The sequence below is a fragment of the Neopsephotus bourkii genome, unplaced genomic scaffold (genome assembly GCF_033783945.1).
Source record: "Neopsephotus bourkii isolate Nb327-2 ecotype Australia unplaced genomic scaffold, CSIRO-AGI_Nbou_v1 NB_1763, whole genome shotgun sequence".
Classification (NCBI taxonomy): Eukaryota; Metazoa; Chordata; class Aves; order Psittaciformes; family Psittacidae; genus Neopsephotus; species Neopsephotus bourkii.
Genome location: NW_026902237.1, coordinates 925,579 through 1,050,714, shown reverse-complemented (window position 1 = coordinate 1,050,714; position 125,136 = coordinate 925,579). Strand labels below are relative to the sequence as shown.

At 45.1% G+C, this 125,136-nt stretch overlaps 1 protein-coding gene and 1 long non-coding RNA gene across 4 annotated transcripts in view; both read right to left on the bottom strand.

The window, feature by feature from the left end:
* Positions 1–38,344: 38,344 nt before the first annotated feature.
* LOC133225546 (uncharacterized) lies at positions 38,345–121,002 on the bottom strand. Of its 2 annotated transcripts, XR_009729185.1 has the most exons (4): positions 120,799–121,002; positions 119,187–120,207; positions 44,432–44,498; positions 38,345–38,701 (listed from the first exon to the last, which is right to left on the bottom strand). It is a non-coding gene; the product is annotated as an uncharacterized LOC133225546 (long non-coding RNA). The 2 variants fall into 2 exon arrangements; XR_009729186.1 differs by lacking the exons at positions 119,187–120,207; positions 120,799–121,002 and adding an exon at positions 88,510–88,725.
* Positions 121,003–123,771: 2,769 nt separating this feature from the next.
* MID1IP1 (MID1 interacting protein 1) overlaps positions 123,772–125,136 on the bottom strand; it is a 2,525-nt gene continuing 1,160 nt past the window's right edge. For both annotated transcript variants that reach the window (XM_061378045.1, XM_061378044.1), the window contains exon 2: positions 123,772–125,136. This exon is cut by the window's right edge. In XM_061378045.1, coding sequence (XP_061234029.1) covers positions 125,042–125,136 — 95 coding nt within the window. In that variant the 3' untranslated portion in view covers positions 123,772–125,041.

The following is a 125,136-nucleotide window of genomic DNA, read 5'->3' as shown; positions in this document are numbered from 1 at the left end:
TGAATGTATGATGCTCCAAAGTATGTAGCAGAATACAGTACAGCATACAGAAGTAAATACTATGATATGAAGTTAGATGGCCTGGATTAAGACCCCACCTGCAGTACTGCGTTCAGCTCTTGGGCCCCCAAGAGGGATGTGTACCTGCTCGAGTGAGTCCAGAGTAGGCCATGAAGATGCTCAGAGGGCTGGAGCACCTCTCCCATGAAGACAGGCTGAAAGAGCTTGGCTTATTCAGCCTGGAGAAGAAAAGACTCTGGGGATACCTTGGAGCAGCCTCCCAGTACCTGAAGAGGGCCTACAGGAAGTCTGGAGAGAGATTTTTTACAAGGGCAGGTAGGAATAGGACAAGGGGGAATGGCTCTGAACTGAAAGATGTTAGATTTAGAACAGACATTCAGAAGAAATTCCTCACTATGGGGTTGGTAAGGCACTGGAGAAACTGTGGCTGCCCCATCCCTGGCAGTGTTCAAGGCCAGGCTGAACAGCACTTTGAGCAACCTGGTCTAGTGGAAGGTGTCCCTGACCATGGCAGGGGGGTTGGAACCAGGTGAGCTTTCAAATCCCTTCCTTTTGGGTTTAAGAATCCAAAGCATTCTACGGTTCTGTTATTTCCATGCATCTGTTTTAAGAACCACAAAGACCACATTATATTGTGAATATGGAACTTAAAGCTAAAAGTAAGTTTCACTGGAACTGGTTTCCACTGATGCCAGGTTGAAGGAGATAAGAATGAGGCTCTTATACCAGATTTACATCAGAAGAACTAATGGCAGAATGTACAATTTTCTTCCAGTAATATCTAATGATTAAATAAAGCAAAAATGAAATTTGACAAGCAGCTGGTTTGATAAAATTTATAGGAACAGAATCAGTTTCTCTGCCTCTTGCAATTTACATAGATGTTCAGACCAACTGTAAGTGGCTATACCTCTCTACTATTCTAAGTGTGTCTCCCACCCAAAATGGTAAAAATAGAAATGACTGTACAATGCATGTGGCAGTATAGAGTCAGATACAGTAGAAATATATTGCATCCTTCCTTGTGAAAATTTACAGCCATAAAAGTTCTTATGGTGCAATTGTGACAGTGTGTAAAAAAAGGAAGCTCTTATGGTTATTCTAGAAAATGGAACATTGAAAATGGATATTTTGGAAAACCATTTTATCACTTTTTCTGAGTATAAGGCTGTACATCAGCTTCCATAGACTGACCTTAACCCAAAAAGCACTTGAAAATGCTAAAGAAAGTGTGGCAGGAAACAGGATGATAGTTCACTGATTTGTCTACCTTAGTGTGTTTTTTATGTTACTAAAACAAAGAATAATTTGACTTCTAATACTTATGATAAGAACCTTGAAAGCAGATTCTGAGAAAGCATGAGTTTATGCCACTGCAAAATTCTGTCACAGGAAGAGGAAGTGAACATGATTCTTGGGATCAGCACAGCTCTCTGTTCTCATTTCTAGAGAATATACCAGGAGAAGCAAGTGAAGTTCAGAGTGCATTGATCACTTCAGACCAAGCAGTGTTTAAAAGCATGAGGGGTCAAGAAGCAGAATAAGAAGTAGACAGATGTACATCATACCGGGAGACTTCAATAGGCCTATATACTAGGCCTATTTTCTTGGTTCAGAATACAATAGTTTGTCCTTGTCCAGCATCACCTTTGTGATGATGGTAAGTGTGAACGGTGCCAAGCTGTTCTTTACCCAGTAATGGAATATGCACATGATGGTGGGGTTTTTGGTGGACAGCTAAAGGAAGCATCGAACTCCTCTTTCCATTTGGAATGGGCTGTTGTACGTCAGCTTGTCTTTCTACTACAGGCACCACCTCAAGTCTGTTAAGAGAAAAAGGAGAAATGCAGTTAAGAAATCCAGATCCCCTGGGAAACAGCTTGACACCTTTTTTCTCAGACATCTCTAGAAAGCTCTTTGTTACTCCAGACTATGAGGAACTGTAATCTGAGCATGAAAAAACACTTAAATAGTGGATAAACTGTCCTTCACGCAGCCATTTTACATACCTTTGAATTTAAAAGCACAATTTGAACTAGTCATTGATGAATTAGAGTTTACAATACAAATAAACAGGCTACACCATAAAGTTAAGCAGGGGTAACTTTCACAGCAAGGCTCTATTGAAATTCATTTCTATCACTGTTAAAGGAAAGAAACTGAACTGACTGAAACATATATATCCCCAGCTATAGCAAACAGAGCGTTCGCCTTCTGTCCTGTGTTCAGAGACATGATGAAGACGAATTCTGTTATGAATTAAAAAACTCAACCAAAAACCAAAATAAGACACTCTCCTGACAGTTAGATGAAGTACCAAACAGAAGAGAAAACAAAACAAAGCCAACTCTCTGCCGACTTTTTCTGAAGCTTTCTCTTGCTCCTGCAACAGAAAGCTACCACATGGAGGCAGGCACTAATGTGTGCAACCCCTGCTGCTGAGCCTGGATTTAAGCCATAAATTGTAGCTTAAATGCTCTGAGCAGTCCTGTGACTGGTGGAGTCTGAGTCTTTCTGTAACAGAACAGGTCTTCTGAGTATCTGATCTTGCTGTGCAGTACAGCCTGGAAACAAGACCTAGGAAGCCAAGTTAAGACAATCATGCTGCTTAGGTGGCAGCTGTATTGAGTGAAAAGCCAACGAGAAGGATGAGTGCTTCTTCTGCAGTAGATCAGGTATTATGCTGGGGTTGCCAGTGTGTCAGCTCTGGAAGCTGAGGCTAAATCTATCACCAAGTCTCCTGGATTGTTTTAAATGAGCTGTTAAAAGTCTTGACTTGGGGAAAGCATCATGGTCGTATCTCGAAGAGCTGACTAGTTGGCCCTGCTGGTAAGCTATCAGTTCGCACAACCCATGCTCACTGCCACAAAGGAGGTGAGCCCATGCTCACCTGTCAGGAGCCTTATGACACCCCTTGAGATTGCCCAGCTATCACCAAGGCAGAATGATACCTCAAGCCGTGTACCTCAGTCCTGCCCTGCATATCCTGACAAGGCTTTGGATATCCTAGTCAGACATCCCCTTGTCTAAATTTCAGCAGCAACAGAATCATGAGTGTGACACATAGATCAATACCAAAAAATTAAAACATCAGACAAAGGCTGGGGGAGGTTTTGTTGGAGATTATTTAATAAATCTCCAACAGAAGTTGGTTATCACAAGGAATAAAATATTACATGAATAAAAAGAACTCATTTCAGCTGTCTGTTTAAGTTTTCCTTTGTAAAAACCTTGAAATATGCCTGCCTCCACTTACAATGCATCGATGTTGCAGTTTACATCCTGTCCTCTGAGGCACTTGGATGTTACTGGGTATTGCCAGGCAACTAGAGCTCTCGGTGACATAAAAGAAATTGGTGATCTTCTTCAGAAGATTATTAGTATCTAGACAGATGCTCTGAGAACCTGATTCAAAGAGAGACTTGTGACTCTTCTCTCCTTGCACACCTGTATTCCTTGGAGGAGTGATGTGTAAGTGACGGCTAACTTTCCTGCTAAGAGCATTTCCTTTTTTTGTGATCGGACCCTTTCTGACACAAGCTGCAAGTTAAACAGAGAATTTCAAGACTGAAAGCAAAGCACCCATACAAAGCTCTGCTTTAGCCTGAAACAGCAATGAGCTCATGTCCTGATAAAAGGCTAAACACAGAGAAGAGCTAGCAAGATCAGAAGATTTTCTTACAACACAGTCTCAGCCAGCTTTGATATTGTGCTTCGTTTTATAGTGTAATATAAACATCCACTAAGGAGGAAGTGAACAACCTACTTCAGTGGCAAGCACCAGCCCACCAGCCACAAGGAAACTTGGGATGCAGCCAGGGACCTGCCCTGCTTGCATGTTAGGTAGCTCCCTGGGAGGGTAGATGGTAAAGCCATGTGGCACACCACCCATCAGTTAGCCAGCTGCAGATGCCAGGCACTCCTTTCGTGTATGCACATGGAGATATTTTGAGTTACCAACCTCCCAGCCCAGCCAGCCAAAGACCCACTAAAAGCAGGTTTCCCGACAAGGCAGGGGTGTTCCATGCAAGCAATTTCATTGTCAGAGCAGCATTTGCCAAAGGAAAAGTTTTTTTTTCCTGGCAATAGGGTGGGGAGGAAGGATAGCAGCACAAGATTAAAAAAAGGACAGAAGACTGTGCATTGCCTGAGAAGGCATTCTCTTCCTGTTTGTAGCTAGGTCAGGAGATCCTTTTCATAAAGGGTTTCTGTGCACCAAGTGTGAGCTCTTTTCCTCATGCAAGCAAGCCAGGACAGGCCTGGCATGAGTGGGATGGAGGTTTTCGAGGCCACACCTAGCTCACAGAAACTTGTGTTGGAGCCAGCTGTGGCAAGTGCCAGTAAAACCTGCAATCAGGGGCAGTTCTCATACTGAATGTGTCCAGGATGACTTTCCTTTCAAAATATGTCAGCAGGTTGATTATTTTACAGGATGTCTCAAAGCACAGGCCTGTCTTTCATTGCCGTGGCAGAGACGTTAGGCAGTCAAGCACAGGCAGGAGCACCCTGAGGAGCACAGTGCAGATCAGGGGACCAAGGAGGTGGGATGACCAAACATTCCGTCCCCCCCAAAGACCAGTATTTGGAAGAAGGGGTGAGGGGGAGGGTGCACACCCTTCATTTAGTGCCTCTGTCTCTTTTACTTGCTAATGACTGAAACTGGTGGCAGACTCATACCTGATACAATCTCAGGACTCTGCTTTGGAAGTGGCTGTTGCAACAGAGCTGGGTGAAACCCTCTGGTTATGTTGTTTATTCATGAGAAGCTGCAAGTTTCAGGTTGGTCACCAAAATGAGATCTTTTATTTACACAGATATTCAGGGAAATTGAATATCCATCATAACACCACAATCAGACAATTTAAATAAAAATCCAAACCTAAAAGTCCTCCAAAGCCTGGATTATGAAAATATGCAAAACCAACATCAATATCCCTAGAGAGATACAACTGTGTAGTCAAAATATGAATTTGGCCACATTCTGCGCTCCCACAGCCTTGTCAAAGTTTATTTGTTGTGACTTGCACTCGCATGACTCTAAGCACAGCAGAAAGACTTCATTGAACGTGTCCAAAATCAATTGACCTTGACTCCAGGCCTGAGTGGGAATTAAGCAAACCACATATTTTTAACGGACTGATTTAATCAAGATCAAATAGTATGCAAAAGAATCCAAATGTATTTAGATAATAGAAAAGAGTTCTTTTTCCCCCACTTTTTCTTAGAAACTTGGTCAATATGTTTCTCTCCAAAACAACAAACTTCTGCTCCCGAGCAAAGGACAGGCATCGAATGTTTAATTTGGAGGAGCAATTTTTTCAGGAAGCTGTAAGAACAGAAAACAAGCCATTGTAAGACAAGTGCAAGTGTAGCCTTAAATAGGGCTTTCAGTATCAACAAAGGCTTTCATAAATGCTATGTGAGACTAACAACTTTGATTCTTATTCCGGAGACTTTAAGGTGAATTGCTATTCTACCTGAAAACAATCTCATATAAAGTCAATTACTAGTTAACAATCTTGAGCTTTCTTATAGGTTGCATGCAGAATAAAATGCATTCTTTGGGATTCTTCTCTGTATTCTCCCTTTGCTATTTGTGCAACCTATCTAATTTTGCAGCAGCCTCCACTTATGCAGCAGCCAGAAAGCATGATACCTTCATTGCACACAGCAAAGGCTTGATAGCTTTGAACCTGATTTGATGCTTACTGTGCCTGTATCCTTTACTATGTCAAGGAACTGGCACTGAGGGCTTCAGAAGGGTATACGGGGAAAAGTGCAGGATGCATTTAGCAGAAGCATTTCCTGAACCACACAGCTGACAGGATGAGCTAGCTTGTGAAACCCCCCACAGGCTTCTCCTGGTCAAGGCATTGCCACTTCTACATTTCTTACACTGTACCACTTTGCTGGGCAATAGTTGTTTTTCAAACGCAGCCTAACAGGGAGGCAAAGAAACAAGCTCAATGTTTGGGGTGGGGAGCTGCGAGCCCTGCTCCTCTCAGAGCCCCAGGAGCAGCGAGCGTACTTGCTGATGGGAGGCACAGCACGCTGCTGCTGACCCAGCCTGCCTGGATGCTGAACTGCCACGCCACAGAGAGAATTGTAATTTGCTCTAACAGGATGGGCGTACGCTGGGCTGTGTCCCCAGCCAGCGTAAATCACAGCAGCCCTCCTCAAATCAATGCAATTACGCCAATTTTCATGGATTCATAGATTTTCAAGCCAGAAGGGAGCATTGTGATTTACATGTTGGTTACAGCTGTGATCTATGTTGTAAATGAGGATTTATAACAGCCGTGAGGATCTAGCCCTTTTCATGCATTTCGTGCAATCTAATCTTTTAGTCAAATAAATTCCACAGAGCAGTTGCTTTGTTGCAGACAATTTTTAGTCCTGCAGGAGAACAGCAGAACCTTGCAGACCCACATGGAGTGGGAAGCGTTATTTACACCTTGATGAGAGGCTGAGAGGGGCAAAAAAGCCCCAGCACAAACTACTGCCTGGAGTAGAGGACTGGGTCAGGGAGCAGTAGAGGTCATTGAGCAAAGAGGGAATGACAGGTAGATGGAAAGCACCAGCTCAGCATGACCTCTTCAACATGCTCAGGCAGCCCTGAGGCTTCCCCTTTCTCTCTCATCCAATTGTACAGTGTTCCTGCCACAGACCACCTCTGCACAGAAAGCACCAGCACTCTTCTCAGCCTCTTCTGCCTTCACAGCTTGATGCTGCCAGCCTATGGCCATATTGCAAATGTATGCCTCACATCCTTCATAGCAATACATCTCTGATCATCCAAACACCAGCTGACAGCACCCTCCGCCTTCTCACTGCTCCTCAGCTCACTTCACTGTGACCATGAGCTCTATATGAACTGGAGGCTCTGGCTTTGCCAGTGTGAGTCCCCAGCAGGCTGATGGCACTGGAGAGAAAGTCCCTACCCGGTTCTGATTTTCTGCTCTGCTGCTCCAGACACCCCTGGAAGCTAAATGAGGGCAGGCAGAGAAAGCACGTCAGAAGCTTTTGAGGCAAAGTACCATGCTTTCTTCCCTCTTGCAGCACCAGCTCAGCAGGTAACCTATAGGCTGGGTGGGATTTTGAGACCTCTCCCTCATCCTTGCAGTTCCTGTCTGTTTCCCAAGGCACTTTTCTGCTTCTGCTTGGCCTCTCTTAGCCAACTGCAGGCAAACCTGCCTTCAGGAGAGTGCTATTCATGTACCTACACTTGCAAGGGACTACAAATCGGCAGACCTTTCAGTACACTGATTGTCTCACACAAGTATTTGCACTGATAATTTAGGGGGGTTACAGATGTTAATTAGTAGGTTCATTTAATTTTCCCCATTTTCCCCTATTTACCTCTATTCTCTACTAGTAGGAAAACTGAGGCACTTGAAGGTTAAGGTAACAGTGCACCAAGCTTTAAACTACTGTTTTCCAGTGCCTTCTCCTTTCACCGTGACAGCTAACAAAACCTTCCTTTTGTATTGCCAAAACATCCCGCACGCTGCTTTGTGAGACAGCACAAATGTGGGGATAAGGATCTGTCATGCCAATGGGCTCTGCACAGCAGCCTGACAACACCTAAGGACTGATGGTGGCATCCCAAAGGACAGGATTAGTATGGGAGGAAAAATGAGGAAACCTTACGGAACTTTTTAGAACCTCCCTCCTTCCTCAAAGGAATGTATTAAAAGTGATGGATCCAGTCCAATGCTCCAGGTAACTGACACAGGTTGGGTTTGGCTTTGCTAAGAAAACAGAATGAAGCAATGAATCTAGAGCCAATCAAATAAACTGTGGTCATTTTGCTTCATCTCACAGAACAAAATAAGTCTGGATTGAATGGAGCAGTCCATCTGCACTGCCAGGAAGCTGTTTATGTTGTAAGTCTTTGTAGGGAGAAAGTGGGTTAGTACAGACTACTTGCAGCCAACTGAAAGGCATCGATGTACCAATCTGTCTGCTTAACCTTAACTCATACAGCTCAAACCAGTATCAGTGAGACAGACAGCTCCTATAGGCTTAGGCAGGGCTGGGAAATTTGTGAGGTCTTAGTGAGATGAAGAACATGCATCTACACCATGGACCAGACTCCGGGCTGATGTAAATAAGCCTGGCTTCAGGGGCACTGGTGCTTGATCAGAACTGGCAATTTATGGGGCCTTATCAGAAGCATTAAGGCTTCATTTCTGGGGTGCTGCAACTGGATGTGGGATTTTATGTGCTTTATTTCAATAGCTGTGTTTGCCCAAGTAGGCCCAGACATTTAACTTGAACATTCCTAAAAGCTGAGATGAAATAGCTCTTTCCCTTGAGAAATTTTACACTGTGTTCTGTTTACTGTGCAGACCCAGTGAATATGGAATACAGTCTGAAATTTCTCAAGTCATGCAAAATACATTGAACTGCCTTTAAATCTTGCCCACAAATATAGCAGTTAGAGAGCAAGGCCTGGCCTCTCCCATATCTTCTAACCCAGGTCTTACTCCAGTTGAAACACCAGCTCTGGAACTGCATCAAGAACAGGAGCACAGCGTGCCTCTCCTTCCATGATTAATTCAATTCACCATGCTTAAGGAAGAGTGTATAAACACGTACATACACACACGCAGCAGCAGTCCACCAAATTATGCAAAGCTTTTGCTTCATTTTTAGTTTTGCAATCAACCCTCATTTTGATCAGTAGCACACTGACACTCACCTGGAAATGTTTTTAGAACTGACTTTTTTGCTATGAATGCGTATTCCAGCCATGCTCCACCAATGCAGCAGCAGCCTCCCAAGGCCTCAGTGGGAGTGGGAAAACATAAGGCAGTAGCTGGGAAAGGCATTGTTCCTCTTGCCTTTCTGGTTCACATCCACACTGAATCCCACTTGATTTCATTGCCAGGTTGGTTTGGACACAAGGAGCAAAGGGAATCAATTAGCATTCACCCTCCTCTGCACACACACATCCTCCTGGAAAAAACATCTCTGTCTCTGGAATCTCTCTTGTTCTTTCCTTAATTGCAGACTGATGCTGAAGGATTTTGAAGCAAGGCACATGAACTGCTATTCCCAACCAGTTTTTTCCTAAAAACTGTTGATTTCTGATCTCTTTTTAATTCCTCTCAATGTCGCTGTTAAGAATTACATTTTAAATGCCAACCTAACATACAAGTCAGTGGTGCAGAGAATCCAAGGAAAAGCATTGCAAGCTTAGAAAGTAGGCATGAGCAGAGCACACTGGCTTACCTCAGAAGACGGAAACAGTGCTGAAACAATAAGAAAGGTAATTGGAGACTTTCCAGACATTTGCTTTTTCTGTGTTGTACATTTCCACAAGGATTGTGATTTGATGGCATGGTGGAACCGAGAGTGGCACCACCAGGGCATGAGAGGAAAGGACTCCTGAAAGAATTATGGAAAGGAGCTGGAAGGAATCCAAATTGCTCTAGAAAGCACTGGGAAGATATATATTATTCAGGGATTGGTTACTACTACTCAATCGCTGTAACTCCTCAGAACCAAAACCTGAGCTCAGAACGGGGACTGATCCAAAACACAACCACCACAACCACCAACTTGGACTCAGAAGGTTTTGCTGTGCATACAAAATTGAGGGCAAAATGAATTCTCTTTTAGAAGCAGAGGTGCCACAAAACCCTGAATATCTGTTTGGGGTGAGGGGGTGAAGATCACCATTTTAAAAGCAAGCTAACTCTTCAACTCAGAACAAAAAATAAGAGAGGAGTGTTTCTGCAGAACCAGAAATTCTGCACTTCTGCAACACTGAGACAATATAAATATGGAATATATAAACAGGAATATATAAATACAATAGCAAATGTTGCAATAGGAAAGTTCAGAAAATCAGAATGAAACATTTTCACTTGCACAAAGGAAACAATTTGACGTTATCACTGTAAAATGAGAAAGTCAAAAGATAATTGTTTCTCATTTTCCTATTTTAAGTTTTGACACATTTCCACAAACTAATTGCATTCTGACAAAAACACTTTTACTGACAGAAGGCCACTTCACTGATTCTTTTTTTTTCTGCTCTGCTAAAAAGCTTCCCGCAACAATGCAGCATGAGGCAAACCTGATCACTTCTATAGGAACTGCTCCTGCCCTCAAATTTCTAGCCTGCTTCTGTGGCACCAACTCTTCCCTGCTCATCTGCTTCAAGTCAGAGAAAAATCTCATGCAACTGAAGTCATCAGCCTACCTGTGGTTTATGACAGATCTCATATTTTCTAATCTAAACATTCAATTGTGGCAGTTAAAACTAAAGCAAGTGATATTTTTTATTCCTGGATTCATGTCAGGTGTCTCGGTGAAACACTGGTTCCACAATCAGTTGCCCTGAATGCCTCCATGTTGTCTCTTCTGCCATTAAGAGATGCACTATTCTCTGCTTCTTTCCTCCAGTGAGAACCTGTAAGGACTCTTATTACATGGTTTCCACTACTTGACCATCCACATCGATAAAGATGAAAAATCAAAGATAATATGGAAATAAACACTGGAAGATGCACAATGCATCAGGCCACAAGCAGACCTGGTAAGACACTGTAAGCCCACACCCCACCAAGACCACCTGAGAAAGTTTTGGGCTTTGCACACCAATACTAAATAGTCAGGGTCTGTGGGAAGTGTTTGGCAGATACAATTCTCCCTATCTCTCTACCCTGAGCATATTACAAAGGAGTGCTCTTCTTATTGTCTGAAGGAGACACATTACTAGGGCCCTACCTGCTTCAGCTGATGGAAGATACTAGAGCATTTTTCACAAAAGGTGCATGTACTCCAGCCAAGTCCCCACTGAGTAAATGCTTCCAGTCTACCTAATTCCTTTTTACAGTTTACATAAAACCTGGCATATTTCACTGCCTGTACCCAACTGTTGTGTAGCATGATTCCGTGCTTCCAAACACCTGATGTGTCATCTCTGTGACGGATGAAAGGGTTCACGCAGATTATGTGTGTGAGCCCTCTTGGAGGCTCCAGAGATAAAGCCTCTGAAATTCTAAAGCACAGTCTAATTTCCTGGTAATTCAGGTAGAAATGAAAACATTTTTAAGCTGAACCATGTTAAAAAACAAGTGCAGCTTGACTTTTCTGGGTGATTCAAAACCACTTTTCTGCTTCTTCCACTAAACATTATAAAGTTCCTCTGGTTTCACTCAGGTTCTGCTGGACTACAGAGGCCTTTCATTTACTGCCCTGACACCTGACGGTCTGCAATACAAAATGACATGGGGCAGTTTTACATAACAGCCTCAGCAGTAAGAGGTAGATCCTCAAATTAGTCATCAGGTGAAGCCCAAGGGAGAGTGTTTAGGGACAACTCAGCACCATAAAATTTGCCTGTGAAAGAGTTTCCCTGTCTTCTCCATTGCCTGACTATGCTATGAAGCACAAGGCAGTAGGAGCACTAAGTAGACAGTACGGTTGTGCAACTTCACTGATTGCTGACATTGATGAGGCTTCTGTCCTTGAAAGCCAGCCACTCTTTTATGAGACCAGGCTGGCCTTTACCAAACCTCAAAGTTCCCTGATATTGATAAGGTCTAAAGGAAAAAGAAAGAAAAGGAGAAAAAGAGCAGATTATGGGGGACGACAGTGAAATAAAAAGGATGGAGGTGAGGATCACAGGACCAGACATACACTGAGAGAGAACTGGATGGAGGGAACATTAAGCAGAGCACCCGTCATGTCATGATGGCATCTAAGAAGCTGGTGACTGCAACCCACTGATGCTGTGTCCAGCAATGTGAGAAGGTGATAGCACAGGCAGAGCTCCCACAGCTTCTGGGATTTACCATCAGACTTCCCCACTGAAGAGGTGACAGCGAGGTCCCTCAACTCTTTGAGTTCATTAAGATCCCTGAAGCTCCGTATTCAAGCTTTATTCTGAAAGCCTTTTACATTAAAGCTGAAGGAAGCACACAAGACCAGAAGCTGGAGCTTTAAGAAGCACAGCACATATTGCAAAGCTTAGTGTAAAAAATTAGTAGTAAAAAACGCACCTGGTACTAGCAAGCATCCAGGTGCTAGTTAACCTTTGGGCTTCTTGTTATACAGGGTGAAAGGGGCCTACTGGGCAGAGAAAGCTTGCAAGCTGAAATAGATCCTGAGGTCAAGGCTGCTGCAACAGCAGCTTCCCTGCTTTCTCATGATGGTGCTAGAAAGAAAGGCATGTGCCACACAATCAAAACTCTTAAGTTGAAAGAGCTCTGTGCCCCTTTTCTCATCTTCCTTATCCTTTCTGTCCAAGTGCACAATAAATGCAGAACTAAATATTGCATCAACATATATCATATGGGATTGTTTACTTGAATATACAGTGTAAAAAAGTGTGGGATTTTAACTGGCAGATAGATTTGTGAAATCTACCATTTTTATGTAAACGGCTGTAAAATGGTCTTTGCACAGAACGTTGTTTTGATATAGTATTCTTTGTCTAGCTCAGAAAAAGACAACACTGAACAATGCAAGGCACAGCATATACTTTTTCAAACTATATCTGTCATGCTCTTTCATTTTGCATAGTACATAGCTTTAGGCTGTATTACATGTTATATAGTAACAGTCAATAGCATTAATTTATTTCAAATGAATCCATTTTTTATTACACAACCCCATTAAAACAGATGTTTTGTGTGTGCACGTGTGTGCATCTGTGGATTTCCCTCAAAAAGAACCAGATTGATCAACAAAAGCATGAAAAGTGTAAGCTTCTGCATTGAGATTCAAGATTTTGTCAAGTTCAGGCAATTCCCCCCCAAAAAAAACCACTGTAGGATTGACTTTCTTGCTCAGACCATGTTTATATTATTGCAGGTTTATTACTTCATTGAAGACACAGAAATCAAGTCCAAGGCCTGTGCCGTTAAAGGACTGACATAACCCACGTGGGAGGAGTGAAAACATGCATATGGAGGTGGCCAAAATTGGGTTTACGCAGCAGGACTTGTAAAGTCATACCAGCTAGCCTTTAGATTTCCACCGGACAACACAGAAACCAACTGCTGTAGTGTTAACATTTCTTCAGTGTTAACTCTGAATGCATGGCAAAAAGAGAAAGATTGCCATGAGTGGTGCAGTTTAACTGTTCAGATACTCCCAGGGATATACAAACAGCAGACTACTCTCCACATGGATAAATTGAGTCAATAAACTCTGTCCAAAAATTTGTAAGACCCCAAATATATGATGTCCCCCATGTTGCTGAAGGAGATCCTGCATTTCCTGGGGGCTGTTGGTGAGCAGCTGCCACCATTGACATGCAGACATCAACACAGACCCTTGTTGTTTTAACAGGTCTGGAGCTGCAGTGGAGCAAGTGCACAGATTCCTGCTGAAGTGACCTGCACAAAATTACCCCATGAGCCTGGTGAAAGCTAGTGGACCTCCATGGCATTTTCCACCAGACCTTAGCAAAAGGTCTAGGGGTCCCAAGATCTGGGCTGGCCTCCAGTTTTATGAGGACTACACTTGGCATTTTTTATGCTTGTGCAGAAAAGCCCTTTCATAAACATCTTTCTTTTTCTTATCTCAAAAGAATCGTGTCCTGCTTTAAACACTACAAAAGAAATAACAGAAAATACAGGAAAACAATGCAAGGTTCTGCATAATGTGTATAAGAAATGAGTGTTTATCAGTGTATGAATACCTAATTAGAACAGACATAGCTCAACATTAAAATAGCAAAAGTACAGGTTAAAGCATGCAGCATTCCATGGTTAGTACTGCAAAGATACAGACAAAAATGTGTAATGAAAACCCTGTGAAGTAAGTAAAAAATCCTGCAGAGATGAAGGCACGCTATAGCTGGGTCACTCTAATCTCTTCATTGCAGTCCTTGTTCACCACCCATTCCCGACCATGCATTTGTTCCCTGTCCTCACAAGGATCTTGGCTTCCAACCTGAAAAGACATCTGTCTTTTAATTGAACTGAGTGTATGGGCATAGGGTGTACTCAAGGCAGACTTCTTGAGATAAATGCTGACCTGGTTTGTTAGTTCAGACCCAACATCGCACTAATGTGGTTACACTGCTTCCAGACCTGGCTGGCTTGTGCTGGTTAGCGTGAAAAGAAAAAAACCTGTGATTGCCAGCACTCATCCATACACATAGGAGGACAGGTTACTGTGCATAGAGACCGTCTGTCTGCTTTTGATTTTGGACAGTATTTAGAGAAGCAGCTGGCAAAAAACTCACAAAACCAGTTGTTCTCACTGACCATGGGGTAGTATCATACATGTCTTGTGGTTTATTCCTCCAAGCAATGAGAATAAGACCCTCTGTCCAAGTCCAAACACCAGAATAGCCTTAAAAGCATTACCTGAGAGAGCATGAGAGTTACAGAACTCACAGTGTGGTAAAGAGTGCCACTGTGTAAGAAGATGTGTACAGCCTTAATGCAGCATTTTGTATAATACTTTGGGCTGCATTCTACTCACAGGAAGGCTTCAGATGGCAAAACTGCCAAATTTTATTTGTGTCCTGGAGGTCCTTTTCCTAATAGTCCCTATTGTGGCTCCATCTCTTTTTTCGCACTCTACCAACAGATAAAAGCCAGTAAGCAAGATTTCAGAAGTGGTTGTATCATCCCTGCTCTGTCCTTAGCCTTTTCTTCAGAAAACTTTGCTTTCTTACCTGCTGTGAAATTCAGTGCCCATTTCTTCTCTCCTGTACAGGCAAAATGTCGAACCATTCTCCCAATATCTTCTTGCAGTATAGTTATTTTCTTTCTCACAAAGACTCTTCCACATCATGCTTTCCACTGCTCACTTCCAAACTCAGCTGATCCTTTCCTGAGCTTCTGGAGTACACCTCATCCCAAATGCCACAGCAGTTTATTCCTCTCTCGTACTGCTCCTTTGCACCAATGCCTCATCTAATGCTTAGCCTCTCCACAAGAAGAAGTGTAGTTAGAAGTAATATGACTACCTAGCAAGCTCTGGAGATAACGAAAAAGGGCCTCCACCCACTGATTTTACTTTTGTTTTTTGGAATGACCTGAGATGGGGTATCCTGGGCAGCTCAGAACAGAACCTACCTCACGTTAGGAGCACTTCAGTGTGCTCCAGGTTTTTCATCTGGTGAGGTGCACGCCATGCATTCTCTAACACATCCTCAGCAGTGACAGGGGCACGCTGAGTCTTTTCTCTGCCACTTTGCAGCTGGCCCCACTTATGTCTGAAACCACTCCTGAGCAGCACCCACCTGAACTGTCCCATCACTGGGACTGCTCAAATAAGGAGCAAAAGTGGGTGTGAGAAGGAGCCAAGCACATGGGCTCAGATTCTCAGCTCTTAAGCCACTTCACCAGTGACTGTGCTGCCCGCACGTCAATAGGAGACTATCTGCCTCATTCCACTATCCATTTCTGTGCTTCTCAAAGTGCATTCTTACATTCACCTCTTTCAAAGACCAATCTGGGTGCATACTACATGTGGGCGCATCTCCCCTCCATGTTTAATTCTGCTTTCTGAACTGTGCATTTCGAATGCTTCTGCAGTGCACAGCACACAATTAGAGACGGTCCCAGAGGGCAGAGGTGCAGGCTGCATCCTGAGATATTCCCCTGCTGTAGAAAATAAACAGCAGCCTCTGAGGCTGCTTCTCTGTCAAAGTGATTTTAGCATTTCACTGTCACACAGCAGGCAACCTGGGTGAGGAGGGAGTGCGCTGAGAGGAGCCGCTGCGCCATCCTCGGGAGGCTGGTTATTTTAAAATGCACCAGACAATTAATTAATTTTCCTTAAAAAAAACCCGCTGCAAAAATGTAGTTGGAGGTATTACACTTCCATAACAAAGTCTCTGTTATAAATGAGCCTCTCCTTTTCAGACAGGGCTCTAATTAGATTGCCTGCGGTGATGATGAATGGCCAAGGTGAATTCATTTCTGGGGGAAGTGTGCAGCAGCAACCCATGTGCAAAAGGCAGTGCTGCCTGTGGTTGCTGCCTCAGGCACCCCGTCGCCATGGCTGGGAAAACACTGCCTGGCTCGGGGGGCTCGGATGTGCTCCCCATAGCTGGCCAGCACGTCATGAACAGACCCCAGCCCCCAGCACGAAAGATCCATGGTCACCATCTTCCCCTCCTCTCTCAACAGCAGCCCTGCAGCAGTGTGGGGCTGCCCTCAGGCAACAGGGAGGCCTAGGAATGCTTCAGTGCCTCAGGGCCTGCACCTGCCTGGAGACCCTGGCAAGGGGCTGAGGGCTGTGGGTCAGTGGGCATGCAGCCCTCCTTGCCTTCAGACCAAGCTACAGCCTGGAGCACCTCTGGGCAGCTTTATTACTGTGATTAATGTTGGTGTGATGAATCCTGCTCCCCGTCTTGCTTTGCCTGCTACACAGTAAATGCTGTTTCAGAGGTACAGAAGCACTGTGCACCCTAATGACCAGGGATGCTCTTTTTAAGGTCTGGCTTTAAGAGCATTTGCTGTCAAGAAGGAGAAGCTCACTGGCATTTCGCAGTGCTCATGGCTGGGTTTCAAAGGCAACCTTTTGCAGGATGCAGCAGGTATCTGGAGAGATGTAAGTCACACTGGGCTCAGTCCTGGCCAGGAATCACCCTGTGTTTACAGATGTTTGCTGTTCATAAAGGCCACCAGAATTTTGGCTAACAGCTTAGCCTTTGCATTGCTTCAGAAATTCTACTTTCTCTAAATCACAGCTTTATTTCTTTTTTTCTCTTTCTCAAGTTTACTGTCAGTTGTTGCACAACAGTCTGTGCGTGGAAATGAAGAGCTCCATCCAGAAGTAAAAGCTGCTATAAAAAGAAGAAGGTGTTCCCAGGACAGATCCATTTCACTAATGGTGAGGGTGATGCGAAATGAAAGTTGTGCTGAAACCATTAGCTCTGAGAACACTGAAAGAACTGAAGAATTATAAGCTGAAATGTAAGAATTAAAAGCAGCATTGTCATTTACAGTTACAAAAACTCTTGCATGGACAAAATCATTGGCAGAATGAGGCAGGTGATGGCAGCAGCATGTTTTTGCTCTGTGGGCTTTTTGCTGGCATTAGTAAAAATAGTCTACTTGGAGGACGAACAGCCGCTTGCCAGAGGGCCTCTGGCTCCCCACACAGCACTGTTTGGTGTGGCGTGAATACTAAACCTTAGGAAGGAACACTGGATTTGGAAATTGCAGGCCTCACTAATGCACAATCTAATCAACTTTAACCGCATGTTTTCATGGGCCTCCCATTCCTCTTTGGCCCTGAACACTTTCTGAGCAACCCTACAACTCTCAGCATCAATTAATGTAAATGTGACAGGCTTCTCTGATACGTAGGGTAAGGAGCCTTTCAGCCTCATTAGAGAAAGGAAGGGCTTTCCATCCATCTCCCGATTTTGATGGAAATAGTGTACAACGTGTTTTATCTTTGTGGAACAGTAAGAGCGAAGGGGCTGTGAGCCAGGGCCGTCGGCTAAGAGTAGAAGATGAAATTTAATTGGTTAGTAACAAAATTTTAGTGCTGAGACAGCTTGTTTACATCTATTTAATGTCATTGCTTCCTGAATTTGTCTATCAAGGAGTGCTGCCTGACTGCTTCAGCTAGATAACAGACTCGTTCATGCTGCTTCCCGATTTATCTTCTCTTCTGGCCACCAACAGCCTCTTGCCAATCTTTCAGTCTCTGTCTGGTAGCATCCTTTCCTATTGAACTGCAGTGATTTGCACTCTATCCCTGCTTTATACCTTGGCCTTTCACCTGCTGGTACTGTTGTTTTAATTGCATCCTTTACCTCTGTTCTGGCTCTGTGTCTTCTGTTTGCCACCCACAGACCTTCAGCAGTTTCAAATCTGTTTCCCAAATCTGATCCCTTCCTTGCTTACAAACCCTGTAATGGGCATTTTATGTAAGTGGGATGTTTCAGCTCTAATGCTAAATTGTGCAAGGACCTGGGAGGTGGACCTCAGGAGCATGGAATTACTGAGTGCCTGTAATGCATTTCTGTTTTCCTGCATTTGCTTTTCATTGAGGTGTACAGCCAGCTCCCTTCGCATGCCTTTAAAAGGCAAACAGGATAGGAAAGAGAGTTTGTTCAGCTTGCTGTGTCTGTTGCAGAGTGCTGCACACTGCAGGAAGGGTCAGAGCCTGCATGCTGCAGTTTCTGACCGAGCACTCTTTAGGTGATAAGTGGTGGTATTTTCAAACCTGAGAGTTCAAGCATGAGAGGAAAAAGGAATGCAAATTTAGACACAAACCGCAATGTGGCTGGGAGCATAATGCATGCATCTGTGTGCAGATGTGCCCCAAAAGTACCGATGAATTGTAAAGCACCGTAATTGCCCCCATTGGCATTCAGGTGGTGTGCCAAACAAAGAGCAACTTACACATCCAAGAGGGCACACAAAGATTGGCTCCACAGTTCAAGGAGAAAAAATATGAGGCAGTATCAGTAAAGTGCTCCTATAGGAAAGCTGAATGCAATGGTCTACTATTCTGCCTATCTGTGCTATCTGTTCCATACTGGAAAAGATTTCAAAAGGCTTTTAGGACCATGGCAGTATTCTCTACAAATGGTTCTTTGCTGCTGCTATATTATAAAAACAGGAAGGTGGCAGTAAGTTTTTTTTTAAAGGGGGAGGCAATTTTTAATGAAAAGATGCTAGAGGAACAGTCAGATGTACCTGAAAAAAAACAGCTTAGCATGATTTTCAGACTTTGAAGCTCAACAAAAAGCAATGGAGCAATTCTTTAAATAGCTTTGTAACTGGGTGAATCCCAAATTTTACCATTTGAGTCCTGTTGGGAGGATGGTTTATCCAGTGCAAACAATTGTGAGCATTTCCAGATTCTTCAGCTGAACTCTAAGAAGATTGAATCAGGACTAATAAAAGGCCTCGTTACAGAAATAGATGCTGGCATGGAAAAGGGATTCCGGCCCTCTGAATACTCACATATGCATGTTCATCATGTTCAGAGTGTCTGTTTTGCTTAGACTGAGTCAGAGCTATTACATAAGGCTTAACTGCTTCTTACATGAGCTTCTAATGGCAATCCATCGCCTCATTGCAAAATAACCAGCCTTGCAGAGACCCTGAGGCTCAGCTGCTTCTCTATGATGCCCTCAGAACCAAACTACAGAAGGAGCAGAGTTTTGGACTGTAATGTATAACACAAGTGATAACAGAAAGATGTTGTCAGGAGGTATTAGCAGGCTAAAGGAAGCTAAGGAAATTGTTCCTGGAAGCACTAGATAATGGGGGTCTCATTAAAATGGATTCCATTAAAAGGAAGCTGTTTACAAAGGAAAATGCCTTTTCAGAACTTGTACCAATACTTAGGAGAGTTACACACCTGTATCTATTGTTGCTGGCATTTGGGGTTTTGAAACAATGCAGATGCACCCCTCAGAGCTTTCACAGTGACAGAGCCTCAGAAGATGACACTGGAGAGGATCTCCTCTTAAGCAGGGGAGACTAACAGCAATGGTGACATCTGATAATCACCTCTATGGGTGAGAAGTAAGTGGTGTACAGTTCTACCACAGAAAATATTTAATACTCTTCCTCTGGCACCACTTTGTGTTAGGTGGGAGCATAGACCAAAATTGGCATGTGTCAAGCCCCATGCAGCAGTGGGACTCAGAAGAGAGACTGCAGTTACTTGCCTGTGACAGAGCTTTCAAAGATGGCCAGTTGGTTTTGGTTTCAAGTGAATTACAGGATGTTCTTTCCCATCCCCTGGAGTTCTCACACCTGTCTGCTACCTTTACAAAAGGAGGCCTTTTTCCTTAGGGGAGCAGAAAAGAGAATACCCTTCATACAATTTTACTTTGCCCATAAGGGCATCAACCAGGCATGACGTATTCATGGCAACTAACAAGGTTTGTAAATACACCATGTCTGCAAAGTCACTGATGGCAGATGTTTTTTCTCCCTCACTGCACACAAACGTTGTAAGCACGAGCACCCTTTCAGCATAGTAGGGAAGGAAAAATGCAGCGATGTCTTGCCATAGAGAATCCTGGGGGGTGGGGGGAGGGTAAGCTCATTTAGGAAATTAAACATGACCTTTTAAGCAGAAAATGGATGGATGTAGAGCAGACATCCCATCAGCTGTGCAAGACAAAAATGTTACAATCTGGCTAAAAGCACTCCATGCCTTTTTTGAACTCTAGATGTTATAAAAATCTGTGGGCAACTAATTTTGTCCAGTTCCTATGAGTATTAATATATGCAACCATTTGCAGCATGAAAAAAAGCAGTGTCTAATAATAACCATGATGCATTCTCATCACTTAAAGGAGAAAATTTAGCCTTGATGCAATCAATACAGTTGCACAGGAGTCTGCCTTCGCTGCTGCCTCCATCCTGCAGGTTCCTACATGCCCTTTATGTTCAGTGACTACAGCTCAGCCAGCTCTGAACTACCACGCCAGTGCCCTGGCAGGCTCATTCCCCTGACGAAGAACCAAGGCATCCACTGCAGTGCATGCTTCACCCCTGGGTCCCTCCAAGCCTCAGGCACAACCTGGTGTGTCACAAGAGCATGGCCAGGATGTGCAGCCTCACCTAGGAGCTGAGAAGAACTCTCCAGCTCCCTGGGGCTGATGCAGCTGTGGGAGGTGTGCTCAGTGCCCCTGAAGGAGAGACTCTTGTAGAAGATCCAGAGCAAGACCTAGGGCTAAAGGAGACCTCAGCGTCTGTGGGGTGCAAGAGCTGCACAGTCATTGATGAATCCAGTGAAGTACTTGAGGTGAAGAATGGAATTCAGAGGTCTCCTGCTTTGGCACAAGTCATGTCTGTTCTCTTCAAGATCCCCATACCACACCACCTTGGATGTGATACAACCACTTGGATGAGATACCCTCTCTGGGTAGGGGCAGGTGATGTGCCAAAGCTGCCACCCACAGTCTGGGCTTGTCTACTGCCCTTTAGACCTGATGTCTGGTCCATTCAGCTGCTGCATCTTGTCACAGTCCCATCCACCTGGCTCTCTGAGTAAGCAGTTGCCTGGAAATGTCAAGAATCCCCAAACTTGCCTGTCTTCCTGCCTCTGCTTCATATCCCAGCCAGGACTGGGAGGTTGTGAAAGCACACAACCTCGTGGCTATGCCTCCAGCACTGTGAGACCAAGGGTTACCACATGCTGCTGTGAATTTTGTCACAGCAAGTGACTGCAAGCCTTTGTTTCAGGCTGCCCTCTTTGTTTAATAGCGAGTTTCATTCATCCAAAATTGCCTGGCTGGGGGATCCCATTGCCCACGCTGATGCTGGGTTGGAGACTTCATTTGTACATCGTGTTTTGTTTTATTGATGCTCATCACTCACTTTAAAGTGGAGCCAAACCAGTTCAAGGAATTCACACGCTTGGTGCCTTCCTCTGTGCAGCCTGTAAGACACTGATCTCCAGGAGGAAGGCTGTGGGGAGGAGGGCAGGAGCACATCAAAGAACGAGCCTTTTCATTTCTGTGTTTACATATTCAGAAAAAAAAAAGTGTAACACTGTTTAAAACTCTCTTAAAAGTAGCAGGCGTGCTCTTTCTGCCGACCTCGCATAAAAATGACAATCAAAGAGCCTTTTTAGTTTACAACTCCAATAGAATCATACGGAGAGAAAACACATGTTGGTCCAGTGAGTGACAGGGAGAGAAGTGCTACTAAAAGGGTTTCCAATGATGTCATCCCAGGGGGAAAAAGGGAGAAAAAGAACCAGGTGAAAATGAAATACAATAATAGAAACGTGTCTTTTCATATGGAAATGTTGATAAATATGGACGTGTTAAGCCATATCACTGCTGGGTGTAAGTCACCATAACCCTGCAAACATCAGGAGCACTATGGCAGTTCACACTATCCAAAGAGCTTTTTCTTTATGTCATGCTTTGAGGCAATGGGCTCCTGAGCAGGACTTCCAGTCTCCAACTGGACCAAGTGTACAGATTTATGCACAGCGCTAAACTGAATGGCTGGGGACACAACCAGGAGCCACCGGCTTACTTTTTCTTCCTGTTTGAGATGACTGTGATCAGTCATGCCTGCCTACAGTGGGTCTCAAGAAAACAGTAAAAATAGTTGACAATTCAAGCAGTAGCACATTACTCGTGAGGTGGGTGCACAAACATCATCCTTATCTGGCAAATGGGGAAACTGCATTCCCTTGGCATCAGGTCACAGATCTGTAGCAACCACAATTAGTCCTCTCATCTTCTCTCTGCACACCCCAGGCCTGTGACTCCAGCTCACAGTGCTGTCACAGGGTGACTCCAAAGAATGAGCACTTTACCTTGAAACAGAGCAGATTGCACCAAACCCAAGATATTAAAAAAGAAGAAAAAATTAAGCTGCACAATGCCCCTGCAAGGTCTCCACTTACACACAAACCATTTCAAATCAGCCAAGTTAAACACTGGCCTGCACTATCCCTGCACTCAGTACATTTCCCAAGGACACAATATAAATGCTTCCATCAAGGCACAGCTTAATTTATTTGTTTGCTTCTCTCCTTGCTCATGAGAAAGCATTTTTGTTTAAACGGGGAGAATAAATAGTCTCCTGACCCTTCTCTCTGCAGCACATGCTCCAGCACTGCCCTGTGTTTATGAGGCTAATGGGGGAGAATGCTGTGGGAGGCCCTTGTTAAAACGCTGGCAGCGCCTTCCCTTCATAATGCAGTGATTTGGGGTTGCATTGTGTTTGTAGAAGCAGGAGGAAGAAGAGGCTAATAAAAAAAATCCATTATCAGAGCTTTCTGTGTGTAAGGACAGACTGTCTAAATGCAAGGAAAACAACAAATACCTTGGAATAAAGAGCCCGTGATGGAGATAAATAATCATGGGGCTCATTCAACAAGAGCCTGCTGTTCAGAAATCCACTGGAACAGCTGCAGCTTCCACGTCATTATACTTCTGATCAGTGAGGATTAGGAGTCTTTTTGTGAGTATCTTGTTTGTTATATTAATCATCACAAAAGCAGACTCTACAGGCATAAAACCACAAAGAAATGCGGGGACTTCTCCTCACCCCAACTTTGCCACTCAGTCGCCATTTTAATCTTTTCCACTCCACTCCTTTATTTTAATTTTCCCCAGTGGTCTGTGGGGAAATGTACATGTTCCCCATCAGACCTGTACGGCTTTTTGCTTTTGAAATCATCTGTTAATCGAGTTTGATATGTTATCAAGCTTCTACTTGGAGACACTCATGGAATCTGGAGCCATGAAGATAATAGGGTCTTACATATCAAGATTATTTTTGCACTGATTTCAGGCCCTAGCAGTACCTTAGCATTGTGTCAGCATTCTGTGAGGGAAAAGATGTTTTTCCCTCTTCTAATTATTTTGGGATTGTGCTGAAGGAAATGGACTATCCCTGAGAATTGAGGGGAAAGAAGGCCCTGGCTTTGACTGTGAGAAGAAAGGTACATCTCTCTTTCACAAACAAATAGAGCTGGGACCCCAACTGCCCTCTTCTTGTTCCAGAAATCTTCTCAAGGCTTTACATTAGGGCTGAATAAAAATCATTTCAGTCCCTAAACAGAGTGCTCCTTAGATAAAACCATGAGATGTTCTTCCTCCTGCTTACCTGTGGGTGGTTGCCCATAAGCGACACGGAGTGATGAGTGACCTGCGGTTCACTTGGTAGAGGTAGCAATAATAGAGCCTCCCCCAGCAGATACTTTGTTGGACAGGAGAGGGCAATAAAACTATGCCCGCTGCCTTCTTCCTGCCCACCCAGTAAAGTTCTTTGTGAGTGTCTCTGTGTTTCCTCTGCAGAGCTTGTATCGCATACTTCCCTGAGATGTGTGGTGTCTTCTGTAGGCACAGTTGTCATGGAATGGGTTGTGTTCAGTCTTCTCTGTAAGGTTTTCTGTGGATCCACATTGGCTTGACAATATAAGTACAAGCTGATGCTGATATACTTGTAGGAAGCCCCAGTTTCTAAACTGTGTCTGTATTACCAAATCATCTGGCAGATCCCAGTTGCTAGCTCTAGATTTGCTCCACCACATTCTGACCCCACACCTCCCCGTCACCTCCTTTCCACAGTCCGTGTTTCTGAACACAAGGGAAATCTGGCCATGATGGCTGATGATGAACAATGACATGGTCTGGGCAGGTGGCTGGTTTGGACTACTGCAAAGTCAGGAACTTGGGATGGTCTGGGGCATATGCTAGCATGTCTCCAAGGATCACATCACTCCACAACAGAATCTTAATTTCATAATTCAGCTCTCAGTATCTTCTTTAAGATCTATTACTTTGTCTTCCACAACCGTTCATTGCATATATGCTGCTTTGATAAAGTGGTATCCCAAGTTAGGTCCTCATCCTGCCAGGGCAGCTACTACCTGAACACATGCTTCCTGTGGCTGAGAGAGAAGATCCCCTAGAAATACCGGAACTTTTGCTTAGGTGCACATATTAATGTGAAAAGTTACTTAAGCAGCAGGAGGGCTCAATGTATAGTGGACTGAACAAAGTATACAAGACTGTGACAGTGCCTCTCACAGTAAGGACCATATCATAGTGCACAATCTGGAGAATACACCATGTAACACAGCAGGTAAGTTCTAGCACAGGTAGGTCCAGGATGAAGGATTTCCCTTCTCTGTTCCTTCTTGAGACCACTGCAACTGCATTGGAGCGTCAAGATGGATGCCAAACACCCAAGCTAACTTGGCACCCTATTGTTTCACTGGTGAATAAGAGGTCTCTCTGCTTTTTGTGTTTAACAACTCCCCCACCTTCTCAGGAACAGATGGGGAAAAAACAGCTCCCAGCACAACCAGTGTAGCTAGTATGCATCACCCACACATCTCACCTGGCCACTCTCCACCTCTGCCTGGCCTGCTCTCATGAAGTGTGTCCCTTCCAATTCCCCAGGGAGGGGACATCTCTGCAGTGACAGAACTGACTTTTCCTATCTGTGCTTCAGCTCTTTGTACTGGCCATTGCTCTGCTTGTCCTGCTGCACGCATGCTGAGATGGAGGGCTTTTCTGACAGTTTTAAGTGTGGGATCCTTTGGATGCTGAATTCATTTGTGCTGGTCTCCAATTTTCTATCACTTCTAGACCTTCCAATAGAGTGACAACACAGCCCATCTAAACACACACCTAAGCACAGAGTCAGTGGTTAACCATAGCTGAGCAGGCAATCCACATGCAAAGTTATAACGTGGTGTGTTTCTGAGAAGTTTATTTAAGATCCTGTGGGAGATAAAATAATATTATCTTGAAAAATGATGTGATGTAATTAAAAAGGCCTCCTCCACCCCCTCTGACTGCTATTGGTGGTTTGCTGCTTTCCTTGGAGCTCCCTGGCAACATGCAAGCAAGTAAGGAGTATCAATCACTTATACTCAGTTTGGTTTTCCTTTTCACCCTTGTTGTTTAATTTAAAAATGCCCCAAAGTTGTTATTGTGTTCCCCCACTCCTAATACATAATAATAAAAAAATTCATTATAAAGGAAAACCCCAGGAATTAGTCCTGGCTTGCTTGTGACCTGCCTGACTAAATATCACAAGCAGCAATGTTCCAGCTATCACGTCCTCAGCCCCTGACACCAAAGCTTGTTCTCGACAACAGCACCTGAATAACTTCAGCAGGATGGGCAGCTTATCCTGATATCATTCATTAAGATGATTTATTATTTAGGAGGGCAAGTAAGGCCACTGGGATTTGATGCTTTCTGCTCAAGAAAGGCACACTACAGTTACGTACATATTCATCACTACCAATAGATCATAATTAGACTTCTCACGTGCCCCTTAGAAAACTACCCCAGTGTTTTTCCTAGAGGTGTTTCTTTTCCACTGACTTTTGCCCTAGCCAAATGCAGAAAGAAAAATCATGATCAAGCAAACACAGACTCTGAAAGAAATAAATGTTTCCAGGTCAGGAGTATTTCCTAGCATGGCTAGAGAATGTAAGTCAGTCATATTTATGCAAAAGGGATTGTCCTCTGGGCAGTGCTGGAATAATTAGGAAGCATTAATTCCATAGAAAAAAAACCTCTTCTGTGCTGGAGAGCTACCATTCAGTCCCACTTTCCAAAGGAACCATAATTCATGGTAACAAGGCTAGTCTAAAGTCTCAATAGAATGGTCTCCACAAAATTTCTCCCTTCAACCATGAACCCCAAGACAGAAGGATACAGGAACTGGGAAATCTACTCCTTTCTTTTATTGTAAATCTCTGTGGCTTCTCCACAGCTAATGGGAGAGGCTGCTGGTGAGGGTCCTCACTGCTGAATTTGTAGACAACTAGGGACAATGAAAGGGTCTGATCCAGGGGAGGGACCCAGATAAACAGACTGATGACTTCAAGTAAGTGTGGATAGGGCCTAAACCAAACATGCTGATGTTGTGATTTAACCATGGTGGGCAGCTCAGCCCCACACAAAAGTGGTGTAAAAGAGAAAACTGATGGTTGAGATTAAGACAGTTCAATAGGCAAAACAAAGCTGGGCACACTAGCAGAGCAAAACAAGGAATTAATTCCCTGCTTCCTCTTGGCAGGCAGGTGTTCAACCATCTCCAGGAGAGTATGGCTCCATCACGTGTGACAGGTACTTGGGAAGACAAATGCATTAACTCTGAATGCCCCACCACTGGCTGAGTACAGGAATCTCCTGCCCTGAGTTTTGTGGCTCCTGTATTTCATCTTGAAGGCATTTCTCTCATCTGCTCCACCCAAGTGGCATACTGTGGGGAAAGATAGATAATCCCCTGGGGCTGTCACTGCAAAGTTGATTTAGCAGTATTCAGAGAGGGGACAGTGTCTATGAGGAGCAAGGGGGTTTCTCTTGGCCTCCTTGCAGCACATCACCAGCACAGGTAGGGCTTTGCAGGCTGACAGTTCATCCATACCCTAAACCAGCTTCCATAAGCTGCTAATTACCTTGCAAAAAGACAACCTTGGGTTTTCCTAGCCTTTTTCATGCCATGACCCCCTGTTTGAACACAAAAGAAGCTTTTTAACATCTCCTTCCATATTTGCCAGATAAAAAGAAGGCAGAGGAGGAGTGTTCAGTACCCTGCTGCATGCTGCAGCCCAGCAGTTAAGAGAGTCAGTGCTAGGACATCTGCATTACTTTATAAACAGCATTTTTAACAGTGCAGCACCAGTAGTGGTGAGCAGAAGAGCTTCGCTCTGAAAAATGCTGCCACAGAGCACAGCCTAGCAGGAGACATGATCTCCCAGCCTGCAAGTAGTAGCAATTCAATATGCCCTCAGTAATAGCTATGGTGCTTAATCATAGAATAGTTTGGGTTGGAAGGGACCTTTAAAGGTCACCTCGTCCGGCCTCCAATGTTCTCCGGGTCAGTGCCACTCTGTCTGATCAACATGTACACAGAGGCCAGAGCAGCCTGGGGAGCAGCAACATAAACCTGCATTTCCCGTTGGATCCCAAGGACAGTGGCTGACTGTGCTCTGCAAAGAAATTTAACACCCCTCCTGCCCCAGAGCCAGTGGGGAGCTGGGGCACAAAGATAGCAAAACCAACCCCTCCTGCTATCTCATCTCTCTCCAGGTCACAGCAATCAGCAAAGGTGCCCTGCCCCATACACAGTAGTAAGCTGATAGCAATGGTCTCCATGCCTTTTGGGAGAAAGTTGTGCCAACTGCAGCCCTCTGTGTGCCCACAACAAGGCAGCAATACCACCAGTGTTGTCTCTGCTGCAAGGTGAAGGCATCGCTCACAAAGCTGAGAAAGTAGTTTCTGTTGTGCTCGGGCAGTCCAGCAACAGAGCTCTTACTGACATCTTTTATCCTTGTGCTAGCAGCTGGAATTAATCTGGAGATTTTGGAATTATTATAAGTTGTCATCAAGATGGAGAGGGGTAAACTTCACAGAGCAGAAATGTAGTAAATTCAGTCACTCCCACAACATCATTCACATCCGCCCCTGAAAAGCATGGGTTTTGTCTTCTGTGTTTTATTTTTGCCATCGTATGAGTTAGACCCAACCACCTCTTTGGCAATGTATGTGTGTGGGCAAATCCAGAACTCAGACTAGGGTGGCTTGATGCTGAACCTCCCATTTTGGCTTGTCAGGAACCTTGCCAAAGGAGCCTTGTTTGGGTTGTATCTTTTTGGGTAGGTTTCAGTTATATCAGGAAATTGCAGAGGCAGACTGAAGCTCATGAAAGATGTCTTCTTTTGGTAAAGTTGTGTTAAATTGTATGTGTGAGAAACGCACAAGTACAAAAAGGCCATATTAAGGATGCATTTGCAATAACTATATACCTAATTTGTAAGTACTTGACTTCCCTGTTTTCATTTCTGCTTTATGTAAAATGAAAAATGGGCTTCTTGTGTATGTGATACAGCATTTATTTTTCTGGCTTCTCCCAGTCCTAGCCCCAAGAACAAACTGTGCATGTCAGCATCTCTCACCACTCTGTTAACTTTGCACATGAATGAGCAATATTCAAGAAGCAAAAGAATTGTGAAAGCCTATACAGTGTAGGTATGTTTACCTGTATGTTTAGCAATACACCGTGGAAGCTGGGCTGATGACAAAGGAATGTTCTTGTAATGGATCTCTCTTCTGAAGAAATTAAACAAACCGTGTTAAGGGAAACTAATGCCATTTGTGTGTTAGGAAAGCACATGGGCTGCAGTCGTGTGAATGCACCTTGATGTAGGAGTGGTGCAGGGGCTCCAAACTGGGACTGGAAATAGAGTGATCAGCACAGCCCTACAGATGTGGTGCTATACCCATCGTAAAAAGCCCTGCAGATTGCTAAGTAATCACAGCCCTAATCCTTCTGGGCCTGAGTGTCTGGGAGTGTGCTCAGGGATACAGACACCCTGGTGGTGCTAAAGCCCCACTTGCAGCTGCTGCTAACTCCTGATACACAGCCCTGCAGCAAGCCCCAGGGGCATGAAGGAAATGCACCGGGATCACCAAACACCCCTAATACCTACTTGTTTCCCTCTGATAAACTGCATTGCTTTCTGTTTCCTCTGAAACACAAACTGTGTCACCTAACCAGGATAATTCCCAGGGAGGAGATGGAGGACATCATTGCCTTTCAGCAGCTCCTGCAGTGGAAGGCAGCTTGGCAGTTGCACCCTTACACACTTATTCAATTCAACTCCTCCTCTGCCCCAATGGCTGTTAGCCAGGAATAAGGGTGAGGTGAGGGAGGCAGTTACCTTGCTTAGTTTACATGATGTAAGGCTTTCTATTCTGTCCGTATAGAAGAGATGGAGAAGAAAAAGGTAATGGGAAATGTCAATGTAACATGTAAAAATGGTGGCAGTTGCAGGTTGCACTGTATAATAAAAACACCTTGTGCTGTGCTCTTTGGCAAATAATCAAGGGCTGTTTAAACTCTGATGCTGAAGTCAGCCCAGGATCCCAAGTGCCCTAGCGCAGGGTGGCATAAAGAGAGAAAGAGAGAGACGCTGTCACTGATTCTTCAGGGCTGTTTTCCTGACTCAGCTTTTACAATGCAGATACATGGTGCATGAGCCCCAGCCCAGCTGGTTAGCTTCCAGTCTTGCTCCCAGTCTTTTCCCCAGGGACAGAGAAATCACTGAGTCCATTAAAGCAACTCCTCTCCTTGTGATGGAATAGCCCCTGCAGCAAGACCTGGCTTCTCCCAGCCTGGGTACCTCTGCAGTAATGCATAGGGCAGTGCTGGGTGTGCTACCAGCTCCTCCTGCCTTGTACCTGTCTGATTAGTCAATACTATTGAGCCTTTCTTCTGCATCAGCCCACATGGCTGCGAGGTGAGGTCACAGGGCTGTCATTGAAGTGTGCAAAACCACGCACCCTGGCACTTCCCTTCTCCTGTACAGAGAGAAGGGGCAGGACGCTTCCCTTGTTCCAGTCACACAGTTGTTACCAGGGGTTCTCCTGCAGGACTTCTCTGGCACCCTGTCGTTTGACCAGAAGTGCAGGTACAGCGTGGTTGGATGTGCATGTAGGCATCCCTCACCCATTTCCAATTTTGGAGGGGTGGGATGGTGTTAACTCTCCCTCCGGCACCAGCAATCAGCTGCCTGGCTCGCAGGAACATTTATTGCAGGCATTTCAAATCACAGTCAGAAAACAGGCATCCGTTTCTCTTTGACTTTAAAAGAAGTCAAGTCCCTTTTCCGAATTACTCAGCTCTCAGATTTCAAAGGCAGGGAGGAGATGGCGTGCACAACAATCCTGCTTTATTCACTCCCTGTAATTTGTGGTGTGGCTTCTGCTCCCTGTGTCAGGGAGTAACTTTTCAAAGAGAATTAAAGAACAGCAAGCACTGAGCGCCTCTGGGTGAACAAGCTGTTTTCTTTACACCTGAAGACATTACAAGAGAATCTCAGCCTCTATCAACACAACTGCTGAGCTTTCATGGTGGTGGAGGAAAGCTTTCGAGTATGAACTCTGACTGCTCAGAAACCAGAAGTCAAATGAGAAACACAGAGTATGTATCAGTCACAGGAAGCCCATTAGTGCAGGCATGGAGGGATGAGAACATGATTGAATCCAACAGCATTATGCTTGTAAATGTTTGTAAACACTGTTTCGTATCACTTGGGTATTGCAAATCCTCTACATTTTTACTTTCCCAGAATTCCTGCTCTCTCCTGAAAACTCCCATTGGTTTCAAGCTGACATCTCTCAAGGTCACACTGGTCTTCTATTCACTATTAAATCCACCTCCCACAGAAGAAACCATTAAAAGCATCAGGAATCAGATCGCAAGCCATTTACTGCAGAGCCTGTTCCTCCCACTGTGTTTGCTCTTAGCTAGCACAAAGGACTCCCGATCCTGAATGGGGCCTCTGGGCATGACTCTAAATGTGAAACAGTAATTATTTTTTGGTTAGTTTTGTTTTAAACAAAAGGAATGAAAATCAGGGCTCGCAGAACTCCCCAGACAAAAGGGAGCTTGGGTTACCATAAACTGCTCTGGTCTATGGCAGATTATTTGCATTGCCTCCTCTGGCACATTTTGGCTCTTAAGGAGGCAAAGTCGCCTTGGCTTTCCCTAGAAAAAAATTGTTGTAATACTTCGCATGACACTTGTTTTTAAAGTAATTCAAAAAATAAATATGACTGTCTCTTCCCACAGTTTATTTTTATGAGTCTCAGAGAATCGTATTAATTGCTTAATTTATATTGCCATCAGGGTCCAGCAATTAAGAGGAATCAGTGGTATTATTATCCTTGTAAAACACCACATCAGTCAAAAATGAAGCAGAGTCAGAGGTCTAACTGTTAATCAGGTCACATTTCACTTCCTGTTGACATTTTTATTTCCCTTGCAGAAAATACTTGACGTTAAGTCTCAGATTATGAGCACTATTCACCCAATGCAAACACTGTGGAGAAGCAGTCCTGCTCGTACAGCTGGGAGGTATGCACAGAGTCACTTGCGAGGCACCTCTTCAAGCAGCACAGGGTGGATCGACAGCCATTCATCTTGATGATGAATGGGAAATCACTCCAAGGTGAAGGTCAGATTTCCATCTGCACCTCAGAAAGCAAGAAACAGGACCAGCAATGGCAGCAGAAGTTGTGCTGCAGTGGCTTTGCTGCAAGCTGAGGAATTTGAAGAGTTTGGCCAAGGAGGCAAAAATATCTTAATGTGATAAATGCAATAGCGTATTTATTGGCAATAGGGAAACAGAGGGCTGGGCTGGTGGCATGGTAGAGGAAAGGAGAACTGTGGTCAGGATTTGCTTTAAAACAAGGTTTCACACAGGAAGGACAATTTTGTAGTTAAGGAAATTGGCTAAGAGAAAGGGAGTCTTTCAGTTATTCAGAACTAGATACTCATGTGCTTCTTGAGTAACCTTACATGGGTCATTTAGTTCTGCTGCGGGAAACTGAGTAAGGAGATACTTAGAATGTGCCAGCCTGAACAAGGTGGCTGTTGCATCCTAAGTAACACTGGGACAACACAGACCCCTTTCTCTGCCTCACAAGTTTCTTCCTAACAAACGTGTTAACTTACATCCCCATTACATGGAAGGCACATCCTATGGTAATCTTCTGACTCAGCATTCACTATTACTCAGAACACTACTTGCTCACAGTCTGTAATAAGCATGCAATAATATTTCCCCTTTGTGCACCATGTCTTTGGTAACTTCCCAGAGAAGTTCACAGTAGTCTCTGTGGAATTTGAGTAATGTCGTCTTCCCAGAGAGAGCTGAATTTTACTCTGAGGACAATATATGGTCTTTTCCAACCATACCCAATGTAGCTAGTTTAATCTCTTTCTTTCCTATTTCCCCTATGTTAGTGCCTCCTCCCCCTTTTCATTCATTTTGTCTCACAGTTTGTAGAAATAGAGATGCTTTACTTGCTATTGCTCCTTTTTGCTGCACGCCCCCACCAGTTAATGCTTTTCCTCACAAAGTGATGAATATTAGAGTTGTTTGTTAGCAATGATAGCACCGCACAGAGAAAAAAGAAATCTTTATAAAAAATGTTACTTGCACCAGCACCTGCAGAAGAGAACCCACTGCTGACACAGTGAGAGCTCAACCATAACCAGTAACTTTCTAAAAGTATGTTTGACTTTTAGCATTTTAGTCATACCTTTCAAGCTCAGAACAATCTACTTCCCTCCCCGGCTGTCTGACCTGCAGAGAAAAGAGGAAGAAACTACACATATGTGTCCTTTTTCTCAATCAAACTTTGTTCAACTGCCATTAGGAAGCTGAGTTTTCTACTTGAAAGGTCTGTAGAAAGCTGGTAACATCTGTTTCAGAGAGAACCCAAGCTCTCCGTTCCCATGAGCCAGACTGGAATTAGATGTATGCTGTGGTGCAAAGTCCATTCCTATGGAGTGGAACACACCTGCCTGAGGTATACTGTTAGCAGCTGTAATCTGCAGACCTTGACTCCCTTTCCTACCCACAAAAGGCATGTTTGAGGAGTAGTAATTCTCAGATAAGCAGATATTTCCTCTTTCTTACGCGTATTTCTTTTTGTGGGCATGTGACACCACATTTTCTCTAAAACAGCAGTCTCAAACCCCCACTTTTTTGGATCTCTCTCAAAACTCCAGGTTTGACAGCACTGCTTAAAAACCATTTTGGCTCAGAATAAGGTTTTGTGTTTGTTGTTGTTTTTGATTTGAGTTTTGTTTGTTTTATTTTTCCTAGATTCTGCACTAAATCTTTATTTGACTGAATATTGTACATGCTTGAAGTGCCTGTGTGAGGAGGGGAGGGAAAAGAGCTCTCACTTCTGGCTGAGGGGCATGTGTGAAAAAGTATGGCTTTGCTAAGGCCAGTGAGAGTGCTTGAAATCACTTTGCAGTCCTGTGGCACTCAGAAGTTTCCTGAGGTTTCTATCTGACTCTCAGCCCCTTGACAGAATCAGCAGATAGGGTCCTCTCTTGCTCATTTAGAACAGGTCCTTTATGTGTGTGCCCCAAGTGTCAACCTTTTGACACTCCTGTATCGAGACAAAAGGCAAACCAAAGCTGTGTGATGTCTATAGCCCACCCGCTGGATATAAAGACAAAGGCAGGCAATTAAGGTCTCCAATGTAAGTAAATTTTTTAGTCTTCCCCAGAGCTGATCCACTGTTGAACAACCATTTGCTCTTCATTTCACAGCAAGGCCCCACTGGCTCCAAGTGCTGCCACAGCTCACTGCAGTTATTTGGGTTGTCTGTCCTTGAGGCCCCCTTTGTCCCAACTTTGGTATTGAAAAGCCACTAGCTTGAAATCTCCTCCTGATACAGGTGAAGCCTTGGATAAATATTGGCAACTCCCACCATAAACTGCTGTAAGGAAACAAAAAGCTTTAGCTCTGCAATCAAATTGTGAAAGAGCTTGTTCCTTTACCTCCCTAATATTGCATAACTGCAGCTGAGCGTGAACGGAAAGCAAGTGCGTATGTCTCTATTTTTTCTTACGCATTACCTTCAGAGAAAGGACACGGTTTCTATTACAACTCTGGCTGCAACAGATGGAGTAAGATGTGGGGTTTTTTTTCCTGTGCATGACTATAACTTCTTAAAAGCTGCCTTCCCAAGTTGATCAGGCAAGTCATGAAAAAGGGTCTGTTTATAAAAATGATGATTCTTATCGAGTTAAAGCACTGTAAGGCGGTCAGTACTGTCCCTAAAGAGAGAAAAAGAAAGGCTTTTATGGAGAAATATCTTGTTTTCCTAATGGCTTGGTTTGGAAACAAGTTTATAAAACACATTAAAATCCCCCAGGGGATTCAGGACTGCAGTGTTTCTAAACAGTCACATTTACCTTGACCTTACAGTTGTAGAAGAAGGAAAGATTGCCTTCTTTTTAGCCCCAGGAATACAATACTTGGCATTTATGTAGCACTTGAAAACTTAATAGCTCTAGAACCACAAACCAAGAATCCTCACAGTCCAAACAGAGCAGTGAGTTCAGACACCTTTACTGTCTCCTGTATTATGTCCCTTTCCTTGTCTGCCTGAGCAGAGAGCAGCCCTATGGGGCTTTTACCTGCCAGGGTCAGAAATTGTCAGCAAAAGGCCAGCAGGCTACTGAGAAGCACAGGCCAGCTGAACAAAACCTAGCCTGTTTCATGTAGGTTGTAATGAACATCTCCAATTTTGATCATATTCAAAGTACTGCTAAAGGCTGCTGAGCGAAGAGATGGGATTTTCATTTGTTTGGGATTTTTTGGATGTGACAATCACATTTTCTAACTCTGTTGTCTGCTTTTAAACCTTAGGAAGATCTTGGTTCCCACCTCTCCAGCTTACTACACAAAGTACTTGAGAAAAAAACATGGAAAGGAGAGGGAGGGACCAGAAAGTGAACAAGCTAGAGAGACCAGACCCCATCAGGTTCTAACATGGGTCACCTTCTCCCTTGTCTCTTGCTGTCCTCACTAATGCCTTGGGATTTTAATTTTAGCATTTCAACTTAGCAAATTAATGGGAAAATGGATAAATGTAAGGGTAGCAAGGGGGATTTCTTAATGCCAGTTCTGTAAAGTGAGTGCTTTATTTTCTTGACCACAGCACCATGGCAGAAAGCTTCTGAACGGCTGCATGATCACTAAAGACAAACTATACAGGTGAACACTGCATTCTGTTTACCAGAGGATCAGTCAATGTCCACCCAGAACAAAAACTTCTCATCGAATAGCAGAAAATGTGGACAATGGTGTGTTCCTGAAGCTTTCGTCTCCTTCTCCATCTGACCTATATTAGAGGAACAGCTCACCTTCTCTCTCTGGATCATGATGGTGGTACAATGCTTGGTGCATGAAAAAAACACTGCCTCAAAACTGCAAGACCCCTACGTTGATGAAGAGCACTTCAGGAAGCTTCATGGGGTGTTGCCTGCTAGCCAAGAACTCTGTAAAAAAAGACCATCAATGAGGAATAAAGTCAGAGAACTGTATTTAAAGGAGCTTTCACTCTGGGAAGACAAAGTGAGATGATAATAACAATAACAATAATAGTAATAATCATAGTACTAGTACTAGCAATAATAGTAACTATAATAGTAGTAATAGTAGCAGCCTTCTAGCATAGCCAGGAAGCATTTATGTAAATAAATGAGTCCACAGCAATATGGACTGTAAGATATGCTTGATATTCCACAGTCCTGGTGACCAGCCTTTGCACCTCATTTTCACTCCTAAGTATGCGTTTTTGTTTATATCCTTTTAGCCACTGTTCTAGATGGCAGGGGGGTTGGAACTTGATGATCGCAAGGTCCTTTCCAACCCTAACTATTCTATGATTCTATGATTTATAGCAACTTAGGACACTGGGATCTCAAATCAGGATGGGAACCCCTCCGATATTGATATGGATATTAACCTTCAGTTATAATACACTGTTTCACCCAACTGAACCATTACACTGGATTTTTTAAAACAAAGACTACCATTAAACCCCCTCTATCTTCCAGATGTAAGATACAATTCTCAAAAAGTAATGAGTATAAAACCAAAAAATTGCCAGGTCATCTTACATATTATATAGTACTTACCTGGGAAGAATAGCATCAACTATACATTTAAGAACTCACTAGATCCCTGGGAACCACTATGTAATCATAGGAATGCAATTATAATTTAAAACAAATTTTAAAATCAATGTCTTTATGACTCATCATCAGCAATGCATCCCTCAAAAGAGAAGGCTGACAAGGAAGTGAACTGATGAATGCTTCTCCTGTAATGCTGCTCAGGGCAAATAATTTTACAGCACATTCCAAAGTGCTGAATGGCCTGGAGAGAGGTCAAACCCCTTTGTGATTCCCCTGGGAACAGATCCAGAAAAGTGTGGAATCCACCAGTAAAAAAAATTGACTTGCTGATTAAATTGTTATATTTTTCTCAGTCGGATCCTCTATATCCACCAAAATGAGGGTGCTACAGCAACTTCCCAGATTAAGGCACGTGGCTAAAAGAGCTGTGCCACAGAACTGAAAATGTGCAAGTTCATCATGCTTTGACAGTCTTCTGCAGATCTACAGGAAGTTATAGTCTGACTTTTTCCATACGTAGCACGTGCTTGGTCATCAAGTTTTTGTGATCAGTTCTTTCCACACCTGTGTCCTTTAGATCATAACAGAGGTTGTAAACTGTCTAACTTGTAACCATGGAAATTTTGTTTCTAGGGAATAATTTTGGGTTGCCCTTGTGTCATTCTGAAAAGACTGTATGACAACTCTCTGTGGATGGAGAGGTGGATGCCAACAGGGAATGTTCTTAAGTGGAGCACATTATCTGAAAGGGGTTAAAACCATTCCAAATCCTCTGCATTCAGTGTCAGAAAGTGGAATTATCCTTCTCCTTACACCCATCAGTAAAAAAACAACCAAATAAGAAGTACCAACAAGGACCTCCCTTTGATGCAAAATAAGTCTGTGGTTCTGTTTGCGTGCTTCCTGTGACACTAGTATCTCATTACTAAAATAATGATGAACATAATGCTGGTTAAGGAAGGACTTTCAGTTTAGCAGCTCCGGCCAATGAGCATATATGGCGTATGTGCTAATAACATAACATGCTCATAACGGAGCATGGCACCAAGTTGGAGAATGTCGTAAGTCATTGCTGGCCCTCACAAGACAATGGATGAGAACAAAATCCTTCTCCCAGGGCTGTTTTTATTGGCCAGGATTATGAGCAGGGAGCCTGGCGAGGCTGAGGTGGTGTTGGTGGGTTCACTCTGCAAGGATTCACAGGGATGGCATTCTATTTCTGCACACGTGTCCAGTTACAGTGGAGAAGGAGGCCCTGAAAGACAGCCTGCAGAGACTCCCTAGTGGAAAAGCCTGGCACATCCGTTCTCAGCCCAAAGCAGGGCAATTCAGCACCAGTCCTGAGACACCTGATGTATCCGAAGTTCAGTTAAGTATCTGCAGGCCACCAAGGCCTTTGGAGCCCACAGTTTTCTTTTGGTCTGAGGCTCACCCTTGCTCTGTTCTCTAGTTTTAAACACAAACCTTCTGCCTGCCTTTAAAAAAGAAAAAAAAAATTTATTTTTTTTTTTTTAATTAAACGGAAAGGGGAGACATGTCCTGAGAAAGATCTTAATAATGCACACATTCTTAATGCCTCGGCTTCGGAGTTGTTATGAATTCCCAAGGAAATCATCTACTGCCTCCCATTGCTATAAGAGTATAGACTATGGGTCGTAATTAGAATCATAGAATCATAGAATAGTTAGGGTTGGAAAGGACCTTAAGATCATCAAGTTCCAACCCCCCTGCCATGGGCAGGGACACCTCTCTCTAAACCATATCACCCAAGGCCTCGTCCAACCTAGTCTTGAACACTGCCAGGGATGAAGCATTCACAACCTCCCTGGACAACCTATTCCAGTGCCTCACTAGGTTGTCCAGGGAGGTTGCGAATGCTTCATCCCTGTAATTCCTGTTCACAAAATTTCCTCTGAAATAGGCATGTACTGGTGTTTTCAGGAATGACGTAGTGCATGCCTGCCTTGCATCATCTTCTGCACTGGGCAGCTACTGAATATGTGAGAGAATGCTAGGATGGTTTCCTGGGGCATGTGAAGGGAGACTGACTTATCTTCACAGACTTCTGGGGAATTTCCCCTGGAGCTCTGAGATGAAATCTACCAGGCCTCAGCAAACTAGTGAACATCACTACTGGCTGCTTTACAAATAGGTAAAGAACAAGGCAAAGACTAGTGGAAACCATGCTTCAGAGCCCATGTGGATGCCCCTGAGCACACAGCAGGCTTGGCAGGACCCCAGCATCCAGTAGGAGATGGGGGTGGCTTTGCTCACCTCCAGAGCTCACGTGTTGTGACCCTGGTATGGCAACAACCATAATCAGAGGTAACTTCTCCAGTGTGATGATTGGTGCTGCCTGAGGATAAGGGTGAGAGGAACAATCTATTAACAAGACCTCTTTGGGGTTTGTTTTTACCTGTAATAACCTTTATTTCCTCACATTTCCTCTCTGGCAAACATGTGATGGCAACGTGTAAGAGCTTGAGGAGCAAGCTGAGCTTCCCAAAGTAGATTTTGACACATAGATGAGGATGTAGGCACCTTGTTTTGTGGTGGAGCCACATCAGGAACACAGCACCTTGTTTCTTGTTCATTCAGAGCATACACACTGCCAAGGCCTAATGCTGTTTCTTGTTAGCTCTTCAGCAGCTCCCCAGGCCCCAGCTGGCAGTGGCTAATTGCAATCAGCAGGTGAGAAATTCAGTGTCTCAGCAATGGAACTGGTTCCAGGTCTGGGACACATTCTGGGAAATGGGGAGTGCCTGGATAAAGAAAGGGAGATACCTTAAACCTGAACTTCTGTGAAAAGCACTACTTTAGGAAGACATCAATGCACAGGACAACTCGCATTTACTGGAAGTTATAATGGGACAATCTAGTGTTAAGAGATGGGAATCTTTCAGCATTCACCTCTGGTGGCTTCTACTTTCAGTCTAATTTGACATGTCTGTAACATGGCTTTTTTTTTTTCAAGGCTATAAGCATCCTTCTGAAGCTCAATGGGCAGTGAGAATACAGTGCCTTACACTTGGGCCAGCATTTCAAATATGGCTCAGGGTCTCAGTGTCTGACATTGCCATCAGCCAGTGGCCTCAGGTGGTGGGCAGCTTCCCACTTCACTGTGGGTGTTGTGTGGGAACCAGGTATGCTAAAGCCAACTTACGGAATGAGTGTATGTTCTGTGTCTTGTAGCACCAACTGCTTTCAGATGATTTTGTCTGAGCTAAAGATATCTCTACCATCTTGTCAGTCAGAGCCTGCAGCAGAGGAAACAGTGATTAAATCTGCAAAGAGAATTTGCTGCTTTCTCAGCCTGAGAAGTAGATCCTTTGAGGTCAAGGTTGAGTCACAAAAGCTGAGAAGCTTGCCAGGCAGCAATGTAAGTTTCTCTGTTGATAAATTTGAGAGGACTTCCATTTCCATGGCTAGCAATATAGTATCTTGACAGGTGCTCAGTTATCACAGCAGTAGGTATGTTACAGGACACAGAAAGCTATGGATGACGGATACATGTTTGAGCACCTCTACGTTTTAACGGGGTATTGTGAACCTAGGATTCCTCTGAGGTAGATGAGTGAGCCATTTCCAGGTGGTTTAATCAATGGAGAATGAAGATTTCAGTCCTGCAAAAACAAGCCACCACCTTCTTCCAAAAGAATTCCCACATTACCTCCCATGTGAGGATGGCCAGAATAGTGGATATGTGATATTAGCATATTTGCTGAGCAGTTCCACATCAGTGATGCTGTATGCAGCTGCTGAAATGAAAAAGCATTGAGCAGCCTGGGAACAATGGGAGAGATGCTTGGATTCTTCTAATGTGAGAGGCATGTTGTGTTTATTTGTTTGCAATTGTGCCAATGTTACAGGGCCATCAAGGGCAAATTCTGCTAGATATAGATCAGCGCATGGCCTGAAAAAGCAATTAACATTTTGTTATCATCCCGTTCATATGCAATTAAAATAGGGTCGATTCCCCTTCAGATAAAGGTGCATAAATAAGTAGAGACCAGATTTGAGTCCTAAAGTAGACAAAGGTATCCTGAAAGTCGTAAAAGATCACTTGTCAATTCAGTCACTCAGACTGAAATGCTGCAGGAAACAAATGGAACACATGGAAATGGAAAGCAAATGGTGAGATAGGATGCATACAGCTTTTTTGTTGTTGTTTCAAAACCCAATTTTAATTGCTGTGAGTTTACAGATTAATGAAACAATACTTTTCTCCCAAAGACAACAGCTGTTTGGTGGGTAATTTTAATTACAACCTTGTGATAACCTCCCATGGGAGTTCATCTGAGCTGCCAAGTAACTTTCTTAACAAACAGTAAAGACAGTCACGAGACTGTAGATAGAGAACTAACAAGTGGAAACAATTGTGCAAACTGAAACATAACTTGGTCCCTTGCATGAGTATCTCTGAGTAGAAGAAAAAGCTGGAGAACACAGACCACTTTGTCACGAGAATACAGCTAGTACCAGTATACACACAGTCACTATTGCTGACTATCAGCTGGTGCAAAATGGCACAGCACATTTGATGACAACTGACTGCACCCCAGCATGCCACCCATTAAGCAATTTATTGAAGCACGCAGTATGGATGCACTGCTTTGAGGTAGACTCCACTGCTGAAATTGCTGCTAAATGGCTGGAATCAGGTGCTTCTTGGGTCAAACTGGATATTGGTCACTTAGCATGACATTAATTGTCCCAGCAACCAAACACTGTAAAAAAGAGCTTCAGTTGGTTTAGAGTGGTAAAGTTCAGAGCTGGTAGAGTGGTAAAGAATGCTAGTGACACTCCCTGCCTGGTGAAAGCTTTTAGAGCCTTTCACAAGCTGCAAAAGTGCACATAAGTGATCAAAGGCGGTAGGGTGGGTGCATTATTGTTCTCATTAGAGCATCATCTGCCAATTTATTGCAGCAAGAAGCCAGCAAATGCAAAGCCTTCTCCCTGCAAAAAACCCAGAGTGTTTTTTATGTAACATTTACAATATTTCAGGGTCGGGCATGGGTTGTTGTGACTGTAGTGCTTGCTGAAGCCTGGCTCTCTATTTCTAAGAGCAAAAGCAGGCAGAGGAGATGGCAGTGCGGTGGACACAGCAAAGACCCCAGCACATGGATGCAATGAAGGCAGTGAGGGCACAACAGGCACCACATGGCCTGGACTGTCTGGTAATGTAAAGCACACACAGGATTTCATTATAATGAAAACCTGCAGATTCTTACCAGGCTGTTGATTTTCCTTCATACAAAGAAATACATCACTGTCTTAGAAACATGCTTCCAGCCACACATTTATTAGATAATGTGGATTTGATTTTTCCCCATCTTCACTTACTTGTGGCCTAGATGCAGTTTCCTTTTTGAAGTATGTGGTTTCTGTAGTACAGGACCAAACATCTTAGGAGCTCTTGAATTACAAGAATCCTAGCCTCCTCTTCTTACAACTGTCCATCCACCCTCAGATACATTTTAATGGACAGTCTAAGAGTTTTGCTCAAGATATGCTGTTGGAAGAAATACTATTACTTGGGGAGCACGCAGGGTTTGGCCATTCATTTACCACAAAATTTGTGGTATAGTCAGCAGTTCACTGCATGACTGCTAGAGACCAGGACTTAGACCCTGTACAGTAACAACAGGGTAACACGTAACCCTAGTTTTGTTCCTCAATATACAAGCCAAATAGTCAGGCACTGCAGGTCATAGTGGTATGAGCAGCCCTGGGCACGTGCTCAATCCCTACTGGCATCAGCTGATTGCAGGAGCATCGGAGGTATCACTCCCTGGGAGAGAACCTGGAAGCCTTGGTGCCTTCACTGATCCCTATGGGGATGGATTGGGCAGCAGTCTGGCATCTGCACAGCAACGCCTGAGAAACTGCCTGGGAGCTCTGCACACAGTTGTAATAGAGATGCAGTGAATTAATAAAGCCCTGTGATGATCCAAAGACCTCTGTGTGCTATACACAAGGCTCTTTGCACTTGCTAAGGAAGCTGCACGATATAAACAAGCAGGAGCAGCCTTCCACTTCTAAAAAGAATCCAGAATTTGGAAGTTTAGGGAAGTGGCATGCATGTGCCCTCTCTCAGACAGATCAGAATTGTCTTAAGATGGACTGGAATCCATCTTGCCTGTTTGCTTTCTCAGCTATATCAGCCCTCGTTGGAGAGAGGGAAAGTGTGGAGAGCAGAAGAGCAGTGGCCTGGTTATCCTAATGAGCTAAGGATGCCCTGCCTCCCACTGTGCTGCTCTGATCCCAGCCAAATCTACCAGGTGAAATCTGGCTCCTGCCAGTTTATAATGGGCAGCCACACACAGCAGCTTATGCCCTGCAGAGCAACCTAGGGAAAGGGAAATCCCAACACATAGAAATCCTTCCCACCATTATACTTAGAAGCATGAAACAACACAGGGGACTGCTCTGTGGTACAGCACTGACCTAATAGCATCTCATTCACAGCAGTGCAGCTGCAGGCTGATGGCAAGGAATGGACTAGCCAGATCTTTGCAAAAGATAGAAGAGTGAGAGGGCATTTGCGGGAGGGATTGCAAATGCTTTACCAGCTGCACTCCTGCACCAGACTTCAGGGTGCTGCGAGCACCGGATCATCAAAACCTGGAAGGGAGCTTTTGAAGCAGCATCCATCACTGCACAGGACAGGCCATCCACTGCATTGTGCCTGGTTTGCAAAAGCATCTGCTCCTGGGCAAAGCACTGGACAGCTCGGATTTAGTCACCACCCCCCAGGGGAAGCTGGGACCCCAGGCACTTCAGCAAATCTAGGCTTATGTGTTTCTAAGTTTCTGAAGTTTTGCTGGCCCCTCCTTTTCCTTTGTGGCTGTAGATCAGAAACGAGAGAGAGCAGAGAAAGCAGACAGTTTGTCTAAACAAAGGTCAGACTTGCTGCTCAAGGGGCAATAGACCAGTGCTGTTCTGCAGTGAGCAGCGTAACACTGTCAGCTCACACAGGTAGAGAGTCCCTTTGGGAAGGTGAAAGCACTACCCCTCTGATGCAATTCCTATTGTTTATGAAGGCACCCACAAACTCACACAAATAGGACAATCAGATAATACTCAGATAGCTAGTACCTTCTAAGCTACTCAGGTAAAATCAGGCAGCAAATACAGCAGAAACTCCTCTTCAAAACATATTAGGGGGCAAAACCATGCCCCAAACAAGAAAAACCTAGTTTTTAGCCATGTACCTGAGCATGTTGCCAGATGCAGAATACAGGGTCAGCAAACTACACAAGAGAGGGCCAGGTAGGTAACTAGCACTGGCTACTCTAGCAGGTGGACCTACAAGAGCAAGGGAAAAGCTAAAATTCATTGTTTGCACTGCATCAATGACAGAGCTAATTCAAAATGTGAGTAAGCTGTGTAATCAGGTTACCTAAAATTGTCTTTTACTTCTCATTCTTTAAGAAGGAGGCATTGTTTTCTATCTAAGAATGGCTATAGCCAAACTGTAAAGCTCACAGGGGAACAGTGAAACAACATTATTTCACTAGAGTAGACATCACTAATTACCTTCTTACCTTGTAGAATGTCAAATTAGTTGAAAAAAATAGATCAAGCTACTAGCTACTCATAAATAAAGTGATTAAAGTGATCAAAAGCGCATAACAGGACGAAAACTGTGGCAAGGTTGTAGTTGTGCTCCAACACCTGCATTTCATGATGGAAGATAACAAGAGGCAAGGAGAAAGGTAAACATGAGCATTTTGCAAATGTTTACACTGAATTCCACAAATCATCCCACGGACTCTTGGATTTAATCTCAGGCTTCAATCTCAAGATGGGTTTTTCCAAAGCAAGGCAAGGCTTGTAGGAAGAGGTAATATTCTCTCTTCTGACCTTCAATCATCTTCACTACAAAACACTGTTATGCAATTATTCCAGAGGCTCGTTTATGTTTTGAAACATAAAAAGATCCTGCACAGGTTTAAAAGACCAGTCTAACTTCTGGGCCAACATTCAAGCCAAACTTCGAGTTTTCTTCTGAAGCGTACATAGCCACCCATCCACCTCTTTATCTGGAATAGAAGGAGTGATGTCATGAATTCACTGTGTTTAATATTTATCTTCACAATGCTACTGTGTGAACTAAACATTAAGTATCTCTTTACACATTTGAAACAGCCCCATGTAATAGTCAAAGACAGGACTTTTCATAAGTCCTTTAGTCACCTGGCAGAAGGTCTACGGTTTCTCCATAGTCCATGGAGAAACCTGGGCAACAGAGGAGGGTAATTTATTGAAACTCCCAGCTCCCTTCACTAGCCTCTAAGGCAACACAGCTTTGTAATTTAGACTGTGGTCTTATCACAGGAGCTTCCAGTGATATAGCAAGAATTAGGTGCAAGTCTTGAGTGACTTGACCAGCGTTACACTGGGAGCCTGGGGCAGATCAAAATTGAAACCCGTATTTCACTGGGTCATAAACTATTTCATCTAATCAAATTGTTTGTTTTGGCTCTTACCTCAGCAAGTGGATAGTTGTAATAGATGAGTTCCTCTTGGAAATTTAGGTTTGACCAAGTTAAAAATCTGCAAGAAAGAAGCAGGTGAAAACTAACAAATGACAGTCACAGTGTCCATAAGCACCCCCTTGTATAGCCCACAAAAGAACCTATGTTAAGTTCAATAGATCTGGAGTTAAACCTATGAACCCCATATGAAAGATAATTGGCTGATGTTATAAAGAAAGTCTCCCAAATTAATATTATTTTGCCTGAGATCATTTATCTAAGCAAACAAAGCCAACCAGATACTCAATGGATGCAAGCCAGACCACTCTAAACTCAGCTGCATTACTTTATAGCAGGACTAAATTTGACCCAGCCTATCTAACAGGATGTTTGATAATCAGGATGTCTTTGAGGGATCTGAAATAATTGCTGCTGCTCTTGGCCTTGCAGTTCTTCAGCAGATAAAAGGGGGCGATTCTGCAAAGTTTTCACAGACATTACTGGAAATTCTGGAGAAGATAAGATTAAGACTGATGAAATACATACAAGTATTGTCTTTGGCATTCTCATAAAGTGTTGCAAGATAGAAACTAATTTCCTCTTTGAAGCTGAGCAAAATTGAACCTTATGGTGCAGGAGCATTATGATTTGCACAGAAAGAAAGACTGCAAACAAATCAGGAATGAGAAACGTTAAAATCAGTTGATAATCAGTTGTTTTCCTTATTCACATTTTCTGTCCTGAAGAATATGATTTGGGAAGAAAGAACCTTCCTGTCCTTAATTTCTTACCTGGAAATTATTTTCAATAAAAGGTAGGCATCTTTCCTATCATACCCTCTGCTCATTAGTAAATGATGCGGAATCACTCCTCTTACTGCTAAACATCTCCAGCTTTGAGAAGCAGGCAGCAGTATAGAATCATAGGATAGTTTGGTTTGGAAAGGCCATCTAATGCAACCCCCCCTGCAATGAGCAGTTGGTGGTGTAGGTGCTGTTCATGGGCTGTTCACTGTGTAGTGCCCTGGGAGTCCCAGGCTCAGCATGAGACATAGAGGCAGTGGAACAGCCTGAAAACTGCTGAGAGCATGGGGCTCCACAACAGTTAATATTTGGGTGCAGAGGAGAGGATGGGGAGGGAAGTGGTTATTAACAGTTCTCTGCAGTTTGGTAAATAATTCAGAATTAAGGCAATTCAGCCTTTCCTTGGCTACTGTTGCAAGAATGGATACTGGTAGGCATATGACTGAAGACATACACGTTTTCAGTGTTTACAGCAAAGCATCTCCATTGCTTGTTGTTCTGCTACTGAGAAGGGAGGGAAACTTTATTTTTCCTGTATGTGCAGCTAACAATTCCAGGAACACCTCCCTGGTTCTCCTCCCACTTGCCTTTTTCCCTTTCCTGGCTCCTTTCGTCTGGGATTCCACAACACCAGCCTGAGGCTCTGGGTTGCGCTAACGTTGCTTCTCCCCTCTTTCTTCCAAACCTTCTGAAAGGAGTAAAAAGTGAAATCTGTGGGTTTGTTTTGCAGAGGCAGACCATGGGAAGAACAGGGATCACACAGCTCTCCTGCAGCTCCAGCTTTGGGTGCCTATGTGCTGCTCAGTGTGGTGCTGGGCGGTGGTGTGCAGCATGCCTCCAAGCCCACACTCAGCTCAGGATACCCACTGTGCTGCTTGGGCACAACCTCCTTTCTAGATTTATGCCACTTTTCTTAGTGTCTGGGCTCAGCAGTCAAAATCTTGAGCAAATTCTGGCCCTTGATTAATCCTTGCAGCAATCATCCCACTGGCACAGCCTTATGCCAGTGGCAAAAGTAGGAAAGAGCCTCATCCCAAGAAGACCGAGGAGATACTTGAGGGAATACAGTTGTATTTGAGAGACTCATTCCTCAAAACATCTTCCAGGCACTAAAATCTCAGCATGTACTGAGAGGCTCTGAGAAAGATAAACACAAAATCTGGATACCTTTAGAAGTGGAAATGCTGGGGTATGGAGAACAGTGGGAGCCACAAGCTTTCTTGCTGCTTCTGTGTGCGCAGCTGGATTAAATGCCAGACAGGTTTTAAACTATAGCACATCTCCTCTGGAGGGCAAAGAGAGGCAGCACAGCAGTGAGAACAGCAGGGTATCTGTGAAGGATCTGGTTTTGCTCAGGTATTTCCTATAGGCCTGGTCTATGCTAGGGGAATGTTTCCCTTCTGTGTGACTGTGAAGCAGGGACATGTCTGGTTTCCCTTTCACACAGGGATTTTATGGCTGATCTCTAGAGTGAATCGATTCTTCTGATTTCTAGTCTCCTGCTTTGACCCTAAAACTGTCCTTCCTGATCAGTTCCTGCAGACATGCCCCAAGGAGAACTGGGAATGCGTCCCAGTTTGTGACCATAATACTGCAGACCAGTGGTGCACTGCGCACCATGCCAAACAGACCACGGCAAGTGGGCTGCTGCCATGCGCTGTCACATCAGGTCACCACAGCCGGGGATAAGTCAGCTCCCTGCACTGGGGTTACCACATGTCCCACCTTAAAGAGCTGCTTTCGGTAAGCACCCTGATGTGGGTGCAGCCTGGAGATCATGTCTCCTGGGCTCACAGGTCATTCATGATCTTCAATCCACAGCGTGGCATGGCCAAGAGCAGACCACTAGACACTGAGCAGTGAGTCTGCTTGGGAAGTGATTCACTCCTAGCCTTCTTTAAACAGAAACAGTTGCATGTCTTGCCGGCATAGGAAGTCATGCTGTGGTACTTCTTCAAACAGAGACTTCAGAAAAGGTTTTAAAGTTCTGTTTGAAACATTTTGTTGTATAAGAGTAATGGTGTGGTGTCTTTCTGACCAAGCTTGGAAGCTAGCAAGACCTGATTTCAGCATTTAAATGTGGTACTGTCTGTTTAATGCCATAATAACATTGTCTGGAAAGCCCTACAAAGGCAAAAGACTTTGGCCCATGCTGTAAGGAAAGTGTTGGTTGGAGAAGGCAACAATGAAAGTAGTACAGCCATGATAACTCTGTTTTGCCAGGCATGCACTTACTTCAGTGCCCAACAAGCAACTGTTTTACTGTATTTACATTTATAAAGCCCTGTCCACTGCACCTGGGGCTCCTGGTTAACATAACGTATAGGCAGTTGCACCCATACTGATTCTTACATGGGTCCTCCCATCCTCCTTGGGCATGGCCTCAGGACCTGACCCCAGAAAACAGGCAGAAGAAGACAGGACAGCAGGAATTCTGCAGCTGTCTCTGGCTTGGTTGCATACTTTCAGTTCAGTTTCACTCTCCCCTCAGAGGACTCATTACCCACCTCGCTAGACAGGGTGTCTCAGGTCTGAAGGGTGCAGTCATGTCACTCAGTGATGGCAGCTATTTGCTTGGTTCCCCAGTGCTCAGGGCCAGCATGGGGTAAGCAGCACCTTCACATTCCCGCTGATCCCTGCTAGAAGAGCACCGGCCCTGCATGGTCTTATAACTTGGCTTCACTTTCCTTTATATTTAAAGCTATAAATTAGCACCTAGGAAAACATCTCAGTGTCAGTCCCTGGCAGTCCTCATTTTCACAGCACAGGGCAATAGAAAACTGAGAAACAGAGAAAAATGCTAGGAAAAAGCCCCTAGCAAAATGAAATATTGTATAAGATGGGTCCTAGCTCCCTTCCCACTCACACTGTAAGATTACTTAGGTCCCCATAGCTTCTTAGTCTTATGGGTATGACAAGAGGTATGTTATTGTTGTAATCTGTCTCAAAACCGTGCACAGAATTTCCTAGTGATGCTCAGGACTGCAGTGTATGCAATATGAGAAAGGAGGCACAAGAGAGATTCAGCATTATGGATGTTTCTGCAAGAAGGTTTTGTTGAAGCTAGTGTTTAATCCCGATCTCCCACATACCTCACCAGTGCTTCAACTGCAAGTATATACTTGTTCTCTAATTGCAAAAAAGCGCCAAGGATCTGTAAGTATTTCTGCCAGTGGGATCGCTGAGTGTTGGCATAATCAGAGAAACCCTTGACTGTAGGCTTTCAAGTGTCCAGATCAGCTCTGGAATTTGGAAAGCGAGAGTGTATGAGGACAAACAGGACTGGTGAAACAAAACAAGCAGTGGGTCAGAGTGCTTGGTACATGCTAAGTGGTGCTTTTTCATTCCCCACTCAAACCAGGTCAGGTAGGGAAGGGGGTCCAGATTAAACTCAGGGGCTCCTGAATGCCTTGTACCAGCTCTTAACAAGGTGAAATTTACATTGCCCTCTAGAAAGGCCTTAGTCAAGTAAAGTCTGAGTATCACCTTGGAACGTATCCTGGATGGGTTGTGCAACCTTTTCTCACGCTTCTGCCCTCAGTTCAGTAGCCTCATTGCAAAAGCCAGTTATTGTACTCACTGTGTATATTTGCACCTTTGATGTAGATGTCCCTTTTGTAGTTCCTCCCATCCAGGTATATGGTACTTGGAGAAGAACCATATAAATATTAGTTATGAAACTTATGCGAGCCTGTGAAGTGGTTTAGGATTTCTCTTTGTCACATGAAGAAGAGTAAACAGAGGTGCCAAGCCGGCAAGTGCTTTGCTCAAGATTAGACCTGTTGTTGGAGTGCAACTGGGGGAATAAGGTATCAGTGGAAATATGGGGTCCTGCCTTCAAATTCCTGCTTTTTACTAACAGAGCTGCAGTTTTGAGACTGCATGGTCTTCAGGATGTCATCAGTGTTCATTTGGCCTTCACTGAGCCTCCCAATTCCCTGACATTTCATTTAATTTTATTCTCTTTTGAATCCATATGGTTAAAGGAAGAATGAATTTGTTCCCAGACTGACTGCCCTGCTGATGCCTTAGGACCTGCCCACAGCAGGTGGAGGTTTGCTGGGACAGCGTGCAGTACAGGATGCATGAGGACCACTGGGTGAATGTGGTGGTGGATGGCTGCAGCACCATTGCTCAGCCCCTGCGCCGTGGAGGTGAAGACTGCGCCCATCCCTGGGTGCAACCACCTGGGGTGTGATGATGGCCCATTCTACATATCTGTATGTTATCTAGATTACATTAGCTTGTGTCATTTCTCTATGTCAGCATGCAAATACAGATTGTGGGTACGCAGGGACAAAGGCGAAGGAATTAAAGAAAAGAGCATAGGGGTCCTTTTGCACAGCAGGACCACAAACACCCCAGTTTTCTACAGGCACATTAGCCAAGGCTCTTTAACTTCTCACCAATTTTGACTGTCACCTTGATGGTCAGGTTCGCTGGCATACATGCAGGAAAAAAAAAGGCTGAAGGTGCCCCCCAGCAGACTTGCCACAGTTATCGGATGATCTCCCTCAGCAGCACACTGCTGCCTCTGTAAAGCCTTCACCTGTCCCCTGTCACCACTGATAGCATCACTACCGTGACCTTGAAATCCTTCTCACAAGTGCCACCCTGTCTCTTAGCAGTGGGAAATCAGATTTTCCTTCCCTCAGCATGACTCCCTGCATTCTCATTTCTGAAGAAAGAGCCAGGGAGGGGATGAATTTTTCCCCTCTGCTGCAATGACTCTATTTTCAGCTGTAGCCCAACAGATTGCTTTGCTCTTCAGCCTTATCATCCAATACCACCTTAATGCATGCGGCTACGCAAGGTTACTATTAGTGACTGATATCGCTGGCGCTGCTGGGTGGAGGTTTTAACCCTAGATGAACCAAAATCTCCTCTATACCACATGCTTAGTACTCCCTGTGATTTCAGATGATATAAGCTATTATTATTTTTAGAGTGGGCTTTTTTTTTGTAAACCAGAAAATACTGTAAGTTTGTTGTGTCAGAGAAAGACAAAGAGAAAAGTCAGCCGTTCTGCAGGACCAAATCAATCAGTGGTTTACCATGCATGAAGTGAGTGACAGCTCTGGCCCTCTGGCATTGTAATTTATTCTCCAGTCTCAATCTCTTTGCAAGTATTGCATGTCATGCTTTTAGGAATGTATATATAGAACCAGCTAGATGGTTATTTTTAGTGCAACCACAGGTATGGAAGCATTTCTTTTTTTAGATTCTCTTGGTACAAATATAGAGATAGGAGACAATTGAACGACCTCTCTGCACCTCTCTTCTCCATTCCCGCAAAAGCATCCCTTCTGTTTGGGATTGTGCCTGGAGGAGTCTGCAAAGCTCCTCTTATGGAAGAGTTCTGCAAAGAACCAGTTGAGGAATGATGAGTTTACGGGACAGTCCCAAAATTAAGCAGCAACCTCAAAAAATCTCCTTCCAGTGTGGAGCAAAAGTGTGGTACAAACCAGAAATTACAGTTCCCCCTCCAGAAGTCCTGTTTTGAGGTTGTGGAGGTCACTGGGGCTGCACCAGTTGGTAAGTGGGAAACCCCAAAGAGCTGAACATCCTCGAATTAAGCACCTGCTCCAAGAAAAGCATCCTCCAATTAAGGATTCCTGAAATCCATCTTCTGTAGCTGACTGGCCCAGGTCCAAAAAAGGGAAATGTTACCAACTTGGTGAGAACCTGAGGGCTCCCAACCCTTCTGAACCATTTCCAGCCCGCTAAAGTGGGCAAACTGAGGAAACTTGACAGCTTCAGAGAGTAGGTCTGAACACTGGGAGGAAACTGGGGATCAAGGAGTCTGCCGGAGACCATCGATGTCCCGGCTATATGCCTGCAGAGCGTGTCTAACCACACAGTTCCACATTTTCCATGGAAAAGTTGTTACAGACAGCCCTGGTTTCAGGCCAGGCACCAGAAAGACACTTGGCAGGGAGCTGCTGGCTGCAGGAGTGAGTGTCACAGGAGGGCAGCAGGGGATACGGCATGCAGGCAGCATCCCCAGGGACGTGGGGTATTCCTGATCCTGACAGCTGCATCCCACAGCAACTGTAAGAACTGAAAGTCATGAAAACCAGAAAAGTTCAATGGGTACACAGACTTTTTGTCAGATCTGAACAGAAACCTCCACCTTGTGTGGCTTGATACCTGTTTTTCAGGCTGTTATCAGCTGGTCTGATAAAAGGTGTTACTCTCCCTGCGCATCTCACCTCACTTTTACATTAGCCCATATAGAGTACAAGCTTCTGAATAGCCTCTTGGAAGTGCACCACAAAAACAAACAGCCGAGTTTTAAGTGCCATTGTCCATTTATATCACAGCTTTCTATTTATTTTCTGTTTGGTGACTACTGGTCTGTCCACACATAAGCATGCTCTTTTGTATGTGTACAAATCGATTAGCATGCATCCTTACCTGTGCAAATATGCTTGTTCCTCGGGCAGTGGTGTGTCACAGGCTGGCAAGACTTCCACAGCTTATTTTAGGAGTTAGAGGTATGTTTTTCACACACTGACCTCAAACCTATGCACACACACAAATGTCTTTGCTTTTAAACTCTCAGGCCTTATTTTCCCACTTCCCAGCAAGAAAGAAGGGTAAAGCACATGCAGACTTAAGCGAGTATTTTGTAACCATTGGAAAAGTAGTAAAATGTTCTGCTTCAAAGCAGAGGTATGTAATCCATGTGTACCTGACTGGATTGGTCTGAACAGAGCTCCCACAGGGCTGAGGCCAGGGTGGTGAATGCAGTGTCACAAGTTGTTTGGAGACAGCAGTGTTTGTATCCTGTGCATCAGTAAGGGCTTGCAAGTTATTATGTCCCTTGCTCAATGGGTGAGAGAGAAAAAGAGCACTTTCAGCAGGGTTTAAGACATGGGGCAGTGATAAATGCAAATCCCCAGTGCTCTGCACAACGCAGGTAATGGCTCTTCAGCAGCTTCTCCTTGGTGGGGCGGAGGCACAGTCTGGCTGACCTCATCCAGGAAAACAAAAGACAAAAAGATGAGAACCTGTAGGAAGCAGCAGCAATGACAGAGAGAGTGAGAGGTGTTTTGGGTACCTGAGTCTCAGAGACACAGGGCTGCCCTGGCCACAGCCTCTTAGGGGAAGACAACGAGCCACTTGCCTGGCAGCAGTTTGGCCAAAAGCATGCAAGTGGCAGAACGCACATTTATCATGGTTGAAATGAGGCATTTTTTGGGTCAGTTGAGGCTAACCAAGCATCAGCAGTCATCCTGGTGTGGGCATCTCCAAACCAGAGATAAACCCTAGGCTGTGCCTCACAGCAGCCCTGTTGTACTAAACCTCATGCAGAAGGGGCCAGCCTTAGGGGCAGCCACTCATGGGAGCGGAGAGGAGCTGCTGCAGCCAGCTCCCAGGGCTCTCTTGATGAAGCCACAGCCAGCAAGAATCGCAGAGTCACTGGGACCGGGGAAAAATGCCCCTGGGACACAATGAGACACTGACAATTCAGGAGCTGGCAGCCTGGCACTAGCTCTGCCAGGATCCCTCTTTTCAGAGGTCTGAACACCCGCAGGGTGCTGGTTAAAGAAATACATTTTTCCTTCCCTTTTTTCAAGGTTGAGTGATGCATAATCACTGCTGTTTGATGAAGCTGCTTGTTAATTATGCTTACTGAAATGCGTTTCCCCCTGTGTCTTCCCAAAAGACACGATGCTGTCCCACGATACACAGCACAGCTCTAAGTTGAGCAGAAAGTTAAGGAAAAATCTCACCATTTTCAAGGTGTAAAATGACTAGCATGGTCTTGCATACTTAGTGTACTATACTCCCGTCTCTGCCACAATCAATACCATTCTGATTTCTTTATCATGGATGATGGGGGATGGAGATGAGCGATCCTGTTCATACCTCAGCTTTGGCATTTTGATTCCCAAACAGCCCATTCACTAGCAGCATAAAAATAATGTAAAAACAAATACATCAAATAAATGTAGCTTGAAGACATCTCTATTACAACCCTGCTTTGTATTCTATAAGCAAAATATGCACTGTGCATACAAACACTGGGGGAATGAAGGGATGCTGGTATTAACACTGACATATCAAGCAGTTCCTTCATGAGACCATGTTATCTATGCAATCACCCACAAGTATTTACATATCATGAACGATGTTTTCCAAACAGCACCTCCAGCTGTACTGCCTCATGCTGTTCTTGGATGAAGTTCAGGAGAAGAACGAGGCCAAATCGGCACCTACAGAGGGTGTTTTACCCATCCCTGAGTTGGGGTGACTCTGTGGCTGTGAAAGCCCCATGGTGCTGGAGGTAAAGCACTGTGTCTGAACACCCAAGATAGGCAAGTCCCTGAGCAGAAACAGGGTGGACAAGTTGTTAGCTGGATTCAGCCTCAATCTCTGGCCACAAGGTTGGGAGGCTTCTTGTTTTTTGTGTTCTGGTATTGGTTTGAACGGAGTTAAGTGTAGGCGGACCTTGCACACTACTTACTAGGGCTCCTGTTTGGAGCAGTTGTGGCTCATTTGCCACTGGTGGGGTGTGGCTGGTGGCTGAACTCACATGGCATTTTTACAGCCTTCTCCAGATGAAAAATAGGTTAATGAGGAAGCAGGTTTAAAAACGCCACCCATTCTGCAAACAGCCTCCTTCTGCAGATATGCTGACTGAACAAACAGCACTGGCAGCCCAGAAAGTTTGAATAACTTCATCATAGATCGATGAATTAGACCCACTCCTAAATCCTGATCAATCACTTGCTCAGGTAGGGCACTTTATGACAGTAATAAAACAAACTGTGGTGTAAACTGTCCCAGCAACAGTTCCCCAAGTTGCCTCCGAGTACCAGAATGTGTCCAGGCCTTCACCACGTCCAGACTCCAGCACAAGTTATACATTTTACTTGTTAAAATTCCCTTTGTAGGCAATTCTCTATTTCTTTACTTCTTTTCCTAAGCCATGCGATAAATATGCTCTTAAGAAGAGCCTGTTTCATTGAGTGTAGTTTACAGGGTAAAACAAAAAGCCCCTCCCCTCTCTTTTTAGAAAGTGGAACATTTGGGGATGAAACGTGTTAATACTGTAAAAATTATTAACCTATGATCCCCCTACTCAAGCAGGAATCCACAGTGTGTGCAAGCACAATGTATATAACATCATGAAAATGCAGCTTGCATTTTTATGAACTTTCTCTTCTTTCACATGCTGACGAGTAGAGCAGGATGTGAATGGGACTTCCATGCAGGATGTGGGAGATTAGGGCTAAACTCCCACTCTGCCCAAGAGAATGTGATCCACTGCTCCCACCCTTTATTAGAAGAGTCTCTTTATCCTCCGTCTTCCATCTACCCTGATGGGAGAGCAGCTGCCTGCTCTCAGCCAGCTGTGGCAAAACACTTAATGGTTTCTTGGCGATAGGAGAAGGAAACAAGTGAATGTCCATGTGAGATGAGAGAGACACACAGTTGTGCTTGGCAAACATACAGGCACAGTTCAACCAGAGAAATAAATGAATTTAGCATTCAGCTGTATGTTCCTCCAAGCACACCCCACTGCTGGGGTAATTGTGCTGCAGCCAAGGGAGCAGAGCCATGGAGAAGGATTTTTCTCTCCAACAGCAAGAATCCCTGTGGCCCCTCTGAAGTCTCTTTTTCAGTGCTTCATCTCCAGTGATGGACATGAGCACTGGTTAGGGAGATATAGATGCTCTTTGAGGGGGTTCAGGTCATGCTGCATGTTCAGGTCCAGAAGGTCCAGAAATGGACTATCCTTGGTCTGCTTCTGTGATGCTTAGGCAGAGCCACACTGCCATGATACATACCACTGCCATTACAGATACCATGGTTGTAGATACCACAGATAGTACTGGAGTCCCATGTGAACCTGTGCCATTGGCATCCAGTTTCCCCATAGGCAACAGACCTAGAGCAAATTGAATTGCAGTGCCTTTCCCATTGGCCAGCTGGCTGGGCATTATCCAAACCTTGGTGAGCCTCTCCATTGCATCTTGGTGGCTTTTGAACCAGAGTATACCTGAATTTTGTCTCAGAGCTCCATTATGAACTTTACCTTTACAGCTGAGCCACGAAGTGCCTGTAACTTAGGACAAATGAAGCTCGGCTTAGAAAGAAGTCCTTGCTATAAAAAAAAAGAGACTATGAGTACATACACCAGGCTGTCATGTATTTGGCTCACTTGCAGTCTAGCTTCCTATATTATGGATTCTCCAAATATCACAGTTCCTACAAGAGAAGGGGAGAGGCAAGTCCATCATACTTACAACCCACACTTTGATTAACATTAATCAGACAATTATTCCTCTGTAAGTAAAGCATCTGTAGATAAAGTCCAGACTGTTGTAGGACATGGTTCTGCTGGCATCAGTCATTCATACTTCCACAAGAGGTGCCACTAAGTATTTCTCAATTATTAACAAGCCTGAAGACAGATGAATGGGTACGGTTATGATGTCACAAGGGAGACACTTTTATATTAGGAAAATAAATCACCTCACTGTAAGTTGGAAGCTCTTCCCGTTTGCGAGGTCAACAGCACTGCTGAGGCATGGGGCAGTTAGTTGATCAGCTCACACTGCAGGGTGTGATCCAGACTCCATTTGGGCATTAGGAAATTTTTACCCACCTTCTGCAGGCACAGAAGGATCTGACAGGATGGGGATGAGCACTGTGTCAGTCAGCGTCAAGATGCTTCATTGAAATCTCCCAAAAAACCTTGTCCAAAAGCCCTGCTACCAAGATGGATAAAAAGATGATGAAAGCTCACAAATTTTACCTTCCTCTGGGATCTTTCTCTTTACCTAGGTCTGTATGTACTTCTAATCTGTCTGCTGGACCACTGTTTTCCACTTTGACTCTAAAGCTAGCATGGAAAAACCCCTGGCACAGCAGTATGACAGCCCTCTTTACAGATCTGCTCTTCCTTCTGTCCTCCTGTCTAAATTGGACCATAACTTCTGCAGAGAGGCCTGGGAGGGTGAGTATTACCCACCACTGCAGTCTGTGGAGAGCCACTACATGTAGCCTGCAATTCATGCCTCCTTCACACAGTCAGAGTGTGGAAAGTTAAACTCAGCCACCTGGATGCCACCGCAAACAGGCAAAATTAGCACATTCCCACTGACACCCTTGGAATATAGGAATCTACACAGAAAATGGACCCCTTGATCTCTTAGCAGAGTCTGTCCATAGCATTTATGTAAAACTGACACCTATGATCATTTATGGAATCGCATGAATGGGGAAAAATGTTTGGATGTTATATTGCTGGGCAGGCAGCCACTGCGTGGGACCCTGTCAGCCTCCTGTATCATGATACTAGTATTTTGGTAATAGTCTTATCATCTCCACCTTTGCAAGTGTTCACCTGTGGTTTGCACGTTGGTGAACCACAGGGTCATTTCCAGTCCTGGCAGCATGCTCACTGCCTTAAAATGAATAGGGGGAGTGACTGCATGGGGGGAAAATAGTGTCCTGAAAGAGAACTTGGGGGAAATCCACACCCCCAGCTTTCTCTGGAAGACCTGGAAAATAGCTGTTTCCTGACCTCTGGGGTAGGTAGATTAGGGAAAGGAGGACAGGTCCGAGAGCACTGACTTCAATGAGCCCTCCGAAGATGGAGGGCTGAGCTCTGACCTGGCATCATTGGGAGTGATGGCAATGAAAGCGTTATGCACTGAGGAGCAATCTGTAGAATACAAGACAGAATTGGGCAGGCACTTTGCATCTACCTGCTACATAGGAGCTAAAAAGTCACGCAATCACTTCCTCAAACAAGGATTTGCAGTCAGGCTGTGTTCATGTCAGTTGAAGGCAGATCACGGCCTCCCAAAGGATTTCTAAGATAGGATAACAAGCGTGCACACACACACACAAAATGCAGCCTGCCTTGAATTCCTCTGGAGGGTCACTAAGGCACTGCAAAGCCAGCTCTGGGTTGAATTTGCTGGCTTGCCTGTAGCCCTTCCAGTGAAATATGTTTTTCTGCCTGCAAAGCGTGGTACTAAGAGAAGGAGAGATGTGTGGAACTGTGCTGCCACTGGAGCAGCGGTGCAAACAGCATCTCTAGATTGACTGTTTATATAATCTGGAGTTCCTGAGGACCACATGGCTTGATGAGCACCATACTGCAACACTAAGTGTAGTATACACGGTAAGACCAAAATTTCTGGATCAGCCTGGTAGTTAGTTATCAACATCAGGCAGGGGTGGATGGGGAGGGAAGGAGTAAGAGAAGCATGGCAAGCAGAAAATGATCTATCTCATTGCCACCTTCTCAGCTTCTGGTGGGTGTGAATCTTGAAGGACTGTCTGGGTTGAAGCTTGCAGCTCCAGCATGTTCCCTGCAGCACCAGTTAGCCCATCTTCCCAGCTCTGGCCAAGTCCTGCTGAAACTTGTTTATAGTGGTGGCAGTGAGTTCCCCAGTTTGATGACGTACAGTATGGGAAAGCATTCCTTTGTATTTATCTTGAATCGGCTGCCTGGTAGTTTCAAAGGAGTTCCCATTCTGTCCTATCTAATTTGGAGGATGTGTGCCCAGTGGCTAGACCACAGGGCCAGATCTCTGAATTAATTCTATTTTTATCGCTGTCATTCTTCTAAAAGAGCAGGTATTATTATTCATTGCAGGGAGCTTCACCTTCAAGCAGCTCAATTAAAATTACCCCAAGCAAGCAGTGATCTGGAATTCAGACTGAAATGACATAGTCAAGACTAATGTTCCCCGTACACCTGCAGAGAACAGGCACAAACTAAATCAGGCAATAAAGGTAAAGATTCTGTTTTAAATTTCCAATGCCTGGATCAATTTGTGCAATTGAAACTGCTGCTAACATGTTACTAAATAACTTGACGTACAGTAAAAGACCATATGATACAGCAGAATGCCTGTAGTTACAGAAAGATAAGACAAGATCCCACATGAAAGGGAAAAATGTGTCATTACTAAACCCAGCCATTTACATACTGACCCAAGAGCCATCTTTCTCTCTAGCTGTTGTAATCGTGCAGTTCCCTATTTCTATTGATGTGTCTCCATATCGCTTATCATTTGCCAGTAAAATAGCACAAAAATCATGACAAATTTCAGCTACACCAAAGAGTGCTTAACAACCTGCATTAGTGGCTGAGTAACCCAACCGCTGGGAGAGATTCACGGGTACAAAGGTGCTGTTTAAACTGGGAAGTGGTAAGTGTCTGTGTTAATTATAGTCTTGGGCACATGCTAATACTGTTGTCCCACAAGCAGGGCTCTTTCACCCGGTGTGCAAAAGCCAGTCAACACTGAGTTGAGATATTTGCTTTTATTACAATTCTGCAGAAAAGGGTGCCAGGCATCTAACACAGCTGGCAAGGAAACAGGTAAAGCCTTTTATACAAAAGGCTCATAAGGGAATAAGCATATAAAAATAGGTGATTGGTTACCAGCGTTTTACATAATGAAATGTCAAACACGCATGTCTTGATTCTTGCCCAAGTCGTTACACCAGGGTGGTCCCATATTTACATATAAAATCCCCTCCTACAGGTGTGGCTTTTAGTACTATAATCACCCAAGGTAACTAGAGGTTATACCTTTATCCTATCAGTTACCTCTAAGTCACTGTTCAACCCTACATCCTGATGCAGGTCCTGCTAAATCAATAGTTGGCCATAAGCCCTTACAGTATTTTCTCCTAAAGACTTTCCATTCCCGCTGCTAGGGTTCCAGGACAGACCACCGTAAGTGCTCATTTTTAGATTTTTAACGCCTTTCAACATCAGTGCCACACTCACAGCCCAGCGTTAATGAGGAATTTTTCCTTGTTTCAGAGGCCAAAAGCCACAAGGAAAGTGAGGCAGCCTTTCTGCAAGGGGTCGTTTGCATCCAGGACGTGTACAGATCACTTTATGTTTATTTAGAAACTAAGGCAATCAGAACACCCCAGGCCCCTCCTGTTAACTCAGAAACATCATTATGAAGATGCTTATGCCACAGCGGCTTACTATGCTCAGTTTACTGGGACACTGGAAAGCTGCGTTTTCAGCCATTGGAACAGCATTTCCCGAGGTTGCTAATGACTTGCAAAAATCTGCCCAACAGTAACAACCTCAGGGAGGCTCCGTTGTCTCTTCTGAGAACCCTTATTTGTTTTCAGAATGAGAAATTTAATTAGGCAAGGTTTTTTTGGAGGAGGACTTCGTGTCATGTGCCCTCAGCAAGCAAGCTCTGTGTCAATTCCTAGTGCCACCCAGCAGACAAAGCCTTGGTAGAGCTGAGGATCAACTAGGGCAAAGGAAATTAATCCAGTTTTAAACTGGTTCCCTCTGCATTTTCCCACATGCCCAAGATAAGCAGCTGAGCTCACCTCCACCTCATGGAGTTTGCCCCTGTGCCCATGCTTGGGCTCATGCTTGGGTTTCATGGCCAGGAGAAGGGCTGGGGGACGAGATTGGGGGCCACAGCTGGAGGTCCTCCATAGCTGCTCTGGGGTTGGCCAGGAATGCCACCACATGCAGCCAGGCGGCATTCCCCTGGCATGCAAACAAACCCATCCAGGCAGGTGCAGAAACAGGGACAATCAGGTGTCACCAGCATTATTATGGGCTTTCTCAACTTCCACCAACTTAAAAAACCCACACTCATGTGGCACACTTAGGAATCCCTAAAGACTCTCCATTAAGTCCCTAATTGCTGCTAATTATTATGAGGATGATTTGTGAGAGCTGGTAGCGTGCTTGGTGCTGGGGAGATTGCAGAGCAGTGCCAATCCCCAGCTGGTGGCACTGGCACTGAAGGAGACACAAACATCACAAGCAACATCTCTGGCAGCAGGTTCAGAGCCATCCCAGGAGCACTGAGCAGGATACAGTTCCCCCACAGGGAACAATGGGGTGAGGGTAGACACAGCACTACTGTGTCTGGTTGCACTGCACTCTTCCTTTTCTCTCTTTTGCCAAGTTGTGTTTGCAGGCATGTTCCCCAAGTTATTTTGGAGACAGGCTGGCATTGAAAGGCACTTGGGGTCTAAAGAGAGGAAGAAGATGAAGACAGATACTTGCTTTTATCTGGCAGGAGAGAGTGAACCACTGGAAAAGTTCCCCTTCATAGGTTAAGACTCTTCCTCTTTGGATGGCAGAGTAACACACATAGACCCCTACCCTGCAAAGGGAAAGCAAGTACCTGTATGTAAGTGCCCTCAGTCAGTGATTGCCTACTAGCCTCCTCTTCCCTATCCATTGTTCTTTGGAGAATGATTTTTCTTAGAACAAAGGCTTCCTCTCTCCTTGGCTAAACAAAACAGGCTAAATCAGTGATGGCATCTCCTACAGAGCCACTTATTTAGTTTGCTGTCAAAATCATTGTATGTATCATTTTTGCACAATTTTATTTCACAGCATAGGATTAATGGAGAAGGAGAGGGGGCTTAAAAAAATCAGTTGCAAACAGCATGTTCTGATGTAAATGAACAGTCTCCAGCAGCATTTGAAAATCTGCAATAGAGCCTTGTGCATCAGACTGCAAAGGAAAAGTATCTGGGGTCCTGGCGACAGAGGAGCTTTTTCTCTTTGTTTTTTTTCTTTATGTTTTACAAACAAAAGTGGGAAAAAAAGGCTGATAACATGGAGCTGAAAGCTAAAAGAGATATTTAAATTTCATTAAGTTAGAGAAGGAATTGCTCGACATTCCAGAAAGAATATGTTTAAGGTCCACGGTTCTGAACCATGCTGCGGGATGTTCCCCTGCGTCAGGCCTTCCTAAGGGAGCTCTGTGTGGGGCTCTGCTGTCTCCATCTCCTGTGCAAGAGGAGTGCAAACCAGAGACAGTCATTTCCCATTCAGCTCTTGTGGCCATCAGCAACTGATTAGCAAAAGGGAAACTGGCCAAGATTATTTTTAGCCTAACAGCATCCCTTTAAAGTCTGCAACACATTGATCGACGATGAATGTGTGCCTGAACAAAGTCCAATGCAAAATTCCTTCTAAAAATTACGTGGAAGTGAATGCAAATGTACATGGGAGTTGGAAGCTCAGCATCCAGACGTCTGCCTGTCTGTCAGGGCAGCTCTCTGTGCCGTACAGATTGACCACTCCCTATCGGAAGTCATTCAGAAGGAAACCCGTGCCTTGCTAGACAACCCCTAATTTTCATATTGTTATCTGGGCATCGCAGCAATGGCCAGAGTGAGATTACACAGGTGCATAGATGGATGCTTTACATTGCCTTGTAATGACCAAAAAAGGGCCCTGGAGAGAATGTGTCACTTCGCCGCAAGGGAGGACACGATGGGTGACACATCTGTGATAAGAGTAACTCAGCTACTAGTTTCTGCTTGCCCACTTTGACTCTGTATGTGTGTAAACTTTGCCCTAAATAGCAAAATACTATATGCCATGAAGCTACCCGGTCATAATGCTCTGGTTTTATATCAAGGTTTTCACTGAAGTGTCTTAACAACTGAAACAAATGCTGTAAGCAGCTTGTTGAGGTATCTCCTAAGCTTGCTATTGAAAGTCCAACAGACACATCATGGACCCAAAAATGGGGGATTATAAATGACCTAGTGGGGCTGCTTCCAACCCCCACCCATGTCTTGGGTTGGCTCTGCCTCTTCTCAGGTGCAACGGGCCACTCGGGAGGGGAACAGAGAAGCTTTGCCTTGAACCTTGTGGGACAAGTCATTACCTGAAATGACTCACTGAAGTATGACAAGCTTTGTTTAGAAACTGATCTATCCAGCCAGGAGCCCTTGGAGACTGTAAAGCATCTGTTTGACTCCCTCGGTGGGTTAGCTGTGTGTAAATCATTTACACACACTACAGCCCGCTCCTGCTCCCCCTCCTCAGCACTCACTGTTTGTGGTGGTTCGCTAATAAAACGTCTCCTGCCTTTCCACTGGCGGGCAGCTCAGGACACACGGCCTGGAGTCTGACCTCAAAGCAGGCTGGGATTTGAATCTGAAATCCACTCGGTTTGATCTCGCAAGAACCGCCGTGCTGCACAGCTTGTCCGTCTTTAGTAGAAAGGCATGCCTTCAAATCCGTGCTTTTCAGAGGCCTGTCTGCGTTGTCAGCTGCCATCTTTCGAGAGAAAGATCTAAAATTAGAGAAAAGCTGCCCTCCACTGCTGGAGCACACTGCTGCTGTGACATAAGAAAGCAGGAAAAAGCTTCAAATAAAGGTCTTCTGCTTAGGCTCACAAGCAGGAAAGGCTTTGGGGCTTCTCTGTCCAGACGGGCGTTTGTTGGGATGTGATTTAAATAGGCAGCCACAGCACCAATGCTTATCTTTGTCTGCCTAAGCGCTTATACTTTGCCTGCCATCATAGGTGCTGTTATTTTGATAGAAAACTACAGATCCAAGGTTTTTCCTTTTAAATACCTTTCCTAGAAATCCTGAGGGATTCCAGGAAACCCTACTCTCTTCCATAAATCAGTGAAGAAGAAAGAAACCCTCTACATGAAAACAGCAGCTCAAGATTCTTTGTACACAGTGGTTGTGATGATGTGTGGATGCTGTGCAGGGGCCCAGCTGTGGCTGCAGCCCTGGGGACCTTGGGTTCAGACCTCTGTGGCCTTCAGTTAAGGTTGGCCTCAGAACCCCCCTGAAACCTATCACCAGTGGTAACACCCGCGTGTTAAGGGTCTGGGGCACCTCTGCCGTGTCCCTGCTACCCTGCTGCTGCTCCTGCCACCGTGGTCCTTGCATGCTGCTGCGTGACTCCCATTAAATGGTGTTTTCCCACCCTGGAGGGATTAGTGGAGCTAACAGGGTTAAAGCTGCTCTAATGTACCATGGCATAACAGCCCAGGCATGGTGCTCAGGGGCAGCAAGCCCTGGGGACACCCCCTCCTAGTGCCAGAAGCGAGAGGAACTGGTGGCACATCAGAGCAGGAAAATTAGGATGAGAAATAAGTGCAAGCCTCCCACTACCAGGGGACAGCAAAGATGCTGTGGGAGAGCAGGATTTGGTTAGGAGCAAGGCAGTGTGATGCTTTACCTTTCAATCTGTTCGGCTTACTGTGTCCCAAAAACAGAGACCCTGCTCTAGCCCAGCAAGGGTGTGCTGCTGAGAATCACAGCAAAGAAAAGAGAAAACTAATGTCCTTGGCTTTTTTTTCCCTGCCCCATCAGCCTAGCATCCAAATGACACTTCCCTGCTGTGTCACAGTGTCTTGCTGTGAAAATACCCTGGGGTTTGGGTGGAGTTAAAAAGGGGGTTACTTACTAAGAATAACTGCCTCAGCAATCGCCTGGTTGAACAAGAAGCTTTTAGGTAGCTGACTTACTTTAAAAAACACTAGCCAAAGGTGAGCGCACTGAGGCTAAGCTCTCACCTCACAGTCAGAGTGCATGGGGAAGGAAGCAGTATTGGCACCAGGAGAGCAGGAGGACAACAAGACCAAGGAAAAGGTGCAGAAATGGCATGTGAAGAGGCTTTGCTTATGCAGGATTGCAACAGGTGTCTGCAAATACACCACAAGCATGCCTTCAAAAGGTGCTTTTCCATACAGTGAACACGAGAAAGACTGCCTGTGGTCTTCATCATCCAGGGTCTGTCTGCAGCAGGGCCCTGGCAGCTCCAGCCCTGTGTGCCTGCACCGCAGGCTGCTTGTGGGAAAGGCTCTTCCTTGGATCCTTTTTGCCACAGTAACATAATGGGAGCCTTTGCCATGTGCCTGGCAAAAGCAGAGGCTTCAGTGCACTGGAAATAGCCTGCCGCCAGCGACTGAAGCATCAGCATGTTTTCCAGACCATTTCAGATCGCTGGAGCTCTTGAGACAGAACAGTAACAGGGGAAAAAACAAAATTAATGGCTATAAGCGCAGGTGATGCAGGCACACTCAGTACAGGGCACAGTGTGGAAGGCAGAATCTCGTGGGAGAAAGCCTAGGTGTGGCTGGAACCAGTCTTGGTCTCAGACTTGGTCAATGGTTCATGTCTAATGGAATGCATAGAGAAAAACGGAGGGAGAATTAAGCTAAAATGATTTGTATAGAGACTGAAATTGAAAAGGATAAGGAGACTGTACTGCTGAGTCATGAGGTTCAGACTGGAACCCCCAGCTTTCCAAACTCCCAAAGGAGCCTAGGTGCAGCTCAATCCAATCTTAGTCCCAGACTTGGTTAGTGGTATACATCTAAAGGGTTACAAGTGTTAGCAGCAGTTTGCAGTTTTAAGGTGGATCTTCTACAGTGAGTCAATAGAACTTACTACAATTGCTGTAAGAATCTCTATGCACTTAAATACACACGTTTACACAAAGACATATAAACGTATACCTGTTAAAAATTTCCCTTGAGTCAGTGAAATATTCACACCTAATGTGTTGTCATTCTTCAGTGGGCAAGGGCCAAGCATCGAGGAGTGGAGGACTTTAGAATAGATCCTGTCTCTTGGTCCTCTGACTATTGCAAACTTAAGAGCTAGTGAGCTCTGAGAGGTGTCCCATTCAGAGGGAGATGCTGGTCACCATCCACTGCCGTCCAGTGGAGCTCAAAGGGCCTCCCATAGGACCACTGTTTACAGGGTCTCAAGATGGTGGCTTTGGTCATTAGTGAATTTCCATCCTGGCCACAACCTGAGTCAGTAATTACTAGAAATTTTCCAAAACTCCAGTAGAAATGGTATCATCCCACTTGGTCTATGATCGAGGGAAGGTGCTCTTGAGCCTGTCAGGGGATGACTGATTACCCTCACTCTCGCTTCCCACCTTAGCCAGGGAACAGGATTCCCTGGTACAATCAGTGCCCCCCTCCTTAGCCATGTAAGTACTCTCGGTATAGTGCAGAGGTGTGTTACTGCCCAGGTCATTACACAAAGCCCAAGGGCTGATGGGAATTCCTGAAATCATGGAGCAGCCCAGAGGATGGGGTGGGAGGATGCACTTAGCACAAAGAAGAGTGGGATTTGGTTGCTGGAGTTAAAAGGGACCTGTTTTTCTTTGGCAGGAGCAGCAGAAGTTTGTCTTCTTGACCCATTAATGCATAACCTGGATGGCTTGTCATCACGTGGCATCACCCCAACACCGGTTTAACTGCTGGTTCTGCAAAGGGATCAGATCAAGTTACTAAAAGGCATGGCTAATTGTGTACAGCTGAAACTGCATATACTTTTAGCATCAGCAACATGCTAGGCCTTATATGAAAGCCGAAGAAACCACTGGGAAAAAATCCATTTACTCCCTTGAGTTTTCTCCTCCTAGACCAGCCTTATGGAACAGTCCCACAGGAACCCAAGCTCTCAGCAGAACACTTGCAAGCTACACAGATGGAAAACTAAGGCACATTGCTTAAACCAAGAAACATGAGTATTAGTGAATCCATGTTGCTTGCTACAGCATTACTGCCATGCATGACTGTGCAGGATTTGCTCCTAATGCTTGCCTCATTCCTCTCTTACTTTTCTTCATTGTTCATGGAGGTCTGTCTTTCACAAGCAAAACCCAATCCAAAGTGGGTTATTTATTTTAAGCCAAGACATTCGGATCAAGTTCTTAGGATGTTCACTGACTAAAATACCTGATCTCTAATCTCTGCTTAGCCTCTGACTTTGCACTTGACTTAGGAGGCTGTGATGTTGTGCTGCAGGGATGCCTGCAGATGCAGCCCCAGGGTCTGGAGCCACAAACCAGGTCAGCAGAGCATGAATGATGCGGGAAGGGGGCAGCTGCCTGAAACCCACGTGGCCAAGGCACGACATCTGTTTGCAGGCAGGACCCTGCTGCTGAGTGAGGTGACTCTGTGGGAGCGATGGGTCTTGGTTTTGCTTTCCAGGCAGCATGTGAGGTTTCTCACAGAGGAACTGGTGGGAGCTGCCCTAGCTGCTGGCAAACACATCACCATTTCCAGGCCCTCCTCCAGTTTATGAGTAGAAAAATGCAGGTTTCAGTGCAACTCTTTGGGCAGATTTTTGCCACCCTCAAAGTGCTGTAGAAAGCTCAGTTCCTGGACATCCACCAGGATGTCCTGAATTCACCTGGACATCATGCCACATGCAGAGCAATGCATCCCAGTGGTGTCTGTGTCTCCTGATGGCCCCTTTCACTGCAGCCTGTCTTGGTTTGGACACTCTGCTATACATCCCCTCCCACATCCTTTAACTCGTCCTGGCTTCCCAGACTGCTTTCCAGCCTGCACATGGAGGTGAGCTCTAGCAGATCCCAGAATCACAGAGTCATTAGGGTTGGAAGGGACCTCTGGAGGTCATCTAGTTCAACCCCCCTGCCAAAGCAGGGCCACCTGGAGCAGGTTACACAGGAACATGTCCAGGTGGGGTTTAAACGTCTTCAGAGAGGCAGACTCCATGATCCCTCCTGGGCAGCCTGTTCCAGTGCCCTGCCACCCTCAATGTAAAGAAGTTCTTCCTCATGTTGAGGTGAAACGTCTTGTGTTTTAGTTTATGGACATTGCTTCTTGGGTGTTTTGAGTGAAGAAAAGAGGTAACCCAAAGGGATTCCCTTCTGCCACATAGGCATACTTCTTCCCAAGCAGCATACAGGACCCTTTCCTATATAGCTCCCAGTGGGAAAGCAGGGAAGCTGTTAGTCCAGAGCCAAGCATGTTTTCAAGCTGTTAGAGTGCTCCTTTTCTACTTACTTGGGGGTAAGTGGAAATGTGGAAGTCAAAGTCCTCCAGACCTGGGACACTGTGGCTTTTGGTGCCTCTAACCACAAGGATAAGCAGAAATGAGGTGCCTTTGCTGCAAGGCTGCAGTGGAGGAGCAGTGCTGTGATGGTGTGGGAAGCTCTGGGCATTCAAACAAAAGAAGAAGTGGACACAATTAAAATGATTTTCTGATGTTTGTTTAGTTTGGCTACCACACTTTATTGGAGAAAAAGAAGGGTTTTGCTGAAGTTGAAACAAACAGTAGATCAGAACATTAAATAAAGGGTTAGCAAACCTGCCAGTAATGCTGATGAGCTCAAAATTGAATTCCACATTGAAATTGGAAATTTCAAATACAAGTGTTCACAGCAAGCAAAATTTTATTACTACCAAACCTCCAGGTGCTCTGAACAGCCTCTTTCATTGTCATTCATCTGATCAGTATTAGCAATACTAAGATCCACCACAGAAACAGAGAAGAGCAACTTTTTAGTCTACATAGGGCAGACACAGCAGGGAATCTGGAAACTGTCTACTCAGCCTGCTGTGGGACCCCTCATAGGCTGACAAGGTCTGCAGTACCACCTAAACGTCTCCCTCTGTTCTTTCCCCCATTGCTGTCCCTTCCCTCAGCTCCTCCATTAAATTATGTTAAGTACAGGTAATTTAAAGGTGCTATTTCAGTGTGGTGAAGAGAAGCAGAAGGTTGGGAGGATAAGGAGAGTGCACATAAGAGGATTCTGGCTGATGGAGGGAGGTCCAGCAGGTGGTTGAGCGGGGCACTGGCAGGGAGCTGCACAAAACTCCCAGTGCTCTGGTATCAATCCTCTGCTGGGTGCAACACATTAACCCAGGCCAAAAAAGTAAGCATTGTAGTGAAGCAATGTGGCTTCCGCCCCAATAGCATTCTTCCACCTCAGGAGCTCCTGAGCATTTAGTGAAAACGAGGGCGTTCCTCTTCTCATTACTCCTATGGCAAAATGAGCAGCATGAGTAACTCCTTGCAGTGGTGAGTAAGAGATTCACAGCTCAGGATGTGCGCTCCTTGCTCAACATCACACTGCCCATCTGCAGCAAAGCCAGGATCTTATCTGGTGATGCACAGCATCCGAGTGTGTGACTTACAAGTAGTAATCATTGTAATTAAACAGTAATCCCAAAATACTCCCTGCGTTACAACTGCTTCTTTGCTCAAGTAAACTCCCATTTACCTCAGTAAGGGCACAGCAAGTTTGCCCCAGAAGACTTTGTATAGCATATTAAATTTGTATCTTCAAATTACACATCCAGTTAAAACACTCTTATAAGTAATTTTCCTATCTGTTTGCAGTATAAGCATATTACCAAGTTAAAATTAAATGAGCAATTAACATATAGTATAATATAAAATTCACTCCTTATAATACAATCTAAAATTCAGCAAACAGAACAGTAATGCTATCTAGCTAAGCAAACAGGATAGGTGTGAAATTAAACAGGATATAGATGCATTGTGTGGGAGAGATTCAATAGTGGAAATGAGTCACCTCTTTGTCAGTAGCATCGCTACCAGCTACGGCATGCTGTGCAGAGGGGAAGCAAGACATCCAGGACAACACTGCCCGTACAATATAACACCGGAGCAGTCCCAGCCTGCACTCAGTGCTCTTTCTGAAGCTCAGAAATGTCCAAGCTGGAGAGCCCTGCTGGGCTGGGGTCCCCATCCCAGCTCCATCAGCCCATCCTAGCTCCCGTCTGCTGCCACAGGAGCTGCCTCTACCTGTCTTCATACAGGAATGGTGCCTCATGGCTTGGAGAAGAGATGACTGAAAGCTTTGGGGCAATATTGACTTAATCCAGCACCTCTGATAAATAAAGGCAGACTTAGACTATCTTAGAGCTGTTCTAGTGCCCGGCTGAATTCACCTGCACCGTGAATAGATGAGCTGCCTTTGACAATCTTGTTTCAGCATGCCTGAGAAAGGAGAGTCACCCTGAAACCTCAGGGCAGCAGCAGTGCATCCCATGCAGCCAGCCTCCTGCCCTGCAGCCAGCCTCAGGCTTCACTCACAGCTGCCATCACACTCCGAGGGCCATAATACTACTTTCAGGCGCACTAGCAGAAATCTGGGACTGGATCATGGGCCCAAACTCATCCTAGGGGTACCCTGGTCTCAGTCCTTCCTACTGGTGGTCCCACAGAGAGGAGAGTCTGTGAGGGGCTTCCATGTGCTGATGGTGCCCTTCTCCAAAGCACACCACTGCTGGGAGCTATGAACCAGCAGACCAGGCTGCTTTCATCCATATGGACATCACAGGCACCACGATTCTTTTCATGTGTGGTCCTGTACCAGGCCGCCATGGGGACAACCCATTCCCCAGGGGATGGGCCCCCTTATTTAAGCAGTAGACTTTGCTCCGCACTGTTTTGCACATTCATTGTTACATAAAAGCATTAAAATATTTGTAAGGTTGATTGGAAATGTTGCTAAATCTGACTGTTCAGATTTAACCAGCAGAAATTAAGTCAGATAATAAACAATCAGTATTTCAGTCCTACAAAAGGATGGTAATTTTGTAGGACGTTGGGTTTACATTGTCTATGCACCTGCATGTGAAATGTGAATGATAAAGTGAGATTTGATAGCAAATTGGACTGGCAGACTGTTTTTGAACATAATTGCTCAAAAGAAACCACCCGGAATCAATTTAATCACAGTGCAACTGATTTTTAATTTCCAATGGTACAAAAAAGTACCATTCACATCAGGCTTTTACTGACTTTGGTTTGTAATCATGGAATGTCTGTATTGTAGCCAAGCTAATTAAATAAATGCTAAGTATTTCTCACTTTGTAATGCAGGGAAAAAAAGAATCAAAATTAAAGGTGCCCCCTAAACAGCAAAATGAACAAAAGCTAATGGCTTGGCAGCCCACTGAACCCACACTTATACACAGTCTGCACTTCTTCAGCAGTTGTGAAATTCCAGGGCTATTGTCATCCATTTCTATCAGGGCTCTCTGGACAAGTAGCAGTTGTGCTAACAGACAGCTGGGACACCAAGCCTAGCAGCCAGAAAGGAAGCATTGCTGCAAAATACCATCTGAAGATCAGTCTGCAATGCTGACCGCTGTCCTGCAGGATAAGGTACTGCCCTCGCAAGGAAGGGGGTGGTCGGGGGAAAGGACTGCAGCCTGCCCTCTCTGGTCCTGTCTTTTAACACAGGAAAAGAGCTGCGCAGCCATCAAAAGGAGGGACAGAAGAAGTGCCAGGCCTGCTTTTTATCCCCTGGCTGTGGAGACAGCAGAGGAAGCAGACGCTCGCAGCTGCCCATGCATCACAAGGGAAGGCAGCAGTCAGGTACTGTGGTGACTGGAGAATGAGTCTGAAAAACACATTGTGTGTATTAGGAAGAGCAAAACAAACTGCCCCGTGGCAACTTGGTTCTGAGAGGAAAGGGCTGATGTAATTATACTAATTTCATCTGGGATGAGAAGTCATCCCCAACCTGCTTTTATTCTCTAAGTGATCCCTTTTAGCCAATTTTGGTGTTTGTTCTGGATGTCATTCTCTTAGCTGGAAGCTACTGAGGCACAATGATCTTAAATCCCTGTATCCTGAGACAGAGATCTGAGATGAGACAAAACTGGATTCTCGCCTTCTCATCCTGCTTTTGATTTAGGAAGGGAAGAATTGGATCCTATGTTCTCATGGGAGGAAACATTAAAAACCATTTCTTTCTCTGAGCCTGAACAAAAGAACACAGACCCAGTGCATTCACAGACAAGTGAGGGGCTTCCCCTCTGTGACTGCAGCATCCCCCTCCACTAGCAATTTGCTTGGCAGCAGGTGTGGATATTTCTGATGAAGTAGCCAAGAGCAAAATATGAATTTCTGCTTTTATGCTGCCTTTTTGAGGGCTGTGGGAGGACAGACAATACCTGAACTGACAGGACACCTGGCAGCCCACAGCCTTCAAACAGATCCCAGAGATGCTGGATTGGCAGAGTGAATCAGGGCTTTGCAGGACACACCACTGCTGGGCTCCAGGTATCACATAACTTTGATCCGAGGCTCAGAGCCAAAAGAGCATCGCTGAATCACAGCCCATCTCCTGCGGACTTTACCGCTGGAGGGTAATAGAGAAGCCTGTGCTGGGTACCAGAGAATCCCATGCAACACTGGTAGGTGCCTTGGATCTCAGGGATGCTCAGGGAGCTCGCAGAATAGGTGCAAGCTCCTGAAGGCTGCCAGGCTGAGTGAGAGGAACGCAGGAATACCCTAGGAACTGATAAAATGAACAGTGACAGCTCCCAAGCTCCTCCTTCTAATCAGCATAACGACGTATTTAAGGTCATATGCCACTTTTTTGTGTGTGTGTGCAATGTGCAATGCACCTCAGCACTGCTGGGGGAAATGTCTGTGGTGCAGGGGCAGCAGTTAGTCCAGAAAGCTTGCTCCTTCCCCAGACACACAGGCACCAAAGAATGAGTGTTTATACAAGGCACATAGCAGTGGAAGGCCTCGCGCATCCTTCAGGCCTTAGGCAAAACCAGCCTGTTCCACTATATATATTTAAGATTGATAATTCCTGTCACAAGAAGGCCCCAAGCAGTTGGCCTGGCTTTAATAAAACGCAACTCACTAGTGCCTTCTCTCTTTTGCTCAAGGGTGAAACAAAAGTTGTGCTCTTTCTTTGTGGAGCTGGGAAAGGACAGGGTTCAGAGAATTTCAGGTGCAAACCCCGAACACCCTAGATTAGGCTACCCCCGTGAGAGGTTTCTCCCACCCTGCAGGCGTCAGGCAGTACACACGTTAAACTGCTGACACAGTGTTCAGGCACTGGAGACCTGAAAGCTGCTGCAACCCCCACTCTTCTGGGTAACTGTGGTTAAAGCAGCCCACTGGCTCCCTGCGGTGAAGATGCCCTGGGGCTCAGTCACTTACCTCTTGCTTCACAAAGCAAGAAAACAACAACAAAAACCCCACTGCAGTGTGCTTGAAGCATCCAGAAGCCAAAAGGCCACCTACACCAAGGAAAGTCAGCTTTCATTCTGAATGCATGTGCTCCTCACTCACATAGCCTGTGTACCATAACATTGGAGATGACAGACCCATTGTTTGCCGTCCTTTTTCCACAAAACCCCCAGGCAGCCTTCATAACTCCATGCACAATTAAAAATGAACTATACTGACATCCAACATAGACTAACAAGAAGCAAACAAAGATTTAAAAGGCCCTGTAATTTTTCTTTCTTTTGAAGAACCCATTTGAGAATGGCAGCATCCCCAAACAAGGCTGTAGTATTTCCAGGCAACGATTCAGCCCTGCTGAAAGGATGCTTTAAAATAGACTTGTTGAAACGGTCTCCCAGTCTCTTATAGTACTCATGAATTTCCCATGACTGCTACCTTGAGGGTATGTTTGGCAGCAACATGCAGGGAAATGCTGGCGTGCTTCACCCCTCTTGTCCCACCCTATCACTAGGGAGTGGATGGGTTGGGAAAGCTTTGCTGACTCAGTGGGTGGGATTCAGGTACGTAAATATAGGTGTCCAGTGCTGTTCGAGATCCTCTAGGGTATCCTGCTTGATTCCCAGCTGCCATTCTGGGAGGGTGGGAATTTTCAGCAGGTCCTCTGCTGAATCTGCCTGCTTCAGATATCCTCAGGTGTCTAAAAGGGCACAAGGTGCTGAGATACATGGGGACACCAGTGTTCCCCTGTTGGGTGAGGCGGATGAGCCGTGCGATGCAGACATGCAGGAGGTGAACCTAGCAAAGCAGAATGCCTATGCTGTTCCTACCAAGCCAACTTTACTGAGCTCCTCAGGATGCATGAACCAGGATGGTAGCAGAAGAAGGATGCACTGGCTCTGGGCAGCCAGGTGCTTCACAGCATCCTTGTGGCAAGAGCAAGAGGAGGCCCAGCGTGGCTGCCATGTGAAAACCTGGGAGAGCCATTGACTTGCAGGATGTCCCGAGGCAGTGTGGGAGAAAGATGTGCCTCAGACACTAACCAAAATTCCCATCTGGTACCACCCAAGCTGGAATTTGCCTTTTGATGATCCCTGGTTAGCTGCAGCCTGAGCTGGACCTGTGAGCAAAGCACACACGTTCCCAGGTATTGGAAGGCTCCCATGGGAAATCACATCATCTCACTGTCCTGCTGATCAGATTTATTTCAGTGGGGACAAGGGTGATGCCTCAACATTTTTCCTTCCCTGTGCCCTGTGGAGCTCAGGCTCCACCCTGAACAACCAAATACCCTAGACATTATCTGCGCAGGGAAGTTTTGCCAGATACCTTAGCACAGGAACAGAGATGCCTTCCTTGTGGACACTGCTACAGTGTTATAACCGCCTTCTCTGTATGCTGTTCACCTCCTTCCCTAGTTCAACCACACAAAAGAATAAGTATTTTTGTTTCAAAATGGAAGTATCAGTTACTGGGTGGCTTATGCGTAGCTGCCCTGTGTTAATGTCTTAGGCTGCATCCCGAAAAGCTTTCCCACAAACAGAAAGATCAAGGTGAACTGATGATGGCCTGGAGGGAGCCTTTTGTTTGTGAGGAGGAATGTCAGTTCTATCTATGTGAGGTCATGGTCCCCTCAAGTGCCAGGATGGTCTTTAGGCTCCCATGTATTTAAAAGTTTCCTGTCTGCGAAGCAGAAGGCCCTACCAAGCATTTCCCAAGTGCAACTGTGACACCACTAATCTTTAAGGCATGAGATGAAAACTGGTGCCTGGATAAAGTTTATGAATCCTGGGAGACTGCTGAGGAAATAGGCCTCTGGGGAGAAAATGCACATGTAAGAGCAGGGCTTGTCTGTAAGCAGGGAGCCTGGCAGGTGGAAGCAGCACGCAGGAGTAGGGCTTTTGCTGCAGATTGCCTCTTACCATCAAAGGTTGCGGAAGCAGCTGGACACGTATATTTAGCTGCATGAAACAAGAGGGAAGCCTTAGGAGCTGACCTAGAGAATAAGCATCAATAGGTGCTGCAGTCTTTTATTTCAGTACAGCTGTTTTCTACCCCAGCAACTTAGTATACTATTTTTGTAATAGACATGCTGCTGCCAGTACCCATCAGAGCTGCATGCAGCTGGTGCTGCTGCCAATAGGGATCCTTAGGAAAGGGAAAGGCAACTTTAGGACATGGCCCTTGGCCAGTTCCCAGCACTCCCTGCGGAGTGAGGGTCCAAATCCAGAGCTGAGAGGAGTGACAGTTTTCTTTTTGCACTTGGGGCACCAACACAGAGATGCAGCTGGAAGTTGTCCTCCAAAACCAAATGAGGAATGCTGCTGCCTCTCTTTGGCACAGGTTATTTATCAGTCTCCTGGACACAATCCTTTTACCGGATACAGTATCTGCCCTTGGAGCTTACACAGACATAAAAGGGGAGGCTAAAAAAAGCACCCTGGCACTGATGGGCTGATAGCACAGCTTTGAGGGGAAGGTTAGGTGAGCCTGATAAACTGGCTCATTAAATTGGTCAGAAAAGCTATGTAATGTTGGATCCCATTAATTCTGAAACTTGTGTACAACAGGGTTATATTCCAGGTAGAGCCACCCAGCATTTCATCTGCCTTCCCTTGTCCTCAGCATCCTTCCAGCAGCTGCCTGGACCCTTTTGAGGGGTACCCTCCCTGTTCCCATCCTGGCCTGCTCCTGGTCTTGGTGGATGTCTCAGAGCTTTCCCACTGTTTGGCAGAGCTGCAGCTGCCCTCCCATCTGGTGTGGCAACATGAATGAAGCCCTCCATGCACATCTGGGGTTGTAATGTGAATGAAGATCATACTTAGAATGAGACCCCATCGTGGGAACACTGCAAATGCTGCTGAAGCTTTGTACTACAGTATCAAATCAGAGAGTTATTTAATGTCTAGTTTCACTGAGTGCCTGAGCCCTGCTGCTGGAGCGAAGCACATCTGAGAGGCAGATCCCTACTCATAAGAACTGCCAAGCTTCACAGATTGCAGTCCAATTGTAACTTTTCCAGTACCACTCCATCCCCTCCACTTTATCATAAAATGGTTTATGTTGCATTCCTGAAGGCAAATTGCACTTTGGAAACGTCCCTAACTTTTGCTGGGCCGCTCATAAGCGGGCATCTCTGCAAGCTCCAAGAAGGCATTGAGCAGACTGGTCTGCGAGGGAAGTGGGTGAGGGAGGCGTAGGAGCTCTCATGGTCCCGTTCCCATGCTGCCCACAGCAGAGGTACCCCCACCCTGCTCCCATCCCACCCCTGTGCACCCACCTCCCATCACCCTGCTTTTGGGGGCTCTGTCCTCCTTCACTTCACTGGCACCCCACTCCCTACCAGGATTCATCACTTCTTCAGCACTCTGACAGTCAGGACATGCTCCCCTTGTTTTCTCCCAGTGTTTTTTGTCCTCCCACAATGTAAATTAGTGCAGGATATCCCCTGGCCTTTTTCCTGCTGCTTTCCTTTGGGAATATTAAGGAAAACAGTTAATTACTTTTTTTTTTTTTTCCCCATTAACCAGTGGCCAACTCACATCAATAAATTATCCTCGCTATGTCTTGCAAGTAAATTTGCTGTCTTCTCCTGAGAGCTTTCCCCTTGCATATCTGAAGAGTTTCTTGTTTACCTTAACCTCCTGCGCAGTATTTCTTTCATTTTTTATTTTTCTTTCTTATGTTTTCCAGTGTGTCTGTATGTATATTACTTCTTGCTCCCTTCTATCCTGTAATATGTCCCTCCATCCTCCAGAATGACATTTTACACTTCCCGTCTCCCTCTTATCTTTGATTATTACCTGTGCTTCCATAATCATCCACGTTGACCTGTTCTAACTCTCATGGTATTTACTACTGTGTGGCTTATAAAATGTGTGGATTTACATGTCAGTGCTTTTCATTTCCTGCCAGCCCACCTTTCTCTCCTTTCTCTCCTTTACCATGCATTTTACCACACTTTTTACCAAGCTCACCAATACCTGTTTTTTCCTAAGCAGTTGCACTAGGAGCAGACATACCTGTTTCTCCCTGTTTGGGAGCCGCTTCCACTTTAGGATCTAGTGGAACCACAGGCTCTGCCTCTCTCCAGGTGAGAGCTCCAAACACCCCCAACAAGCAGCATAAGCACCTGGCTGAGCCCAGCCTTAGCTTGCAGCTCTGCTGGCCATGCCATCTCATGGCCCCTGCCAGCCCTCACTGTAGACCAATGCGGGCTGAGCCCTGCTATGCTTCATCCCTGCTCCACAGCAGAGGGAAAAACGTGGCTCTTCCTATCCAGCTGCTTGGGCTGAGAACAGATTCGACCTTTGAGGATGCTGCTGTGTCCAGCCCCAAGCTGCCACTCGTGGTGGTGAAGACGGTGAAGACAGGCTCCTCATCCCTAACCCAATCATAATATCATACAGCCAGGAAAGGTCAGACAGTGATTTTTGGACATTATTTAAAAGTCTTTTTCATGTAGAGCAAGAGCAGCGCCCAACAGCCTGCACTAGGGATGCCTGGTTGTGTGCTCAACACCACACTGAAGCCAGTGGGATTGGACAGGCATAAAAATGAGTGTGGTGGACCAGACCCACCACTGCATTCTCTGCAACACCACAGGAAATGTCACGGTTAATTGCAAGGGGTGCTGGCAGGGCTGTAAAAGCAGAGAAACCCAGGAAAGGGTAAATTGGTACCTCGGCTCTGTCCTCTGGAGATCAGTCAGGGCTGGGTTTATCTCAGCCATCCCAGCCAGGAGCCTGCTTAAGCCATTCTTTAATCTGTCGCAAGAGCTAGGGTTGGCCTCTGATTTGAATCACTGCGAGCCAGTCCCATATACCATTGTCCTAATGCCTCTTATCTCAGTTATTTCAAAACATTCCTCAGCAGCAATTACACCTTTCCTCTCCAATCTCCCCCAAAGTATCCTTGACTATTTACCCACATCGATTTTTTGCATCACGTTGTGTTTATGCCTCTTGTGCCTTGAATTATAAGGCGAACGGCAAATTTTCAGACTCTAGCATGCTCCTGATTCACTCTGTGTGTCTGTTCTCATTCTTTGTACATATAATCACCCATTGCTCATTTCATTAGTGAAGCTGTTTTGCAAACTTATTGAGGGCAACCTAGAAGAGGGAGCACAAGTCTTTCTTTTTATGCCTAGCACCTTCCTTTTATTTTACCATTGGGCAGATATGTCCTCCTGTACCCCTTTGAGATAGTTCTCCCCTCCTGTCCATGGATTTCTTGTTAAATAAAAATACCTCCAAACATGGAAACATGTTAATCTGTATTTTAAAAATCTTCAGGCCTGGCTGTGTCTTTCTTGAGCAGTGCATTTAAGTGCTGAAATTAATCCCAGGGAAGAGACAACTTGCATGTTTGAATGCCTGTAAGGGCTTACGGGACAAATAGCTTACTAAAGGCTGGTAGATAGTATTTTAATGCAAGCAGCTCTCACATTATTAGTTCTACGCAGAGACCAGAACATGCACTGTATGTGGAAATGGATGGAAGCTCATCTGAAATTCACTTTGTTCACAAACTTTCCAAATACCTGGCATTTCTGGTGTAGAGAAATTGCAAATGAACCACGGGGCTCAGAGATATCCCATGTCTCCCAAACAACCTCAGCCAGCAAGCCTGGCTTTCTGATCACTGACAAAACATCCCCCTTGTTTGTAGCTGCAGGAAAGCCCTACACTGTGTTAGGTCCCACAACTCAGCAAGAGCATGGATTCTGCAGTCACAGGAGGTGCTGGGGTACCAGTCCTTATGACAGCTGTCACAGGATAGCCTTCCAGGACAGCTCATTGATTTAAGAGCAGGTGATGTGCTAAAAACAGCCTGTAGGCTGGTATCAGTGTATAATGGCTATTGGTTATCACTCAGTACATTCAGTAAAGCCTCCACAGATACATACCTGCTTGTACCTATCAAACAGCATCCCCCTCTAGACCATAGCTGTGAAGCAAAATAGTTCAGGATGGACTTTTCATGACCAGAGGTAATTTGTTCAGGACAACCCAAAGAAAGAAAGTAGAACTGCAGTGGAAACTACAAGCTTGAATAACTAGAAAAGGTAAACACATTTGAAGACAAACCTCAAATGTCTGTGTCTTTGGTTAGCTTATTTAAACATGTTGCTTAAGTTCTATTTTGTTAGGCACACATTTCTTTTTCCTTCTTGACAATGGTTCTGCCTCTCCGTTCGTTCTGGCTGCCATTGCCAAATGTTGCTGCTAACTGGCACTAGAAAGCAAGAGCAGAGAGGAACAAAGAAACTACTATCAAACAAAAGCGGGCATAAATAAATGGAGTTTTCCTGTGGTACTTCTAAAAACTAGACAAAACCTTCTTTCTCTTCCAAAAGAAACCATTTTGTAATGAATCATTCATTCCATAGAGCTTATTGTTCAGCTGATGCACATGCATAATGCTCATTTACATTAGCGCAGGTGCTGCGAGGGGGGGTATAGCACAGCATATAGAAAACATGTTGTCAGTTCCGGGATGTTGCACAGATTGTGCCATCTCCCCTACTATGAAATTATTTGCAACTGTAGTTTCAATTTTTCCTCTTCAGCAATGGATCTTGTTTATTGGTCATTATGATGCAGGGTTTTACATATCAGTGAGCATCTTTCCAATAACTTGCATGCTTCTGAATCAACCCTCAAGTGGGTTAATAATAACAAGGCACTTTCCTCGCTACCAGCTTGAAAATGTCCCTGCTGAGGAGGGAAAGCGTGTTGCTAAATGGAGGTTTGTGACTCTCTGAGGAGGTCAAGTCCTGCCTTCTCAGAAATCAGGTGAGAGTCTGACATTTGGGCTGTAAGGCTTTAGGGCAAAGCATGCACTATCCTACGGGCTTTTCCAGCAAGAGTCCCACCAAAGCTCTGTGGAGGTGAAGGAGAAAGCAACCAGACCCTGTGGGAAATCAGAAGCTAGCTGAAGCTGATTGTTAACTGGTAACATGGGGCTTTCTCCTGAGGAAAGAAGGCTGCAGGGCACCCAGCCATCCCAGTTACTGCTGGCTTTGGCAGTGATATGGTTACTCTTCCTGTTGCTGAAGCAGCTCTGCAAGATGAGAGCAAGAAGAGACGGGTGCGTAGGCTGCTGGGAGCACCCCAGCTCACTGATCCCATCACTCTGCATCAGGGCAGAAGCACGCAGGCTGAACATTACAGGCAATAGCATTTTGTCAGGCCTCTCCCAAAGTCCCCCCAGATGACCAGGCTTCTACCCAAGCCAGTTGTGAATTTCTTGCTGTGGGTTGCACCTTGTTTCTGATGTGAGCATCTGTTCCCAGCAGCTGTTTGGTGATCAATGCTTTTGCCCCTGAGAAAGAGCTTGTGGTATCAGAATATCATTCTGCACAGGCACATCTGTACAATGAGACTCTGGTGATCCCTGGGTGGATGCAGCTGTAGGACTACCAGAGGAGATACCCCAAGCACAGATTCAGAGGCAGAGCAACCACAGTGTGTCTCACTGGTCTTCCTTTGCCAGTGCAGAGGACTCCACTTTCTGCAGGCATTTCTCTCCTGTGGTGTGACCTCTTTGATGGTCTCCCATCCTCATTTGTAGGTGGGTTGAACTCAACCTCCACTCCCCAGGAAGGCATTTTCTCCAGGCAGTGAGTCAGTTTTGGAGGTTTGTTCCATCCTCTTCTCTATTTTCTCAGCACCCTCTTAGGAACTGTGTAGCAGAGCCGGACATAGTATGCTGTGTCACTGCCATCGATTCCTGTACTGCAGGCACAAAATCCACCTCTTGCTTCTCTCTGTTTATTGCTCTGCACCACACAGCATCACATTAGCTGTGTTTGCAACAGAGCTCTACTGAGAGTTCATCTCCAGCCATTTGCTTTACAATCATTGGGTTTATAACAAGCTTGACCAAACCCCAATCTAATTTGAAACTGTGCTAAAGCATTTTTATATTTACTTTAGTAATGAAATAAAATTTCATTTCTGTTTTTGGAGTGATTTATTTCAGCATTGCTACTGGTACGATATCTCATTTGTGTTTCATAAATTGCCATAGGCAGGAACAAAATACTAAAACTGGTTTTCAGCAAATTACTTCTAAAGAGGATGTTTTCCCCTGTACACTCACACACACAGATTTACCTTTTCAAAACCAACCAGTGATTTTGGTGCTCAGTATGATGTATATAAAAAGTGCCTGATATTTAGAAAAGGGTGAATAGAGACATCTTCTGACTATCCAGCTATCTCTAATATGGTTTAGAATGGATAACTGAATATAGTGCTAAATTAAATCACTTTTGAAGCTGTGGACAAAAGTTATTTAAAAATAAGATATCCATGTGATCAAACTGTGCTCAGCTAGCTTGCAGCACAGTAGCAGTGTGAGATGTCCCTCATAGTCTCTGTTTCTAGCCCTAAGTTGGCCAGCAGGATCTGATCTCCTACCAAGGATCCAGGTAGGTGAAGAGTTCAAGGCAAGTCATCTCTATGAAGGGGATGGAGAGGAGGTGCCTCAATTTAGAAACTCATTTTCCCCTTTGGTCCATCAGCGCCCAGATTTATTAACCTTCCCAACAGGCTGTAAAGCCCATCTATTTCGCTGTTCCAAGCTAAGGCTATTGTAAGGGTGTGAGTTGAGGAGGAGTTATTTATGGATGGTCCTTTGTCTAAGTTTATGCTGTTATATTTAATTTATGTGGTTGGCACCCAGTGTGCTGCTGAGATGCCTAGAGATACATTTAAAAAATTTGACTACATAAATAAATAAAATACTCTGTACTCAACCAGAACTAAATTATGTAGTACAAAGAGAGCAGCGATTCAACAGACATTAGGGAAAGGACCAAAGGAGCACAGCAGACCAATGCTATTTGCAGACCCAGGAATCCTTATGCTTGAGCAAGCAATACAGAGGAAATGCAGCTGGCAGCCCAGATTTTAAGTGGTGCTGCAGCCTCTTGTACAGCCTTTCACTTGAGAGATGAGATCACATCTGCAGTGACCCTCAATCCACCAAAGAGAGCTCCTCCTAAATAAGCTGGATAGAGCAGATCTGTAGCACCAGCCATAGGTGGTGAGACTCTGGCTCCTTTGAAAAAGCCGGATGCTTGGCCAGTGGCTTGTAGGGAAACCAGGATTTCACTGGCTTAATCACTTATGTAAGTCAGGTCTAACTGATGGATGAATCCATTGTACGGCACCCACCACTTAATAGACAGACGTTTAAAGACTCAAAAGACATTAAGCAAATAAACATCAGCTGGCCTATCAACAGGATGACCCTGGACTGATGATGCAAATACTATAGTGCGCAATAAATACAGCACACATCTATAAATGTACATAATTAGAGGTACCATATGATTTGGGAATGTGATGCAACAAGCAGCATATCTCAAATGTAACCAAGAGCCTTGCTGGTCTGTGATGGGGTACCTATAAACATATGTAATTATAGATATTAGTGCTATAATATGCTGATAACATACTGTACTTATTGGATATTTAATCATAGATCACAGAATGGTTAGGGTTGGAAAGGACCTTAAGATCATCTAGTTCCAACCCCATGCAATGGGCAGGGACACCTTGCACTACACCATGTTGCCCAAGGCTCTGTTCAACCTGGCCTTGAACACTGCCAGGGATGGAGCGTTCACAATGTCCTTGGGCAACTTGTTCCAGTGCCTCACCACTCTCACAGTAAAGAACTTCTTCCTTATATCTAACCTGAACTTCCCCTGTTTAAGTTTAAACCTGTTATCCCTTGTCCTATCAGTACAGTGCCTAATGGAGAGTCCCTTTCTGATATCCCTGTAAGCCCTCTCCAGATACCGGAAGGCTGCTATGAGGTCTCCACGCAGTCTTCTCTTCTCCAGGCTGAACAGCCCCAACTTTCTCAGCCTGTCTTCATACAGGAGGTGCTCCAGTCCCCTGATCATCCTTGTGGCCCTCCTCTGCACTTGTTCCAACAGTTCCATCTCCTTTTTATGTTGAGGACACCAGAACTGCACACAATACTCCAAGTAAGGTCTCACAAGAGCAGAGTAAAGGGGCAGGATCACCTCCTTCGACCTGCTGGTCACGCTCCTTTTGATGCAGCCCAGGATACAGTTGGCTTTCTGGCCTGCAAGCGCATGCTGAAGCCGGCTCATGTTCATTTTCTCATCGACCAACACCCCCAAGTCCTTCTCCGCAGGGCTGCTCTGAATCTCTTCTCTGCCCAACCTGTAGCTGCTCCAACTCAGGTGTAGGACCTTGCACTTGTCTTGGCTGAACTTCATGAGGTTGGCATCAGCCCACCTCACAAGCGTGTTAAGGTCCCTCTGGATGGCATTCCTTCCCTCCAGCGTACCAACTGAACCACACGGCTTGGTGTCTTCCGTAAACTTGCTGAGGGCGCACTCAATCCCACTGTCCATGTCAGCAACAAAGATGTTAAATAAGACCGGTCCCAACACCGATCCCTGAGGGACACCACTTGTTACTGATCTCCAGACAGACATTGAGCCATTGACCACAACTCTTTGTGTGCAGCCATTCAGCCAGTTCTTTATCCACCGAGTGGTCCATCCATCAAATTGATGTCTCTCCAATTTAGAGACAAGGATGTCGTGTGGGACAGTGTCGAACGCTCTACACAAATCCAGGTAGATGACATCAACTGCTCTACCCCTGTCCATCAGTTCCTTCTATGTCCATCATGGAAGGCCACCAAAAGGATTTCCCCTTGGTGAAGCCATGCTGGCTGTCACCAAGCACCTTGTTGTTTTTCATGTGCCTTAGCATGCCTTCTAGGAGAATCTGCTCCAAGATTTTGCCAGGCACAGAGGTGAGACTGACTGGTCTGTAGTTCCCTGGGACTTCCATTTTCTCCTTCAGGAAAATAGGGATTATATTCCCTTTTCCTAGTCATTGGGAACTTCACCTGACTGCCATCATTTTTCAAATATAATGGACAGTGGCTTAGCAACTTCATTTGCCAGCTCCTTCAGGACCTGTGTACGGATTTTATCAGGTCCTATGGATCTGTGCACATAATAATCCCAGGTAGCATCCCAGTAATCCCAAATGGTACCTCACAATGTTACGATATGCTTGGCTAAACTAGGTAAGTGATAAATAGGGTATAATAAGCATGTACATTTATGTCCTTTGGTCTGTGTATGACTTGAACTCAAATTACAAAGACAAGCAGGCCAAAGTCAAAACACATTGGCACATCTGCACACACCTTTCTGTGGCCCAGGACCAGCTGGAGCAGAGGCTGCAGCATGTGGAGGGGGCTCAGGGCCTTTGTTAGACAACATGCAAACCCCACATCACAGTGGTGGAGGCACTGAAGGATAAATTTCTGTCCCTGGGGCAGGTTTGCACTGCAACCACAACTAATAAACATCACTGACACTGAGCTGTCACTTGAGCAAACCAGCTCAGATAATTTCACCTGCTTGGTGAGAGTGGCATGAGCTTCAGTGACCACTGGCTTTTGCCTGGGCTGCTGAGAGCCTCTGTGGCTGTAGAAGCTGTGCTCAGGTTCAGTGATACAAAAGGCAGCAGCATGGCTGACATACCCAGGTTGTGGTGGCATCTCAGGACTGTTCTAGGGGCTTTGGCTTGGGAAGCAAAGGCAGCAGCTTCTCCTTTAAAACACCTTTTTTTGGGGGGGGTTTCTGTCTGCACTTTACGTTTCACCCAGATCAGGATTCAGGCTATAATAGGGCACCTATTCCTTGGGCATTCGAGCAGTTCTGAGGAATCCTCCCCAAAATGTGCCAAGCTGTGGCAGGCCCAGCCTGTGAGCAAAGGAGACAGCATGCATGCTCCTGGTGTTAAAGCATAAGCATAAAGAAATAGGCTCTCATTCCTCACCTAAGTCTCCAGCTCACATGGGTCACTCCGAAGTGCCTGGCTCCTCAGCAGAGCATGGCTAGCAGCTGCCATCCCAGGGGACAGGGAGGAGCACATGGACATGTCCCTCAGTGAGTGCTCACTCCAGCACAGCCTATTGATGTCACCAGTGCTGAGATGGGTGGCACAGACCCCAGCACCTTCCCAAGCTCCACACTCCAGCCAGGTTTGCTCTGCACTGTTCATGCCATCATGCCCCACCATCCTGCTGGAAACAAACGCTCACTGTGGCAATAGGCACTGACCTCTATTTTGCCACCCTCTGGTTCTCAGTGATGGGCAATACCAGATTGAGCAAGAAGAAGGATATATTTGCCATTAAGTGCATGATCAGAAATACCTGAAAGGGGTGCATGGAAATTGTAATTGGTGCATTGATCTCATTTGCTGATGTGAAGCAATGGGCATCTTCTATCTAAAAGAGGATGTCAGAATGCATTGCACAATTGAGAAGGTTTATTCCCTTTGTTTTGAAAGAAGTCATCAGGAACCAGATGGCTCAGGGATTTGGTAATAGAGTATGAAACCTCTCATCTCTCCACCAACCAGTCAAATATGACCTACTGTATTAGTCATAGAAAATCATCAGATTACTTGCTGTTGTCTCATGTAAAATGAAATAGCCAGCCTTTTCTGCAGCCCAGCTCCAGCTGAACAGATTTTCCAGCTGAAATGGTAGGATTTTATTCCTTCAATTTGCCTTTCAGCTTTTAAAAGCTCAGTCTTTCTGGATTGTGAGCTGCTGTCAGCCCCTTGCTGGGATGGAGTTGAACAGGACTGCCATCGCTGATGCCTGCCACTGATATGAGGAAGGGACACCTTGGAAACATGTCTTCAGGTATACACACTTCATGAATGAAAGTATCTTATGCAAGATGCTTGGCCAATGCTCCTCAAAGAGAAGAGCATTTTGGAATATATCTCTGGCTTTATCGTGTCAGGTTCTCAGGGAAATGCTACAGAAAGTAGTAGAAGTGGTGAAACTGCAGAATGAAGATGTGATTTGGCAGATTAATTTAGAGGAGAGACATCAAATGAATCAACTGTGTGAGCAGCGAGAGGTTTGGGATAGGTTTTTCCCACAGATGGTACTGCCTAGCACACAGGAGCAGATTGCCTCAGGTGGTAGGAGACAGTGAAGCAATCCTCCAGTGCATGGTGCAGCAAGGGAGTCACTGCTTCACTGTGACTGCAACAAGTCACCACATTTCAGCTGATATGGGGTAAGAGGCTGCAAGGAAGGTTCTGTATCATGGTAAATGTAAGAGAACCAGAGGTAAGCCCCAGTGACAAAGCACTTTTATCATCCTTTCTGCTTGGTGGAGACCCTTTGAGTTTTTCAATCTCTGTACTGCCAGCTGGAGTGTGAGGGAGGGGAGTGGTAAGAGACCTTGATTGAGTCCATAGTTGAGTCTACGATGCGCACAGTAGCTGAACAAAATGCCAAACCAAACAAGTGCTCTGTTATGGTGAATGAAATGGCAATAGCACAGAATAACAGAGCCTCATAAGGAAAAAATTGTAATATACTTTGGAAACAGAGGAGAAGAAGAAAGAAACAGGACAGAAAAGGAGAGAGAAATGTGCCTTCAGTCTGTTCAGCTCTTCCCACTCATGACAAACCTCTGCTATGAAAGTACTGTCTCCTATCTTTGGCAGCTGAAGTAACTAAACTTCTAAGCAACATGTGCACATCATGGTTTAATGGTGGGCAGCTCAGTCCCATGGAGCTGCTTATTCGCTCCCCCAGAGTGGGGATGGGAAAACAGTTGGAAGAGTAAAAGTGAGAAAACTCGTGGGCTGAGATAAAGCCACTTGAACAGGTAAAGCAAAAGCCACACGCAAGAAAAACAGGAATTCATTCACTACTTCCCATGGGCAGGCCATCTCCAGGGAAGCAGGGCTCTATCATGTGTAAGAATTACTTGTGAAGACAGATGCCATCACTTTAAACTTGCCCCCTTCCTTTTTTTCTTCTCACCCTTTATATGTTGAGCATGATGCCATATGGTATGAGGTATCTCTTGGTCAGTTGGGGTCAGCTGTCCCAGCTGTGTCCTCTCCCAGCTCCTTGCGTACCCCCAACCTGCTCGCTGGTGGGGTGCTGTGAGGAGCAGAAAAGGCTTTGGCTCTGTGTAAGTACTGCTCAGCAGTGATGAAAGCGTCCCTGTGTTATCAGTGCTGTTTCCAGCACAAACCCAAAACATGGCCTCATAGCAGCTTCTGTGAAGAGAATTAACTCTACCCCAGCCAAGACCAGCACAGTTCACGCTCCCTGTGATCCCTCCCGACCTCCAGGACAGGACCAGATTCCTGAGCAGATGTTTAATACGTGGTGGAGGATAGAATCTTTGATACATCACTGCATACCCCACCTGCTTAGGCACAAGTGCCAGCAAACTTGTGAAATCAGCTGTGATCCTTTGCAAAAGCAACGCAGTCCCATCTGCAGATGCATAACGATTTCAGGCATGACCCTTGCTATGCCCCATTTCCTGCTGCCATCACCGTTCTTCGGGGCCTTGGGCAAGGCAGTCAGTCTGTACTCCAGCAGCTCTTCTGAAAGAGATGGAGCAGGCAAACAGCAGCTACTGGCAGCTCAGGGATGCGGTGAGAATGAGTAGCTGAGGCTTGCAAGGCACGCATAAATAGCTGAGGACCATGGCACATTAAGAATGGGGGGGTTACACTGGCCTCCTCATTTACAGCAGGTGGTGCAAAAGAGGGGCTGCAGCTGTAGCTGCAGAGAACAGCCAGACCTGCTTTCCCAGGCAGACACCAAAATATATTACAGAGCAGAAAAAGCCTGACATGTTTATAATAGAGACAAAATTTGCTGTCCTGCTCCCCTTCCTGTAAGCCTCTGTAATGTAATGTAAAAAGGAAAGAAAGGGGTATGATCTCACGCTCGGTGCTTTATCTGAAGTGAGTTGCTGATCTCAGTCCAGCTCCTAGTGGGCAGATCCATGCTCAGTGAGCATCTGCACACTCCTGACCTCCTGGTGGTTTCAGCGAGAAAGCCGTGACACTGAGGGCCCAGACCTTGCCACCGGGGTTTTGCTTTCGATTTCAGGATCAGCAGAGCTGAAGGGGTAGAGACTGGAGTATCTTTTATTTATAGAGGTAGTGCTTCAAATGTGAGGGTTTAGATTTACCAGTGGGGTACTCTTGCTGTGTGGTTTCCTGTCAATGAGGACTAGAAAGCTCCATGCCTGGACAGGCAATGTATTCAATCCAAACTTCACTTTATAAAACAAATCAAACACCAAAACAAGAGAAATAAATGTGACAGGAAGTAATGAGCAGGAAAGCCAGCAAAAGAACAGCTGAAATACATTTAAATCCACCCTAAAAAAGGTTGTACCTTTAGGACGAGTGTGCCCATCTCTAGAAGTCTCGCTTGAGCTTATGTGACTGCTACTGTTTCATCCTTTTTGCCTGTTTATGTGCTTTCCATCCCCAAAGCCCTTTGTCAGAGAGGCAGCCACCTTGATCAGTGGCAGGGCACAGGTCATGGGACTGAGAGCAGATGCAGTTTCATACCTGCAGGGGGATGTCCTGCTGGCTGCCACCATGGACTGGGAATTTCCTGCTCCTGGAGTGGCAGCCAGCTCTTCCCCAGCCACGCCAGGGAACATCAATATGGCAGACATGTCTATCCCTCTGCCATCTTGCCTGTGTGCTGCATATTCATCATCTTTATATTTTCTTTACTTTAATCTCCCCCATTTGCATATACACAGGTCCAAATGATAACAATTACCATAAAACAATTGCATTGTCACCCTACTAATAAAAATGGCTCTGTTAATCAGGAGGCTTTTGGAGGCACCATGCCTGAAAGACCTCAATTTAAACTGTCAGGCTGAACCGGGAGCAGGTAAATTAGCTTATCTATGATTGCATGCTGAAATACATTGATTTAAGATTTTTCCCATTCAGCCTGACAACTTGTCTAAATAGGCTCATGTCTGAAGAAGGCAGCTTGCAGACATGATGTGAATGACAGGGCATTGCAAACATAATGCAGCACTGCACAGACTGAGGGAGAGAAAACATCGAAGAAGGGATTAGCAGGATAAAAGAGAGGGTTAAAAATAAACAGAAGCAGGTACTCTAAACAGCACAGCTCTCAGATTTCACCCTGATTTTCTTCTTCCATTTCTAATTGCTCAGCCACTACAGGGGAAAAGCAATTACTGATCTGCTATCATTCACCATGTCATCTTCAGGTCCTCATTAGCAATTCCATTGACAATCTTAGCATTTAGCTCCCATCCTGCGATTCTGAGTGTCCTAATCACAATGTGATGGTTTGGGGTGCCTGAGGAGCAGAGAGCGGAGACCACGTTTTCCTCTGTGTTTGGAAAAACATGGTACCTTAGGTATGGATCGTCTGTAATGTGCTACAGAGCAGTCTATGGACAAAGCCTCAAGTAAAAGAGGGATGTGGCCCTGACAACACATGAAGACCACGGCCTTGGCAACAGGAGAGCTGGGAGGAAAGTTGGCATTTCCCATGTGTACCAAAGTACCAGTGGAAATCCCTTCCCTTTTGCATGCACCTCCAGGTGAAGCATGGGCTGCACAGAGGCATGGGACACTCACCTGAATTCTCACCTGTGCTCCCCCAGCTTGCATACTCAGACTCAGGCCTACCACACCAACAATGACCTGGTTCCTTGCTGCATTGGTCCTCCACTGTCCAGAGACCATCAGCTTTTCATTGTCAACCAACATGCAGTGATGACCAAGGGTAGATGGGAAAAGCCTATTAAAAACCCAACATGCGCCACTGAGTCCACTGGTGTTAGTCACCAAAAAGGCTGGGAACACTGTTGTGATAAGAAGTTCTACCTGTGTCCAGCAGAACAGGGAAGAGCTGCTGCAGGTGCTTCCTTGGATCCAGAGGATCTTTGTTCCCTAGAGGAAATCCCTCTGACCATTCCTTCAAGAGCATCACATGGGCTTTCAACACTCACTTCCTGCTTCTGCTTGGTTCTTGTGGTGTACATCTGAAGAGGGTGGGGGATCTGGACTGCCTCTCTGACATTCTCATTATCATTTATTTGATCACCCCACCTCCTTAGATTGCCTTACCGTTTAGACATGATGCAGTTTTCTCCAGTGGATCAATAAATTAAGGAGGGACACATATATTTAGAGCAAGCATTTTAGTAAACAGTCTGGAAAAGAAAAAAAGCTGGTATTGAGGAGAAAACTGTCCTTATGTTCTGATCATTGGAAACTGCTTGCACCAGGCCAGTGAGAACAATGCAGCTGCCTGGGAGGCAGAGAGTGCTGCCATGAAGGCACCCTGCGAAAGTACAGGTCTATGAGGAATGACAGTGGTCTGCTCAGAGATCATTGGCCCTCTTCCATTTTATTTGGAGGTACAATTACAGATTGAACACACTGCACAGTCATTCTGTGGGATGATCCTCTTCCTGAAGCCAGAGCCCAAGGTTTGATATGCACAGAGAAAATGGTTCAGAAAACCTCCAGAACCAAGGACTGTGCTTCATGTTCTGAACTCCTGATGATCAGCACTGTGTACCAAGAGGCCCTGCAAAGCCCCACTGTATGAGTTGTCTGACCTCTTCCTTGGAGTCAGAAGATCCATGTCTCCTGGAGGGCATCCCTCTGATCCCTCCTTCATTGCTGAGGCTCAGCACAAATGCATCCTTTTGGTGGGACCAGAGTCATGACAGCATTGTAACTCAAATAGCATTTCCATCTGCACTTGCTGGAAATTGGATCTTTTACCCACTACAGTTCATCCACACCATTCTTCTGTGGGGATCCACGGATGCTCCTCTTCCTTCAGATGGCTGGTTCAGTCCTGACAGCCTGCACTGGCTTTGTTTCTCTGCAGGATTTGCTTGAGGTAGGAGCATCTTTCTCTCTGTCCAGGCTATGCATAGTTCACTGATTGTTACAAATTCTGCTGCACAGCAATGCAGTTATGGTATTTTGCACACTGACCTCCTGGGGGTTAGTTTACGCTGGCTGTCACAGGTCATGCCTCTTTACAGGCCATTTTTTGCTAGAGTCTGACTTTGAACTTCACATGACCCCTTGTGTAAAGCCTTCACCTGCAGTATCTTGATTTTTCACTTTGTTCCTTCTGTCAAGACACTGTCCTCCTCCTCCTTCCGTAATTTACCTCTCTTTCTTGACAAGCTTTCATTCTTTGCCATGCATTAATTCTGTGCCTACCTTTAATCTCTCCCAGAAGGCCTCAACCCAAACCCTCCTTAGAACACGATCTTATCACAGACTTTACTCGTAAAACCATAAAGGTATTCCTGCAGCTTGAGATGACTTGCCAGCTGTTCCTCCCTTGCCTCCACATGCAACAAGACATACATACACCTCCTTTGTTTCCTGTTGACGTAACACACACCATGATGAAGCTTCTGCCATGCATTTTCACAGCTAATCTGAGTTAAATACAAATGACTGAGAATGCAAGGAGCTCCTTTTCTGGCACCAATTGCTTGTGCATAGTGCTTGTGCATGGTGCTTGGAGGAGCTGAGGTTGCTCCAGATGCTCTTCATGCTTGTGGCATTTTGGTTCCTTCTGGGAGACTCTGGCTACATATATGGGATCCCCCCACCCCTTCCCACTTTAAAGCTGCTCCTGAGGTTGAGGCACTCACAGATCCTAACTCAGGGTCCCCTTCCTGGGGGCGTGTCTGTACCTGATGCACTGGTGGTTGCCACGCTGAAAGGAAGTCCCTTTGGGGATGTCTCTTCCTGCTGCTCCTGCTTCACCAGCTGCCCCACCGCTTGGGTGGCAAGTGGGTCTGTCTTCTCTGCATATTCATTAACAGCAATATAAAGAACAGATGGCACCTTCTCCCTTTAGTGCACCGAAACAGAGTTTGATATTATTCTCTGTTCTTTGTTACAAGCAGGTTTAAATTGCATTAGAGGCTTTGAGATCCGCAGTACACGTCATCCCTTATTATGCAGGGCAGGAAAATAAACACCACTGAACTCGCTATCCAGTGACTCATTCACAGGAGAAATATTATGTTTTGGAGATAGGCTCTTGGTCAGTGCACATCGAAGGGCCAGAACACTCCTTCGCGTGCAGATACATCTGGAAGGGTGGATAGGGCTGGCAGGGAATGCCAAAATAACAGAAATCTGCTTTGGGGAAAATGTCCCTAAAATAATTGGAAAACAAGGGGAAAATAAGAACTAGATTCCAATGATATAATTAGTTATTTAGGCATTTGCATTTTCATGTTCAATCACATTGGAAGGGGATTAAATGCACATTAATAACTGAAAATTCTCAGGAAAAATATTTAGTGGAAAACTATATTTAGTGGAAATGATCTCCAGATTTCTATTCCATTCCAAGGAAAAATACTATTGTGTATAACTATGATGTTAGGAAATGGCCAGTACCTAGCACAGGTGCCAAAAAAAATGCGTAAAAGGTAAAGTTCAATTTTACATCAGGATCTGTGCTGTTAGCTCTGTAATCTCTGGGAATAACCTCTGGCTTCAGTGGACATAAAGCCTGACCTAAATAGTACTCAGGTTTCTGCTTCTTCTGCACATGGGCACACTTCAGCCTTCTTCATATTCATCAGAGGTATGGAAATTTACTTTTGGGGCTTTTCTTTGCTTCTGCCTGAAATTTTGCTTCACCATAAAAGCATTTACTTCTAATGAGAATCTCTGGAAACACCCATAGCCCTGCTCCCGGAATCATCACATCTGCACTCCCAATGGTAATAAAGAAGGGTTTACTCCTATTTGGCTCTCCATATGGCCATCATTACCTTTGTAATCATTTCCCAATGCTTCAGGTACCCAGTTTCCCCAGCCACTTTTATTATGCTTGAAAAAAATTAGCACTTTACACATAGATAACATATTTCAGCCACTTTGTCAGGCTACTTTAAGTATCGCAACACTCCATGCAGTAAAGCCTGGTGATTGGAAAGTGAAGAAAGAAGCTTGTTGACATGGTCCAGGAATAAAAAGCACATTAAACAGAGAAGCAGGAATAAAAGCCACTTGTTCTGAGCTCCAGCCCTCTCATCCAGGGCACATAACCCACCCTGGCCTTTACTTGCCAGGAGGTACTGTGGGAGCAGGGAAGTTGGCTGTCACACTGCTGTGCTTCACTACATTGCCAGCTTCCGCAATAGGCTTTGTCCCAGAACTGAAGCACTTCACCATTTGTAACACCACTGCTGACACCACATCGGCTTCACTTACTTGTAGGTGAGTGGCAAAGCTTTGTCTGTTATCAGTATGTAATAAAGGGCATTGTTGCCTTTTTGTTGCTGTTCTTTCCCCAGTTGTTGCTCGCTGGATTTGAAGTCACCGTTAATCTGGTTAAACCCAGCTTGATCAAAAATGCAGCTAATGAAGAAAACTCAAGAACCTGTCGGTAGCACACGCAGCCTTCCTGGGAAACTCCTGCAAAGTTCCCTGGGGGTCCCAGCCCTCCCTCCCTCATGTAACACTGGCAACCCAGCACCTATACTGTTATCCATTCAAAGAGCTGCCCCTACAGTGGGTAGAGGTTTAAATGCTTCCTTCCTGTGACGTGTAGAACTCCAGCAAGGAGGTAACAACCCACTGCAGTTGTACAGACACATGCAGAGGGTTTGGGACACCTGAGGAGGTGTCCCTCTGTCATGAGAAGAAAAGCAACTAGACCCCTAGCAGTGGGAAATTCGTCAAGCAGGATGATTATCCTCTTTCCAGCCCATGACCTGAATGGCCAGGTTCACAGTTTTCCTCTTTTGCTGAATTTCAACTAAAGGTCAAATTATCTATGTTTGAAAACACGTTTTTGCATTTGTTAATCTGTTAGCAGCCCCACAGCCAGATCTCAGGCTTTTACTGAAAGCTCTGTGGTACGTGGTATGCCAGCTAAAGCACCACTCCTGGAGATGTGTGTTTATGCACATTTCAGCCTTCCTTTGATCTCTTCGCTTATTTTTCCTATTTGCTTTTAAGTATGTTTGCTTTAACTCTCATCCTTGGGATTTCACAGAATTGTAAAGCATTCTTTTTTAAAACAAAAAAACCCACATGTTTTTATGAAAAATATTATAAGAAAGAGTTTTCTGGTCTGTATTGTCACAAACAGCAGAATAACTTGGTCCTGTGAAAGGATCTTTGCTTTCAGCTGAAACAGAAATCTCCTATCTGCGTATTAAGAAAGTTAAAACAAAGTAAAGTTGCTGAAAGGAGACACAGATATACCCCAAATGCACCGGAACATCAAATAGCACCCCCCAAAAAAGGAGAATATCAAGACAGTATCTTTTATATACTGGTTTATTACATGTGATATTGAATGTATTTGGCCCATCATAGTGAAGTTGTACCTGTATGTCAGAATTCACCAGCACAATTAAAAAATTCTAAAAAGAGCTAAAAAAAAAAAAAAAAGGGAGAAAAAAACCTAAAACCACTTGCAAGTTTGGGATCTACTTCTCCTGTTGTGGCCCAAGTTTGCATAACGAGGATTCTATTTTTATCAAGGAGAAGTTTGAAAGTGGATGAACTTCTTAGCCTCCAAGGTTTTAACGATACTGAAATTCTTCCTTAAGGCAAGACAAGTGTTCTTCTCAAATCCTTCCTATGGGACAATTTTCAAACATTTTAAAACTCTTTATAGACCAGATAAGCCTGAAAATATATCATAGCTGATTTCTAAAGTCCTTTGGAACAACCCACAGTGCAAAGAAAGAGCCCTCCTCCTAGCTTACAGCTAAGCTATGATTATTCATAGAATCATATGAGTTATTAAACCAACCTCAAGACTGGGGAGGTTGGGACTGGGATTTCATGGGACTATTTCATGCCATATTATCCATTTCAAGATAATAATTTCTCCTGTGATCCCCACATCCATGTTTTCTGTCTTGTGGTCCTGGGATCAAAACCTTTGTCTACTTTTTTAAGTCTGCTCATCATTGCTCAATCAATTGCTTTTCCCCTCACATCATGATAGGACTCTGATGTGTCCTAGAGCTCCTTCAAGACCCTCCAGCAGCAGCTCAAGCTCCCAACAGCACATCTGCCAGGCAGCGCTCCAGCTCCTTCCTCCTCTCTGTTTTGCAGGGCTTCTTAAAGAAACAATACTTGAATATCTCCAGGGATGGGGCATCTACCACCTCTCTGGGCAACCTGTGCCAGTGGTTCACCTCCCTGATCATAAAATGCAGCATCCTGCTGGATCAGGAAGCAGATCCCTGCTCTCCAAATGTGGCTTCACAAAAGTACAGAAAAGACTCTGCCAAGTCAGCAGAAAACGGTGCAGCAGCAATCATGGCAGGGACCTTAGGACATCATGGGGAACTTCCTGAAGAGGACTTAAGCAGGGAGGAGGATTGTCTTCCTGCCCTCAGCCCCATCCCAAACCTGGCTTTTTTGCTCCCTTCTCTTTGCCCTGTACCCTCCCCAGCCCTTTCACTTGTGAGGATGCTGAGACAGAAACTTGCTTTATTCATGCAAAAGGTCTGAGAAAGAAGGAAGAACTGACTCACACCTGAATCACCTCCACACTCTCCAAACATCAGGCGGCTTTCCAGCACACCCATCTACTGTGTCCTGGTACCAGGAGCAATGCCCTGCCTGGCACTGGAAACATGGGCAGAGAAGGGCTCTCTGGTTGTCCAGACCAACCACATGCTGCCAAGGAAAGTCATAACTGCATCGTTTGCCAAGCTGCTTCTCTGAGCTAGTTAGGATATTTTCTTTTCTTTTTTGCCCCTAAGGTATCATTTAGTTGTGTCTATTTGTCCTGCATAATGTTACGACAAACTGTGAGGGCAGCAGCTGAATTTCCAGGAGAAGAAGAACAGACCAGAGCAAAGAAGATACAAAGTGATGTGTCATGGATGTGGCCTGACCTCAGTGCTACACATCCCCCTGGATTATTTATGCTGCAAATCCACTGGCATGCCCCCCAGAAAAATTAGAGACTCATCAGCACAGACACTTCAGAGGAGAAAAATAATCCAACACCAGCAGTCTTCTTATTTTCACCTACCCAACCATGAGAGGAAATAGCGGTGGCTTTGAGGGAGCCCATCAAGCACTGCTAGTTTCATGTCCAGAGCATCTAGGGCTACAGGACTTGGAGGGAAGCACCTTGACTGACCACTTCTCTGCTTACTCCATGCCAAACCACGCTCTACTCCCCACGCAGGGACTGTCCGTGACCCAGCCACACTGCGGGTGCATCAGGTTCAGCTGCCCTGGGTCATGGGTGCTCCGTTACCTGTGAAGGGATTTTGGATCCTACCTTTAAGAGCCCAGATTTGGAAGATTTTTCCACAGAGGTAATTTGTTTTGCAGGGAGTTGGCATAAACAAGCTACACTTTGATTTCCTCAGCAGCTTCAGCACTACAAAAGCTGGGATCTCATACAGAAACGATCAGCAATCTTGTGATGAGATGATTTTCCTTCATTAGGGTATATTTCAGATCCAGAGGGTAGGGCCAGCTAGCAGACAGGAATGGACAATTTTCTCCTGCAGGCCACTTCTGATGCAAGTTCACCACCAAGGAGGTGAAGCATGAGAGATGCCTGCCTGCTCGCCCTTGCCTCTCACCCCTGACAGCACCTCACATCACCCCGTGCCGGGCAGGGTCACTTCACAGCAGGTGCAAGACTTATATCCAGATTGCTGTTGTGTTGGCTTGTTTCCTGCATTTCCTAATGCAATGTTTGCACTGTTTTGTGAAATGAGTGTTTGCCGAAGAATCGGGCTTTTGGTACAGATACAAAGAGCAAGCACTGACCCGGGATAGGTGTTTCTGCTGTTTGCTGGCTCACGTGCCCCATCTGTTCCCATGCACAGCTCCCAAAGGACAGAAACCTGTCGCAATTGCTCTCAAGCATTAACTCAAGAGGACAGAGATAATTAGCTTCCTGTTTGAGATCCCCCAGCCCAGCCTTTGGGGCACTGGATCCCACTTAGCTGACTTTCAGGGTGCAAGCTCTTAAGCTTCCCGAGACGTGCAGATGGTGCTGGTGTGTTGGTCCCCCATTCCCCAGGGCAAATCAGCAGTAGGAAATTTCATAGCTGCTACACGCCCCCCACCCCAGAATCCACCCTTGCATGAAAATGCCAGGGAGATTTAAACAGCTTGCATGATTTCAAGAGGAAGTAGCGAGGGCAGAAATAAATACATATCGTAATTGTATAACATGCCCGGGTTACAGGAAACCAAAACAAAAGCTATCTTCACAAAGGTATCCACATCAGCTGGCAGCTTTTGGTCCAGATGGGACTGGATCTACAGAAAAGCCCAGCAGGATTAAATGCCTGCAATGCGAGGGGTCTACCAGGTGTGGTAATGGCTGCTTCACCACTGCTCCAGGTGGTGGTTTAGCAGAACCTGCAATGATTGCACAGACAGATAACCTGAAAAAATGACTGCTTTGAGATTTTCTGAGGCTATTGTGTGTTCTTACCCTGTGGGGTCTGCTTGCTTTGTGTTTTAAACCATCAAAAGCTGATCTGCATGTGCTAGCAATGGCACGGAGATTTTACTTAATTATTAACAGAACCGACACAATAAAAATCTCTTCCAGACAGTTCTATAGTGAAATACATAGCTTTTCACTCCTGCTTGGGAGGCTTCGTCTCAAGTTACCGGGGAGATATGGAAACACAGTGCCCTCAATCACTCAGAGACCCTTTCCCCATGAGTTTGCCCATTTTAGAAGCAGCAGTTGAAGAGAGAGAGAGCTCCCACCCATCCTGCCCACCTGAAATAAAGCACTGGGCATTCTGTAAATGGAGGAAGTACAAGATCCCTGAAGATGCAAGAAGGAAAGGCCATAGTGAAGTCGGATGGGTGGTGTCCCTGTGGCAGCCCATACCATTCCCCTCATCTTGGCAGAAGTGACCCCCATTTCCCTTGCAAATGAAAGGAGCATCAGACCCAGGAGCTTACACACTGACATGACATTCATCCCAGTGGGCCTCTGCTCCCAAGGAGAGCAGGCACCAGGAAATTATGTGCAATACATTTAAATGATTTACAGCTCTGTGTGTTGCAAGCCCACTGTCAGCTCTAGTTACCTTACACTCAGCGGCAGCTTCAAGCCATTTAAAGATTTCTTTTCCATCTCAAGATATACGTGCATGGTGGAAATGAATCAAATTCATGAGTCCAGGTTAAAAGGAAAATGTAATTTCAAGGAAGAAGATGCATATTACCCATAAGACAGCAGAGTCTGACATGTCCCTTGGAAAGGAAATTCCCCACTGACCCAGGCACTGAGGAACTGAGGGAGCGGCTTGCGGAGGCACTAGGCAGTGATATTCCCCTTGAGCCCACAGGAGATGTCAGCTACAGGGGCACGGGTGAAATGGATACCATCGGCATAGGGTATCTTCCAGGATGAAGAGAATCTGCCTGATTTTTCCCCCTGCTTTAGTGTGTGGAGAGCCAGTATTAATATGAATTTATTTGGAAGCAAACAGCAATTCTCAGGGAAGCAGTGGAAAGCGTGGATGAGTCAGACATAAATCCAGTGACAAACAGTCAACACACAAGTCTCAGATTCACACATTTTGAGACAAATGTGAAATCATTAAATATATTCCTGTTTCTCATTACACTAAATCACAGGGAACTGCAAAACATCTTTTAATGTGAAAAAATCTTAGTAAAAGTTAAAAATTAACTTCCCTTCTTTATCTACATCTAAGCTGAGCTCAGACAGTCACAGTGGGCACCCCTCCAATTTCTGTTCATGATCTGAATCACCCTTCAGAATGTCTCTTTTGCTCCCACAGCAAAGACCAATTCTGAACTTTGTGCTTTACCAAGTTTTCTTCAATAGAGCCTATTTCTCTTTAAAAATCACCCAGAGTGAGACCATTTTTGTCTCAATGCATTTAAATGTTAGCTTGGTGACTGCCTCCCTGAACTCCAGTTCAGGCCCTTGCGAAGCCAAGGAGAGTAAATGAGATTCTCTCCATCTATATTTATTGACTTTAATTGAAGTTCTTGTGCATGTGATTGAAGCACTAGGAAGTGTCAGAGTTTACTGCACCTCCTAGATGAATTGGAGCTGAGAACGTTTCACCTTTCTACATGCATATCTATATCACTTTATTAGCTACAATTCCTCCATGGCCAGACTTTTCCTGTTCCCACTCCAACTTTATCATACTTGGCAGGGAGAAAATGCTGCAAAGAGTATTTTTACTTTTCAGTTTTGTTTCTGAACTTTTAAAAGGTTTTGTTCTCTAGAGTGGAACATGGAATATATGCACTCCCAGGGCATCCAGGGGCTACACTTAGAGCCAGGTCCCTCTAAGTCAATTACTATCCAAGCATGAAGGAAGAGATCATTGCTACCTCATAGCATGTACTGCTGCGATGTCTTCCCTAAGCTACCAACACATCTACATAGAGAAACAGTTAAGCCCTTCTAAACTCAAACCTATGCTCTAGGTAAACTATGAAATGGTCAAAGATGTATGTGAGATCCTAGTATTTTGTTTGTAAATACTCACTCATTAGAGCTCTGGAAATAGGGTCTACCTACAGGGCAGATAAAGCATCAACAAAGACCATGTGGTACCCAGAGACATGCCTGAAACCTTCGGGTGAGCGTGTTTTCCTGCGTCCCTACCAATGAATATGGAATACCTCTACACCCCAAGCTCAGAGAGCTACCTGGGCTTCACAACACCCTCCACAGCAAGCACAAACCCCTTCTGCGTTCTTGCTGGCAATGACACCACAGGGAACAAATCTGTCTCTTTCCCACCCCTCCACCTCCACATGCTTCTCCTGAGCCACTTCCTCCTGGTGGGGAGTTGGCAATTCAGGAGGCATCGTGTGCTACAGCAAAAGCCAGATGTTTGGTGTTGACAAGCTCAGCATGAAATGAGTTTGAAACAGCATAATAAAGACTACACTGTAGAGAGCCCTGCACACAATTTCTGTCTTGTGCAACACTTTTATTAATTTGAAGTACAGATAAACATAAGTACTACCTGAACCATTAAGACTGAATCGATAGCATAGAAAATGCACTCTTTGCTATGCACATAGTAATTACTCTTGTATTTTGAATAGGAATATTAATAAATAAAACTTAGCACCTATGTTGTGGCTGTGTTTCAAACTGCCTCTAAAATTAGCTAATTCTCACCAGCTTGTGTGAGGCAGAAAACCATTATTAGCCTAGTTTTTTATACACTGAGGCAGAGAGCTTTCTCCAGCCTGTAAGCTCCTTGTGCAACAACATTGCCTAGCTCTTTAAATAGCACATTTAACTCCTGGAGCTCAGATTACTTTGCAAAGGAAATTGGTTTCCTTTCCTTGAGATGAAAGGAGCTGGGAGGAGAAGAGATCTGTCAATTCAGAGGTCTAGACATGTTTCATTTTAACCCCCTGGGGCTGCAGGGATGCTTGCCAGCTCCCCTGGCTTGTCCCCCCAGCTTCTGTCAGGCACTGGGGATGTGAGGAGGGTCTCCCCCAGCGCTTATAGCTACAGGAACAAGGTGAGCACAGGAGAGATGCTCCAGGCCCTGTCTGGCATCACCTGGGTCTGCCCAGCACCAGCCTCATCAACAAGCAGGATCCTGAGCTGACAAATGACCTTCCACACAGGACCTGCAATTTTAGCAGAAACTGCCACTCCAGCTTTTCTAGGGTTGTTATCTTCTTCCTCTTGGCCAGAATCCCGAAACCTCAGTCTCCATCAAAGTCTTGGAGACGCAGTCCTGACCTGTGACTTGGGATTGGCAAGCCCTGAAGCCCTTTCCTCAGGCCGGACGCTCCAGGACAGGAGATGGGACAGGTATCCTGGCCAGCCATGCAGCTCCTTCCCAAGAGACTGCTTTTTTAATGTTAAAGACTGTTTTGGGACTCCTCTAGCTTGCTAAGCAGCAGCAGGACAGGATGACAACCCCAGACGATCTCCCTGGCCATTAACCTAACCCTCACCCATGCAGCCTCGCTCCAGACAAGCTGCTCTGAGTGGGGATACCATGCAGCTGACAATGCACATGAACAACTGACTTGTCTGGAGCCAAGATTTAGGATTAAAACATCCACAGGCTTCTCTAGGGCTTAGTAAGGAGCAGGATCCACACGTGCAGGCACAGACACAAGTTGTCTGTGGACACTTGCCAGAGAGGGGCCACTTCCCTGAGCCAAATCCAGGGCAAAAGGCAAGGTTGTTTTGGTTCACTTTTGTTTGCTTAAAGTAATTCAACTGAATAAGTAAAATAAAAAGGGCACATAGAATTGCTGCTGCCAGGTGACAAAGGCCATTTTAAGTAAGGCCTGGCTTGGCCTGGCCTCACCTCACCTTGCTGTCAGATCTTCCTCTCACATCTCCCCCTCTTACAACAGCCATATCCCCAGCCTTCTCTCCCATTTCTGCCGTACCACTTTCTTTCAACCTCAGTCCCATGCCAGTACCTTCTGTGCCCACTATCTGAATCTAATAAACCCCATGAAAACAGGTAATGGACTAACTTGTCCTCTTTGGTGTAGGTAGCTGGAAAAATGGAACAAGCCATCCTCTGCAGCAGTACCTCAGACCAAGTAAATGGTCTGTGTAAAGCACAGGGGACTGTACATGACTACAAGTTTGATTTAACTTCTGAGTCAGTCTTGCAGGTGAGGGAAATGCCATCAAAATTATAAATGCAATTTCTGCAGAAGTATGCTATTACATCACGGGGACACAAGCACAGTCATCACCACCCTGGAGCACATCCACATTCTTCAGCCTTCCCTCCTCACCAGAGCTCGTACTGGCAAGCCTAAACGGTACTTTCACACCGTGTTAACCTGGTCTAGCAGAAGGTATCCCTGCCCACAGCAGGGGGCTTGGAACTAGGTGATCTCTAAGGGGTTCTTTCCAACTCAAACCATCCTACAATTCTATGATTCTGTGATCTCAACTAACTGAGAGACTAGCTTCTTTTTCACAGATCTTAATTTCTGAGAAGCAAAAAAAGCAACAAAAAAACAAACAAAAAAACCCCCACAACCTCCCCCCCCATTAATCCCCCATCCCCCTAACCTCCTAAAGACCCCCCCCAAGCCCTCCCAGAGCTCCTCTGAAAGCAAAGCCCAGCAGAGCTCAAAAGGTGCCAAGAAGTGCCAAGAAGTTCAAGCACTATTGTGAGACCAAGGCCAGAGGCTTTTGAGAGACAAGACCTAGGGCCCCTCTCTGCTGGGCATTTCTTCACTTAGGTAGCAGGTTTGTGCAGGTTTGACAGCAGCAGCATGTAACAGAGTAGTAGCTGCTCCCTTTTCCAAACGATCATTTAGCTTGGGTTTACCAAGCCATTCATTTCATGCTTATTAACCTTTGGAGTACTGTTTTGTCCAGACTGCCAGACAAATTAACTTTTAAGAGGGGTCTATATGGATGTCTGCAAACTCCCTTAGACACAAAACAACTCTTAGGGAATATTTAATGGAATATTTAATGGTCAGTTTATCTGTCTATAAACTAACACATCATTCTGGACAACAGATCATTGAAAGTACTGTGGGTAATTCTTATTTAAAGAGGCAGGCAGACAGGAGAGGAGGGTGGTCAGAAAAGTCTGGAAGATTCATCTAGAGAAGTGCTTATTACTGTGTGGAAAAGATTTACCTGGCTGTGGAAGGAGCTACACCTTACAAGGATCCTTGCATGTAGTCCAAGAGCTCACCTCCACCAGCTGGGCTCATCTGCTCTGTCCTTCCTGATGATTAATGTGTTTAGAAGACTCAGTACCTCCACTAGGCCCCCTGCCAATGAAAGGACAAGAAGCAGCTGGATCAACATCGTAAGAAGCAAAACCAGAGTCCACTCTGACCTCTGCTGCCACACTAGTAAGATACTTGGTGCAAAGGGCGGCATTCCCCTTCTGTGATGTGTCCTGTACCACATGCACAAATGTCCCTTGAGGATGTTGTGTCCCAGTCTTGAGAAGCTCACAAGGCAAACTGGGCATGGCTTCGGGAGCTCTCTTAAGGCTGATCTTCTGAGTGGCTGACAGAAATCTTTCATAAAGGCTCTTAAACCCCGTGCCAGATCCCTGCACAGGGCACCAAACCCCAAGCATCAGACTGCAGTGAGCTGCAGTAAGGAGGTGTCAGTTTCAGGGGGCTTGGATGACAGTGTCATCCCCAGTCACTTGGGAAAACCCCACTGAAAGCAAATTCCCTGAAGATTGCCTGGATCCAGAGATTCTCTCACAGAATATTTGCTGGGTCTCCTTCCTAACATACTTTGCCTTTTGTCTTGTTTTTCTGGCTTCCAACAACAACCCAAATGAAATGCTGGAAACAATGAAAGCATTAAGGGAAAATGTCATGCCCATCAATATACGCCTTTGTGGCCGTGGGAGTGGAGAAGGCGTGATGTCACTGGTGGAAGCAGCTTAAAATTTTCCATTGAGAAAAGGGATCTGCCTTTAACAGAAGTAACACATCCCAAAATCTGCACTGTGCCATTGTGTGCCATCCAATCACACAGGAGAGCACTGAGATGTGATGCTGCACAGACCAAGGAGCCAATCTAATTCAGAAGTTACGGAAGCAGCTTGCACTCATTTACCATAGGGGCATAGAGCTATGATGTGTGTGTGATTTAATTCTGTGAGCAAAGACGCTGAGCATAGCAACTGAGAAATAAAACTAACCTACCTAGCAAGTGATATGTTAATGAATGACTTTGATGAATGGTTTTAAACTGAAAGATGGTAGATTTAGATTAGGCACTAGGAAGAAGTTCTTCACTATGAGGGTGGTGAGGCACTGGAACAGGTTGCCCAGGGAAGTTGTGGCTTTTTCATCCCTGGCAGTGTTCAAGGAAATGCTCAAGTGTTCAGGTTGCACGGAGCTTTGAGCAACTTGGTCTAGTGCAAGGTGTCCCTGCCCATGGCAGGAGGGGTGGAACCAGGTATCTTTAAGGTCTTTAAGACACTCTTTAAGCTCTTCCAACCCAACCATTCTATGATTCTATGAAATGCTGAGGCTGGGTCTGGAGCACACAGCTTTGCAGCTGAGCTCTTCTCTGGGCTCTTCAGTTTAACTGTCCAACTTCACATGAAACCCAATAGTGAGTAAGCACACAAGTTTGATCCCTCTCCACCTGAGACCAAGTAATTTGCTGTCTCATGTGTTCCAGTTTGTCTTAAGGGCATGTCAAAGGGATGAGTCTACTCTCCCCGTGACAGAAATGTTAATTCCCCTGGTTGACTTCATTCTGAAGTAAACTGGAAACAGCAGCCTGGTCCCTTATGGCTGGGTGGTGGCTCAGAAAGTTGCCCCTCATCATCTTCCAGCTCCCACCCTTTAGTGGCTCAGCTATTTTAAGCGCATCGTCTAAGAGCTTTCTGGCTGGTGGCTCTCTGCAGTGGCAGGCAAAGTGGATTGAGATCAGATTGAATCTCCTAGAGTTTGCAAAGGGACCACACTGTGATGGTTAATTTCAGATCCAGATGTCACACTCCTCAGTTTGCTGGGCCTGTGGGATCTGAAGTTCTGGTTTCAGCAGCTACAGAGGTCTAGAGGTGAGGTGGGGGCTTCAGTTCTGGACTGGGTGAAAGCTGCTGTGAAACACTTCACTACCTCTTCGTCTGACTAAAAACCTGAGGCTTCCCCACATGGGGATACGAATGAAAAAGCAGAGTTTCAGACAGCAAAGTCCTGCCAAGCTTTCTGGTTTTCCTCTTTACAGGCACCATTTCTGCTCTTTTAAGGAACAAGTCTGGAGGAAAATTAGAGCAATTTACAATGTCACAGCAAACTTTATAATGAGAAAGTACAGGCTCCTGGCAGTCTCTGCTGGGTTATATGGAAATATATGGACTTTGATGCAAATGCATGATCTACTGGGATTTTGTTGTTGCTGTTGATGAAAGGCACCAGCGGGTATGAAACAAGTTGAGCAGCGAGCTTGTCTGCCTGCCTTTGAGGTCATCCTCTCTCATTTGTAGCATGGCAATTGCTTGCTGCCAGAGAGATCCCTAGGTCACAAACAGAGGAAGACCAGCCTCAGCTGAAGCATCAGCAAGCGTGAAGGTACAATTTTGTTTCTGCTCTGAAAATGTCAGTGCAGGGCTCAGAGCATCTGCACTGCAGGGAGCAGCACTGCCCACATACAGCCGAGCGGGCCCTGAATGAGCTGCCCAGCATGAGAAGGACCAAACCAGCTTTGGTGAACCTCTCTAACACATGTTCAGTCCAGCTGACAGAGACCTTGAGCTGGCTGGAGCACTTGTGCAGAGCTACACCCTGCTCCCCTGTGGCTGTGCCTGGATTGCAGGGCAGATTTGCTCTCTATTTGGCATGGTATCAGTCCTCAAGAGTGGACTGGTGTGTCCCACAGCTCCCTGACTGCCTGTGTACAGACGTTGTAATGTAATTGAGGTGACTGGAGGCACTGCCATGGACCTGAATCTTCTCACAGCGGGCAGAGTGCACTCAATTCCCACTGTTTAGATGCTGCAAATCCTACCAGCCCTGTGAACTGACCCTTTCATCACCTACCCCAAAAGTCAAGCTGCTACAGCTAGAATCCACTGAACGCTCCTGTTTATAAAGTAAAGGCCAGCACAGCTCACATTTCCAAAGCATAGCTGGATCTGGTTTAGAGAAAGAACAATGAAGTCATAACAACTTATTCTATCATTAAATTCAGATGGCCTGATTTGGGCATGCTCAGGAAGCATAACAATTGAGGGTGAAGCTAAACAGACCCTTTTCAGGGTAGATTTATACTGTAAAATGCTACAGATCTGGGTTGCTAGGGTTTCTTCACAAGGCTCCTGTGCAATACTAACAAGTGAAGGGTCATACCAAATGTGTACCGTATGCTGCACAGGTACAGTATTCCTCTCAAGGTTTTCACTATATTACATTTTGCATTTCTTTTCCTTTAAGATTTAATTCCCTAGGCTGTTGTTGGAAGTAGATGAAGTTGTATCAATGGAAGGAATTTCACCCATTCAAATCAAGTTTCAAGGGATCCAGACATAGCTGACTTTATTTTATTTCCTAATAAGCATTCCACCCCTTGTCCCTCCAAGGTATGGTAGCCATGCTTCTCATATCCTTGCATATATCCAACATACTCGTGGCTGTGCTGCACAGGGCTAAGGCAACACAAGAATCATCTGCTTACTTACCAGAATTATGTAAATGAATGTCACTACCACCTCTAATGTCACTCAAAAGTCAACACAGAAAGATTATATTCCACCAGAAGTCTTGGTCTGCAGGTCACTGCCCCCCTGCCAACCTCCTCCAGCTATTCCAGGAAAGTCAGCAGACACTGCTGACAGGTCACCTCTTCCAGGTGGGTTAACAAATCCCACTTCTGGATTCATTCAGGCTTTTTAAAAGCACAATTTTTCAAACAAGGAAAATACATACTGAGCAAATTCCATTCTAGCTGAGACGCCCTTAGCCAAATTACAGTACAAAAGCTTCTGTTTGTTATGTTGAATGCGGTGATGATAACTTCCTTTTTCAAGTAACAGAAGCGCCAATGCAGAGAGGTGCTATGCTGCCCCTTGTTCTCACCAAGAAGGAGGGGCTGGTGGAGAATGGGAAGCTGGAAGGCAGTGCTGGCTGCAGTGACCATGAAATGGTGGAGTTCAAGATCCTTAGGGCAGTAAGGAAGGTGCACAGCAAGCTTGCTGCCTTGAACTTCAGGAGAGCAGACTTTGGCCTTTACAGGGATCTGCTTGGTACAGTACCACGGGATAAACCCCTCAAGGGTAGAGGTGCCCAAGAAAGCTTGTGAATATTCAAGGATCATCTCCTCAAGCTTAGGAGAAATGCATAAAGACACTGGAACCGGATGACTTTCAAGGTCCCTTCCAACCCAAACCATTCTATAATTCCGTTACTCCATAAAAGCATTGTAAAAAGACTAATCTGCATTGTTAACTGTACCAAGCTGGTAACAAAGTATATCAGCCAATTCTATATTCAGGTTTCTAATTCTGAGTTTATACACATGCTGAAGGAAGCATAGCTATCACCATTTGTGGACCACTCTCAAAACCTGCAGCCTTTAAACACTTTCTTATGCAGCTCCTGAGCTCTGGACAGAGTTGGAATTTCAAGAGGTCTATTCTCAGTGATGTGGTGGATCAAATTTAACAGCCAAATTAATATAAAAAGCCCCAAAACAGCAGGTCAGGTAACTTGCAAAATAAATTTTTGAGAGCCCACTTACATTACTCTTTGCACAGACAACTTTTCTTGGATGTATCCCCTCTGAACAATTCAAAACCATGTTGCTTTTTGTACTGTAAGGGAGGGAAAGCTGGGTTCAGAGAGATTCAGGCTGAGGAGAATTAAAATACTAATTTTTATAATTATGCATTCTGATTCCCAGCTAAATCTGTCCCTAGTACTTACTAAGGACATGCAGAAAGTGTTATAAACACTACTTTGATGTGTAACATAAAGGTTTGATCCTATGTTTCCTTAACAGTATTGTATTGCTGAGCATGGCCATGGTAACTTTACCTGGTTTAGGATATTTCTGCAGCCACTGCAAAAATGGAAATTTTAATATTCCACTTGGGTATAATATAAACATCAATACCAGAAGCTCTTGAAGCAGAACTCATCTTTCAACTAATGGATGGAAGCAATTGCTTCTTTGACTTCAGAGCATTGCTAAAGAGTCAATAAACCATCACCTAAACCTGCATGTACTCTAGAGAAGGGTGACAAAAAGGATGAGACTTTAATTTCCCTAAACTCTCCCACGTTATGGGACATACAGTACAGAGCTGGAGAGCCATGGCTTTAACTAGACATTTGGGTGTTCCCATCCAGTGAGCACTACACCAGCATTCACTAGGTTAGGAATGTGAGGAAACCATTGAGAAGACTGTGTGGGTGGTATACAGGCACTCCCCAGCCAATCATTATATACTCGCTGATTTTAAGACCACTGATCACACTCTGAAATAGTGGATACATTGCTTCTGGACTTCTCTCCACCCTTAAGGTTTAGGTGTGTCTTTTCATGTCCTGGCTAATTACAAGATGCACAGACACTGCCTTTTTTTGCAGCCTTCTTACTCTTACCTAGCCTTATTTAATGGTGTCTTAATCCAGACTAATCACATTCCTAGCAGCAAAATGTGTTCTAAATGTCAATGAATTATGTTAGCAGGAACACAATCAGGGGATAGCAAGCTGATCATTTCTACTTTTTTTCAGCATACCTTAATCAAAAGCAGCAATGAAGGAGACACATTGCAGAGCACTATGAGTTGAACGTACCTGGAGCTGTATAAGGAAGCATGAGGACAGTGTAGGGTACTCCTCTATCAGAGCTGTGCCTCCAGGTTTGCACTGATTTCAGGGCAAGTAACACATGGGTTGTAGGAAATGGGTTCGTGGGTGTGTGTTAAGGGTGAGGAGGGGGTTGAAAGATCCTGATTGAAAAGCATTACCTGGATTTAAAAACACATTTAGGATCATGAACAAATCATGATTTATTAGTCCAGCACTAACAGTCTGCACTAGACTCCAGAAAAGTCCTTGATGGGTCAGTACCATGCTGAGCATGGCTGGGACTGCGCACTGTTTCCTTGCTGATCTAAAGAGTGGTAAAAAAAGAAGGTACGGGTGGAGGAAAAGGATCGGTGTGTTAAGACTTGCAGTGTCTTAGTGGATGCTGAGGACAAAGACAGGTCATGCTGCAATGCTACACAACCCCTTCTGTCCCTCCGGCTGTTTGTCTTCCAGGGAGGCACAGTATTCTGGATACTGGGTATTTGTTACTCTGGATACTGGGTATTTGTTAGCCTTTGGAATACCCCGACCGACAGACCGCATGTCAAACAAACTATTTGCCAGGAAGCACTTCTATTGATTTTTCTTTTTGATAAGAGAGTAAAATATTGGCAAAGGTTTCTCTTACTCCTTATCATGAGCATCAACACAGAGCAAATTTCATGCATTAGCCCTGTATTTTCAACAATAATGTACAAAGCTTAAATAAACCCATTCATCTCACAGCAATGTTGTTTCTGGAATAGCTGCTTTGTAGCAGTTATTCAAGTGCTGGGAAGCGACGGATCAGCAGCCAAACAGCACAGCCAGTCCTGGCACTCAGAGGGGATTATTCGGGGCTAGAGAACAGCCCCATGCAGAAACGGGCACTAGCGGCAATTTGCTAAATACACCCAGTCCCAGAGCTGAAAGGTACCCAAACACTGGGACCCTTCCTCCATCTGCCTGCTCTCACGTGCCTCACCCTGAACGACTCAAAACCATGCTGATGGAAAAAAGTACATTTTGTCTTCAACAGTTTCACATCTGCCACAACCACCACAAGAAAATAGGGCAAGGCCTACTCTGCAGTGGGGAAAAAAAAAGCCCTTAATGGACAGCTCTTTTTCAGCAAGCCTTAGGGAAAAAACCCATGCTCCTAAAAAGGCAGCACATAAATTGAGATTCAGCCTACAAGAATGCAGGCTGGTATGTTTTGGGGGGAGAAAGAGGGAGGAAAGGGAGGAGTACAAAGTAAGAGGCACTTAAAGCCAAGAAAAAAGCTGAGAATCAATAAACAGACTGAAGAACAGTGAACAAAATGCACCACGATTGAAAACGAAACAAAAAACCCTCCAGCCTTGGGGAATTTGGGCTGTGTATACAGCTACAGCGGCTCAGGAAAACAAAAATCGAGGGATCTTAAACTGCAGATGGCTGCGACCAAAACCCCACACATCTTTATTTTCCAACTGTAAAAAGAACCTGAGAGTTTGTTACACATATCCTACTTTATGACAAACTCTCTAGGACTGGGATCAAACCTTAAGGAGTCGAGGAAGCTGCTTTCTGTCACTTTCAGGAGTTATACCTGCTGCTAGGGTAGAAAAGGACACTACTAGAAAAGGAGGCTTAGGAATTTGCTTTGGGAAGTTTGCAGCCGTGATTTGTATATACTGAATGCTCTCAGCACCTCGCAAGGTTTTTAAGAAGTGTTTGTAATGGAATATATTTATCTGCTTGTCTGTCTTTCTTCAAAGTGTGTTGCCATAGATTTACTGGGATTCTTAAAGCTTGGGATCCTGTTTCTGTAAGACCCTCTTTTCCTCTTGGGGATGTGCATTAAGCTCTGGGCTGAGCACAGGGAGCGCAGGCAGTGAAGCTACATACACCACCCCCATCGATGCTTGCTATAATGCTGAGCAGAAAAGTAAGGTAATCTTACCAGACCCTGCTCACGGCATGAAAATGCATAGACAAGAAGACAGAGCACATGGAAAAGCACCTCATCTTAGCACAAACATCTCCCTCATTATAGCAGGTTTCCTTCCACATGGATATCAGCTCCATTGCTGGTCAATGAAGGGCACGAGGTAATATTTCTCACATTAACTGCCCAGCTGTGGCTGTTAGAGCAGATCTGGCCCACTCTAGCATTGGTTTCCCCCATGGGACTCTGTGTAGGACTTCAGTGGGGGGGAGTTAGTGCCTTCATGAAGTGAAGCGTATTGATGTAGCCCTGGAGGAGAGGAGAAGCACCGGAGCTTCTGTGTCCCCCAGGCACAGGTTTTGCTTAAAATTTGGAGTGCATTTTCTTTCATCCCAACTCCCCGCAGGGACCTTACCGAGCTCGCAGCAGGCAGGTCTCAGTGTCCACCCCAGAGGTATTCAGACAGTTGACCCTTGTGCACCATGAACCTCTCCAAGGCTTGGGACCTGCTTATTCCCAAGTATAGGCATGGGACCAGCACTCCACAACAGCCCATGCAGCCCACTGTCTCTCAACAAACAGCCCGTTGCCATCTTCTCTCTGGAAAAGATGCCTGATCAAGAGCCTTTCTTTAAGCCTGGTTTCCAGAAAAAAACAGTCCATGTGATTTTGCTCTGTGCATGCATGAATGCGCAGATCTCCCTTAACAAGTCTGGAAACCATCAGCCCACTTCACCCAGGTTTGATGAAGAAGTTGGTATTTTTAACTGCACTTACTTGCTGGGCTAAGCAAACTTGGAGGTGAAACATGCTGCAGTACCTGGTGGGGCATGCCACATGCTCCCTGTACATGTTTTCCTCTTGGAGGTGACAGGGGCACTGACATTTGGCTGTGTTTTGCCCACACACAGGGTGAGAGTGAGGGCACGTGACCTGGGAATGCAGAGGCTCATGGAGTTCCACAGTCCAGACACAGCCAGAGACACCCAACTTCTGCAGGTTTTGTGGGAACAGGCATCTGGCTATCCATGTGCTTCCTGGGGCAAAGACTGAAGCATGAAGTCATGCTTTGTTAGCAGAGAACTCACATGCCAGAAAAAACACAATGGAGACAGACTCATAATGCCCCAGCTTCAAGAACAGCTCCACCTGAAGTTTTCCTTTCCTTAGATGTCAGTGTCTATCAATACCAAGACACAGACCTGTAGCAAAGCATCTGGTCATTAGTCCTTTTACTTACTACTCCTCATCTTCCCTACCTAGTTCCTCATCATGCTATTACCAGCTCACTCCACTTCTGGGGAATAAAGCTTAAGAGGAAAGTGAAGTCACATCTAATCTGTATAAAATAGTACATTTTATAGTTTGCAATTATTTTCTCCCCTGCACATCTTCACATGTGCCACAGCTTTTTCTCAAGGCTGCAGACCCACAGCCAGGACTCTCATATCCCCTAGGATGGAAATCTCAAATCACAGAATGATCTCATGCATTTTTCTTTGCTCTGGTTTCAATCTCTCTTCCCTTTCCCAGCATATTTCCAATCTACGAAGCATGCTTCACAGTATTCATTTTTAATGCTCTTTCTTTTCTATTTCCATTTTAGCTTATTTCTCCTCCAGCTCTTTCTTTTTGCCTGTCCTTTGTCTACCAGTTGTCCTTTCCTCCTTCTGTCCTATTTCAAAATCTCCCTATGAGCCAAACCTACTGTCTCTAAAGAGTAATGCTGTCAGCTTTAATGGGAGCTGGATTGACTCCCACTGCTTTCATCTTCCCATCATTTTTTTCCCTGCATCCTCTGACTGTCCTCCCCTTCCCAGTTCTTGTCTCCATGCCTGTCTTCTCTGCATGAACTTTTAAGCTTTGTTTCCCATTGCCCATCTCACACCCTTCTCCTCCAGCTCCTACTTGTGTCTTTCCTGCTCTTTCTCATCTATCAGTCTCAAGGCAAACAATCTGCCTAATCTACCATCTAGGCAGCTACTGAGCTTTCGTTCACACCCACCACTGTTGTATGTGAGCACCTAATATATATTATATATTATATATTAATTATATATTAAGATTAGGATCTTTCTTGTTCCCTCCCTCTTCCTTTCCAAACTATGTTGAAAAGGCTGGTGTGTGGTGGTTTTATTCAGCAGTTCACTTCTTACCTCCATGCCCCTCCTTATGTCTGCTACAGAAACAGAGAGCCAGAGATGTGGGTTAGAGAAAACTGTCATTAGCGCTTACACAGTTAAATAGAAAAGCTTTACTGTCTCTCTCTCTTTGCCCTACAAGAGGACATGAAGTCTGATGTAATGTCATCCAAGTCAATGGAAAGACTGAGATTAAACTCCCCAGGAGAAGGAACAGACCCATGAGAGAAGAGAAATTGACAGGGAATGCACGGAAAAAAAAGAAAATGGATGTGAATAAGGACTGTAGAGGATAGGTGGATAAAAAGGGACATTAGAGGAAGCCCATGTTACCTGAAACATGATCTGCTCCCTTGTAATCAGGATCTCCCTGGAAATCTGTGTTTCCCTAAAACAACTCAGCACTCCCCAGGGGGGTTAATCTGACCTAGAGAGTAGGGTAAAGAAGGATCCACCCATTATGATCTCAGCTATTTCTTTCTCATAGTTCATTAAAAAGTCATCTTCCCACAGCCACTGCTTCTCCCAAACATCTGTGCTATTCTGGAAAGTAAGGGTGAAAAGGCAACTTTGTGCTTCACCCAAACTGCATCACAGGAGAGGTACGATCAGGTCTGGAAGGGATTCAGTAGCCCTGACAAAAGAAGAGGAGTGGATCCTGCTCCTCTCTGTCCCTAAAAACTGTGAGGAGAAGACGAAGAAAGACCCTTACTGAAGTCCTCAGTCTTTCTGTGAGGCCAGGAGGGAATGGAAAACACACAGAAATCAACAAGGGTGGAGACATACAAATGTATCCTATCCTCTTCCTAGATGCAGAGAGGAGATGGGAAGTGAGGATAAAAGCCTTTTCTTGGTCTCTCCATGGGCTGCGAGGCATCCATTTGGGTAAAGCAGTAACATTCAGGGAAGGGTGCTGGGGATGACATGGGGAGCAGAGGACTGAATATAGCCCTATGGCCCAGAGATTTCTTCAGTTCCAAAGCGGAAGAGGGACAGAGGTGGAGGAAATCTACACATGTGCTTTAGAAAGCAGGCTTCCAGCCCTGGAAGCCTGGCTTAGGCTGCTATAGGCAAGCATTTCCCCAAAACACAGGGGCTAAATGCAGAGAGAAAAACCACCCCAAGTGGCCAACCAGCTTCTTTAAGAAGGAAAAGGGAAGAGAGGAGGAGAAGGAGAAAGAAGGGGGAAAAAAGACACAAAAAACCAAACCAAACAAACAAAACAAAAAACCAACAACAATCCAACCCACAGGGTCATAGAAAATTTAATTCAAAAATCTCTTAATTCACCAATATTCAAATCAGCTATATTCTGTTAAATAAATTGTGCCGGTAAGTTAGGACTGCCTTGACTTGCCTTATCTAGCCACCACAGCTTTTTACATGCATCAGCAGTAAATTAGTGTATTTGCCATCACAATATTCTAGCAATTAGAATTAGGTTTCTGCAGGTTTCATTTCTCCTCCTTTCCTACAGCAGGAGCCAAGATGGAAATACGAACAACTCTAACGCATGTGCTACTCACAATTTCCCCTCTCTTGATTACCCAAACCTTCTACTCCAGGCAATGTAGTTAGCAGCTCTTTCTGCTGTGCTGAGCCTTTGCAGCAGGTACAGCATGACACCAACTGTGTCCCCTAATCTCAGTCCATAAGGCTGCAGTAATACAGTGTATTTTTCCACAAGCTTCCATAAATTTAGAGAAATATTTGCAGGAAGGAAAAGACTATTCTATGTCCATTCAAATGAATTACAACCCCAAAATAATAGCTGGAAATTTGCTTGCAAAAATCAGTAGACTTTATAACCAGCAGCGTGCGGTTTGGGAAGAAAGATCATGTTGATGTGCTCAAGAAGAAAAGGGATTACAGTATACATAATGCAAGAGGAAAGGAAGAAGGGACAGACAAAAATGAACATTATTGATAAAAATCAATAACAATCATCATACAGTTTTTATAAGAACCTATCTTCCTTGAATAGGTGAATGCATAGGAGTGCACCTCAGTAGCAGCTTAAAAAAATCTGAATGTTAAAGAGAAGTAAAGCAGACCATGTTTTTACCACTTGTCAAATAAAACACAACATATTTCTGAGTAACTAAGGCAGTATTTCTGCTGGCAAAGTAGCAGTGTATAATACTGGCATCTGTATACTGGAGGAACTCAGATCTGCCAACTCAGAGAAAGTGTGGCTTCCTAGAAATGAGTAATTTCATCTGATTAGTAATGAAAGGACTTTTACCTCTTTCCTGAAAGAATGTCTCCCCTTTTGGGGTCAGTTTCTTGGGGGCCTCCACACATCAAAGTTCACCCTGAAGAACTTACACCTAATGGCTCTGGAGACCGGCTGCACCAGAAAGCAGAGCTTAGGAGGCATCCTCAGAAAAGACCTTATCTGATAAATGCCTTCAGTGGCACAGAGAATAGCCTTGCCCCAGTGCCCACTAAGTGCCTTTTCCTGCTGCAGTGAACTGGAGGGACCTGAGCAGAAGTGACAGATCATGCACTATGTTCTAGGCACACCTCTGGGTGCTTTTTTTTCCCTTTGTAAGAGCATCTTGATTTCCTAGTGCGAACTGAAGAATACTCACATATCTTCATATATCCTTACTACCAACAAATAATGGAAAAGACCTTTAAAATGCATTTGTGTTTCCTCTTCAGAGAAAACTGAAAAGAATGAGGTTAAAGCCAACACACCACCACTCTGGCATTAGCCAACACGTGGCACCTATACTTAGCTTTGCTCCGCATCCTTTTGTGTTCTCAGTCCTAACCACTTGTGTTTGCTACCTTGGAGCTGGAGCAAAGGTGGCCTGCTCTCACTCTTTTAAAAACAATTTAGAAAAGGGAAACAGAGAAAACTGATGACACTGCTCTACAACAGAAAGGATGACTTGGGAGTAAATGTTCAGAGAGCATGAGTCATGCTGCTTGTCCCAGAAGAGGCTCTTACCATGCACTGGAGCATGGTAAGATGGACCACATTACCTTTTTTTTTAACCCAAAATACTGCCACATAAACCATGCACTGACCCAGCACATGACATTCAGGGGAACTGAATGGAAAGAAGACTGCATATAGCTTAGCCAACACAGACTGAATGATGAAGCATCAAAGGTAGTCACATTGTATTCCCCACAATATGTTCTGAAAGTCCACAGACAGCTGGTTGGTCATATGGTGCCAGTCTTTATTCCCTGCTTCTAGCTGCTACATGATATTAAAAGGAGTAGGAAGCAAAGAAGGGAAATCCCTTCTTAAAATTGTGTATACAAACAATAGTTGCATCAATGCAGATGGAAGGGGATCCTGTCCAAAATACACACTCAAAAGCAGCAAGTGCTTCAGTCTGACAGCTAGTCTCTACCAAACCTAGTTTTCATGGAGAAAGGCATTGCACTTGGAAATGAAGGAAGAGGAGAAGGAGGAGGAGAAGGAGAAAGAGGAGGAGAAGTTGGGAGCTGTTATGTTATTCCCTGAAGCCCAGGCCTTTCTGCAGGTGGCAGGCTTCCACCGCCATCAGCATCATCAGCATCCTCACTCTGTGCAACAGCTTGGCTGTCAGGCCCTTAGCTGTGTTTCTGATGGGAACTCTTCCCCAGGATTTTCTTAGTAAGCCATTACGTACAAGCAGACCAAAAGGGCACTGTGGACGTCAAGGCATCTTCCTTATCCTAGGTTCTGACTACTTGTCAGATGGGGGCCTAGTAAACAACATCCTCCCCTGCCTCCCACTTTCCATGTGAAGGGAAGCTGGGCAGGAAGGCTGGCCAGGGTCACATAGGCCTGTGCAACAGCTCCTGAGAACTGCCAGGCACATCAGGGCTCACAGCATCCATCTACGTGCTGCTCCAGGTCTGAGATCTGGTAAAGGATGCAAAGGCAGAACAAAAACATTTAATTTCAAAATATAAAGCTTTCTGTGCCATTCTCTTCATCCACCAAGCAGCGACAGTGCAAAAGAACATAGTTATCAGTGCTTTCACACCACACCTCTCAGCTCTCTAAAATGTTGTTTACAGCCCAGCAAAAGCACCTTATTTCTGCAAACACCGGACTGCTTGGCATCTCTTTCAGAAAGAGTTCACATACTAGGCAAGGCTGGCTTCAGGACCTGGGGGAGATAAAGCAGGTTGGAACAGATTAGCACCCTTGTTCCCACAACAGAGGCTTCCTTTCTGATCCCCCTTCCCATGAAGGCAGGATCCCCTGCATTCCTGGTGGTACGGGCTCCTGCCTGCATCCTCCTGTATTTTTCAGACAGCTGCTCTAAGAGTAGGGAGCGAAAAGAAGAGGAGAGATGGAGTGGGACATGGCAAGACTCCAGTGGCATACAGAGGGGATAAGAGGCAGGCTATCTGGGAAAACCATCACAAAGCAGTGCTGCCTATCCAGCAGAGAGAATAGGGCAAAACTGGGTGGGAGAGGCTGCCTCCCTCAGCAATTTACCCACATTGGTTGCAGCAGCAGCAACAGAAAACTTCGCTTTACACAGTGATGTGGAAAAAATAAAAGCAGCATGGTTGTTCCTTTGGCACAGACAGACCCTACCTCCTGCAGAAGGGGAGCTGAGCCAGAGAAGGGAGCCATGCTGAAATCTGTGCTCCTCTAAATCACAACCCCCAGGAGAAATGGTTTTTAGCCTTGTCAGTGGTCTCAGAGCACATCTGTTGATAAGGGCTCCTCACAAAATACTCTGCCTTTAGCCCACTAGCACCTTTGAGGGCTAGATGAGACCTTATTTTCAATCCTCTTGAGTATTCACCTCTCAAGGCTCCTTGTAGAGTGGCTCCTGTCACTTCAGGAGCAACCTGTTCTCCTGGCTCTCAGCCCTCCAATCACAGCCTATTTTGCATGGCATCCTTTAATTAGAGAACAAGACAGACTTTGTGCTCAGGGCACTTTCAGGGTGGGCAAGTTCTGGGCTCCCATCCCTGCATCAAGGCCTGGGCCTTGGCACGCGTCGGTGCCTGCACAAGATGAATGAATGCAGCATTCCTGTTGCTCTTTCCTCTTCCTCTCCCACACACTCCATAAATATTAAAGCCTTCCCTATCAAGCAAAAAATGCTACCATGGCGTACTTGGCAGCACTCGGCAGCACTGTTCTGTAACACATTCCAGGTGCTCTTCGGGAAGCTATTCACAGTGGTCTTCCCTTGCTGGGAAGCCGTCTGGCAGCTGGGGCGGCATCACTGTCATTTGTACTCCAAAGGAAAAGAATACCTGGTTCTTAAAGACCATGTGGAAGCATCTCCTCTTGGTGATGGCCACCACGAGGGGATGGAGGCATCCAAGCACTGGAGGTTCAAGTTACAACCAGCCCTGTCTTCCCAGTGCTTGCACCAAGTGGTTCATGCCACCTTGCGGGGTCCCACTTCCAGCTGCACAGGCAGATGGCACAGGGAGCATAGGGACTGCAGGCTCTGGTGTGAGAAGCACAGAATATAATCACAGAATCAACTAGGTTGGAAAAGACCTCTAAGATCGTCAAGTCCAATCTTTACCCCAGGACTAAACCATGTCACTGAGGGCCTCATCTACATGGTCTGTGAGCACTTCCAGTGATGGTGATTCTACCACTTCCCTGGGCAGCATGCTTAACAACCCTTCTGGTGAAGAAATTTTTCCTAATATCCAATCTAACACTTCCCTGGTGCATCTTGAGGCTGTTAACTCCTGTCCTATCACTTGTTACTTGGGAAAAGAGACCAGCTGCTTCCTCGCTCCATCCTCCTTTCAGGTAGTTACAGAGAGCAAAAAGGTCCCCCTTGAGCCTTCTCCACACTAAACAACTCGAGTTCTGGACCCACTCCAGCACCCCAATATCTCTCTTGCAGTGAGGGGCCCAGAACTGAACACAGTATTTGAGGTGCGGCCTCACCAGTACAGGGGGATGATCACTGCCCTGGTCCTGCTGGCTGTGCTATTGCTGATATAGCCCAGGATGCCATCAGCCTTGTTGGCCTCCTGGGCACAAGCTGGCTCATGTTCAGTGGTGTCAATCAGCATCAGCTCCTTTTCCACCAAGCAGGTTTCCAGACACACTTTCCCAGGGCTGCAGCATTGCAGGGGGCTGTTGTGGCTCAAGTGTGAGACCTGGCACTTTGCCTTGCTGAGCATCATACCACTGGCCACAACCCATCGATCAGCCTGTCCAGATCCCTCTGCAGGGCCTTCCTATCCTTTGGCACATCAACACTCCCAGCCAACTTGGTGTTTTCCGCAAATTTGCTGAGGGTGCACTCAATCCCCTCATCAAGCCAGTGCCTGGGAATGAGGTGACACACTGATCAGTGCATGTTGCTGTGCCCAAGCTGTACTTGGGACCTGGGCCCCAGCAGCCACCAGTTTCAGTGATACTCAAACTCATCAGCATACCACTCTCTTTTGAAGATGGGACTCAGATGACACTTTCACAACCCGCTTAATCCGATCTACATAAAAGCGCCTGCTAAGTGGGGAGCTCCCTCTCTTGCCTCCTGGCAGTGTGCTCCCAACCCTTCCTCCACACCAACCCTGCAGCCTATATAGCTACACCTTCTGCAGAATGAGGGAATTGGTACAGCTGAAAACATTTTTCCTCTGATAATTTTCAGCTGGAGCAGCTCCCTGGTCTGGTAACTCCATTGCTGTATGAGCACTGGTGCCAGCACAATGTAAACAGGGAGTTCACAGGGCCAGGGGTGGGGATCAGCGGAAAGGACTGGACCAGCCCCCTTGGTGCTGTGAACAGGTTGCCAGAGAAACCATGGATGTCCCATCCCTGGCAGTGCTCAAGGCCATGTTGGATGGGGCTTTGAGCAGACTGGTCTAGTGTGAGGTGTCCCTGTCTGTGGCAGGCAGGTGGAACTGGATAATCTTTGAGGTCCCTTCCAACTGGAACCCTTCTGTGATGCTATGAAATAACCACCTCCAGGTTTTAAAATACATAGCCCTTTGAAAATGGTGCACGTGTTCTTAGTTTGGTTTTAAAAATCAGACTTACATGTCTGCACTCACCTAAATGAGGAATTATTTTAGTCTTTGCTAAATCCTGTACAAACAATATCAGTCAAAGCTGAAACACACTGTTTTATTGAAACCAGATTTCTCAACTTCTTTAAATGAGGCATTTTTTGCATTACCCTGAATTTCACTACTTGAATACAAAAGCCAGCATCATAAATGCAAAGGCCATGATCTGCCAGCTCCCTCGCTTTTTTCCTTGTTGCTATACAGGCTCACTACAGGGTGTATTTTCCTCTCAGTGTGAGTGTGATGCTACAATTAATACTAATGGCAATTATTAGGGCACATCAAAAGATGAGCATAGTACACATTAGCAACAGAAAACAGCCTTCTGCATTGTTGACTCTGCTTTCAGCATAGCTATTTAGGCACTGTGATATTTCTCAAAGTATGGATTGGTGATTGCCATCAATATAAAGCAATTTCAAAAAAGCAGTGCCTCTGCATGAAAAATAACAGATTAATAAAAGAAGCCGGGTTTAATTACATGATTCAAGCAAGGATTTATCATGAAATCACCTAATACGCTGCTATTACCAATTACAGTTCAGTTCAAAACTGAGACTTAGCTGGGTGAGGAAATGAGCTTGGTTTCAGGAAGGAAAAGTCTCAGAAAGATGGGACAGAGAAAATGGAAAGACACAGGGACAAGTCCGTACTAGAAATGGCCTTTGGGGAATAAAGAAGAGTACATAAGAAGAAGGTGATGGACAGCACACATGGGAAAGCAAGAAGTAGGTGTCTTGAGACATCTTATTACCCACTGCTGGGTACTCAAATAAGAAAATCTGTCCATAGATGGACTTCATACTTTGAGCTAAAAGACAAAGAGTCTTTTGTCTCAAAGAAAGGCTGTACCAGCTCGTGTGGGCTGTTCACAGCTGCAGGAGCAGGTTCCTCTGTAGCTGTTAACTTGGTAACTGTGTTGAGTTGGTGGTGGCTTTGTTGGCTTCTGCCTCCAGTGCTCTAAATGAGCAAGTTTGTAACTAGCCCTACAAAAAAGCCAGATTCCACTGTACCTGTCAGTGTACTCTAACTAGTTAGCGCATGTCTGCCCAGCTCTTCAGTTAACAGCATACATCAGGCTCAGGAAGTGTGCACTATGAGAAGTACATGCATTCCCATTTCAAAATAACCCTGATAATAAGAATACAGTGTAAACTAACTTGTCCAGCGTCCTCGATCCCAGCCGAAACCAGGACATCCAGAGCACAGGAAGTTCTGTAGGTTGCTTAATCCACCTGAAAACAGAAGAAAACCAGATTTGACTTCCAGACTTCGAGGGAAGGATGCTCATTCCCCTCTTTGTGATGACATCTGGGGAAGCCATTTCAAATGTAAGGTGAAATATAATATTGCAGAAGCACAGATATTAAACCTTGAAAAACTGCTTTTGCTGAGGTACGTCTAATTGAAACCTTGTGTCTCCTTGGATCTGCATTTAGACCGCCTACCTGCAAGAGAAATGAGGGGAGAATTTTACACTGAGATACTTGTGAACTATTTCTTTGCATACAAAAAGAAGATCATTCTTGGATTCCAGTGAAATCTCCTCCAAGTGTTGTATAAGTGAAACCAGCTGACTGGCCAGGCTTCCTATAGACCCATAAAAAAGCGGGAAGGGTGTAGTCTACCCAACATATCTAATCTTCACACTGAAACAGCGTCCATCCGTGCAACATCTGCTTGTTGGCAGACGACTGCTGACTCAGCAAGTCTTTAATCTGTCAACTCCCAGGTGTTTTGATAAACCATGAAAGCTGTTAACTTAGACCTCAAATAAATATTTTCTGCCCTGAGCATGGTGGAAAGCTTTTGTGTACAGGCACCAGCCCTCCAGATCGGGAGGGGTGAAAGGATGCTCCACCATTTCCCTTTCTTTGCACACACGGAAAAACCACGCTGGTTATTGACTTTCTCCCTCTCCACCACAGCACAATCTGGAGGAAATCCCTGAAGAAAAGCTTCACCTTGCAGCCTCTCCCTGCTCCAGCACATAAGTCAATGGCCAAACAGCAATCCCACAGCAATAGGGTTGCTGTGATGCTGCAATATACCCTGAGTCACAGCTTTAGGCACTCTGCCCATCTTCTCAGTTCAAACGCAGATGAAAAGGGAGATGCACTTGAAAAGGTTCAGCTAGTCTTAAGGGGTGTGTCTGTGCCTGTGGGTCATCAACCCTGTTGTCTGTAACCGAAAGTTGATAACAGGCTTGAATAAAATGAAAGAATTATATCAGAATCAGATGTATGCAGATAAACATGATAAAAAGATACAATGCTTTAATTGATGCTATGACAAACCTTACAAACATTATAAGGCAAGCTCATTCACTGTTTTGTGATTTAATCCAGAGGCACCTATTTTCTCTCTAAACTTTCCAAGCTTTTTCTGTGACATCTCTTCCAGAACAAAATTCAAGAACACAAAAAATAGAAGGTGTTTTCCTCATCCTGACTCCAGGTCAAATAAATATGAGTGTGTTTGTAAACAGAGAAGGTATATTACTTTTTATAAAGCGTGTCGACTCTGGTAGTTGGCTACCAACAAAAAGATAGACAATTACTGCACTCCTGTGCACAAATTTCCTTTTGGAAAGGAGTTTATAACTTAAAACTGATTTTGACCTAAACTTATCATGCAAGTCTGTGGCCTGGAAGGAAAACTATTTTGCAACATTTAGAACCAATGCATCAGGTATTTCTGCTTGTTTAGCAGTGACAATAATAAATAAGAGAAAAACACATGCGAAGCTGGAACTGCTTTTGCAACGCTCACCTTGCTTGCAATCCCGTCAGATTTTATGGCAGGTTATAACCCATCATACTCCTCTTTTTCCCCATGTGTATTATCACCTGAGATCGTTGAGCTCGTTGGATTGTACTGCCTAGCACACTGTTAGCTAGATATAAATAATAAAAATAAAAAGACATTATGTTTAAAGATATAAATCAGAAAAAGCAGTATTTCCAGACACTCTCTCTCTCTCCACAACACACACACACACACACACCCTACCCAGGGCTTCTGTGAAGTAAGCCTGTGTGAGAAAATCACTGCAGACTTTTCCACAGAACCCACAGGCATGAAGAGAAGGTTACTATCCCTTTCTTTTAAACTCCCCTGGTAGAACAGGGCGCAGAGCTTAACTCCATAGTAATGACATCCTAATGTAACCTTCCATCTGGCACTAACAGGAGCACATCTTTTAGCGAAGCCAATCTACTGATGACTCATGCGTCTTGGTGCAAGAGCCCTGGGGGGGGGCAGGGAAATAAACCACAAAACACAGATATCTTGATCTGTTTAAAACCTTCTGCAAGAAAAAAACTTTCAGAGGGAAAGTAGGAAGTTGGCAGCCTAGCCTGACTCAGACTTACCTGCTGCTTTCCACCAAGCACCTACCATGCTGTGCCCTTTGCAGCAGCAGAAGGGGTTTGTATGCTGAGGAGGCAGAGGAGAAACAACCCATCCAGCACACGGGACTGCAGCAGGTGAGTCAAGTCCCAGTGGGTGTCAAGATACTGATTTCAGACTTTTAATCTGCTCCAGGGCAGAAGTGGATATGGCAGCCCACTTCTGGAGGGTAATGGAGAAAACCTTATAGTGCCAGAGACAGATAGGAGTCCTGAAATGCACACATAATCCAGCAGAGACCTGCCATCCATCCAGGTCAAAGCAGGCTTTGAAAGGCTGTTCTTCCCACAGAACTCATGGCCACCCCCAATGTCCTTATGTTTGTACGTACATATATATACATAGAGACAGGCCCTGAGAGAAAAGCTTGGCTCTTTTCCCCACTGCTCTCCTTTTGTATACACAAAAATAAGAGTTGACTCATAAAATGTAATGACACGTACTGGGCACTTTTGTATATTAACTGATGCATCTCAGGAGCAACGTCCTTGAGGCTCCTTGGCTGTAATATACCTTCCTGCTGTAATCAATTTGTAAGCGCAAACTGTTCTGAGTCTCATTTATTACTCTTCTAATGTCTGCCTTATTGTCTATTGAGTCTATTTTATTTAGGTGAGCTAAAAATGACAACTGCTTCTCACAGTGCACATATATATTCCTCTGTTTTGAACATGGTTATGGTAGTTTGACAACTTGTCTTTTTGTTCATGCAAGCCTTGGAAATAAGACCACCTACCAAAGTGTTTGACAGCATAAAGACACTTTTACTTTAGACTGATGCCATTTGTCACTATCAAGTGTCAGAATCACTGTCCCAGAGCAGACTAAAGGTTTGCTGAACTCTGTGCCCAATCAGGAGCACTTAATACGATCCAGTCCTTCAAGAGAAAACATAACTCTTAATAATAAACCTAATTGTATTATGGAACTTTCTCCTATTTCAGCATCTAACATACAAAATCAGTGCACAAAGACTCTGCAATCTCATCCTTCCTTGCTGCAATGTCAGGAACTAGCATTTATTTAATTGCCACTTTCAGGCTAAGTTGGTTTTCCACATCCTTTGCATGGGAAATTCATTCCTGTATTTATTGGTTGCTCTCCCCCTCCCTCCCTGGCATTAAGATTTCTTTCTTGCTCCCAAGAGCCTCAATCCTCTCCCTTGACCTTGAAAAAGGGGAATTCTAAAGCTGCCCCCAGGTGGGAGGTGTCCGTGTCTTTTTTCTGCTCCTGCGAGTCTCAGCGCTTTTTGCCACAGCTGAACTGGGATTATCCAGACTGCACTGGCCACGCGGCCGGGCCCCCACATGGGAGCCATGTGCAGTTCAGCAACCGCACATTAGTCACTCAGGCAAGGCAAACCCTTGAGTCATGGTATCACCCTACCTCCTCTGTTACCCACAGCTTTACTTGTAAGGAAATTACACCTCTGTTGCCAAATAATGCTAAACTTATCTCTTGTTTTTAAGATGAAACAATAATGGATGTATCGTTCATGGCAATACTGCACTGATGTAATACTCTTTTTCTGACGTTACTCAATACCCTAAACCAGCACCACATTGTCTCCCGTGCAATATTTAAACCAGCATTGTTTAAATCCATACCAGAAGTAACTGCAAGTTCCAAAGCATCACTGTTGAAACTGTTAGCTGCTTTCCTCTGAGGTTTCACCAGCACTGCCGAGCAGAGCCTGTAATGTGGTTTCCAGAGGGCTGAGCGCAAGGCAGAAGGGATCCATGCAGCAGAACATGTTCTCTCCCTCTTCCCTTCCGGAGAACAAAACTTTACTATCCACCATAAGGCACCACATCTTTCGCATCAGACTACAGCAAGACTGGGGAGCGGACATGTTAGGAAACCAGGGTAATCCCCTCCTTGTTCCTGACTTTTTTCCTGGCATCGTCCCAGGAGGGGAGGGGTAAGGGAGTTAACAACATTACAAAGAGAACAGGCGTCTCCAAGCTAAAGATCTTCCAGCCTTACAAACTCCTTTACCTTAGAAGGCAAAACCTCCAAAAATCCACACTTTTAAACATACATAGAGGCTGACTAATTATACAAACCTCTGCCAAGTAGTACCACGACTGGAGAGCTCATGCTTTACTAAAATGTTTTAACAGTTAGGTTGAAAAAAGAATTAACCAAAATATGCTTAAAGCTGAAAGAATAATTATTCTATTTTTAAAAGGAAAAAGCCACCAAAAAAAAACCCAAAACCCTCAACAAACCAAAACAACCAAACAAGCCCTAAACTTGATGGCAGTACAAAGCAAAATTTCAAGTATGTCTACAGACCTGGCAATTCAGTGCCCAAGAAGAAAACATCATATGTTATGGAAGGCCATATATATTTATTAAATGGATATGCTCTGTGATATGCGCACATTCTGTTGTCATCAGCAAGTACACATTTAGTATTTCAACATGATAGAAACACCCAATTTTGAGGCACATTATTTCAGCAAATGAAAAAAAAAAAAAAACAAAGCAGAGAAAAAGGACTGAATACAATTTGGGTAATATAAACCCAATTAATCTCTAGTATCCAAGGAGGATTATAGAGGAAAGACATTCAAGAGGTGGGAGAGGCAAGTATCCCAGACCTATTCAGAAGGAGATAAAAGACCACCCCACAGTACATTAAGATACTTCCCGAAAAAGCAAGTCATTCCTTGGCTTTGCTCCAACCTCCATGAATCGCTGCCTGCAGAATAACCATACTTGATCTTCTCAGATTTTGTTAAAGGGGCACTGACCTTCATGCCAGCATTAACGCAGAGCAACTGGACTGTCCAGCTGGGAACAGCTTACCAGAACTCAGGCCGTGTACGGTGCAGCTCATATGGTCATTCATCCATTTTAGATACATAGAGTTACCATCACTACGTAACCACTCCCTTTGGGAAACAGCGACAAAAAAAAGGCACAAAACCCCCTCTCTTGCACATGCACAGATTTATGTGTCTAGTAAGGCAGCTCTGGAAGTAATTCAGAAAAATAAGATAAGAATTTCAGACATTAAAAATATAATTTAATGGAACAAACATAAATCATACCAAAAAGTTTAAGTCACTTTCAGTTAATACATTTGCATTTATTTTAGAATATACTCTACATCTGAGTAAAAAAGTATTAAATAAGCTCCAGCACATGTACAACCGTGTGACCCGCCATCCATCCCGCCACAGAGGGATGCTCCTCAGCCCACCTGGTTCCCTCCCGGATAGCAGAAGCAATTTTAGGCCAGTTTTGTCATATTCATCGGCTTGCACCCGAGCCTCCTATCCGCCAGCTACGCCACTGCCTCGTACATGTACGGGTGCGGCCTCCCCTCCCGGAAAGGAGCGGCACCCGCTCGCCCCAGACCGTACAATAAAAAACAAGGACGTGTGGGGGGGGGTAATTAATAAACTAGTACTGATTAATTTACATCTCTCTCTCTGGCTTGTGCGTTGGTAGAAAACCGGCTGCAGTCCTGGGAAGCGTCAGCCCGGGGGCACCACCCGCTACGGCCCCGGCGGCAGCAGCATCAGCGGCGCCGGGTAGCGATGTACCGGTGCCGGTGGTCCGGTCGCCGCCTTCCCCCGCTCCCCGCCGGCACTCACTGCCCCCAGTTGCTGAAGCCGATCTCCTGCTTGTATCTGTTGGTGAGGACGTTGGCCTTGCGGGTGAGCTTGGAGAGGACCGAGTGGAGTC